General features: G+C 45.2%; 1 protein-coding gene across 3 annotated transcripts; it reads right to left on the reverse strand.

The window, feature by feature from the left end:
* Nucleotides 1-9,567: 9,567 nt before the first annotated feature.
* AMN (amnion associated transmembrane protein) lies at nt 9,568-93,668 on the reverse strand. 3 transcript variants are annotated; one of them, XM_083734964.1, is made up of 12 exons: nt 93,619-93,668; nt 85,093-85,211; nt 84,946-84,990; nt 51,661-51,748; nt 45,722-45,957; nt 44,336-44,473; nt 42,769-42,877; nt 32,506-32,588; nt 19,875-20,055; nt 17,115-17,277; nt 11,965-12,085; nt 9,568-10,004 (listed from the first exon to the last, which is right to left on the reverse strand). In XM_083734964.1, exons 1-12 carry the CDS (start codon nt 93,659-93,661, stop codon nt 9,882-9,884), a joined length of 1,449 nt encoding a protein of 482 aa, XP_083591090.1. In that variant the 5' UTR covers nt 93,662-93,668; the 3' UTR covers nt 9,568-9,881. The 3 variants fall into 3 exon arrangements, with proteins under 3 accessions (XP_083591090.1, XP_083591089.1, XP_083591091.1); XM_083734963.1 differs by lacking the exon at nt 93,619-93,668 and adding an exon at nt 91,192-91,592 and having other exon boundaries at nt 85,093-85,201; XM_083734965.1 differs by lacking the exons at nt 19,875-20,055; nt 32,506-32,588; nt 93,619-93,668 and adding an exon at nt 91,192-91,595 and having other exon boundaries at nt 85,093-85,201.
* Between the last annotated feature and the right edge of the window lie 15,315 nt (nt 93,669-108,983).

The raw sequence follows: 108,983 nt of genomic DNA on the forward strand, positions 1-108,983 counted from the left end.
GAGCTTTAACATGGACACCAAGTGCCAGATCAAGCTCACTGCCACCAAATATTTGCTTCTCCAAATATTTTCATGCTAATGGCAAAGCTGGAGTAATTTGAGACTGATGTGGCTGCACAATTTTGCTTTATTTTAGACCCAGGATCTTTTAAAAGTCATTTAAGCTACATTCCTAAATATATTTTTCCTGGGAGTAAGATTTATTGAATGCTATCGCTGAAGCCAAGGAGCCTGCATTTGCTCCATAGGACGCACACACATTTCCCCTTAATTTTTGGAGGGGAAAAAGTGCATCCTATAGAGCAAAAATATGGTATATTCATTTTCAGTAACTTTGCCGTGCTGTAAAATGACTGAATAGCCAGAGCAGAACTTAAGTATGCCGTAAACGAAAGAAGTACCTATTTACAAGAGCACTTTAGCATAGAGGATTTAAATGATGAAACAAATCTTTTGAAAACTTGCTGCCCTTTTATCTTAGGCACAGATTGCAAAATTTGCCACACTCCCAGCATTCCAGACCTACTTCCAGGAATAGTTGTCCCCACAGGGGAAAACCTAAGATAAAGCAGGTAGATTGGGAAATGTGTCTTACAATAAAACGCAACTGGAAAAATGGAAGGGACATTACTATTGTCCATGAGGTTTATGGTCATATGTACAACATCCTAGTGAAGGATCATGTCATAATTAAAGGCTTTTTCCTTCTTGAGAGCATAAATTGAGTTTGCCATGGTGAAAGTATAAGCAGACAGTATACAGCTACTCAATTTGAACTGGTCTTTAAGAATTAACATCAAAAGTCAGTATGTTAAAAGCTTGATTGGCTATTACTGTTGAAGTATAAACTAAGATGGTTAATAGACCTCTTATCTAAAAGTCTTTGTAAGAGTCCCAAGAGAGCTGAGAGTTAACTTAGGCCTCAAATTAGGGTTTTCCAAGGGGAAAGACCTTCCCAATGCTTGATGGTGCAATTTGGAAACTAGGGCAAGCTGTGTATATACAGAACACCAAAGAGAATATTTGAATGGGCTGTTGATTTGCCTTTGGTTAGCTCTTGAATTGAACCTTTAGTTTATGAGGAAAACCTTAGAGGTTGTGTCCTCCTCAGAATGGAAGATGGCAGGGAGCTACCTTCAGGCACCAGGCCCATTGTTCAGGCCAAGTCTGAAATACAAAGATGTCTGCAACCTTGACTTGAAGGTTGGCAACATTAACCCTTCCATGTGGGAATCTCTTGCAGGCAACTGCAGTGCCTGAAGACAGACAGGTCATGCAACCACAGCAGTGACCAGAGGGGGAATGGCCACCGGAAGGATCGCAGAAAGTAGTCCCTGGGGCTTTTGTTACAAGTGATTGATAATAATAATAATAATAATAATAATAATAATAATAATAATAATAATAATTCATACATACATACATACCCCATCCATCTGGCTGGGTTTCCCCAGCCACCCTGGGTGGCTTCCAAAAAAAGTATTAAAATACAGTAGTCTGTTAGACATTAAAAGCTTCCCTAAAGAGGGCTGCCTTCAGATGTCTTCTAAAAGTCTGGTAGTTGTTGTTCTCTTTGACATCTGGTGGGAGGGCATTCCACAGGGCAGGTACCACTACTGAGAAGGCCCTCTGACTGGTTCCTTGTAACTTGGCTTCTTGCAGTGAGGGAACTGCCAGAAGGCCCTCCGCGCTGGACCTCAGTGTCCAGGTAGAACGATGGGGGTGGAGACGCTCCTTCAGGTATACTGGATCGAGGCCGTTTAGGGCTCTAAAGGTCAGCACCAACACTTTGATAAGCTGCAGTTCACAGGCGTGGTATACAACAAAATTTTGCTCAGAGCGAACTCCAATTAATGGATTGAACTTTGTCATAGTGATTTCAGTGGGTCTGTTCTAAGTAAAATCTTTCTGGGTGCCAACCACAGGCTCAACCAGAAGGGGGACCACAGAATAAAATAAACCTCCCACTAGCCCATCTCATTGCTATCTCCTGGTTCCCTATACATCACCCAGAGGCAAAACAGATTAGCAAAGCAATTTTCCTCCTTGTGTCAGCACACTCAGGACAATATCAATCACAGAAGGCTTGTTCCCTACACCCTGCGTACTTGGCGTGGCGGCTGTGTAAACCAGCAAAGAAGCTATTCTGAGGTCAGTTTGGATCCAGAGAGCTACAGTATAAAAATGGATGAGATAAGCCAATCTGCTGCTCTCCTTGCAGTTCTGGCACCTCAGTCCTTTCCAACAATAATAACATGACCAGGCACTGCCTTTTCTGGCTGGGAGTGCGAAGTGATCAGAGGCAGGGAGAGTGAGGCTGGTACATAGGTGTGACAAAGGCATCCAAGGTTATCTTTCTCCACTGACAAGCTATGATTAATTTGGGTTTCCTTTTTTCAAATGCCTGAAAGGGTCAACATCCGTTTGAAATGACATGATCCATACGCTGAAAAATATTGTTCCCCGCTGCCCAAAAAAGTGAAACAGAAGGTCAACATTATGGGCATATGAAAATGAATGGGCAATGAAAATTACGGGCATATTTGTGCTACAAATGTAGTGCTTTTACATTCTATACAAAAGTATACTGACTTTGAAGCAGTATTAAATGGGTTAAATGGAATTGGATAGCTCTTTTACCTGTGCCGGCACCTGTGGCACTTTTAGCAATTTATGAGTATTGGTGTCTCTATTTTATTTTTACTGCCCCTAACACACACACACACACACAGAGAGAGAGAGAGAGAGAGAGAGAGAGAGAGAGAGAGAGAGAGAATATCCAGGGCTACACTGGGTCTCCCAGAGGGCATAAAGCAAGGGTCTTCAATGCTGCACCTCAGGCACCCATGGGTGACCGCTGGTACCTGCTATGGCACCCCCAAAAGGTTTCAGCAAATATCCTCTTTAAAAATTCACAGTGCAGGTGAGACTGTGTACTCTGCCTGCTCGCTTCCTGTTTGCACTGGCTCCACCTCTCCTGCATTGAATACATTGTGGGTGGTGCTGTGGTCTAAACCACTGAGCCTCTTGGGCTTGCCGATCAGAAGGTCAGCGGTTCGAATCCCCACGATGGGGTGAGCTCCCGTTGCTCTGCCCCAGCTCCTGCCAACTTAGCAGTTCGAAAGCACACTGGTGTAAGTAAATAAATAGGTAGCGCTGCGGCGGGAAGGTAAACAGTGTTTCTGTGCACTCTGGTTTGTGTCACAGTGTCCCGTTGCACCAGAAGTGGTTTAGTCATGCTGGCCACATGAGCTGGAAAGCTGTCTGTGGGCAAACACTGGCTCCCTCGGCCTGAAAGCGAGATGAGCGCCAGAATTGGAGACAAACCCTCCCTTCCATTATTAATAAAGAAGAGGAACCAAGAGCTTCTTCCTGTGATTGAGTGGCAAGGATGGTTATCGGTGCTCTTTCCCCACTGATATAAAGCTATTCTGGCACCATTTTGTGGCGCTACCTTTTTTTTAGATGCACTGCCTATTTTTTGTGATTGGCACCCACAGCACTTTATCAGAATCTTAAATGCACCCAGTGGCCCAAAATATATGGTAACAGAGCACCCAACATATCCAATGTGATGGCTTGCTTTCCCCCCCAAAACACATTTCGAATCTTTTCACAGCACACAGTTCAGGAATCTCTGTGGTCTACCGAAGAATCAAAGGAACCTGTGCGGGTGGGTGATGAGTGCAGTGAGCTTATTATATGCCCCCAAATGGCGAGACGATGCAGTACCTACGAAAGAGGAGTGGCGGATGAAATGGATGGGATATGCTGAATCAGCAAGTTTAACTCGTCAAATTAAGAGAACGAGATGAGGCAACCTTCAAGGAGGATTGAAAACCATAGATTTTAAAAAATATATATATTATAAACATGCTAAAACGCTAGCCAGTCTGGAGTATGCTCAGCAGAAAAAGTTCTTTTCAGAATAAGGTGGAGGAAAGAAGGAATAGAATAATCATTTGAGGAAACCATGGAAGGGAAGTTAATCACTAAGGGACACTGGACACTGGAATTGATTGTATTGCATTTCTGGGAAATTCATAAACAAAATTTTTAATGGAAAGGAATCGCCCGGGAGCTTTGCAGCCCAAGTCTTTCTGCGAGAGAAATCAGTCCCATGATGGAGGAAATGCCTCTTGCACCCCTTCCCATCCTTCCCTCCGGCCCTCAGCCCCCTCGAAGGATGAGGCTGCAGAGGCATGCAGCTTAGACCTAAAGGAGTGAGGCCAGCTTATCAGAGCATCCCACCATTTCCAGCAAGTTCACAGCAGCCGGCCCTGCCTCCAACTTCTTTGAAAAGCCCCTGAGTGGGTGATGGGACGTGTCTTCCCTCAGGAAGGGAACAGAATGTGCTTTGTTAGCACGCTGACAGAATTGATCACCGCTTTAATTAAAGTCTTTTCAGTAAGTGACCTTAAGCTCTCGCCGCTGATGCTAATGCCTTGCGAAATCATCCTCGCTTGCAGAGGGAATCCTGACTCCCAAATACCAAACTGCTAACCTGCCTTGATAGGTGGCATAAATTTCACGCCGGCTGAAGCCCTCCTCCTCCTTGACATACACTGCATTTTGCCATGTTATCCCTGGCACATGCTCTCCTTAGATCAAAACATCCCTCTGCGTGACTCACTCGATTTTCACACTGGTATATTTGTACCAAGATGCCCTCACCCGCTGCACCCTCTTGGCTGAGAAATTGCGTTTCACCGCTGAGCTGGGCAACGGTCCCTATAATTATTGCTTTTTTCTTTTCCTGGCCCCTTAGTCAGGGTTGTGCTCATCAGACAGCTTTTCTTCCCTTTTCTCTCCCAAGCACTGACACGAGTAGCTGCAAGGATAAACAGAGCCGGAACAGACTGAAAATGCGGGAAAGAAGGGATCGGAAGGAAACGCTGAAATGTTTCCAGGCGGAAATGTAGATCAGAACTTTAGAGGGAGCTTCAGGCTTGGGGAGCAAAGTGGCCCCTGAGGCCTCTCTACGTGGCCCTCATAACCCTCCCCAAGCCACATCCCTCACTGGCCCTGCTTAGCCCCCCCCCCCCCGTGTTTTTGGCAGGTGGGAATATGTCCTTCAACTAGGATGCTGCCTCTTGGCAGGCTGGAAGGAGGATATAGAAGAATGGAATGCAGAAACTGCAAAAGGGAAATTTGCATGGGTTGCCCCACCCACTTTTACCTCTGGCTCCACCCACCACAGGCATGTGACCCTCAGTAGGTTGCACGAAAGGGAATACACACACACACACACACACACACACGTACACACACACACAATTGTTTTCCCAACTCTGCCATAGGATGTGCAGCCTTTTTCTTTCTTTCTTTCTTTTTTGCTTGGCTTACTTCTTTGCCTATAACATTAGCCACCAGAGAAGCTTTCCCTAGTATGAAAATAAAACAAACAACATTTGCAGAGGGCCTTCTCGGTAGTGGCACCCGGCTTGTGGAACGTCCTCCCACCAGATGTCAAAGAGAGGAACAACTACCAGACATTTAGAAGACATCTGAAGGCAGCCCTGTTTAGGGAAGCTTTTAATGTTTGATGTATTACTGTATTTTAATATTCTGTTGGAAGCCACCCAGAGTGTCTGGGGAAACCCAGCCAGATGGGCAGGGGATAAATAAATAAATAAATTATTAGTAGTAGTAGTATTAGTAGTAGAGCACTTTCCGAGTGTTCAAAATGTGTCATATGTACGATTTTGTTATTACAACAACCTTGTAAGTCTAGGATCGGTGACCTCAGGCCTAGGGAGCAAATGTGGCCCTCCAAGTCTTTCTGCCTGGCCCCTAGAACTCTCCCCAGGTTACACCCCTTATCAGCCTAGCTTTGCACTTTCCCATACTCATCAACCATCCCAATTTGACCAGAACACCCCGGAATTACCGATGCCATCCCAACATGTCCTGCTTTGGGTGCTACGCTCTTCCCCCTGAGCTGTAACTGCCCCATCTCCCACCAACCAATCACATGTGGTTTGAAATCAGGAGGGAGCAAGCGACCACAGGATCTTCTGCCCTCCCACTGGCGCATCCAGCACTGCTTCTGATGCTTAGCTTGCATTTCCTAAGCTTTCCCGAAGGTCATTGGAAAGACCTTCCCATCATTTGTGTGCATGCTTTCCTCCTGCTCCCGTCTATGGCAGTAAACCAGCCCATGCCGAGGTTTGGAATAGGAGGTACATCTGATCTGGGCAAGAAACATATTGGAAGACAAATTCAATTTTCATCCTCACATCTCCAGCGAGCCATTATCCTGGAGACAGGTGCGCAATGCTTTTAAATGCTATAGAGTAGCTGTCACATTTTGGCAGTGCTCGTGATATATATCAAAATGAGTTCCAAGGTCTCCTCTCCAAAGGGAGAGAGAGAGAGAAGGAAGAGGGATTCTAGCCACTAAAATAATAACAGTAAAAAAGAATAAGGGCGGGTGGGGGAGAATCAGGTTGCCATAACTTCCTGTGCAGATCATCTGCCGGCAGGCTCCCATCAATAAACCGCAGTTGCGTGTGTGTTTTCGTCACTTTCCCATTTGCAGAAGATCCTGTTGTTGGGCTTTAAAAATGAAGTCTTACAATGCAATGCCAATGTGAGGAAAGAACTGGTTCTCTTTGGTTTGAAACTGGAGGTATTTGCTGGCTGCTGCTCAGAGCCGGCCCTATCAATTGGCAGAGTAAGGTAGTTGCCTCATATGGCAGGGTTCTATGCTCAGGGAGGGAGAATAAGGAGTCGGAGGACTGAGATTCCTCCTTGCTTTCCTGCAAAGCCCTAAGCTTTCTGTCAAATCTATGAAGTGATGCTTATAACTTGTCCAAGAAGAACCGAGGGGAAATCCTTTTTAATCTCTCCTTCCCGTTTTCGTGAAGGAACATTACTGAACAATCAACTCCAGGAATGGGGCAAATACATTGCATACCCTTTTGGATGCATGTTCTCTTTCTTTCTCTCTCCCACCCAATCCGTCACGCTGGGAAAACACCATAAGATGGGATGATTGTAGGTGTTGCCAGGCCCCGCCCTGCCACAATGAGTGGTTGAAGGGAGAAGAGGGAAAGGCTAGGAGGAGGAGTTGTCATAAACTGAAGAAATAACAGAGATTAGTGGGCTGGGGCAAAAAAATGCAAAAAAGCAGAGACATCACCTTGCCAACAAAGGTCCGTATAGTTGAAGCTATGGTTTTCCCAGTAGTGATGTATGAAAGTGAGAGCTAGACCATAAAGAAGGCTGATCGCCGAAGAATTGATGCTTTTGAATTATGGTGCTGGAGGAGACTCTTGAGAGTCCCATGGACTGCAAGAAGATCAAACCTCTCCATTCTGAAGGAAATCAGCCCTGAGTACTCACTGGAAGGACAGATCATGAAGCTGAGGCTCCAAGACTTTGGCCACCTCATGAGAAGAGAAGACTCCCTGGAAAAGACCCTGATGTTGGGAAAGATGGAGGGCACAAGGAGAAGGGGACGACAGAGGATGAGATGGTTGGACAGTGTTCTTGAAGCTACCAGCATGAGTCTGACCAAACTGCGGGAGGCAGTGGAAGACAGGAGTGCCTGGCCCGCTCTGGTCCATGGGGTCACGAAGAGTTGGACACAATTAAACAACAACAAGTGGGCAGGGGGGATCTGTGGCAGAGAGCAGTCCAGAATCAGGAGCAGAAGCTGAAGCAGGAGAGGAGGGAGCCCAAGAGGCAGAGATGAGTCAGGCTGGTGGAGAGTCACAGGTGTTTCCCCCTCCTGTTGTGACAAGCTCCCCTCTCCCTCCTGGTCTCCCAGAATCAGGAGAGGCATGAAGAGGACGGAGGAGAAGTTAGCTTCACTCAAGCTCAGTCTCAGGTTGCTTGAGGAAAACCCTGGAGAGGAGGGCAGCTGTGGGAAGGTTGGGGCATTCAATCTCAGCAATGGCTTCATGGGAGACCTGCCGAAGATGAGTTGCTGTGCTCATTAGACCTGACACTCCTCTGCAGATCCTGTTTTTGCTAATAAAGAATCAGCTTCAACTTGCTCAGTGTGATTTACTGCTGGCTTGCTCCTGTCAAGGAGTTTGAGTGTCCTTTGCATGACAGGAAAGTAATGAATTGTGTGAAGGTAAGAGTCACATACACTGTTCTGCCCCCATTTTCCCCTGCCCCTTCCTGTCCCTGACCCACAGCTCTCAAAATGTTCCCCACCATGGAAGGCAAGACATAGGTGGAATCTTCACACATAGAAAAATTCTTAAAAAAAAAAAAAAAGTTTTGAAAAATACATTGAATTTGACCTAGCTCACTGTTGCCATCTGGTGTCACATTTGTATATTGCACTTTACAACATGTTTTATTTGCAGCTGTATCGCTGGGTCCTTGGGCTCAGAAGGCTTCCCCACCCCTGTTCTAAAGGTCTGGGTTTGCATGTGTGAATGTGTCTGTGATCTTACCCAGGGTCCTTTGCACCTCACCTCTCTTTACCTTTCTCATTCTGCCAACGTATTTCTCTTCTGGCATCAGAAAACCATCTGGAGAATCCCAAAGAAGCTATGAGACCAAATGTCAGACTCCGATAAAATGAAACGAGAAAATCTGAGCATAAGCAAAAGACGGGAGGAAGGGAGCACTTGCTAAGAATTCTGCCGAGAAAATCTCTAGATAATCTCTCTAAAAGCAGCCAGAGGAACAAGCAAGTGACATCGAAACTTATCTGTGCCAGTCCTGTTCACACAAATCACTGCCTGATTGCATATGCAGCCCCTACAATGCTGAGCGAAGCACTAGAAGAAGAAAATATGCGAATTCTCACTGAGAATTCATTGGCGGGGTGTGTGTTCCTGAATTCATCGCCTTTCAAGGTGCCTTTCTACAAGGCAGCAATTTGATGGTGAGGATCATTAAAAGAGAGAGACTGTTCCAAAATTCTGTGAGAATTCAGATGTAGATTCCAACCTATTGAGTTCAGCTAGAAGTCCAGCAATACAGGAAGCTGCCATATATTGACCCAGGCTATTGCTCCATCTAGCTCGGTACTGTGTCTATTCTGAGTGGCAGAGAACATGACACGTTTTCAGCCAGAAAGTCTTCCCCAGCCCTAGCCAGAGATATTAGCGTTCGAATGTGGGACGTTCTGCATGCAAGCAGGGGCGTAGGAAGGGGGTCGGGGGGCGGACCACCCCGGGTGTCCTCACTGAGGGGGGTGCCATTCGGTGCGCCACCTGCCCTTGACTCCCAAGCCTACCCTAAGCTGTTGGGGAATAATAATAATAATAATAATAATAATAATAATAATAATAATAATAATAATGTATTTATACCCCACCCATTTGGCTGGGCTTCCCCAGCCACTCTGGGCGGCTTCCAGCAAAATATTAAAAATGCATTAAAAGCTTCCCTAAACAGGGCTGCCTTCAGATGTCGTCTAAAAGTCTGGTAGTTGTTTGTCTCATTGACATCTGATGGGAGGGCGTTCCACAGTCACCAGGCAGGTGGAGAGGTTCTTGGGCGATGCCATCCCACTCATTGCTCTCCCTTAAGGATGGGAGGAAATAGCAATGCACAAATGATACGAAATAGGCTCTAATTGCTTTAGTGCGATAGGCATTCTTTATTGAAATTCAGTGACGACACATATTCCACTACTGATGAGAAAAAGATTTGCAGACCCTTTCTGATTTTCATGAGGACCACCCAGCAATTTGATATGCTCTCCCATTTGAAAATTAAGCAGTATTTTTAAGACAAGGCGGCGTCAAAATAGCTTTGGGGGCCGATCACCAGGGAATGCTTCTGCACTGTCCCCACTGAAGTGAGCAGGATCTGTGCATTGGTGAGCTGGTCTCCGCAGTGGCTGAGGCTGTTGAAACGGCAAGCAAAGTACAGGATGACAGGATAGTCTTCCTCTGACAGCTTTGATGTTAAGCACAAAGTTCCGTTTCATCATATAAAGGATTAATGTAATAGAGCTCGCTATTTTTGCTCGCCATCTCCTTCGGTGCCTCCTCCTCCTCCTCCTCCACGGAGCACGCACCAGCTAAAGCCTAGAAGAGAGAGAGAGAGAGACCAGAGTGTTTAATGCGGCTGGTGCAAAATATAACTCTGGAGCTTAAATCCTTTGAAGAGAAAGTCGATCTTGTGGGTTGAGATGAATCCATATTGTCAACGCAGCACTTACGTTTCACAAAGCAATGCTCAAGGCTGTTCGTTTGCTGTGCGCATGATAACCCACTTCTGCACTTAGAAAAGCTGGATATCTGGGGACATATATATATATATATATATATATATATATATATATGCATGCAAAGTTGCTTATACTGCACAAAACCTTTCCCCTATCTTTGCTTTATTCTAAGGACCAAACTGCATGCTGAAGCAACTGTGGTGCATGTAAATGGTTAAATCAAAGATACCTCCTGATTGCTGCTTTTTAACAAATGGGGGTGTGCTGCTGATGTGCTCAATGTTACATGTGGTTTAGTCCTAAATCTACAGTTTGGTGGGTTTTGGGATATTCCAGCCTGGACTGCTGGAACGAAGAATGTGGAAGTGTGGTGAATTCCAAGATATTTAATATATTGTGGACAGATCTGAAAGCCTGTCTTCTCTCTTAATTCACCTTGTATATCAACTGGTACATTCAGATGCAACCATTCTGATTTTGTTCTATTATTTCTCAATCCTGTCAAATGTACCAAATGCTTTAATTTCCCCAATGGCCTCCATTAGCGACACTTCTGGATCAGAGACCACCAGTGCTATATCATCAGCAAGCAAATTGAGTGGATAGCATTGACCGTTACATATAACGCCGTTGATTTTATTATTATTTTGAACAGCGTTTGCGAGTGGCTCCATTGCAAACATGAAAGGTAGCAGGGACAGAGGGCAGCCTTGCTTTGTGCCTCTCTGTACATCTACAGAGTGGAAGAGTCGTGTACATTAACCCTAACTACTGCCTTGCTATTAGTATATAAAGGTTGTGACGCTAATAGAAAACCATCATCAAAGTTCTTTTGAGAGAGGACTAGGTACAAATAATTCCCATGCATTTTATCAAAAGCTTTATGAGCATTTAATGAAGCGATCGCACATGGATTTCTCGACAGTTTTCCGTAATAAACCGCATTCGGCATCTTACATGCAGGAACTGCTATATGCCTATGCTTAATGAAACCTGCTTGACCTGCACGGATTATACTAGGTACCTGGCTGTGACGGGCTGCCCTTCTCCCTCCTCGGGGAAAAACCTGCACACATGCTCCACACAGCTCATGAAAGGGAGCGCTGAACAGAGCCTGGGATGCATACAGGCTCTGCTCAGCGCTCCCTTTCACAAGCCGTGTGGAGTGTGTGTGTGGCTCTTGGGGGCTTTTCCCGGAGGAGGGAAAGGGAACGCTGAGCAGAGCCTCCCACCTGCATTCGCTCCATAAGACGCACACACATTTCCCCTTACTTTTTAGGAGGGGAAAAGTGCGTCTTATGGAGCAAAAAATATGGTAATATATTTGCCAATCTATTAGCTAAAATACCAGGAAATATTTTAGCATCTTGCCCAGTGACTGAAATGAGTCTATAGGATTCTGGAGTCTCTGAATCAGGAGAAAGGGGGTGGTTGGGGGGAATCCTCCAGGTGCACAGAAGGATCTTTGTTGAGCACTTGGGATAAAAATCCTCCTTTCTTCTCCTGCCTTAACAATTTCATTATTTATTTCTACATTGCCATGAAATGTGCATTGCACCATACAAGGGGGCTGACCCCTGCCCTGAGGGGAGGGCTACTATCTAACCATCCCCCGCCCCGCTGCCATTTAAAATAATCCCCTGGCTTTATTGCAGGCTACGCTATGAACATAAGCTGCAACTGGGCATTCGTGCAGCTTCATAGCCGTTCATTTTTGGGATCCATTGACTTGCACAGCAGACTTCTCTGTGTGCTAAGATGATGCAGAGGGAGCTACTGTTGCAAGATGATGATTTACATAAAGGTGGAATTATTACCACTGGGTCACATGGTGTGTCGAAAATGGGATTATCAAACCCCTTGTCGGCTGTTTCTCCTGAAAGATCCAGGTCCCTTTTTCGGCTCCACAAGGAGGTAAAATGAACGGACGCGAGAGATCTGTAGAAGGAGAAATGACTGGAAATCAGCACAAACAACAGCCATGAAATACTATGATTCTGTGTTGATCTCATAAGAGGTTTCATTTGGAGGCCCTGAACTCAGGGAATGGTCAAAGATTTAAGCTATGCACCATCACTGAACACTGGCCGAAGGAGGCTTCTTGAGGCCAGCGGTTTGAATCTCTGCAACAGAGTGAGTTCCTGTTGCTCTGTTCCAGCTCCTGCCAACCTTGCAGTTCGAAAGCATGCCAGTGCAAGTAGATGAATAGGTACCACTGTGGCAGGAAGGTAAACAGCATTTCCGTGTGCTCTGGTTTCCGTCACGGTGTTCTGTTGTGCCAGAAGCGGTTTAGTCCTGCTGGCTACATGACCCAGAAAGCTGTCTGTGGACAAACTCCCTCAGCCTGAAAGTGAGATGAATGCCACAACCCCATAGTCACCTCTGACTGGACTTAACCGTTTAGGGGTCCTTTACCTTTACCTTACCTCTTGATCACCAGTAGGCCAACAGAGGTCATGTGAGAAGTCTTGACCCTTCCACTTCCCCTACAAAAGAACTCCTTCCCTGGCAAGCTTGCCCTGTCCTAACCCCTGCCTCTTGCATCTGCTTCACCTTTACTGCACCTGATCATGCCACCCTCATGTCAAGTTGCTTCTTGGCTATTGCTCCCCAAGGAGGATTGGCTCCCTCCCCAAGGCTCTGTAGACCTGACGATTCACAGTGCTAGAGAAGAAACTAAAAAAAATATTTTTTTTAGATTCTTCTCCCGTTAGATTCACAAAATGTTTAGGGGTATGCGTACCCTTGCGCAACCCTCTCCCCCCAAAAAGCACTGGGTGTATATATAGTGTGTATGTTTGAACAAGTGACCATGAAACTGAAACACCATTGATGACGACAGTCATATAACTTACATGATTGCTTAACCTGGGATCAGGAGGAATGAGTCAAGAGACCCTTGTCTTGTCTCGAATTCTTGACCATTTCAAACTCAATCCACCCTCTTACTCACCACCTGATTATAGTCACAAACCAACAGGCTGTAGTGACTTCAAAGAACATTTTCCCAGGACAACCGATAATGCAAATAGGCACAGAACAGGAAGGTTCCTTGCCTGGTTGCTCTGATCCTCTATTTACAAAAAGATTTCCTCCAAACACCTCCTGCCTTTAAAAAAAAGGAGGGAGAGGGGGAGAGAGAGAGGACATTTTGTCTCAATAGAAAACCCAGTTTCCAAATCCACACCACAGGGAAATTCATGCTATATTCTCAGCAACGGAAGTTTGGAGTTTTATTTAGAAATTAAACGAAGCTCCTGTTTTATTGCGGGGAAATGCTAATCAGCTTGACACTAGCAAGGAAAACAAGCAAGGCCCAGGAGCTTTGCTGCCTGGTGTGTGTGTGTGTGGGGGGGGCAACGGCTAGCACTAATGAACAGGAACAGCCCAAGCGCACAGAGCATGGCGCATTGGTTTGCCAGCTGGTGGAACACACCGAGAACAGAGATTACCCCTGAGAGCGCATAGAAGGAGCATTTGGGACTTCAGCTGGAAGCTTGCCAAGGGCACGCATGCACCATGACCAACCACTACGCCCACTGGATATTTGCAGCATGTGTTTATATAATCTACTGAAATGGCAGAATGGCAATGAGCAAGCAGGTCAGTCTAGGGCAGAGGAAAGGGCTGCCTGGCAAGCTCTCTCTACCCACCCGCCTTCTGCCTATAGCATAGGCATACGAAGATCTGGGGTCTGTCAATGGTTAGCATGTTTACTCTTCATGTAGGAGGTCCCAGGTTCAATCTGAGTTATCTCTAGGGAAGGGAGAGATCCCTGTCTGAGATCCTGGAGAGCCACTGCCCATGTAGACAATACTGAGATGTGCAGAAGCTGCGAAAAGGGGTCCAATTCCATGCTAGAGATGGTTAGGAAAGGACTGAAAGCAAAACTCCCTGGAAAATGAGCGAGGTCCCAAGCAAAGAAGAATGGCAACATAAACTGATGGAATATGTAGAGCTTGCAGATTTAACATGGAATAAGAGAACAAGAATATCAAGAATCTCAGATATGCAGATAACACAACCTTGAGGGCAAAAAGTGAGGAGGAATTAAAGAACCTTTTAATGAGGGTGAAAGAGGAGAGCGCAAAATATGGTCTGAAGCTCAACATCAAAAAAACAAAGATCATGGCCACTGGTCCCATCACCTCCTGGCAAATAGAAGGGGAAGAAATGGAGGCAGTGAGAGATTTTACTTTTTGGGCTCCATGATCACTGCAGTTGGTGACAGCAGCCACAAAATTAAAAGATGCCTGCTCCTTGTGAGAAAGGCGATAGCAAACCTAGACAGCATCTTAAAAAGCAGAGACATCACCTTGCCAACAAAGGTCCGTATAGTTAAAGCCATGGTTTTCCCAGTAGTGATGTATGGAAGTGAGAGCTGGACCAGAAAGAAGGCTGATCGCTGAAGAATTGATGCTTTTGAATTATGGTGCTGGAGGAGACTCTTGAGAGTCCCATGGACTGCAAGAAGATCAAACCTCTCCATTCTGAAGGAAATCAGCCCTGAGTGCTCACTGGAAGGACAGATCCTGAAGCTGAGGCTCCAGTACTTTGGCCACCTCATGAGAAGAGAAGACTCCTTGGAAAAGACCCTGATGTTGGGAAAGATTGAGGGCACAAGAAGAAGGGGACGACAGAGGACGAGATGGTTGGACAGTGTTTTCGAAGCTACAAACATGAGTCTGACCAAACTGCAGGAGGCAGTGGAAGACAGGAGTGCCTGGCGTGTTCTGGTCCATGGGGTCACAAAGACTCGGACACGACTAAACGACTAAACAACAACAACAAAGAGAACAAGAAGAATGTACAGTGGTACCTCGGGTTACATACGCTTCAGGTTACATACTCTTTAGGTTACAGACTCCGCTAACCCAGAAATAGTGCTTCAGGTTAAGAACTTTGCTTCAGGATAAGAACAGAAATCAGGCTCCAGCGGCACGGCGGCAGCAGGAGGCCCCATTAGCTAAAGTGGTGCTTCATGTTAAGAACAGTTTCAGGTTAAGAATAGACCTGCGGAACAAATTAAGTACTTAACCCGAGGTACCACTGTATGTTCAAAGAAGACTGGAAAATGTTTACTGAATATATGGGTGAAAATTGTCTTCCATTTAAAAATCCTGGCAGCATTAAGACAAATTCAACAGTGTAAATAAGTTTTGGTGGATGTAACAATGGATTATGGAATGGTTTAATTCATGCAAAATATGCAGGGATGTATGGTATGCAATTAAGCCGGAATTAAGATCGCCGGAAGAAATATCAACAACCTGAGATATGCAGATGACACAACTTTGATGGCAGAAAGTGAGGAGGAATTAAAGAACCTTTTAATGAGGGTGAAAGAGGAGAGCAAAATATAGCCTGAAGCTCAACATCAAAAAACTAAGATCATGGGCACTGGGCCCATCACCTCCTGGCAAATAGAAGGGGAAGAAATGGAGGCAGTGAGAGATTTTACTTTCTTGGGCTTCATCATCACTGCAGATGGTGACAGCAGTCACGAAATTAAAAGATGCCTGCTTTTTGGGAGAAAAGTTATGGAAAACCTAGACAGCATCTTAAAAAGCAGAGACAAAGGTCCATATAGTTAAAGCTATGGTTTTCCCAGTAGTGATGTATGGAAGTGAGAGCTGGACCATAAAGAAGGCTGGTTGCCAAAGAATTGATGCTTTTGAATTATGGTGCTGGAGGAGACTCTTGAGAGTCCCATGGACTGCAAGAAGATCAAATCTATCCATTCTGAAGGAAATTGGTCCCCTCATGAGAATAGAAGACTCCCTGGAAAAGACCCTGATGTTGGGAAAGATTGAGGGCAAAAGGAGAAGGGGACGACAGAAGACGAGATGGTTGGACAGTGTTCTCAAAGCTACCAGCATGAGTTTGACCAAACTGCAGGAGGCAGTGGAAGACAGGAGTGCCTGGTGTGCTCTGGTCCATGGAGTACAAAGAGTCAGACACAACTAAACAACTAAACAACAACATGGTTTGCAAAATGAACCACAGAAAGAGAAGAAGGGAAGTCATTGCTTTAAGGTTGTTTAAATAAATATTTTGAAATGTAAATTAGAAAATTTAATTATCTATGCGCAAAACTGCCAATGCCAGAATACCATTATAGAGATCCATGTGTGATCACACTTGGAATACTGTGTATAGTTCTGGTCAACTCAATGAGGATATTGCAGAGCTGGAAGAGGTTCGCAAAAGAGCAGCAGCAAAACAACAACAACGTTTCTTATTTGTACCCCACCCATTTGACTGGGTTTCCCCAGCCACTCTGGGGTTGGAGCAACTTCCCTATGAGGAATGTTATACCGTTTGGGAATTTTTAGTTTAGAAGGCTCCCCTCTCCACTGGTCTCCCAGGACCAGAAGAAGCATGAAGAGGGAGAAGCAGAGACAGGCACGCTGGCATAGTCTCAGATGACTTGGGAAGGACTCAGGGGAAGAAGAGACTTCGGCAGCTCAGGGAAGGCAGGGATCTTCAGCCTCCACAACTGCCTCATATGGGCAAGACTTATGAATAAGAGTTGCTGTGCTCATTAGTCCTGACACTCCTGAGCAGACCTCGTTTCTTTTAATAGTGAGTTCACTTCACTTACTCCTTGTGATTTATTGCTGGCTCACCCCTGACACAAGGCCAGCTCCATGGGAGTTCTTGTTTTCATACTGAATGATGAACTTTTGTATCAAAACGGGAGAGCAACAGATCTGATGACTGGTGGAGAATGCTGGACACTACTTTGCCTTGTGTGTCTGGGTGGGCCTGAGAACCTATCAAAACCTAGCATGCCAAGGGGCAAAATTCCAACCTCGCCTTCTTCCCGACATGCTTGTTTTCTGCATGCAAGGATTTTTTAAAAAAATAAAAAATTGCAGGGGGGTATTTATATGTGCTCTCCCATGGTACATACGGTTCCCGAAATACCATACCACATACTGAATATGAGGCCCAATCCTGTTACCTTAAAGTCCCTTTTCTGTAGAGTAGCAGAACAGCTCCCAAGAGCAGCAAGACAAGGAACAGAACAACGACTGTCCCAGCAATTGTAGCACCAGCCTCATGAGTACTCCGGTTACTGCCAGTGGCTGCATGCAGGGTCCTCACCACAATACCAAACGACACTCCTGCAAAAGCCAAACAAAATGTTACCGCCCTGATGAGGTGTCCAATTAGTTTGCATGGAGTAAATGATCCATTTCCTGCTAGACAGCAAAGGACTCTATTCTACCTGCTGCCCCCATCATTCTTCTATTGCTGATTTGCTTATACCAGACAAAATTGGTGCTGCCACTGCAATGTTATTTCCAAGGGCACATTAACACTGTACAGTAGTACCTTGGTTTTTGAACAGCTTAGTTCACAAACAACTTGGAACCCGAACGCTGCAAAACCAGAAGTAGGTGTTCTGGTTTTCGAACTTTTTTTTGAAAGCCGAATATGCTCCGTTTTTGAGTCCCCCTGTGTTTCCTGTTGCGCTGCTAATTTGCGTCCGCCCATTGTAATTCAAGCCTTCCGTTTCCCATTGCAGTGTTCTGAGGTGATATTTGGAGATTATATTTGGTGCTTTTGTTTTTGCTATTTATTTTGCATTTTTTGTTTTGAGGCTTTTTTAGTTAATTTGTTTTTGTGACTGTGTGGATCCCACTTCAGCTACTGATTAATTTATTGATTGATTGGGTCACTGCAAAATGAATAAAAGCCCCCCCCCCCATCCAAACAATGACTATCATCAGTGCAGGTAAGAAAGTTTTTTTTAATTCTAATTTGTATCATCTACAATACTGTTTTGTTTATTTTATAGTACAGTACATTGATTATTGCTTTCAGTTTATGGATCAATGGTCTTGTAAGGTAGTAAGATTCATGTTAAATTGCTGTTTTAGGGGTTGTTTTTAAAAGTCTGGAATGGATTAATCTCTTTTGCATTATTTTCTATGGTAAAGCGCACCTTGGTTTTGGAACGCTTTGGTTTTGGAACAGACTTCCGGAACGGATTAAGTTTAAGAACCAAGGTACCATTGTCAGTCATGGCCTCTCCTAAAGATTTCTGGGCATGGTAGAATAATAGAATTATAGAACTGGAAGGGACCACATTCTCTCCCTTGGAAAGCACACATTCTATTCATGTAAAAACACGCTGATTCCTGGACGGTTCGTGGGCCGGATTTAGAAGGCAATTGGGCCGCATCCGGCCCCCGGGCCTTAGTTTGCCTACCCATGGTCTAAGGCAGTTGCTCCCTGTGTTTTTAGGTTCCAAAACCCAGCTGTGTGTATGGAGGCAGGGCAAAACTGAGAAGCAATGCTTGACCAATCCGCGCAGTGGAAGGATGCTAAAGACTGCATTTGAAGCAGTGCCTCGAGTAATGTTTCATGTGCTGCCTCTGGAATTCTCAGCTTTGCATGAGCAACCCCAGAGCCAGGAAATGCTCCTATGCACACACAGCTGTTGTGGTGGTCTCTCAGAGTATGGCCTTGAAGGAGATGTGCAGAAGGCTGCCTCAAAACAAACCAGAATATTTTGTTCGTCACACCTAGTATTGCTCAGATAAAGAGCACGGGGCTAGATTTGACCTGCTACAAGGCAGCCACTCATCCCGATCTTTGGCAAAGGGACTTTCCCATCACCTGTTACCTGATGCTTTAACCTGGAGATGCCAGGGATTGATCCTGAGGCCTCCTGCTGTGGCCCCTCCACAGCTATGGGGGTTAAACCCAATTTGGTTAGCATTTTACCTAATTCACACTTCCTGTAACAATATGTCTGAACCGAAACACAGCCATGCTTCAAGATTCAAAAATCATTGAATGTCACGATGCAGTTCCCTGATCAAATAATGTGTACTAAAATGTGTATATTAGGGGACAGTGTGCCAACCCCCCCCCCCAACCCCAAACATAGATTAGCTAAAAAAATTGCACACACAATGCATTATTTTAGGGGAAACTGCTTGCAGAAATGGTTAGGCAACCAAAATGATATTCCAAAGGAGAAATTCACACCTGGTGGGTTTTCATGAGGAAACAAACAAGGGTTCTTTTGTGAAGTGTGGCCTGTGTTTTTATAGAGATACAGTACATGAAGGGACAGAAACATGATAATAGCATGGAACCATTTTCTTGCAGTGAGTTCTCTCTCCTGGCTTGTAATACTTTTAAAGGGTCACTGCTGTTTTGCTCATTTCATACCTCGGCCCAGTATACTTGAAGGAGCGTCTCCACCACCATCACTCAGCCTGGACACTGAGGTCCTCTTCAGAGGGTCTTCTGGTGGTTCCCTCACTGTGAAAAGTGAGGTTACAGGGAACGAGGCAGAGGGCCTTCTCGGCAGTGACGCCCTCCCTGTGGAATGCCCTCCCAGCAGAGGCCAAGGAGATAAAGAACTACACAACTTCTAGAAGACATCTGAAGGCAGTCCAGTATCAGGAAGTTTTTTATGCTTATATTTTACTATGTTTTGATATGTACTGTAAGCCGGCCAGAGTGGCTGAGGAAACCCAGCCAGAATGGTGGGATATAAATAACAAAATTATTATTGTAAGTCATGCAGAAATGTGAAAAACTGAACTTGAGAGAATCTGAAAGTCACAAATCCGCACATTCCTGCCACACCGTCAAGGCACAGATTGCTGCCCAGGGCAAAATGCTTTACCCTAGCGTTGGAGGCTTCACACAAGACCAACGGAACCAGGATCTGAAGCAGCAAGGGGCTGGCAAGCCTTACCATGCTCTGCTATATCCTTCACGATGTCCTGGGCCAGTTGCTCGGCTTGAGTCCCCGTCTCAGATCCGGTCCTGTTGTCGACCAGTACAATCTGGATGAACGAGGCTGAGCTACGCGTTCCCAGGTAAGTCTGCCGCTCACGCACCTTTGACACGGCCGCCTGAATTCCTGCATTCTTGGGCTTTGCAAAACACAAACAACACACGGAACACAGTCACCATGTCTGCTGTGGTGTGCCCAGTAGAATCTCTATACAGTGGGACCTCAATTTTCAAGCAGCTTGGTTCATGAACAACTTGGAACCTGAACACTGCAAAACTGGAAGTAGGTGTTCCGGTTTTCGAACCCTTTTTCGGAAGCTGAACGTGCTCCGTTTTGAGTCCCCCTGTGTTTCCTGTTGCGCTGATAATTTGCATCCCCCCATTGTAATTCAAGCCTTCCATTTCCGATTACAGTGTTTTGAGGTGATATTTGGAGATTATATTTGGTGCTTTTGTTTTTGCTATTTATTTTGTGTTTTTTCTTTTGAGACTTTTTCAGTTAATTTGATTTTGTGACTGTGTGGATTCCAGTTCAGCTACTGATTGATTGATTGATTGATTGATTGTGTGACTGTGAAAATGGATAAAAGCCCCCCATCCAAACAATGACTATCATCAGTGCAGGTAAAAAAAAAACAACAATTATTTTTTATCATCTACAATACTGTTTTATTTTATAGTACAGTGAATTGATTACTGCTTTCATTTTATGGATCAATGGTCTTATTAGATAGTAAAATTCATGTTAAATTGCTGTTTTAGGGGTTGTTTTTAAAAGTCTGCAATCTGTTTTGTATTACTTTCTATGGGAAAGCGCACCTTGGTTTTGGAACGCTTTGGTTTTGGAGCAGACTTCCGGAAAGGATTAACTTTGAGAACCAAGGTACCACTGTAATAGGAAGGCGATTAAGTGAGGGCAGTGGTCTACTTGGCCCTCCTCTGTCTTCTTCCCTGACTGGCCACATTCACCACAGTCTTGTTTTTTTTAAAAAAAATTATTAAAGGTTTTCTTAGTACAATAAAAAAGAAAACAGAGAAGACAGAGAACAAAGCAAGAAAAGAAAAAGAAATAGAATTAACATCTTATAGTGGCCATATTTTCTTCGCTTTTTGGACTTCCTCACATCTCTCGCTCCTGCGTTCCAAATTTATACAACTTTAACCGGCAATTTATCACCTTGTTTCAATTCTTATTTTGTAAATTTCCAATATTGTGTCCCTAACTTTGAATACTTTTATCTAAGTCTTAAATACCTAATTTAGACATGATATTTATTCAAAATTTATCTTTCTCTTAAAATTCACTCATTCTCATATTCTTTTCAACTAGCTTAGTGGTGCCATGTTATTTTCAATCTCGCATCCTTCTTAGCACTCATACAATTTGCAATATTTTTGTAAATAGTCCTTAAATTTCTTCCAATCCTCTTCCATTGCTTCCTCTCCCAGGTCTCGGATTCTGCCGGTCATTTCTGCTAGTTCCATATAGTCCATCAGTTGCATCTGCCATTCTTCCAGCGTGGGCAAATCTTGGGTTTTCCAGTATTTGGCGACAAGTATCCTTGCTGCTGTTGTTGCATACATAAAAAATGTTCGGTCCTTCTTTAGCACCCTCTGGCCAACAATGCCCAAAAGGAAGGCCTCTGGTTTCTTAGGGAAGGTATACTTAAATACCTTTTTCAGCTCATTATATATCATTTCCCAGAAAGCCTTAACCCTGGGGCAAGTCCACCAGAGGTGAAAGAACGTTCCTTCAGTTTCCTTACATTTCCAACACTTATTATCAGACAGGTGATATATTTTTGCAAGCTTGACTGGGGTCATGTACCACCTATATATCATTTTCATAGTATTTTCTTTCAAGGCATTACATGCCGTGAACTTCATACCGGTGGTCCATAACCTTTCCCAGTCGGCAAACATGATATTATACCCAATATCCTGTGCCCATTTTATCATAGCTGATTTAACCGTTTCATCCTGTGTATTCCATTTTAACAGCAAGTTGTACATTCTTGAGAGTACCTTAGTCTTAGGTTCTAACAGTTCTGTTTCCAACTTCGATTTTTCCACCTGGAACCCTATCTTTTTATCCAGTTTAAAAACCTCTTTAATCTGAGCATAATCTAGCCAATCTCGCACTTTATCTTTTAGTTTCTCCAAACTCTGCAGCCTCCAATTATCTCCATCTTTTTCTAGTATTTCCCAATACTTCGGCCATTTGGCCTCCATATTGGGTCTTTTCAGAGCCTTAGCTTCCATAGGTGACAACCACCTTGGGGTCTTGTTTTCTAGTAAGTCTTTATATTTTGTCCAGACATTAAACACTGCTTTCCTAACAATATGGTTCTTGAAAGTCTTATGAATTTTAACCTTGTCATACCACAGATATGCATGCCATCCAAAAGCGTTGTTAAATCCTTCCAAATCTAAAACATCAGTGTTTTCAAGAAGCAGCCAATCTTTCAACCAGCAGAAAGCTGCTGATTCATAATAAAAAATGGCAAAGAGATATCTCCAAATTTGTCTGGCAGGGCAAACCCCCCTCTTTCTTTAGCATCAGTTAATATTTTAAACTTAATTCTGGGCTTTTTGCCCTGCCAGACAAATTTGGAGATATCTCTTTGCCACCTCCCAAAACACTCCATTTTATCCACAATCTGTAAAGTCTGGAACAGAAACAGCATCTTTGGCAATACATTCATCTTTATAGCAGCAATTCGGCCCAACAGGGAAAGTTTCAATCTTGACCAACTTTCTAAATCCCTTCTAATTTCTGACCAACACTTTTCATAATTATCCTTAAATAAACTCAGATTCTTGGCTGTTATGTTTACCCCTAGGTATTTTACTTTTTTAACCACATTAACTCTGTCTCTTTCTGAAACCTTTCTGATTCTGAAGATGTCAAGTTTTTTTCCAATACCTTAGTTTTTTGTTTGTTTAGTTTAAATCCCGCCACCCGACCAAACTCATAAATCAATTGTAATACCCTTTTCGTACTAGATTCTGGCTCCTGTAAGGTCAAAACTAGGTCATCTGCAAAAGCTTTAAGTTTATACTGTTTCGCTCCGACCTGAATTCCTTCAACCAACCGGTCCCCTCTAATCATATTCAGGAGCACCTCCAGGATCGAAATGAATAACAAAGGGGAAATAGGGCAACCTTGTCGTGTTCCTTTTTCAATTTTAAACTCTTCCGTCACCACATTGTTAACTATCAATTTAGCCTTTTGTTCTGAATAGATTGCATCTATCCCATTTTCAAATCCCCGTCCCACTCCCATCCTTTCCAGGTTTTTCTTCATGAACTTCCATGAAATGTTGTCAAAGGCCTTCTCCGCATCTATAAATATTAACACTGCTCTTGTATTAATATTTGTTTGCAAAAGTTCCAAAATATCAATAATGTTCCTTGTATTAGCAAACAAATGTCTACCTGGGAGAAAGCCTGCCTGATCCTTATGGATCACTTCGTTTAAAACTTTTTAAAATCTACTTGCTAAAATGTCTGCAAAAATTTTGTAATCCACATTTAGAAGGGAGATGGGACGGTAGTTCTTAAGTTGTGTCTTTTCAGTTTCTGATTTAGGTATCAATGTGATGAAAGCTTCTTTCCACGATTCCGGTGCTTTCTTCCCCTCCATAATTTCATTGCAAGCCTCCGTTAATGGATGTATCAAATAGTCTTTCAATATCTTATAATATTTGGAGGTAAGCCCATCTGGCCCCGGAGATTTGTCCAATTGCATATTCTGAATGGCATCTTCAATCTCTTGTTGTGTTATTTTATAATTCAGGATTGATCTGTTTTCTTGAGACAACTTTGGTAATCCATTCTTTGTCAAAAATTGTTCTATCTCAACCTTGTTTTGTGGCCCTTGAGTATATAATTGTTTGAAGTATCTCTGGAAGCACTTTCTGATCTCCACTGGATTTTGGATATTTCTTCCTTCAATCTCTAGATTAGTAACCGTATTTAATTTTTGTCTCTTTTTCAACTGCCATGCTAACAGTTTTCCACATTTATTTGCCGATTCAAATGATCTTTGTTTCATTAGCTTAACTTTCCACTCCACTTCCTGATTTATCAATTTGGAGTATTGTGCTTGATAAAGTTTAATTTCTCTCAAGATCACCTGTGACTTCGGTCTCGATCTTAGCTTCTTCTCACATTCTTTAATTTTCTCCAAAATCTTGTCTTTTTTCTCATTCTGTGCTCTTTTCTTTATAGTGTTCTGTTGTATCAGAAACCCCCTCATAACCGCTTTACTTGCATTCCAGATGATTCTTTTTTCCACCGTAGTGTTCAAATTTATCTCAAAATAGTCCTTCAAAGCTTTTTGGGCCTTTTTGGTAATCTCCTGATCTCTAAACAAATTGTCATTCATCTTCCATCTAAAGGAGCCGTCTGGGATTAGTCTCATATCCATCTTTACAGCATTATGGTCGGAGCAGGTCTTTGGGCAGATTTCCACTTTTCTTGTCTTAGGTGCCAGACCTCTAGTTATCCATATTTGATCGATTCTTGTCCATGTCAGTTGGGCTTCAGAAAAGAATGTTCCTTCTCTTCCCAGGGGGTTCTTTGTCCTCCAAATGTCAATCAAGTCCATATTGTCAGTCAGTTCAAAAAAAGTTTTAGGTAGTCTGCCATCTTTTGTCACATTTTGGCTATGTGACTTATCCATGTTAGTTGATGCCACCCCATTCATATCTCCCATCATAATGATGTTGTCATAGTCCAGATAGTCCAGCATTATCTCATGCAGCTTCTTATAAAATTCCGATTTCCCCTCATTTGGTGCGTAGATTCCTAATATCAAAAACTTTTCTCCTTGGTTTTGTATCTCAATTGCCAAAATTCTTCCTTGCTCATCTTTAAATAAAAATTTTGGTGACAGGCTCTCCTTTGCGTATATCACCACTCCTCTTTTCTTGACTCGGTCCGAAGAGATAAATTCTTGGCCTAATCTTTTGTTTATTAACACTTTTCTGTGGAGCCTAGTCACATGTGTTTCTTGCAAGCAAATAATGTCCAATTGTTCTTTCTTCAATACATGAAATATTCTTTTCCTTTTTTCCAGGGAATTGCAGCCGTTAATATTCCAACTCAGAAGTTGCAGAGACATCCTGGACAAATCTGTTATTCCTTTGATGGTGGTATCTTTTTCTCCTGATCTTCAGATCCCGAAGGTGTAGGTGCAGGCGATGGCCCAGACCCTGAAGGTCTTTCAATCCCTTTCTGAAGGTCCTCTCCGTAGGCACTCAAAATTTTTTCTTTATCCTCGGCTGTTTTAATTTTCACCTTCTTCCCTCTGAATGTAAAAGATAATCCTTGGGGAAATTCCCACCTAAAAACAATTGAATTGCTCCTCAGCAATCTTACTAACTCAGTGTAGGTGGATCTAAGGTCCAAAAGTTGTTTTGGGATATCTTTATAAATTTCTGCTCTTCTGTCCAAAATTTCAAGTGACTTTTCGTAATGTAGGCCTAGTATTTTATCTCTTTCCTCCTTAGATCTCAAAGTAATCAAGCAGTCTCTGGGCCTGTCTTTCCTTGTTAATTTTCCAAGTCTAAAAGCAGTCACAATTTTAAAGTCCTTTTCTTCCTCCAAAGGCCAAAACTTGGAAAATTCTTTTGTCAGGAACTCAATTAAATTCCCTTGTTCAAGTTCTAATATTGACCTCAATCTCAGATTATTTTCCCGACTCCGTAATTCTATCATAGACAGATAAGCCTGCTGTTCACCAATCTGCTTGTGCAATGGTTTTACCTCCTGCTTTAATTCTTCAGCTTTTTGATTGGCCTCCTCGGCCAATTTGCGGTTTTCTGTTGTGGCTTCAAATAGTTTCCCAATTGATTGTGCATTCAGAGCAACTTGTTCAGTTAGTTTATTAACACTGGCTGTATTTTGGTCAATCTTGGCCGTTTGCTCATCCGCTTTTTTATCCAAAACCTCCAATTTTTCAAAGATTTTATCTAGTACTGAGTTGGATCCTCCTGCTGCCATATCTTCCAGCAAAGGTTGCTTAATTCCTTCTTCCTCTGCCAGCAAAACAGCAGGGACAGATGATCTACGCGGCTGTGAAGTTAAAGTCAAAGTTGTTTGTTTAGCTTTCGCTTTAGCCGCTCTTGTTTTCCCAGTGCCACTCATTCCAGTTCTGTCTACTAGTCAAGGTCAAACTGAGTATGTTCCCATAGGAATCCACCAGCCCAGAGGGTAAACAGCCAAATAGGAGGAAAGGAAAGAGAAAGCAAAGTCACATACGAGTGTAAATCCAAAATCCTCTAGAGGGAGTTCAAATATATCTTGAGGGGAAAAGCCAAGTTGTTAAAATCAATAGTTTATAACTCCAGTTAATCCAAAGTTCCAAAATTTCTAAAACAATGTCCAGACAGCCATTAATTTCCAAAGAACCTTCAGTTTTCTTGTAGTTAGCAGAGTTGGTCTTAAAAGCACAACAATGTTTCTAGCAAGTGCCAGAAAAAGTGTTTCAATGTAGCAGTTCCAATAACACTCAGCTTGTAACAGACCCAAGTAACAAAGTGTCAAAGTCTGCAATCTGACAGTTCTGTTAATCAGGCAGACCGACTGCCTGGGTTTCTCAGTAAAGTTGTAATTCCAAAAGAAGAGGTAAAACACAGTCCATACTAAAAAATAAATCACTTAAGAGATTAAATCCTAAATTTCCATGAAAACAGCTCCAGTAGATGCGCAGATTGATTACTTTTAACGCCTCTTCAAAGGCTCCAAACATCAAAGTCCTTTGCTTTAGATCTTAAGCAGAAGCGGAAGACGGACTTCCTGGTTGCGTCTCCCGCTTTTAGCCGAATTTACAATAATTTAGTCTCCAATTCTTTCTGTCTTTTTTTTTTACTCACGGGTTGTTGCTTTTCAAATCGAATGTTCCCAGGAAAAAAGGTCAGCGCTCACCGACAGCGGCTATGCGGCTTCACTCCACAGAAAGAGCGATCGACTCGCAGCACCGCAGCCAGCCCTTCCACGTTCCGAGACCCCTTACGGGGTCCCTTCTCCGTTTCGGGGGGCGCTTCTGGCGCCCGCCGAGTCCCACGACCACAGGCTTTCGCTGCCTGGGGGTTTCCGATGCGGGTCTCCGCTTCGCCGTAGCGGACGACCCGTTTCCGTGGAGCTTCCCCCTCACAGCGCAAGGAGGACCGCCATTGCCATTCGCGCCGCCTCCGGAAGTCACCTCATTCACCACAGTCTTGGACAAAAGTCTTTGTCCAAGCGAGTTTAATTGGAGGTGGCAAGAGATGAACTCGGGAATTGTTTGGCACGGAAAGCAAGTATCACCCCATCTCTTTTTTTTGTGCATAATTTTTATTGGTTTACAAAATCAAAATACAAACAAACATAACAATTCTCTACATATTCTATAAGAAGATGACTTCCTTCAGTCTTACCACGAATCGTCCATACTACTAATAAACATTATTTCTGCGTTTCTTTGTTTGTAATGCCATAAGTCATTTCCATTTGTACATTTCCTTTTGGACATTACCCTTTACCTCTTACAGAGCATCTTTGAAACCCACCAGAGTTATCTGATCATCAATTAGATTTTCCAGATATTTTGTGAAACTTTCCCAGTCTTTGACAAACCTCTGATCCTTTATGTATCTGATTTTTCCTGTCAACCTGTCCATCTCCGCATATTCTAATAATTTCGATCTCCAATCCTCCAATGACGGTATACCCTCTAATTTCCAATTTTTGGCTATTAAGACCCTTGCTGCTGTTGTTGCATATTGGAATAGCTTATGATCTTTCTTCTTGATCTCCCTTCCCACCAGACCCAGCAGGAACGCCTCCGGTCTTTTAACAATGGTATATTTTAACATTTTCTTCATTTCATTATATATACTCTCCCAAAACCCTTTAACCTTTTGGCATTCCCACCACATATGGTAGAAAGTTCCCTCCTTTTCCCTGCACTTCCAACATTTATTGCTAGATCCGTACATTCTTGCTAGTTTTGCAGGGGTCAGATACCAGCGATAGAACATTTTCATTAGGTTCTCTTTTAATAACACACAGGCTGTGAATTTAAGGTGTTGGTTCCAGAGTTTTTCCCACTCTTCGAAATAGATATTGCGACCCAGATCTCTAGCCCAATGTATCATTACTGCCTTAACTTCCTCGTCAACTAGGTTCCAATCCAATAATTGTTTATACATTTTGGACAGAGTTTTTGTATTATTTTCCAAAATCTCGTTTTGAAATCTAGAACTCTTGTCAGCATAACCTTTATCTTTAACATCTTTCCTAAACATTCCGTTTATCTGATGGTAATGCAGCCAGTCATACACTTGGGACTTAACCTGGTCGTACGGCCTCATTTTCCACTTTCCTTCCTCCTTCATTAATAGTTGTTCGTAAGTTACCCATTTGGCTCTCCTATCGCTCTTTTTAACCGCCATAGCTTCTAGTGGTGACAGCCATTGTGGCGTTTTAGGTTCCAAAACATCTCTGTACCTTTCCCACACTTCCATTAGAGGGCCCCTGAAGATGTGATTTCCAAATTCTTTGTGCACTTTCTTCCTCTCATGCCACAAGTATGCGTGCCACCCGAATCGATTATCGTGGCCTTCTAAGTCTAGCACTTCCGCCTCTTCTAGTTTTATCCATGTTTTGACCCAGCACAGGCATGATGCCTCAAAATATAATTTCAAGTCTGGCAGGGCGAAGCCTCCTCTTTCTTTAATATCCGTTAATAGTTTAATTTTTATTCTCGGCTTCCTTCCCTGCCAGATAAATTTGGAAATCTCCCTGTGCCAGGTTTTGAATATTTTTGTGCCTTTGATCACCGGGATGTTTTGAAAATAAAATAGTATTCTTGGAAGTACCGACATTTTAATTGTGGCTATTCTACCCCAGAATGACAGTTTAAGTCTGCCCCACGTTTCTATATCTTTTTTGACTCTTTTCCACGTTGTTTCATAGTTGTTTTTAAATAAATCTATGTTCTTAGACGTTACCCATATGCCCAGATATTTCACTTTTTTGGTTACTTCTATTTCTGTTTCTCTTTGTAGTTCCTCGATTTTATCTGCCGACATATTTTTAGTTATTATTTTTGTTTTCCTTTTATTTAATTTAAAGCCCGTTACTTCCCCATATTGATCAAATTCTGCCAATACCTCTTTTATTGAGTCGAGTGGATCTTCCATTGTTACAACCAGGTCGTCTGCGAAAGCCTTAGTCTTATATTCGTGTTGACCGACCCTGATTCCTTTGATTTCTTTATTATCTCTAATGGAATTAAGTAGAACCTCTAGTATCATTATAAATAATAATGGGGACAGCGGGCATCCTTGTCTTGTTCCTTTGGTTACTATTATTTCGGTCGACTCCACATTATTTATTATTAATCTTGCTCTTTGTTCGGTATAAATTGCTTTTATCCCATTGTAAAATTCAGTACCTACTTCCATATATTCCAGTTGTTTCAGCAGGAATTCCCAGTTTACATTGTCGAACGCTTTTTCAGCGTCCACAAATAACAATAAACCTTCTTTGTCGCATCTTTCTGTTAAGTATTCTATAATATTGATAACATTCCTTATGTTATCTTTCATTTGCCTTCTTGGCAGAAAGCCGGCTTGGTCTTTATGAATACTTTCTACCAATACAGTTTTTAGTCTCCTTGCCAGGACTCCTGTAAAAATCTTATAATCTATGTTTAACAGGGAGATCGGTCTATAATTTTTAATTTGTTCTAGGTCTGGATCTTGTTTGGGGATTAGTGTAATCAATGCCTCCTTCCACGTCTCTGGTATTTCTCTTTCCTTAAGAATGTTGTTCATCACTTCTTGTAGTGGATTCACCAATACCGATTCCAACTCTTTATAGTATCTACTGGTTAACCCATCTGGGCCTGGGGCTTTCCCATTTTTTAGGTCTGTTATTATTGCTTTAATTTCTTCTGTCTCGATTGGGGCGTTTAACTCTTCTTTTGCAGCTGTAGTAATTTTGTTAATATTTTTGGATTTTAGATATCTCTCTATTTTTCTCGTCATATTTTTTCCTGTATTTTTAAAGAGTCCTCCATAGAAGTCCGTAAAGGCTCTCCTTATTTCTTTTGGCTTGTTTATCTCTACTCCTTCCACCACTATCTTATTTATTATACTCTGTTCTTTCCTTTTTTTCAATTGCCACGCTAAAAGCTTCCCTGGTTTGTTGGCATATTCAAAATTCCTCTGTCTCAATCTTTTAACCTTCCATTCTATCTCTCTAATTATCAGCATTGCGTATTGGGCTTGTAGTACCTTGATATTTTCTTTTATTTTCTTATTTTTTGGGTTTTGACTTAATTTCTGTTCATTCTCCATTATTTGTTGTGCGATTTCTTTTTTTCCTTTTTCCCTCTTTTTATTTTTAATTACGCTCTGTTGGATAAAGAAACCCCGCATCACCGCCTTGCCTGCATCCCAGACCACCCTTGGCTTTGTACCTTTGCCTAAGTTGTCCTCAAAATATTCTTTTAGTCTATTTTGGGCCTTTTCTACTATCTCTTGGTCATCCAACAGATAGTCCTTTAACTTCCATCTATTTAATCTGCTTTCTTGCCCTTTCAATTCCATTTTTACTGGGTTGTGGTCTGAGATTGTTCTGGCCTGGATCTCTACCTTTTTCGATCTTAAAACTAATTCTTTCGAAATCCAAATCTGATCCAGTCTTGATAGTGACTCGTTGGGTTCTGAATGGAAGGTGTATTGTTTTTCCAGGGGGTATTTATATCTCCAAATATCCACTAAGTTACAGTTTTGGACCAGGGAAAAGAAAGTTCTGGGTAACTTCCCTTCTTTACCTTTGGTATTCCTTTGTCTGTCTGACTCTAACGACACCACACCGTTCATGTCTCCCAACAATATAATTTTCTGGTCTGCGTAGTCAGATAACTTTTCTTCAAGTCTCCCGTAAAACTCTGATTTATTATCATTGGGTTAGGGTTAGGGTTAGGATTAGGGTATCACCCTAGGGTTAGAAGTATCACCCCATCTCAGCTGCTCCTCATCTCAGGAATGATGGGTGATAGATTAAGTCCCATACCTAAACCTTCACCACAGAGTCATACAGTTGGCAGAGGCATCAAAGCTCTGCTGGACTAGGAAGTCCACTACTGAAAATGTGTTCATTGTGCATCTGCTTAAAAATGGAGGAAATTCCACCACCTTCTCAAATAGTCTATTCCACTATTGAACATCCTCATCCCTTTACTTGTGGTTTTGGGTCTTGTGCTTCAGAGGAGCAGAAATGATATATTCCTGCATCTTCTATGTCACAGCCCTTCAGATATTTGGAGATGGCCATCACATCACCTCTTAATCATCTCCTCGCCAGGTTAAATATACCCAGGTCCTTCAGCTGTGATTTCCTAGCCATCTCTTTCCTCCTCCTCTAAGACACCTTCCAATATCACCTTCTTAAACTGGGCTGCCCAGAACTGGACACACAGGACTCCAGGTGAGGCTGGTCCAAATACAGAATGGATTCTTGCAATCTGGACACTGCAAGAAATGCACTAGTCTTTTTAGCCCTTTAATGTGTCGTTGAAGCTGATAATCATATCGTCCGCATGTTGGCAGGCCGTGATGAAACATTTCTGTACCCAGAATTTAAAGATCTACCCTTACCCATTGCCTTTCAGCAAAACAAATAATTGCAGTTGAAGAATACTACATTGCCTCTTGCCTTCCATCTGAAAAGCAAGAAACATGGCTGGTTGCCCTCATATCAAAAGCAGCTCTCCTTCCCCAGCCTCTGCAGCAGGAGCTGGGAAACCTTTTCAGCTGAAGGGCTGCATTCCATCATGGACAACATTCTGGGGCCCACTTGTCAGAGGTGGGAAGAGCCAGGGGGAAAGTGGGCAGAGAAACCAATATAAATTTTAATCTTTCTAAGGTAGCCTAGTAGTTTCTACATGCATTCACACAACCTTCTCTAACCTCCATCCAGACAAGCAAGACCTGATCAGAGCTCAAGGACACATTCCAGCCAGGCAAAAACACTTGGGAAGGATGCAATGCAAGGCTGGTGAGGGGTGTGGCCTGGGAAAGAGGGTGTGACTAGTGAGGGTGTGGCCTGGGAAAGAGGTGTGGCCTGAGGGGAGAGGGTGTGGCCTGGGAAAGAGGCGTGACCTGAGGGGAGAGGATGTGGCCTAGGAAAGAGGTGTGGCCTGAGAGGAGATGGTGTGGCCTTGGAAATATTATCCCCTATTATTATATCTGAGATGGATTCTCGATGTTTGCTAATTGCTTATCTTTAGCTATATTTTGAAGCTGTTATAGGATGACAATGTGACTTCCGTTGTATGTTTTGTCATTTCTGTGTCCTGAGGGTACTGTTGACGGGTAATATACAAAGTCAGTCAGGACCAACAATTGTGGGTCAGCTGGGGCAGTTAGCTGGATGTATATATCCAGATGCATATGACTCTGGCCTCCAAACGGTCTCTTCCCATTCTCAAGTTGTTGTTCTGTAGTGTCAATACTGATTTCTCCCAGGTGGACTGAGGGCCTCCAGCCCCACTTAAACCATGTGCAGCTCTAAGAACAGGAGCAACATACCAAACTGAGAAATGTGTGGAGTATTCTGTTCTGATACACCTCGATCTCAAAACCAGCAGAATAGTCCAAGGAAATGATGGCTCCTGCAGTTTTTTACATAAAAAAGAAAGAAGGCAAGAAAACATAACCATTGGTTTAGCAATTGCTATGAACCTCCTACCTATAGGTGGCCATTCATAGCTCTAGCAGCTGAGTTGGTTGCTACAGGGTGGTGCATGTTTTTAGATGACCCTGTGAATCCCAGAGCAATCCTACAATCCTAATTGGAACTTCTAGATCGTTGGATACAGTAAGCCAGCAACTTACACAGGGGTTACGTTCCGTGGATTGCACCTAAAGCCCAAATTGTGTACGCAGTGGTACCTCCAGTTACGAACTCAATCCATTTGTAACCCGAAACTGCTCGTAACATGAGGTGTGCTTTCAGTAATGGAGCCTCACGCTGCTGCCGCGCTGCTGGCACGCGACTTCCGCTTGCATTCCGGGGCGAAAGTCGCAACCAGGAGCATCTACTTCCGGGTTAGCAGAGCTTGTAACCTGCAGTGTTTGCAAGGGGGACGGTACATAACACAAGGTTCCACTGGAGTCAAGACACATTGGGTCCAGTGGCAGGTGGGATTGCCAAAGCCTTTCCTCCCCCCCAGATGTGTGCCCTTTTCAGCACCATTTTTAATTATATTTCCCCCAAATGCATAAAACTGAATGTGCACAAGTTAAATATGTGTAAGCTGCAAGCTTAAGCCCAGGAGAGGGCAGCGTTGAGGCTAACAGACAGTCAGGGAAAATACACATTCTGGCCAAATTCCCCCTCTCCCTACCCTCTCTCTTTCTCACGATGCAGCCATGATTAACCAACTCCCACCTTGTAGACTTAGAATCCAATTCCATCCTCGTAATGTTGAAGAAACTGCAAGAACCTTTTCTTCGTTACCAATGGGACTTCTGTGTGTTTGATGTGTGAATGTGGCAGAATGGGGGCTGGTGGGACTGCTAGCTCCACCTCTCCAGCTTTTAACTCTGCTATATACACCAATTTTCTTTTTAAAACCCAAGGTAGACTTCCTGGGGCCTGGAGCACCCTTGGCCCTGTAGCAGGTAGCATATCTCACTTGCTGCAGTTCTTAACTCTTCTGCAATTCTCTATAGTTTACCAGTGAGCCAGTGTGGTGTAGTGGTTAAGAGCAGTGGACTCATAATCTGGTGAACTGGGTTCGCTTCCCCGCTCCTCCACATGCAGCTGCTGGGTGACCTTGGGCCAGTCACACTTCTCTGAAGTCTCTCAGCCCCGCTCACCTCACAGAGTGTTTGTTGTGGGGGAGGAAGGGAAAGGAGAATGTTGGCCGCTTTGAGACTCCTTAGAGTAGTGATAAAGCAGGATATCAAATCCAAACTCTTCTTCTTCTTCTACCTGATCTCTTGCAGGTGACACATTATGAGCTGTAGCTGTGAGGAGTGGCTGGATAAATCACTCTACATCATGCCAGGTGGTTCACTAGATACCCTTTTGCTCTCTCCAGAGCTCTCCACCTAATTATAATATAATAATAATAATTTATTATTTACACCCCACCCATCTGGCTGGGTTTCCCCAGCCACTCTGGGCGGCTTCCAACAAAATATTAAAATACAATAGTCTATTAAACATGAAAAGCTTCCCTAAACAGGGCTGCCTTCAGATGTCTTCTAAAAGTCTGGTAGTTGTTCCTCTCTTTGACATCTGGTAGGAGGATGTTCCACAGGGCGGGTGCCACTACCAAGAAGGCCCTCTGCCTGGTTCCCTGTAGCCTCACTTCTCGCAGTCAGAAAACCACTAGAAGGCCCTTGGCGCTGGACCTCAGTGTCCAGCCAGAACAATGGGGGTGGAGACGCTCCTTCAGGTATACTGGACCGAGGCTATTTAGGGCTTTAAAGGTCAGCACCAACACTTTGAATTGTGCTTGGAAACGTATTGGCTGTGTGCATTTGAGATCCATGCACACGTACCCCACATTTGTAGAGGTGGCCCTTCTTATACAAGCTATTTCTGCAAAACCATCCAAATGAATTGCCTACAAGGCCACCATCTTAGAAGCTATGCAGAAGCCGAGGCCTCCACAGTTCATATGTGATGAACATGCTTTGAAGGTCCCAGGTGTGCTTCCACTGCATCTGCAGGTAAATGGATCAGGTGGGAGGTATTGGCAAAGTCCTGTGCCCAAGACACAGGGCACAGGGTGGAAAAGAAGGAAGGGACAGCCCAAGCTTCAGGCATCTTCATGTGAGGTGAATTAATGTGCATGCACACCTGGCAGGCAAAAGATCAACCCCTGGCATCTTCAGCTGAAGCCAGGAGGGAGAGAGCCCTGCTTGAAACCTGGAAAGCCACAGCCAATCAGGGCAAACAATTCTGAGCTAGATGGACTCTGTATCAGCCACCTTCCTATTATAATAAAAATTTTAAGGTCTTATATATATATAATAAATGTTCATAAATGTACCAAGCAAACGTACATAAATATATAAACCTCATGTCTGAAGCAGCACAGGAAGACAGTCCTGAAACCGTTTTGACTCCCAGTCTGACCAAATGTTTCTCTGCCAGGAGGGAGGGGGTAAGCGAACCTTCCCATTGTCTCAGGAATTAAGTGATTACCATCTCAAAGGAATGGCCAGACTACCAGAAAAGGCAATCAGAAAAGGCAATCAGGTAACTTGCCAGACAGGAGATAAACAGCGCACTCAGATTTCTGTTGTAGACCACCTTTTCTGTGATGTAGGTATGATGTTTGTGGGGGGGGGTGGTCTTGGGTTACACCCCTTCTTTGATGAATTTATTATGTATGGAGGGGTGGTCTTGAGCTCCAGGGCAGGGAATTTAAAATGTCTATATAAGGGCAGGGCACACCTTTGTTCTGGGTCCTCCTCTGCTCCTCCGCTGTGTGTGAGGGGAGCACCCTGTTGCAACAGCTTTAATAAAGATCAGGCTTACTAGCTGCTTTGCTTCTCAATATTCTCTGGTTGGCCTCTGTTATTTTCTGCTACTGATAGAGAACCTACAAAGGACCCTAAGGGCTCTTGTGTACACCATAAGGGAATAAGGGGAGATTTTGTTTACAACACTATGTCTCAATGTCTTCTGCCCCCACCCAATGCAATGTGCGAGACAGCTATAATGTGCCACTTTCATGGAAAGAATCAATGCTGCTGCGTCCATTCTACAGGGACTCTGATCCATTTAATTTGCTGCTCTATCAATGCTAATGGGACTTGACTTCCTCTCTGCAAGGGGCACCGTTTTACAGACAGCTGAAGCAACTTGCATCGGCTTATTCTTTCCCCTTCACATCTCCAGACTACTACTTCTCAGATTAGACCTGTCTTCCTACCACATCGTTGCTCCCGCTCCCAAATGCTAAATTCTGCCCAGACTGAACCTCCATGCTTAGTTCGCTTAAACCAAGGGTGCAGAAACTCAAACTCGGGGGGCCAAATGTGCCCCTCCAAGACCATTGGGACTCCAAACCACAACCCTTCTCTCCATGCTTTGGCTCTCACAAACCCGACTTTGCACCTTCCTTCAATGTTTTTCCCTGGGTGCAATGTATCCTTGAACTCTGATAATGCCTCCTTCTTGCCTGCACAAAGGATAGAGAAGGGTGTGTTGCAGAAACTAGCCTGCTGTACTATGTACAGTGCTACCTTGGTACTCAAACGGTTTGGTTCACGAACAAATCGGTTCCCAAATGCCACAAACCTGGAAGTGAGTGTTCCGGTTTCCCAACGTTTTTCGGAAGCTGAATGACTGATGCAGCTTCCGATTGAGTGCAGGAAGCTCCTGCAGCCAATCGGAAGCTGTGCCTTGGTTTTGGAACCGTCTCGGGAGTTGAACGGACTCCTGGAATGGATTACGTTTGAGAACCAAGGTACCACTGTATATTCATTACTCCATTTTGCTTCTGGCCCCATCCATCACTTGAACGTGGCCACCAAATGTTACATATGGCTCTCTGCCTGAAAAAGATTCCCCATCTATGGCTTAGAGTCAGTGCTTCTTTTTTCAGCTGAAGCACGGCAGAGTGCAGTTCTGGCGCCTCTCAACTGGGTGCCATTGCGGGCCGATGCTCCCCCCGCCTGCGTCTTGCTTTTAAGTACTTCTGACAAGCCCCAAACAAACATTTCAAGTCAAAACAGAAGCTGGTCAGCTTGTGCGAGTCTACACTTGTTGCTGTTTTAGATCTGTGAGTCCGCCTAGCTGTGAGAGCCAGTGTGGTGTAGTGGTTAAGATCGGTAGTCTCGTAATCTGGGGAACCGGGTTCGCGTCTCCGCTCCTCCACATGCAGCTGCTGGGTGACCTTGGGCCAGTCACACTTCTCTGAAGTCTCTCAGCCCCACTCACCTCACAGAGTGTTTGTTGTGAGGGATGAAGGGAAAGGAGACTGTTAGCCGCTTTGAGACTCCTAAAGGGGAGTGAAAGGCGGGATATCAAATTCAAACCCTTCTTCTTCTTCTAGCTCCTAACCGCTCCTAGCCCTGGTTGGTCAAGCTGTGAGGTGGAGTCAATTCATATTGCCTTTTCTTCAATCCATATCTCATGTAGCGGCGACAGGCTTTAAGCTTTGCAGCAAGGCCTCTATTGTCGCACATACAAACAGGTTTCTGCAAGGGGCCTTCTGAGCTGCTCTAGCCATCCTCCTGAATCTCGGAGGTGACAGAGTTGCCTTTATTTGACCTCCATCAGAACCAGGGGTGGAACCCCCCCCCCCAAACCAGCTAAAGAGACAGCATGCCGTGGTTTTTTTCTTGAAAAAAAAGCACTGCTTATAGTCATGTAAAATCACCTCTTTTTATGATTTTAGCCGCTCTGAGCCCGGCTTTAGCTGGGGAGGGTGGGGTACAAATAAAAATGTATTATTATTAAAAACATGGTGCAAACTTAGCACAAAAAAGCCTGCTTGCCAGCCAGTTATAGGTTTGAGTAAATCTGGATTTTCCTGGCGTATAACTGGTGGTTGTGGGTGTTTCAAGAGGTGCAGCCAATCCTGTCTTTACCCAGGATGAACTACAATGGCAGGCCAATGAACTACATGTTCTCCAAGGCTCTGTATTAGTTTATTGGTTTTTCCCTGGTGAAGAAAAAAGCGGCTTCTGGAAAAAAAAGTTATTTTAATTGCTTTAAAAGACTCGCCTAAGCAGCATATGGTGGCCCCCTAAAGCATTCAGTTTTCATATGGTAATTAGGAACACTGTACAGAAAACCTCCACGTCTGCCTCCCAGGTAAACTAACAGACGAAAACCACGAGGAAGAAGAACAAGAAATGGAACTAACCTGTTGGATATATATATATCTCATTTTTAAATTGCATTTACATTTAGGTCCAGCACAGTTGTCTTTAGTTGGCCTCATTTCCAGCTATAGGCTGGAATGTGTTCCTAGCAATAAACAGGGGCTGAAATAATTTGGTAATTCGCGACCTTCTGCTTTTGTGTTCAGGACTGAGATAATTACGGTATAGACAATGAGATATAGGCAACGCACCAGGACCTTGTCTGTTCTCCACGCTGTGATAAACTTCCACCTGCTGATTTCAGGCTGTTGCTGATAGCGCAAAAGCAGCCCAAAGTTCGGTCCCCCCCTGGCCACTTAGCAACTCTAGGTTTAAGATGAAGCTCTGTCTGTCGTGACCCAGCCTACCAGACTTGGGACTCTGCTACATTAGCCAAGAAAAAACGCTTTATATGCATTGTTTATACATTCTAACACTGTGACACCAGATGGCGCTGCAGAGTCCTGTTTTTGCTTACCCGATTTCTCATACAAAGTTTGCAACACGTTTAACTGAAACACTTCTTTCATGTATCTAGATCCAGCCTTGGACTACCACTGCCTCAGCAGGAGAGAGGACAGGCAGATCTATGATAAAATCCTCAACCTGGTTTTGGACTACAACTCCCATCAGCCCCATCAATCAGGAGTGATGGGAGTTGTAGTCTAAAACCAGGTTGAGGATTTTATCATAGACATGGGGCAAAGTCACTGTTTCCTCGTTTCCTGGACTTAAGGGGTCTTTTCCAGATTTCTCTACATTAAACTCACTTGAGGAGTACTGGAGAGAATTGAGTTTGAAACCTCACTCAGCTACAGAGCTGACTGACTGGGTGATTTGGGGTAAGTCATCATATCTCAACCGAATGTACCCCACAGACTTGTTGCTGAAAGGAAAAGAGGGAAAGAACCATGTGTGATGCCCAGAATTCTTTGGAGAAAGAGTAGGATATTGATAAATGTGGAGAAATAGCCTTTATCTCTCACCCTCGCCTAGATCACAAAATTGTTCCTTAGGAAAAATGAGATAATCCTGTGAATGTCAGGCTGGGGCTTTTAAGAAGAAGGATAAGATAGGAATTTATCCAGCAAATAAACTGACTCCCCATGCAGTCTGAGCTCCCATTGGAGAAATTTAAAGAAGCTACCATATGATGGATGGTTGTCTAATGTGAAAAGAGCAGAGTGGATTGAGTATCAGAATGGGGGAAATCTAGGATCACATCTCCATTAAAAGCTGATAAATTCACAGTGTTACGGGCTGCCAGGAGAATCAACTTGTGTGTGTTTAAAATCTGCCATTCTGTCATGACATCTTGGGAGGGTGGGTAAGATGCAAAGCTACTTAACCATTTTTAATTGCAAGATGTTTCCTGAAATTTGAAATTCAGGATGCAATGCTATTCATCCACACTTAGTTGGGTGTAAGCCCCACCCACTGCATACAGTGGGTCTTACTTATGAGTAAACATGGATAGGATTGCATTATTAACTAATCCCCCCCCCCTCAATATTTTCACTTATAAGTCCTCCTGAGTTAACTCAGGTTGATGAGACCCCAGGTATGTGCATAGATGGGGACCCAGGAAAGATGCTGAAAAGAGAGAGGAGGGAGGGTACCAACTAGAGTAGCCATTGATGAAATGCGCCTGCACACAGACCAAGAGAGATCATATTCTGAAGCGGAGATGGAGAACCTGTAGACTGCCAGATGTTGCTGGACTACAACTTCAACTTTTTATTTTGTTTTTCTCATCAATGTTCTGTAATGTGTTTTTAATGTTTACACCACCCTGGGATCCAGTGGCGTAGCGTGGGGGGTGCCAGGGGTGCCGGCCGCACCGGGCGCAACTTGGGCGGGGGGCGCACTCGCACTAGCAGCTCTCTGCCCCTACTAAAATCCACGGGTTAGGGAGCCCGCGCTCGCTCGGCTTGGTGAGGAGGTCGCAGAAGGGGGAGAGCAAAGCCTTCTGCCGCGGGCAAAAAAAGGAGAGGAAGCCGGGCTTGCTGGCTGGCTGGCGGGGGTCTGGCTGCGCCTGCTGCTGCCGTTGCCGCTGCTGCCGGGCTTTGACAGTTTGGCGAAGCGGAGGGAGAGGAGCTTTATGCGGCTCTCTCTCCACTGGCCGCCTGGGTAGTGAGCCAAGCCGAGCGGAGCCGGGAGTCTGGCGAGGGGGCAGGAAGAGACTTTCCCCCCTTTTTTCCACCTCGCCTGGTCAAAAGGGAGAGCGGAGTCTCCTCAGGGCGCCCTCAGGCAGGGCAGGGAATCAATTAAGGAGAGAAAGCGAAAAGCCTTGGAGAAAGAGAAAAAAGGAAAGAAAAGAGGCAGCTCCGGGAGAGCGCGGGGAAAGAGAAGCCTCGCTGCTGCTGCTTGGGAGAGTAAATTACTGTACTTGCCTTGCCCCAGGTTAGGGGGCGCAAATTACTTGCCTTGCCCCAGGTTAGGGGGCGCAAATGACTTGCCTTGCCCCGGGTTAGGGGGCGCAAATGACTTGCCTTGCCCCGGGTTAGGGGGCGCAAATGACTTGCCTTGCCCCGGGTTAGGGGGCGCAAATTACTTGCCTTGCCCCGGGTGCTGATAACCCACGCTACGCCGCTGCTGGGATCTCCTGATAAAGGGCAGTATATAAATTGAATTATTATTATTATTATTATTATTATTATTATTATTATTATTCTACATTCCGAGGGCAGCCCAGAAGGGTTGAGCGCCATGAGAGAGGCAGGAACATCTCCTTTTTTAAAAAAAAAATCTAAGGGCTTATCCACACTTAAATTTTGCCCTGTTCTTTCCAGGGACCGCCTCTCCTGGTATGCCCCACGGAGGACCTTAAGGTCCATAAATAGCAACACCCTAGTGGTCCCGGGCCCTAAGGAAGTTAAATTGGCTTCAACCAGAGCCAGGGCCTTTTCAGCACTGGCTCCGGCCTGGTGGAACGCTCTGCCTCATGAGACCAGGGCCCTGCAGGATCTGATTTCTTTCCGCAGGGCCCCTAAGACAGAGTTGTTCCGCCTGGCCTTTGGTTGGAGCCAATTTGATTCCCTCCCTCTCTTTCTTTTTTCCTTTCCTTCTCCTCCTGTGATGAGGCTAAATTTTAATATTTTAATATTTCAATATTTTAATGTATTTTAATTTTGTTTTTAAGTTGTAATCATTACACTTGTTTTTATTATTGCTTGTAAGCCGCTCTGAGCCCAGCCTTGGCTGGGGAGGGTGGGGTATAAATAAAAAATTATTATTATTATTATTATTATTATTATTATTATTATTATTATTATTATTATTGACTCCCATTGTCAAAGGTCCCTTAGCCCTGCTCCGTTCTTTCTTAAAAAAAAACCCACAAACTCACCTCGAGTCAATTTTCAAAAGCAAGATCTGGAACTGTTCAAAATGCGAAAAGTTTGAACTTATGCTGAATTTCAACACATACCACTGTTCCAGCTTTACTTTTGATGCAGTACACATATTGCCATGAAGGGCTAATCCACACTTAGCTTCCCTCGCCTCTTTCCAAGCACAGTCTGAGGTTTAAAGCTCTGTGTCCAAACACCTCCCCTGCCCTTTTGCTCCAAAGCTTTCTCTGCCCAAATCCGCTCTTTAAACATCAATTGGAGCAAATGTCAATCTGCAGAAAACCCCAACTAGCGTTTGCTCCGATTCTGCTTAGAAGAGCGGGTTTGCATGGGGAAAGCTTTAGGTAATGTAGATAAGCCCTAAGATAGGAATCTGCCTTATATCATAGAATCATAGAATTGGAAGGCACCCTGAATATCTAGTCCAGACATGCTCAAGCAGTCGACCGTGATCAACAGGTAAATCCCCGGTGTGATCCTGGTCAATCGTGGGTGATCTTGGTCGATCACGGTATTAAATGAAGAGGGCTAGGAATGTTGCCACCCCAAAAGAAGCTTAACAACTCTAGGCAATCCTCCCCCCGCTTCCAGTTAACTGCCACCTTCCACCCACCCACCCCACACACGCTCCTCCTCCCTCCAACGGGTAAATCAACGCCAGTTTTTTTAATATTGGGAGTACCGTATTTTTCGCTCCATAAGACACACCAGACCATAAGGCGCACCTAGTTTGGGGAGGAGGAAAACAAGAAAAAATTATTCTGAATCCCAGAAGCCAGAACAGCAAGAGGGATCTGGCTTCTGGGATACCGTGTGGCTGTTCTGGCTTCTGGGATAACTGCGACAAGCTTCTTCAGGGCAGCGGGATGAAGGCTCCCCCTGCCCGAAGAGGCTGCGCACGGCTAAGGCAGAAGCCAGGACAGGAGCGTTGCTGAAGGGGCGCTGTGCAGTTCTCCCTCTCTGAGTGGGAGAACTGTGCTGCACCCCTTCCTGGAGAAGGAACAGAAGGAGTCCCTTCTGTTCCTCCTCCGGCTTCCAGGATAGGCTCTGCACAGAGAGGGAGAGCTGCGCAGCGCCCCTTCAGCGAAGTGGGAGGAGGAACAGAAGGGTCTCCGTTCCTCCTCCCGTTTCGCTGAAGGGGCACTGCGCAGCTCTACCTCTCTGCACAGCGCCTTTCACTCCATAAGTCACACTCACATTTCCCCTTACTTTTTAGGAGGAGAAAAGTGTGTCTTATGGAGTGAAAAATACGGTAGATCGCAGTCTCTTGGGAGTTGGATATGCAGGAATATGCATATGAGGTTCGAACCTGCAACCTTGGCATTATCACCACCATGCTCTAACCAACTGAGCTATCCAGGCTGACCTCAGTATTGAGTCAGACCACTGGCTCGTCTAGCTTAGAGTTATTGACTGGCAGTGACTCTCTCGGAGTCTCAGGCAGGAGATGTCAAGGATTGAACCCAGGGCCTTTTACATTCAAAATACAATATATGCTATATTTCCCAAATCCTTGCAACTGCACCTGTTGGCAGAGTGAATTGCAGGCGAACTGATTCGCTCCTCTGTCCTGCAAACAGCTATAACAAAGCTGGTCTTCACTTACCGCACATTTCACAGCAATGGCCAATGGGCTTTAGGGGGTCCTTGCACATCACCTGTGGACATTGATTCCCGGACTTCTGGAGCAAGGCAGCGCAGATTCTGTCATGGTCCTTCAACAAGAGCAGGTAGATTACTCAGGGAAGAAAAATGTTTCCGCCTGCACAAATGAACTGGTTTCCAGAGATCTCCAATGCAGATACCTAGGTGCTCAGACAAAGACTACTATACCCAGTGCTTTTTTTCGGGGGGGGGGGGTACGCAGGAGTATGCACCCCCCCATAACATTTAATCTAAATTCGGTCTTATTGAGGGGCAGGATTTCAATATGAGTAGGAAAATGATAAGAGGAGGAGTTTGAATTTGATATCCCGCTTTATCAGTACCCGAAGGAGTCTCAAAGCGGCTGACATTCTCCTTTCCCTTCCTCCCCCACAACAAACACTCTGTGAGGTGAGTGGGGCTGAGTGACTTCAAAGAAGTGTGACTAGCCCAAGCAGCTGCATGTGGAGGAGTGGGGAAGCGAACCTGGTTCACCAGATTACGAGTCCACCGCTCTTAACCACTACACCACACTGGCTCTCAAATGAGAGCACTCCTAATCATTTTTTTTAGGGGGGGGGAGCACTGACTATACCTATTGCCTGCCTGCTTGTAAGAAGAATATAAGAAGAGCCTGCTGGATCCGGCCAAGGGCCCATCTAGTCCAGCATCCTGTTCTCACAGTGGCCAACCAGATGCCTGTGTGAAGCCCACAAGCAAGATTTGAGCGCAATAGCTCCTGTGGTTTCCAGCAACTGGTATTCAGAAGTGTTGCTGCCCCAAACGGTGGAGGCAGAACATAGCCATTATCATTGCCACGCTCCTCTCCTCAACTGCAACTGTCCTGAAATCACCCCCTACAGAGCAGTTAGGCCAAGGGAAGGGGGAGCCTTTCTTTCAATTTCTTTGTCTGATGTACTGTTTTTGTATATTCTGTTGAAAGCCGCCCAGAGGGGCTGGGGCAACCCATTCAGATGGGCAGGGCAAAAGCTGTTGTTGTTGTTGTCTAATTCCAGCAGGCCCACCTGTCCCCACAGGTGCCATGTTGGCAATCCATGTGTTCGGCTAGCACCCTCTTGCGCCCTCATGTACATGTTTGTCCACCTAATGCCTCCCGTTTCTGCCAGAATTCTTCAATATCCCTACTCCTTTCTTTACTGAATTTATTGTTATTCACGTTTTATACTGTATTTTATGCTGTTTTTTGTTGCACCAATTGTTTTAAATTTCTTGTTAGCCACCCTGAGCCCAATTTTTTGAACCGGGAAGGGCAGGATATAAATAAAAAAATATTATTATTATTTATTATTACGGGTTATGCAGAAAAAGAGCCCCAGAAGACTTCACTGGTTGCACTGATCCTTATATCTCTGCAAAGTATTCTCAGTGAATCAGCTTCAATAATCTAGCGGTATCATGTGGGTTTTCAATAGGCCAGACTCCTTCAAACTCCTATCTTGACTCCTATCTTGAAGTCTCTTGATAACGGAACCTAGTGCCTCAGAGAATGCCAGTGGCCAAGAACTTACCACAGCATTTCCACATTCGCAGCCCGATTTGTCTGGGCACCTGGTGTTCGACAGCTGGAATACCCCTTGTCCATGGAACTGTAGCTTTGCAGAGGAGCTCTGCATATACTCTGCCAGGGTGTTGTCACTGGTGAACTTCTAATTCCCGTTCAGGAGAAAGTAGCGGCGATGGGGAGGCAGGGGGAAAACAAAACTCAGAAATCAACAGTTCCCTCAAGAAAAATCAACCTGATCAGATAAAAAGTAATGTTGTTTTTATGTCTCACCAACAACATGATCAGATAAAAAGTACAGCTGTTTTTATGTCTAAGCATTGTAAACTGCTGTGATTCTGAAATAGCAACTAGCTGCTATTGGAAGAAGACCCTGTGACCTTGGATAAGCATCGAAAAAACAGTGAGGGATAAGGCTTGATTCATGCAAATCAGGCCACTTGAAATCGAGAGTGTGCATGAACACAGGGAGGCTTTTCATGTGTGAAGGCTGCTTGACATGGTGATATCGCTTTATCACAGTGCCAGAGAAAATGATGTTTCAGACCATCAATGCGCTTAATACAGAGGTGGCTAACTGGCAGTTTGAGGTCTTGATCACAATCAATTTTTTCCTGACCTTCCAAGACCGCACTGGAGGATGTGTATCTCTGTGTGTGCATATATGTGTGTCTGCTTGCATGTGTGTATGCAAGAACAGAAGTGGATTTAGGGCAGCGCGAGGGGTGCGGGGGCACTGGGTCCACAGCTGAAGTATGTTCTTTTCAAATCTGGTAAGCACTTGCCAGGCTTCAGCAAGGAGGCATGAGGACTCTGTCAAGGTCCTAGAGTCTTCCTGCCTCCTTTCCCCAAACCGGGCAAGTGGTTACCTGGGAAAGAGAAGGGAGAGCTTTAAAAGAGTTTGGATTTGATATCCCGCTTTATCACTACCCAAAGGAGTCTCAAAGTGGCTAACATTCTCCTTTCCCTTCCTCCCCCACAACAAGCACTCTGTGAGGTGAGTGGGGCTGAGAGACTTCAAAGAAGTGTGACTGGCCCAAGGTCACCCAGCAGCTGCATGTGGAGGAGCAGGGAAGCGAACCCGGTTCACCAGATTACAAGACTACTGCTCTTAACCACCACACCACACTGGCTCTCTTCAATAGTGGACCCTTCAATAGTGAAGACTGGATCATGCCCTCCCCCAGAGCATCCTCGCTTAGCTGGTGTGGGGAGGTGGGCTGCTGCTTTAATCTAGCAGTAGGGCTATACCTGTTCCCCTCCCCAGCCGATTCACAGTGAATCTGGAGGAAGTTGCCCATCTCCACTCGCAATCCTTTATTTTATTTTTGGAATCGCAAAACAAAGAATGGTGAAGCAGCCACGGTTTCATCTCACAAACGCCCTGTTTTACCTGCCCCATGACTGAAATGCTCCTGAGCCGTATGGCCTGCTCAGACGACTCGATGTTCACATGGAAGGAGGTTTCGGGTGGAAAGATAACGTCATCGTACTGGCACGGGACTCTTTCTTCATCCACCGAGAAGGTGTGTTTGCCTTGATCGAGGTTGTCCAATGAGGTTGCAGCACGCCACAGAGTGGGGTCATACCACTGGAACCTGTCTGCGCTGGCAAAGGTGACTTCTGAAGCTAATAGGAGGGAGGGAGGGAGAAACTTGTGGAGTCTGTTCTGCTTCACTGATATTTATTCTTTTTATTTGTTTATAATTAACGCTAAGATTTCTTTTTTAAAGCATGGCAAGTGCATGAGGGAAACTCACCAATCTGCATGGCCAGCCACTGCATATGGGCGACTTCTGATTTTCATAATTAAAAATAAATGAGAACAAGGACCCTAGGAATCACCCATGCCATATTGACATTGTAAAGTGCAGAACAGAACCTCTAACACTGAAGCTCATAAATCCACTGAAATTCCGATCATCTGAGCTTTCATTACAAATATAGCATATTTCTAACTAATTTCAAATATTCCAGTATTCTTTTTTGTTCTCCATTGAATTACACACACACACACACACACACACACACACGTATGTATGTATGTATGTATGTATGTATGTATGTATGTTTGTATTTGTGTTGCTTGGCCTTACATAATATGGAGGGAAGTCTACAATCATGGGAGCCACACTTTAAGGGGGACATTGACAAACTGGAGTATTCCAAGAGGACAGTAACCAGGATTTTGAGGGTTGTGGAAATCAAGTCGCTAAGCAGGTTGAATGAGCAAGCTATGTCTTGCCTGGAGACAAGAAGACGAAGGGGAGACATAAAAGCAGTTTTCAAATTATCTGAAGAATATGGAGCTCTGTGGCGCCAATGAACAGCCCTAGAACAATAAGGGAAAGGTCATGGCTCAGTGGTAGAACATCTGCTCTTATGCAGGAGGTCCAGGCTCAATCCCCAGTATCTAAAGGCAGGGCTGGGAATGCCCACTACCTGAAACCTCAGAGAGCTTCAGTCAACCAGTATAGACCAGTGGATGGGCCAATGGTCTGACAGCTTTCTGTGTTCCAAAGAAGGGAAACTGCAAGGAACCGGACTTTGCCTGGACATCAGGAGAAATGCCCTGATGTTAAGAGCTGTGGAACAGGCTGTCATGGAAGACAGCGGCCTCTCCTGGTGGTATTGAAGAAGTTCCCGGACAGCCATCTGCCAGGGATGCTGCAGTTGAAGATCCCCCACTGTACAAGGGCTTGGACTAGATCACTGGTCTTGAATTGGTGGGTCAGGACCCTCTAGTGGGTCACAGCTTGATCCAAGATGGGTTGCAACAGGAGCACTGCCACCATGCAAATATATGGTGGGTCCCTAAACGCATGTTTGGTTTAAAGGTGAGTCATGGGTCAGAAGAGGTTGAAGATACCTGGACTAGGTGACCCTGAAGGTCCCTTCCAGCTTTATAATGTTATGATTATCTGTGCAAAGGTGGAGATGTCACTCCAGATGCCTCCTTCTCACACACTTCCTCCATCTTCCCTCTCTCCCTTCCTTGTGAGAATGCACACAGTGGGGGCTGAGGTCCATCCCTGTCTTGTTCCCAAGAAAGTTCAGCCTTGCTTCCCCTCCAGCCACTCTTAAGTGGAAGCAAGGTGCATTAACTGCACCTTTGATCTAGGTCAGCTTTTCTCAACCTGTGGGTCCCCAAATGTTGTTGAACTACAACTCCCATCACCTCTAGCTAGCATGGCCAGAGCTCAGGAATGATGGGAGTTGTAGTCCAACAACATCTGGGGACCCACAGGTTGAGAACCACTGATCTAGGTGATGTTGTTGTTGTTTAGTCGTTTAGTCGTGTCCGGCTCTTCATGACCCCATGGACCAGAGCACGCCAGGTACTCCTGTCTTCCACTGCCTCCCGCAGTTTGGTCAAACTCATGCTGGTAGCTTCGAGAACACTGTCCAACCATCTCGTCCTCTGTTGTCCCCTTCTCCTTGTGCCCTCCATCTTTCCCAACATCAGGGTCTTTTCCAGGGAGCCTTCTCTTCTCATGAGGTGGCCAAAGTATTGGAGCCTCAGCTTCAGGATCTGTCCTTCCAGTGAGCACTCAGGGCTGATTTCCTTCAGAATGGATAGGTTTGATCTTCTTGTAGTCCATGGGATCCTCAAGAGCCAGCACCATAATTCAAAAGCATCAAATCACCTTTGTCGGCTAGGTGATATCTCTGCTTTTTAAGATTCTGTTTAGGTTTGTCATCGCTTTTCTCCCAAGAAGCAGGCGTCTTTTAATTTCGTGACTGCTGTCACCATCTGCAGTGATCATGGAGCCCAAGAAAGTAAAATCTCTCACTGCCTCCATTTCTTCCCCTTTAATTTGCCAGGAGGTGATGAGCCCAGTGGCCATGATCTTCGTTTATTTGATGCTGAGCTTCTAGGTGATAGCCCACAGCTGATTACTGCAGCTTCATACATATCACCCATCTAAAACACAAGACTACTCCCCCAAAGAATTCTGGGAACTGTAGTTTGTTAAGGGCCCTGGGAATTATAGCTCTCAGGGTGGGATAGACACTTCCCAGGGTTCTTTGAAGAAAGTGATGTGCATTGAATGCATGGTGTGTATGCTCCCCGGATTGGTGTGGTGTGATCCAGTAGTTTAGCTCTCAGTCGGTAGAGCATGAGACTCTCAGTCTCAGGGTTGGGGGTTGGGGGTTTGAGCCCCACCTTGGGCAAAAGATTCCTGCATTGCAGTGGTTGGACTAGATGACCCTCACAATTCCCTTCCAACTCTACAGTTCTATGATTCCACGCGGCTATCCTCTGGTTTATTATCCCAGGCATATTACTGGAACGCTGCACAGATCTTATGGAAGTCGCTGGAGAGGATCTTCCACAAACATCAAGTGTGAGTAATCCTGGGGAAAGCCGTGGATGACGATAACCGGAACAACTTTATTAGCAATGTATCAGCCACTGGTTCCCCTGCCGCCGCCCCCACCCCAGACCCAGCTCTCTGCAAGTGCAATTGTAAACATGCCATGCACGAACTATATCCCATAGTTCCTCTGCTGGGGAATTTAATATGAAAATAAACAATACACAGGGGCAGCTGTACACAGTCTATTTGCCGAGGCTCATATTTAATTCATTAACAACTTTCTTCCCGTTCAATATTAACGAAGCTGTCACAGATTTGCACATAACGCAGCACGCCCGTAAGGACGAAGGACGTCAAGGGCCTTGGTGTAGAATGTAGGTCTGACTTCTGGTCTGCTTAGATGGCATGGGGCCGTAGACATCCTGCCCACTCATCTACAGATAAAGCCTCAGCCTCTCTCTCCATACAACAGAGCTCCATACATGCACATCTCCCTGTGTGGAGCTCCCTCTGCACCATGCAGTTCCATCTGGATATGACAAGGAGATGCGCGTGAAGGGGATTCCATACTTAAGCGGAGGGCTGCTGTTCATGGGCCATCCCATTCCGTGCACCATGAGCAAGGCCAGATTTAGGTTTGATGAGGCCCTAAGCCAGCAGTTCTCAACCTGTGGGTCCCCAGATGTTGTTGGACTACAACTCTCATCATCCCTGAGCTCTGGCATTGCTAGCTAGAGGTGATGGGAGTTGTAGTTCAACAACATCTGGGGACCCACAGGTTGAGAAAGGCTGCCCTAAGCTACTGAAGGTAATGGGGCCGTTTATATGTCCAGCTGTCCTTTGTCAACAACAAATTGTCAAGGTTTTTTTGTGTTGAAAATATGCTATATGGTAATTTATGGACCTAATAGGTATCTAAAACCATTTGCATATGTTGCCATGCAGCCAGTCCATGCAGAATGCAGGCACCCTATATATAGAAATGAGCAAAGCAGTGATATTTTAGGGAGCAGGCTAGCAAGGCGGGTCCCTTTACTTACATCATAGGAGCCTACACAACACAAAACACTGTTGCCGTATGTAGGTTTTGCTTGTTTTTTATCTTATATTTTGGAAATGTACATCCAGCTTTTCACCCTTTAATTTTTGGGGGGACCCACAAGAGAGTGGGGACTTAAGCTATAACTTGTTTAGCTTATACATAAATATGGCATTGGCCGTGAGGCATCTGCTGACATAAGTTTAAACATACCTAGCAGGAGGGAGACATCAACATAAGCACTGACATTCTAGTACAGGCAACTCCACATTTATGTGCATCCAGTGGACGTGTGATCATGAACTGGCGCATTGCGCCGCACTCGGAAGCACATTTAAAAACTGCAAAAGTGGGCTATGGATATTGGGCATAATATTGGGAATTGCTGAACGGGGGAAATTATGGAACTCAACAAGGAACTTCTCGGCATGTTGCCAAATAAGAGAAAATATGCAACAGCAACAAAATGCAATATGGATGATGCTTGACACCGGTCAAAATAATTGGCCAAAATATACAAAAGAGGTTCAAAATCATGCTGAAAAAGTCTGGTTCGCTTATTCATTTATGGTGGAAATTCCCCAAGAAACTGGAACCATTTCTAGTAGGTGTAATTGGGGAACGAATTACCAAAGAAAGCCTACAACTTGTTTCTATATGGAACGACAGCAGCAAGGATAGTATATGCAAGATGCTGGAAACAAAGAGAGATCCCAGGGAAAGAACAATGGCCATATAAACTAAGTGAATATGCAGAACTAGCCAGTATGACATCTTAAATAAGAAATCAAGATGATAAACAGACGAGGAGTGAGTGGGAACACTTGGGGGAATATTTACAAAAATTCGACCTAAAATATAAATTCCAGGTAAGGGGAACTTTGTGACCAACAGTTGACAATATTAAAGATACGAGAGTGTGGAAAATAAGGTGAATGAACTGGTGTATATGCAGCCAATCATGATCTGAAAAGAACTGTCATGGAATGCTTGGGTGGGGAGTCAAACAGAACTACTGTATAAGAATGGAAAACTGGAAAACTTAAAAAATAAAATAAAAATAGCAAAAGTGGCCCTTGAAGAGACCAAAAAGGATGAAAAAGAGCACAAAAGCAGCACCTGGCAACCCCACAAGTCTTTGCAAGTGCAATACCTTGCCCTGACCGTTGAGGCCTAGCTTGGCATCTGGTAAGTGCTGCTGGTTTTTTAAAGGGTTTTCCAATTGTTTCCAGGCTTTTCCAATGGTGTTCCCAATATATGCAATTTCACGTAAACAACACGCTGTGCCTCGGAACGTAACCCCCGCGGAAATGGGGTATCCACAAAAAAATGAACCGCATCCAAAATAGTGTTAGGTTGTGCTGGTCCTTTGGACAGTGCGGGAGATGAGCAGAGGGAAGAGAGGCGGGGGAAGTCCCATTGCACAAGCGGAAGTCATTTTGTTTGCTCGGTTATTTAGTTGGGTACCACCCCTAGGTTCCAAGACTTGGCTCCAGATTAAGTTAAGTCCAATGCATCCTTTTTGTTATAGGCCTTGAATCCAGGGAACGTGGATTTCAGTCTCACTATGCTTGTACTAGACGCAATGGAAAGGCAAACAATGAGCGCGATCCCACTGGGAATATTCCCCCATGTAAGCCGCATCGAAATGAATGCAGCTCTCTGGCAAGAGCAAAACAACTCATTTCAATGGGAACCTCTACGGAGACAGTCCTGGAGGAACACCTGCAACCAATGCTTACACTTTCCTCCACCTCCTCCTCCTCCTCCTCCTCTCTCTCTCTCTCTCTTACCCCCCACCCCCAATTATGAAAAGGAAAGCTCTGACTAGTTTCGAAACTTTGGGGGAGGGGGCTCCAGGGGAAAGTTAATTATGACTGGGAGAATGACTCGTGAGCAGCAGCGTAACGGAGGCATATTCTCTCTGCGCTTAATTTGCATGACTAATGAACGGTAGGTCGAGCACAATACCTGTCTCACATCCTGGATCAAAACTGCCGTCGAAGGCTGCAAACCCAGCACCGGGGGCCAGGATGAATTCTCCATCCAGTGGGATGTACTGGAAAAAAAAACAAAAGGAAGAAATGTTGCATCTTGGGGCTCTGTTCTGTCTGAGCCAGCCTCATAAATGAGCGACGTTAACAACATTCTTACACGGCTCCTCTCCATAAATCCTTTCCACACACGTTGAGCTTGAATAATATAGGGCTGTACCTAGAATCCTCTGTCCGCTAGCCCAAGGGCTATTGGGTTAGTGGACGGGAGAATTTGCTTATTGCACAGTGAAGGAATCCAACACAGCCGCTGCGCTAGCAGAAAACTATTAGGCAACTGATTGCGCTCTCTAAGGCCGATTGCCAAAGAATTGATGCTTTTGAATTATGGTGCTGGAGGAGACTCTGGAGAGTCCCATGGACTGCAAGAGGATCAAACCTATCCATTCTTGGAGGGCACCATTAGAAAATGTCGGTGTTGAATAGTGGGTAGACATGGCAGACGACACAGCGATTTCTCCAAGCAGCTCTTTATTTTGTAAGCTGGAACAGAAAACTGAACAGCAAACAGCTCAGCCGGCCTGCTTTTATAGGCAGCTGGCTGTCAACATTGTAGCAAGAACAACCCAGGGTTTCCCGCCTAAAATAACTGACGTGGACCTGAGTGAAAACTACATACACAATACTCCTGGTGGCCTGGGTGAGAACTTCAATACATAACAGTTGGCCAGAGGGTGTTAAAGAAGGATCGGACATTTTTTATGTATGCAACAACAGCAGCAAGGATACTTATCGCCAAGCACTGGAAAATCCAAGATTTGCCCACACTGGAAGAATGGCAGATGCAACTGATAGACTATATGGAATTAGCAGAAATGACTGGCAGAATCCGAGACCTGGGAGAAGAGGCTGTGGAGGAGGACTGGAAGAAATTTAAGGACTATTTACAAAAATACTGTAAATTGTATGAGTGTTAAGAAAGATGTAAGATTATTAATAATATGGCACCATTAAGATAGTTAAAAGGAGTATGAAGATAAATGAAAATATAAGAAAAGACAAATTTTGGATAAATATTATGCTAAAATTAAGCTTTTAAGGTTTGGGTAAAACTATCTAAAATTAGGGACACAATATTGGAAATTATAATATAAGAATTGAAACAAGGTGATAAATTGCTGGGTAAAGTTCGAAAACTTAGAATGCAGGAACGAGAGATGTGAGGAAGTCCAAAGAAGTGAAGAAAATGTGGATATTGAAAAATTATATGTTATTTTGTTTGTTTTTTTGTTGTATTGAGAAAACCTTGAATAAAAATTTTTTAAAAAAGAAAATGTTAAAATATTTAACTCTGTGCCTATATTGACTATATATAAAGTAATAATTACTTTACAGACCGCAGTAATCTCCTGGGTGTATAAGAGACTACCCTGGTCCTGAGCTGTATGATGAGACATAATATCAAAATTTTCCAAAAAACTTTCATTTTCTACCTCTTCTGGTCTAGTGGTGGACAAGAAACCCTTAGCCTCTCGCTAAGGGCCAGGCGCTCCTGCCATCGGAGGGCGAACACTCACTGGCGGAGAACCGAAAGGAAACAATCGGGGTCAACAAAGGAAGCTCGCCTCTGAGGGGAATGTCAAGAGCAGGCCTTTTCCCGGCCACAGACTGCCCGACTCTGGGCGGCCCCGGAGGCGCTGGGCCAGGCACACTTACTGAGGAGCCGGCCCAGAAGGGGCAGCAGTTCTTCACTTGCGGGGAGCTGCTGAGGGACAGCGCCCCGAAGCTGAGCGCCACCAGGCAGCAGCCAAGGATCAGCTGCAGCAGCCCCAGAGACAGCAGAGGGCACGCCGACAGCAGCCCCGGCCGAGACGGCGGCGGTGGCCTCCCCGCCCAGCGGCAGGCCCCGCTGGGGGAGAGCACGGCTGAGCACGGCCCAGACCACCCAGAGCGGGACCATGGCGGCCGGGCAGCAGCGGCGCCGGGCCAGAGGCGGTGGGTCTGAGTGCCTCGGGTGCCGCCGAGGGCCAGGCCAGCGGGCAGCACGAGCCCAGCAGCACCACCGGCAGAGACATGGGCACCTCGCCCGCCACGCTGGAGGCAACAAGTGCGTGGTCCGGCACCTGCCTAGGGGGCGAAAATTTGACATTTATTTTTTTAAAAAAAATCTTTCGAATTTTTCAATTTTTCCCACGGCACACCAGGCAACATCTCACGGCACACTAGTGTGCCGCGGAACAGTGGTTGAAAAACACTGTTTTAGTTGACCTAATAACCTAATATGGATTTTCGAATTCTCCTCAGGGGCCGAGGCGGCTACTTTTACCATAAAGTTTGCAATAGTTTGTGTCAGATGTCATTGGATGAGGAGTTTGGATTTGATATCCCGCTTTATCATTACCCGCAGGAGTCTCAAAGCGGCTAACATTCTCCTTTCCCTTCCTCCCCCACAACAAGCACTCTGTGAGGTGAGTGGGGCTGAGAGACTTCAGAGAAGTATGACTAGCCCAAGGTCACCCAGCAGCTGCATGTGGAGGAGCGGAGACGCGAACCCAGTTCACCAGATTACGAGTCTACCGCTCTTAACCACTACACCACACTGGCTCTCGTCTCTGGATGATGACTCCCATCATGGCTGCCTACTGACCATGGAAACTGGAGTCCCAAACATCTGAATGGTGAAAGTTGGCTTGTATATTGAGCACATTTGGCAGGGCAGCATAAATTGGGGAGCGGAGGGAGCCCACTTTGTCCTTGCATAACAACCCAATGTGGCAACAGGCTAATCAGAGAGAGAGAGAGAGGTTGACCCACAGGTCCTGGAGGGTTCAAGCCCAAGTCTTCCCAGTTTCAAAAGTATCCAGGACACCACACCAGAAAAAAGCTGATGGGAAAAGGGCAGGGAAGAATTAAGTTCTTAAAGCTGAGGCCTTTCCATCAGATACCTCCTGCTATGCAGTCGTTTTAATTTGGTTCCTCCGAGCCAAGAGCTCTCTCTGCTTCGCTCCGCCTGCAGTCGTGCCAGAGCTGTCCTGCTCTCCTGTCACAGACTGCATCATCAGAGCATGCTGTTCTGCAATGCTGGAAGCACTTGGGAGTGCTGCAAAGAGCTCATTTGCAATCAAGCCTCTGTGACGGCGCTGATTGGGCCCCGAGTTCCCTTCTCCCGCCATAAAGCGAGAGCAAGAGCCATTTAGCTAGCCTGGCGCTGATTAAGGTGCCTCTTGGGGAATTGGGACTCTTAATATAGAAGCTTCCAGCATGTCTCTTTGCCCTGGACCACATCTCTGGGATTAAAACTGGGGAAGGAAAAGAAGAAGAAATGTAGATTCCGCTGTTACCCAGTTAATTACTTTCGGTCTGTTTCCAGCTGCCTTCGCCTGTCCTTGCCAGCGTTCACCTGCAGGTGGCAGCAGTTGGTCAGAGCTATCTGTACTGTCTTAGAATGAGGCGCAATTTCCCTTTCCAGCTGGGGGAGGAAAAGAGGTAATTCAAGGATAAAGAGGCTGGGCCTGTGTCTTCTGGCTACCAATTCAGAAAAACCGTACACCTTTTTCGTACATAGGGGAAATTGGGCATGATCAAAGGGAAGAAAGGAAAGGGGTGCTGAGGCCATAAGCTGCACTCGTGGGCTCCTGAACTAGTCGGCACGTGTGTTTTAATGTTGTGCAACAGAGAAATCCAACGCAACAATTGCGCTAGTGGAAACGGTGTGTTGCTAAGAACCGTCTAGAACAGCAGCATAGCGGACACAGCAGCCTGCAGCTGGGAAAGCAGCAAAGCAGTTGAGCTCCCTGTTGCATCTCCTTTCCTCTAAAGGTAAAGTTAAAGGTACCCCTGCCCGTACGGGCCAGTCGTGTCCGACTCTAGGGTTGTGCGCCCATCTCACTTAAGAGGCCGGGGGTCAGCGCTGTCCGGAGACACTTCCGGGTCACGTGGCCAGCGTGACAAAGCTGCTCTGGTGAGCCAGCACCAGCGCAGCACACGGAAACGCCGTTTACCTTCCCGCTATAAAGCAGTACCTATTTATCTACTTGCACTTAGGGGTGCTTTCGAACTGCTAGGTGGGCAGGAGCTGGGACCGAAGGATGGGAGCTCACCCCACCACGGGGATTCGAACCGCCGACCATACGATCGGCAAGTCCTAGGCACTGAGGTTTTACCCACAGCGCCACCCGCGTCCCCCCCCTCCTTTCCTCTAGTTACATTTAATCCTTGCTGTGTGATGAATGTCAGAGATGGAGAACTTGTAGCCCGACAGAAATCGTTGGATGACAACTCCCATCAGCCTGAGCCAGCGTTGGCCAATGGTCTGGGATGGTGGGAGTTGCTGTTGTTGTTTAGTCGTTTAGTCGTGTCCAACTCTTCGTGACCCCATGGACCAGAGCACTCCTGTCTTCCACTGCATCCCGCAGTTTGGTCAAACTCATGCTGGTAGCTTCGAGAACACTGTCCAACCATCTCGTCCTCTGTTGTCCCCTTCTCCTTGTGCCCTCCATCTTTCCCAACATCAGGGTCTTTTCCAGGGAGTCTTCTCTTCTCACGAGGTGGCCAAAGTATTGGAGCCTCGGCTTCACGATCTGTCCTTCCAGTGAGCACTCAGGGCTGATTTCCTTCAGAATAGGTGTGTTTGATCTTCTTGCAGTCCATGGGACTCTCAAGAGTCTCCTCCAGCACCATAATTCAAAAGCCTCAATTCTTTGGCGATCAGACTTATTTATGGTCCAGCTCTCACTTCCATACATCACTACTGGGAAAACCATAGCTTTAACTATACGGACCTTTGTCGGCAAGGTGATGTCTCTGCTTTTTAAGATGCTCTCTAGGTTTGTCATTGCTTTTCATGGTGGGAGTTAGAGTTCACCAATATCCAGAGCGCCCTAAGTAGGTACCCCATCCTGATATTCACACTGGAACGTGCACAGAGGAGGGTGACCAAGATGCTCAAGGGCCTGGAAACCAAGCCTTCTGAGAAAGGACTGAATGAGCTGGGTTTGCTTCGCATGGGCAATAGGAGGACTGAGAGGAGAAAGGGTAGCCAAAATCTCAAGGGCTGTCGCATGGAAGAGGGAGCAAGCTTGTTTTCTCCTGCTCTGGAGGGCAAGACTCGAACCAATGGCTTCACGTTACAAGAAAGGAGATTCTGACTCAACATCAGGAAGAACTTTCTGACAGTAAGAGAAGTACCCAACCACAACCAGGAAACGTCCATTATATTCTCAAATATTAACTGCAAACCTCTTAAGAGGTTCTTCCAGCAAAGGCATTGAGATCAGTTCTTTATGATTTACGCCTTTACTGATACACCACACAGTCTGTTTGGCCAGTTCACAACATTTTGTGTGTCCTTATAAAACCTCTTTCCTCAAAGCACGTGGAGTGACAATCTTTTTTCTGTCCATAAACTGCACAACTTAACTGTCCATAAACTGCACAATAGCTTTCTTAAATAAAATAAAAACTTAGGTCTATTGCTCTTCTGCTACTGTAACTATCCCAAATGCATACAGCATAACAAACTGAAATTGTTCATCTCCCTTCATTGCCTCTTGCCCCTTTCTGACACAAGCGTGTGGACTTCCACAGGCGAGACATTGCTGGTAACATCCTCTTCAAGTCCAGAGGACTCCCTATGCGATTTTCATGCTTAATTTTACTTCCTTACCAAGTAGCATTGATTGCAAACAGCATCTCCAAATGGACTTAAATGTGGAAGTTGACATCTGGAGTCATAATGACATCAGGTGACTGGCAGGTGAGAGGCTCCTCCCACTTGCCAAAGATGGCCCCTGGAGGGTGGAGGTAAGGATTTGACCTGCCAGCCAGCTCCCGCTTCCCATCTTTTACTCCAAGACAGTATGGAAAATTTATTTTATTTTATTTTATTTTATTTTATTTTATTTTATTTTATTTTATTTTATTTTATTTTATTTTATTATATTAAAATTGAATAAAACTGTAGCTCCCAGACCCAGCTGCTTGCCATAGCACTTAGAACCTGGCTGAGCATGACAGAGCCCAAAATCAAGTGCTGGACCCAAGCCTTAACTTTATCCAATTTATCTAAGCCGTTTTTCACGCCATCCTGCTGACTGACTTGAATCACCGCAGCAATGCATTCTACTCTGTCCTCCTGAGAAGTCTTAAGATACCCTGAGCTGTCAGCAGCCTTCTGTTGGCTGTCCATAGCTGTGACCGTGGCAGCGCTCATAAATCTCTGCGCAGGACACCGTAACACTGACCCAGCATTTCAGGAAAAATCTGCCTTTCCGTGATTTATAGCAGGAGCTTCAGGGATCAGAGGCAAGGAGAGACTTTGCTGGGTTCTTTACAGCTCCAGAAAGGGGGCTCACCCCACAGGCTGCAGGGAGCCTGTTCTTGCAGAGAACAGAACTGCCTGGAGAGAAATAAGGAGATAGCAGGTTCCGAAGCAAGCAAGACATAAAGTGACCCAGGGGCGCCATTTTGGATTTCTGCAGGGAGGTGGGAAACGATGGGAGTGGAGCAAGATAGGGAGAAAGGTTCAAAGGCTGTAGTGCCTTTGTCCATCGGGGGGATCTGTGTACCCTGAGAACATTTCTTGCAGCTACTCTTCATACTGCAACATCTTAATTTATTTCATTTACGAATTGCTTCCTACGAAACACCTCACAGGAATTGAACAATAAGAACATCAACCATGAATACATATTTGTACAGCCGTTTCATATATAGTAGAGCATGTTGTTGTTTAGTCGTTCAGTCATGTCCGACTCTCTGTGACCCCATGGACCAGAGCACGCCAGGCACTCCTGTCTTCCACTGCCTCCTGCAGTTTGGTCAAACTCATGCTGGTAGCTCTGAGAACACTGTCCAACCATCTTGTCCTCTGTTGTCCCCTTCTCCTTGTGCCCTCCATCTTTCCCAACATCAGGGTCTTTTCCAGGGAGTCTTCTCTTCTCATGAGGTGGCCAAAGTATTGGAGCCTCAGCTTCAGGATCTGTCCTTCCAGTGAGCACTCAGGGCTGATTTCCTTAAGAATGGATGCGTATGATCTTCTTGCAGTCCATGGGACTCTCAAGAGTCTCCTCCAACACCATAATTCAAAAGCATCAATTCTTCAGTGATCAGCCTTCTTTATGGTCCAGCTCTCACTTCCATACATCACTACTGGGAAAACCATAGCTTTAACTATACGGACTGTGTTGGTCCTGGGAGTTAATCAAGAGGCAAGGGCCAAGTCCAGTCCGTGGTCGATGAAGCAATATGAAGGCAGTCCATAAAAGTCGAAGCTGGGTGCTGGGCAGGGTTCAGGCAGGGGCTGAAAACCACCGACGTTGCTCCAAGACTGGGTCTGGCTGGCTTTTATCTGCCCTGAGGCATAGGGTGGCCCCGATCCTCAGGTGACTTGCCTCTCCTGGCCTGGAGGCAAACACTCCTCCTGTGGGAACTTAGTTCCCTCCGCCTCTCTGCCCTGAGCCTCTGCAGCTCAGGAGAGACTGGAGGGTTACGGGACCCAGAGGCAACCTCAGCTTCCTCTGACGGGGCTGTGAGTGGAGCACCTGCAGGCAATCGGTCCTCCATTGCCTCAGGAGCCAGAGCAGACTCAGCTGGTGCCTGCACCTGAGGATCCAGCACAGGTGAGGACCCTTCAGGCTCAAGCCCCAACCCTGGCTCAGCTGGTTCTGGAGGCAGGGGGTCCTGTGCAGGCTGGGATTCCTCAGGTTCAGCATCTGAATCCGAATCCCAGGCCATCACACGGACCTTTGTTGGCAAGGTGATGTCTCTGCTTTTTAAGATGCTGTCTAGGTTTGTCTAGTAGAGCATGGGGCTCTTAATCTCACATTGGGCAAAAGATCCCTACACAGATGACTGTCATGGACTGGCTGGACGCAGAGGAGTGGTGGTAGGAGCCAGCTGGGGAACCAGCAAGGGAAGAAGGCTCAGAGCCAGGGAACTGGTGGTGGGACAACGATGAGTGGTCATGAAGGAGAAGAGGGAGCGGACTGGGAGGAAGAGGTGATGAAAGCTGAAGAGGCAACAGGGTTTAGTGAGCAGGGAGAAGCTGGGGTAGACGACAGTCCGGACTCAGAGGCAGAAGAGGAGAGGGGCCAGGAGACAGAGATGAGCCAGGCTGCTGAAGAAGCCAGGGAGCTTCCCCCTTCTTGCTGTGACCAGTTCCTTTCCTCACTGGTCTCCCAAGAGTAGACCCATAAAATTCACAAGCATTCTGAATTTACACTGTGCAAGTAGAAGTGGATAGCCAAGGAAAACGCTCTATTCCACTGCAAGATTCTGCAGATGCATCTCTATTTTAAAATCATGAATTACAGCCTTGGAAGAACACTAATGAATATTATTAATTGGAGTTAATTGCAATGCAGCAGATATGAATAGTCATAATTGCGGCATATAAATATTCAGCGTGTTTACTTTAAACATATAGATAGTTTTATTGCACACTCTGAATGTTCTACCCAGGATGAATGTGCTATTTTTAGGGATCTCCATATTTTTTAAAGAATGACAGAATTCTCTCAATTCTCCCTTTGGCAGTAAATGCAAAGCCCTTCTGCCACTAGCGATGGTGGCTATGCTCTGCCTCCAAGGCTGGCCCAAGACATTTTGGCACCTGAGGCACCCCACAAAATGGTGCCTCCTTTGGCCAGAGAAGATGGAGCGAGTGAAGGTCTACATCAGGAGGAAGAGGAGAATAAATACATCGGAAAGGAGGAGGAAGTGAAGATGTACATTGGGAACACAGGGGGAATCAAATCAACCTCACCTGGGGATTGGAGTGGGAATCAAAGGCTGTTACTCTGAATCATGCCACGTGGGTGCAGAGCCTAGGAGACGCCAGAGGGCAGCCCCAGCCATTTCCTATGGTGTAGTGGTTAAGAGCGGTGGACTCGTAATCTGGTGAACTGGGTTCGATTCCCTGCTCCTCCACATGCAGCTGCTGGGTGACCTTGGGCCAGTCACACTTCTCTGAAGTCTCTCAGCCCCACTCACCTCACAGAGTGTTTGTTGTGGGGGAGGAAGGGAAAAGAGGTTGTTAGCTGCTTTGAGACTCCTTCGGGTAGTGATAAAGCGGGATATCAAATCCAAACTCCTCCTCCTCCTCCTCCTCCTCCTCCTCCTCCTCCTTCTTCCTGGGAGGAGACCAGCAGCACCTCCTATTCGCCAAGAGGCAGATCACGTTTCCAAGGAGCCCAACGCACCACAGCTATCACTGTTCAGACTTCAAGGCTGAAACAGAATCCCAGGACATCAGCCTCTCCTGTTGTGACAAGCTCCCTCTTTCCCAGGGTCTCCAAGAACACACAGGATAATGAGGAGAGCAGAACAGAGACCAGAAGTGCGCAGACACAGTTTGAGACTGCTTGGGAAACATCCAGGAGAGGAGGGGTCTTAGAAAGGGTGGAAGGCAACTGGCAAGTCCCCCATAGGGGCTACTGGGAAGGGTTGCTGGGTTGCACGTTCGTTTCCTCTGCTTCTTCGCGCTGACCTGCATCTACCTGGCTTGCTTCTGGCTGTGTGGATCTGGCTTGCTTTCCCTGCTCACAACATGTGAACCGCCCTGAGGCCTCTGGGTATAGGGCGGTATATAAATTCAATCAACAACAACAACATTGAAGGAACAAAGCAAGAGCACCAGCAATGCGCTCATTCACAGTAAACCACTGTATGGCGGAAAGCCTGGCTTATTGTTGCAGGTCAATGCAGGCTGGAGGAGAAAGAGAGAATTCAGATATGTAAACAGGAGCTGTGATATGTAAAGGTAAAGGTAAAGGTACCCCTGCCCGTACGGGCCAGTCTTGACAGACTCTGGGGTTGTGCGCCCATCTCACTCAAGAGGCCAGGGGCCAGCGCTGTCCGGAGACACTTCCGGGTCAGGTGGCCAGCGTGACATCGCTGCTCTGGCGAGCCAGAGCCGCACACGGAAACGCTGTTTACCTTCCCGCTGGTAAGCGGTCCCTATTTATCTACTTGCACCCGGAGGTGCTTTCGAACTGCTAGGTTGGCAGGCGCTGGGACCGAGCAGCGGGAGCGCACCCTGCCGCAGGGATTTGAACCGCCGACCTTTTGATCGACAAGTCCTAGGCGCTGAGGCTTTAACCCACAGCGCCACCTGCGTCCCTGCTGTGATATGTACACCTCTGCAAATGTGCTTGGGCAGGTTTTAATCTTCCACTAGCAGGAATGTGGCTGATGGCTCTAATCGCATTCCCGTTAGAATCCCAGTAGCACAGCTATGTGCCGCCAGCCAGCCAGCCACCCCCCCAAAACATGGCTGAGGCCGGGCGCACTGAAAGGCATTAATAAACAGATAAAAAAAATCCCAGTAATGATGAAGCTTAATGGCTTTTACTGAATGAGCAAAACAGGCACAACCTGCCAGATTCCATAAAAAAAAAAATGACCAGGCAATGTGGTGGCGCAATCAATGACCGAAGAACCAGCAGGGCCAGGCTGAGGAAATTCTGGTGTCACTTGAGATCTGGAAGCGATGAGATGGCCTTCTTCCTAGAAACACTCCTGCCTTCTCTGAGAGCTCAGAATTCTTTGACGGGGTGTGTCAGTCATGGGATTCCACAGAAGCCACGTGTTCGGCGTCAGGAGCGAAGTGCCTGGACCCAGAGGAGCAGGTGGCAATTTGCTGCCCTTTGAGCCACCAGGACTGACTGCCAGAAAAGACAACTGTGGTTAATTTATTGCCAGCCAAGAGCTGGCTGCTGAGAAGTGTCTGCTTCTAGCTACATACTTTATATTCCATGCCATTAACAGAAACGAGGTGTTTGGATTCTGCAACTCTGTGTCTGTGCCTGAGTGTGAACGGTCACTTGAGAAACGGACCCTTCCAGGAAGAGATGTTGTAGAATTTCAGCGGAAACAGGAGTGGAAACTGCTGGTGTTCACTTACTCCTCCCATGTCCAGAACAGAAATCAATCCAGCAACTACGATCAATAATTGCTGTTGCTGTTTTCAGTCCACAGAGGATACGTAATTGCTTACTCACTGCCCCGTCGCCCATCCAATTTGCATTGTGTTTCCTTTGCGCTGAAATGGATGGTGTCGAATAGCGTAACGATAACTACATGAATAATTATGTTGAATGCCACCAGAGTGGACTGCAAGGCAAATAATGTAGTTTTTGTCAGAAGCTGGACTGCAGCAGGAAAGAAACAGCACTGCTTATGAGGAACGTAGGTCAGGATTGAAATCAGTATCATAGTTATGCATGTATATACAGTGGTACCTCGGGTTACATACGCTTCAGGTTACATACGCTTCAGGTTACACACTCCGCTAAGCCAGAAATAGTGCTTCAGGTTAAGAACTTTGCTTCAGGATAAGATCAGAAATCGTGCTCCGGCGGCACGGTGGCAGCAGGAGGCCCCATTAGCTAAAGTGGTGCTTCAGGTTAAGAACAGTTTCAGGTTAAGAACAGACCTCCGGAACAAATTAAGTACTTAACCCGAGGTACCACTGTATCCATATATTTCATTCATTTATTCATGCTCTGCAGCAGTCTTCGCCAACCAGACCCCCTCCTGGTGCTGTTTGACTTTGCATTCAACATGCATCTGTACTCAATATGCCAGAGGATTTCAACCGTTTTTGAGTCCACGGCTCCCTTGACCAACTACATTCTTTCTGCAGCACCCTGTGGGGCTCAGGAGCCATGCTATGTCACCCCTTGCCTGCAGAGCTGGCAGCCTCTTGCCCTTTTTAGGGCACCCTCCCTTGTGGAGTGTTCCCTCAGCCTCCTCTCCCCTCTCCTTGGGAGTCCTCTGGGCCCCCTCCCCAAAGAAAGGTGCCTCCTCACACTGCCCCACAGGGACCTGGGAGGCACCCCCTGGTCAGCCCCAGAGGCACCATTCGCCTGCGGAGCTTGTAGCCAGGGCTGCTGCAGCAAACAGCTGTGAAAAGCCTTTGGGAGGCAGAGATACGAGAGGGCATCAGAGGAGGGAGGGAAGGAAAGAGGGACAGAGGCCAGTGTTGCTTGTGGTACCCCTGGCCATCATTCAAGGCACCCCAGGGTTGAAAACCACTGCAATTTGCCTTAGGATACCAGTTGGCAGGAACTGCTACAGGGCAGAGGGCTGCTGCCCTCATGCCCAGCTTACAGTCTTGCCATAGGCAACTGGTTGGCCACTGTGAGAACAGGATGCTGGACTGAATGGGTCTTTGGCTAATTCAGTGGGGTGGTATTCAGTTGAGTTTTAAATTAATATAATATAATATAATATAATATAATATAATATAATATAATATAATATAATATAATATAATAATAAATAATAATTTTATTTATACACCACCCTCCCTGGCCAGAGCCGGGTTCAAGGTGACTAACACCAATAAAATTACAATAAAAACACAATGGGGGGGGGGAAACAACCACCAATTTAAAATACAGGTTAAAATGCAATTTAAAATGCAGCCTCATTTTAAAAGTAGCCCATAGATCAGAACCATAAGGGGAGGGAAACAGAAGGGTCAGACTGAGTCCAAACCAAAGGCCAGGCGGAACAGCTCCGTCTTGCAGGCCCTGCAGAAAGATGTCAAATCCCACAGGGCCCTAGTCTCTTGTGACAGAGCATTCCACCAAGTTGGAGCTAGTACTGAAAAGGCCCTGGCCCTAGTTGAGACCAATCTAACCTCCTTGAGGCTTGGGATCTCCAAAGTGTTGTCATTTGTGGACCTTAAGGTCCTCCACGGGGCATATCAGGAGAGGCGGTCCCATAGGTACGTGGGTCCTAGGCAGAGGAGACCCATTGAAATTAATGGGCCTAAGGTCGTTGTGCTCGTTAATTTCAGTGGAAGTACTATGAATGAAGCTTAGTGTATCTAAATTCTACCTCCAGTGCCAGAGGCAGCTGAATATACCAGTTTCATAGAATCATAGAATTGTGGAGTTGGAAGGGACAACGAGGGTCATCTAGTCCAACCCCCAGCAGTGCACGAATCTGTTGCCCAACATGGGGCTCAAACCCACAACCCTGAGATGAAAAGTCTCTTGCTCTGCCAATTGAGCCAACTCAGGAACAGTTGCTGGGAATCACAAGTGAGGAGAATGCTTTTGCACTCAGCTCCTGCTTATGATCTGAAGAATGGATGCTTTTGAGTTATGGTGCTCTTGAGAGTCCCATGGACTGCAAGAAGATGAAACCTCTCCATTCTGAAGGAAATCATCCCTGAGTGCTCACTGGAAGGACAGATCCTGAAGCTGAGGCTCCAATACTTTGGCCACCTCATGAGAAGAGAAGACTCCCTGGAAAAGACCCTGATGTTGGGAAAGATGGAGGGCACAAGGAGAAGGGGACGACAGAGGACGAGATGGTTGGACAGTACCAGCATGAGTTTGACCAAACTGCGGGAGACAGTGGAAGACAGGAGTGCCTGGCGTGCTCTGGTCCATGGGGTCACGAAGAGTCGGACATGACTAAACGACTAAACAACAAACCTGCTTTTTTTATAATATTTATTAAAAAAAAATTTAAACAATAGAAAAAAGAAACATACATAATAACATAGTCTTTTCCAACATCTACCTTTCAATCTCATCTTTGGACTTCCTCACATCTCTTGTTCCTGCCTTCTGAACTCATAAATTTTGCTAGCAAATTATTAACTTGTTTCAATTCATATAATATAATTTTCCAATATTAAATCTCAATTTTTAGAATTGTTTAAATTCTAAACAACAAACCTGCTTGTGGGCTTCTCACTGATGCATTTGGTAGGCCACTTTGAGAACAGGATGTTGGGCTCGATTCATCTTACGCTGTTACATTTCATTAAATTTATCCAACAAAACCTGAAGGCCTTGTGTGTACCAGTTGTGCTTTGCTATGGTGACAGTTGGGGTCTTGTGGAGGGGGACTCTGGCTCCACTCTCATCTCTGAAAGGAAATCCCCCCTTTCTTTTGAAAATCTCTTCATTTGGCTTGGCCTGGCTTAGCCTCTCTTTGAAAGCCTCTAAATTTTTCTTCTTCTTTGCAGTGCCACAAAAAAAAAGCACATCTGAAAATGTAGACCATTAGGCAGCCCAAGCCAGTTTTTGGCTGTCATTTACTCTTACGCAACCTGATGGAGCAATCTTCTCGACACTGGGCCGCTGCCAATCGTGGAATTGATGTTCATTTTGCTGGGAGCACTGCTGCTAAATGATGTATTGATCAAACTCAGGAAGGAAGGGTTTGGAGCAGAAATACCCTATATTTATATGCCCAAATTTTCTGCTGCTCAGAAGCAAATAAAAAAAGGGGGGGAAAACCATATACCCTCCTCCTTTCATGCACACCAGCACACCACTGCCTTTGCTAAGCAGCTGGCGGTATGGTTTTTTAAATCGTCCTTTACAAAGCAACAAAAGCACCACTGTTTATCTCTGATGTGATCTCTGGTGTCGCTGCACATGATGGGAGGGTGAGACAACATAGGCAGATGAACTGCTGGGGGAGGGATGTGTCCTACTTTGCAGAGGACCATTCTCTAGTTGATGGGCTGCCTGGCCCAAGACCTCTTGAAAGGTTCGAGAACCCTTAAGAGCAGATGGGCCTTGAAGTGACCCACTAGCCATTAGCACCAGGGCAGGTGACGGACCACCTGGTCATCGCCTTTTCCACTGTGCCAAAATGTGCTGCATTTCTATTGTATGGGAGTGGAACTGATGGGAGTCGTGGCCTAAAACATCTGCATTTGGATTCCTTGAATAATATCTCCTTCTTCCAAGAGGACCTTGTGAACTATAGCTGTTTAACAGGGCTTTTACATATCTCATTGCATTTGTAAAACACGGAGAGGGTCCTTCCAAGTGGCGCAGCGGGGCATTAAATATCAGAAAATAAAATTTGGGGTGTATGGGGTGTTAGGGGAGGTAGGGCCTCCGTTAGGGGGACATATTGTGCTCCTTCTGGGGTAGCTTCTCCATCTTTGGTCCTCAGCATGCATCCAGCTATCACCTGTGGCTCCTAGAAGCTGTCAGCATGTGACAGCGGCCACACCCTGGGACCAGTTTGACTGGCTGGCTAAACCAGGTGAGGGTAGCTGATGGGTCTCAAACCCTCAGTGACTTCCCCTGCATGTGAAGACAGACTTCTGAGGATTGAGCAGATGAGACCAACAGCAGGCCCAACAGTTTAGAAGGCAGTTATACTGGCCTCGGCCCACTATACCTGAAGGAGCGTCTCCACCCCATTGTTCTGCCCGGCACTGAGGTCCAGCACCTCAGTTCTGGCGGTTCCCTCGCTGCAAGAAGTCGAGTTACAGGGAACCAGGCAGAGGGCCTTCTTGGTGGTGGCACCCACCCTGTGGAACGCCCTCCCACCAGATGTCAAAGAGAAAAACAACTACCAGACTTTTAGAAGACATCTGAAGGCAGCCCTGTTTAGGGAAGCTTTGAATGTTTAATAGATTATTGTATTTTAATATTCTGTTGGAAGCCTCCCAGGGTAGCTGGGGAAACCCAGCCAGATGGGCGGGGTATAAATAATATATTATTATTATTATTATTATTATTATTATTATTATTAATTTTCTGCACATGCTGTAGAGGGAAGTGAGGGGCAGGTGGGGCTTGTCAACCTTGGAAGTTAGCCCATCTAAGAGAAGGAAAACTCTGATCCTAAACCACTACCACCTTGTGGGATATCTGTGGGAGAAGAAAAGGCTAAGGAGTAAAAACCCTACACAAATCCAGAGTGGAGTTTCTAAGATGGTTGGATGGCACCTTGTAGGTAGGTAAAAGGCAAAGGACCCCTGGACGGTTAAGTCCAGTCAAAGGCAACTATGGGATCATCTCCACTTTCAGATCAAGGGAGCCAGCATTTGTCCACAGACAGCTTTCTGGGTCATGTGGCCAGCATGACTTCTGGTACAAGAGGACACCATGACGGAAGCCAGAGGGCATATAAATGCTGTTTACTTTCCCACTGCAGCGGTACCCATTTATCTACTTGCACTGGCCTGCTTTCAAACTGCTAGGTTGGCAGGAGCTAGGACACAGCAATGGGAGCTCACTCCTTTGCAGGGATTCGAACCGCTAACCTTCTTATTTTTAATAAGATATTTATTAAAAATTTTAGAGGTACAAAAAGAGAAAACAAAAAACATCATTTTAAACAAAAAATAAGATAAAATACAAAAAGGAAAAAAGAAGAATAAAAAAGAAAGAACCTCCCTCTTTTGTATTCTAGGTCAATTATCCACTTCAGCAAGTCCTTTCCCTCTTTTCAAATTTTTGTCCTGTAATTTATCTTGATATTAATATAACTTTACTTTCCCTCCTTTCATCAATTAGCAGTCTGTTTTTTCCCAAATCTTTATAACATTTCTGCTAAAATCACATAAATTCATTCCAATATCATTCTAACATTCATTAATTTTGCAATGTTTCTGTAAATAGTCTTTAAATTTCTTCCAATCTTCCTCCACCGACTCTTCTCCCTGGTCTCGGATTCTGCCAGTCATTTCCGCCAGTTCCATATAGTCCATCACCTTCATCTGCCAAGAACCGCTAACCTTCCAATCGGCAAGCCCAAGAGGCTCAGTGGTTTAGACCTCCTTCCAGCAACTCCTGCAGCCAAGCTCTTGTATTGCTTTGCTTTCCTTTGTACCACATCAGCAAGCCTCAGAGAGGGGGGTCTTGTCAGCTGGGCAGCCCAGGACCTCCACACACACTGCCCAGGCTTGCACACTTCAGTTTGATTTCTCCCCCAGAGGTGCACTGTGTTGTCTCTCGAGGCGGACAGATGCCAGCAACAGCAACAACAACAAACTAGATGCCCAGGTCCCTTGGACAGAAACTGCATCAGTTCAAGTCATATGAAACTAATGGAAATTTGTAGTGTCGATTCACCCTTTGTGATAAGAGTGGGTCTGTACATGTCTCCAGAGGTAGAAGCTAAGAGAGGGGATGTTTGACAGGGTATATTCACAACCTAGATTATTTCCTAGGACATGTCATGGGAAAAGTCAAGGCAGATTTCACCAGCTCTCTGGCGGAGTCACTGATTAAAGTTTCACTTCCAGGTAAGGATGGGTGACTGTCAGTTCAGGGCTCCACATTTCTGCATCAGTTTGTGAGGGATTTTTTTTTAATAAAAAAATAGTCCTCACGAAAACCCAGCAGCATTTCAGTGCAGACTCCACCCAGTACACATCTCTACATGCAGTGTTCCCTAAAACACATTTTTGAAAGCAATTTCTCCTTATACAAAGCATTTTTATGCTGTTTTCACTAATATGTATATTTCGAATGTGCATTTTACCCTCGTATATGTATTTTTATACACCGTGAATAGGATTTATTGCAATCAATACAACTTGTTAATTGAAAGAAATGATTGTTTTGTACACGTTACTTGCCTCGAGAAATGGGAATGCAAAAGTGTGAATTTTGAGGCATACCTGTGTTTCAATTCGCTTCAGGTTTCAGAAAATGAGAGATAGTCAGGTTTGCTTTCAAAGGGAAACGGCATCAAATTCCTTCCCCATGCCTGACCCTCCACCGCACCCCACTGGTAAATAGCCTCTGCCCGAGTTTGGATTCATCAGCTTAATGTGAATTGTCATAATCCCTTTCAGATCTCTGCTTCTTTTTAACCAGTATCCCCGCTATTTTAGAGGAAAGGGGAAGGCTGAAAACATTTGAGGCCCTTAAGACTTCAGCAGAACATTTCAGCTGGGTAGGAGCTGCCTCTCTGGAGAGCAGTTGGCATTTCAAGATCAACCTTCCTGCTAGCTGAAGGATGCTGACGCGAAGTTTGGTACATTCTTCCCATACCAATTAGGAGGCTAAGAATAAACCGCCGGGACCCCAAACTCTTGTTAGACGTTGTCACCTTCTGCCTCTTCCCCGGCAGCCATCTCTTCCCTTTGCTTTCCTCCTCCTTGCCTGCCTAAATAGCAAGGATGAAGTATGCAATGGACCATTCCCTGAAGATGCTACTCAGAGGCCTTGGGTCTCTGGTTTGCGGTGGAATGGTTGAAAGAGTTGCCGGAGAGAGACTATGTTTTTGGTCAGGTGTCAACAATTCAGCCCTCTTTATTTGCTCCTTTGTTTTCCTTCTCTGGCCATATCTTGATCCTGAGGGTTAGACGAAGAAATGCCAGACGAGCAGCTGTCAGCAACTCTTTCTTCAGAGGTATGAGCTGGAGCTACACATACGCTTGCCCTTTATTTATAATGGAAGAGGGGGACGTGATTTGTCAATGCGGCGTTCGTGATCTACAAAAGCAAAGTCCCGAGAATTTGGAACAAGAGAAGGGAATTGTGTGTTGCTCGCCACGACCGCCTCTCACCTCCCCATCTGCCGCACAAAGGCGGAAGCAACTCCAGATATTGGCAGTCACTGCCCAAGCTTATAAAAGGGGCCCCCCTCCTTGTCCTTACATCTGCAGAGCTTTCTCTTCCATAACGCCCCCATTCAGCAGCCATATGGTGCTTGTTCTATGGAATTGGCTTTTGCCCCTGCTTAAGCGACTTCTGCGCGAGAGTGAAACAAAGCCGTTGTGGGCACCCAAAGAGCCTCTTTGAAATCACAGCCTCGGGGCAGGGCTTAGATCCACGAAGGCTGCCAAGCCCTGTGGCACCAGGCTGCGACCTCTCGTTTGTCATAGGTCGGCTGAGGCAGCTTCACACATGCAGTCTAAGTCCACTGGGTTTCGTGTGCGGCTGATTCGCACACCATCTTCCCTTGGTGTGCTGCACTTAAGGCTGTGCACCAGAAACTGTGAACGTAACGAACTTGTTGAGGAGTGTAAGACATCAGTAGGTTCATCGATGGGAATCTGAGGGCAGCATTCAGATGCCTTATGCTCTGCATCACTATTAGGAAGCCTCCTTACACTGAGTCAGACCACTGAGTGTTGTCAACCAGGGCCAGATTTAGGTTTGATGAGGCGCTAAGCTGCTGAAGGTCATGGGGCCCTTTATATGTCCAGCTGTCCTTTGTCAACAACAAATTGTCGCCATTTTTTGTGTTGAATATATGCTATATGGTAATTTATGGACCTAATAGGTATCTAAAGCCATTTGCACATGCAGAATGTTATTGTTGTTGTTTAGTTGTGTCCGACTCTTTGTGACCCCATGGACCAGAGCACTCCTGTCTTCCACTGCCTCCCACAGTTTGGTCAAACTCATGCTGGTAGCTTCGAGAACACTGTCCAACCATCTCTCATGAGTTCTTTCATCTCACTCCAGCTAACAGATCACAAGGAGATGGTTAAAAAAAAACAACCCAAAAGATCCCACCAGCCTGAAGTTTGCCTATTGTGGCTCTAAAAAAACAAAAGTCAGACTCTAGCTTTGCTTTGTAATCTGCTAACAAATATATATGCTGAGCCTATCTTAGGGTAGTTGAATCTGTCAGTCATGGTTTCCCTCGGGTTCTCGTTTTTCCAGTCTTAAATTCAATTACCCACATTTCCACAGCAGGTTGTGATTTTTTTATTTTATTTTTAAAGAAATCCTCATGAAAATTCGTTTGCACAGTCGTTCCCAAACTCCCCTGCCCCCCTGCCCCTTGAAATAATTTGTTGAGGATCTTGGCAACCCATTTCATAATTTTGCTGCCTTTCATAGCAATTGTAATGTGCTGGATGCCGGACAATTTTTAAGCTTATTCTTACAGACATGCTGCAAACGACCTGGATGAAGCTCACGGACTATGGTTTGGAACCCCTACATTTGCATTTCTTTCCAGATTTCTGCTCATACGTATACACGTTTTTGTATGCAATTTGGCTTAATATACACCTTTCCCCTCTTTTTTTTGCAAAGCAATGCTCTCTAATATAATGCAGTGTTTGTATGCTATTTTCAAGAATATATACCTTATATGCAGACCTTATACTAACATGTGCATTTCTGTACGTATTACTTGAGCAGGAGAACTTGCATTGCAAAATTCAGAGAAGTGTGGGTTTTCAAGAATGGCTTCTTTCGCTCTCCCCTGCTCCTGGCCTGCCCTATCCCTTTAACGCTTAAAAAAAATAAATGGGTTGGGGGTGGCTAATGCTGCTCTCATTGTCTCCTCTGTGCCTGTTTCAGAAATTAGGTTCGATTGGGGAGCTGTAGGTACTTGGAATCCTCGCAGGATTTAAGCTCTAAAAGGAAGCCCTGCAGGAGAGGACAGAATTACCAGGGCCGTTTAAATGTTTAATGCCAGGCCTCCTCCTTGGAAATGTGAGGGGTGAACCAGTCAGCTGGGAAGCAAGTTCTGGCAGCCTGTTCCTCCATCACGGTTCCTATTAGATTTCCACTTGCAGCTGGTTTATGGGCCACTGTTAAAACGGGAGCGAGATTAATACAGGAAAGCGTGGCAGGCGTACGGAATTATGTGCGTTGCGCGAACATGCCGAGATTTTTAAAAGGAGCCTCGGCACTGAGGAGACTTCAAAACAGAGCCCTGATTCTCTCCCCTCCTCCCAAAATCTGACTTTAACCTTGAAAGATTTCCAGTTCGGAGGATTCTAGTGCGATAAATGCAGGTCTCTGTTCCCTTCGTGTGCTGGGCCGAGTCAGGGACCTGAGCCTGCCCTGGCTCCAGATGCATGGATTACCTCGTTGCCTCCAGCTGGGCAATCACTTACAGCTGCTCCACTACCAGTTGGGTCAGGAGAGGCTGGGGCGGCCTCTGGGTCTAGTACCAAGGGTAATCTCGTCTACTGTTTCCCAACCTTGGGTCTTCAGCTGTTTTTTGACTACAATTCCCATCATCCCCAACCACCACTGGTCTTGCTAGCTAGGGATGATGGGAGTTGTAGTCAAAAAACAGCTGGAGACCCCAAGGGTACGAAACAGCGATCTAGTCCCAACGCCCTGCAATGCTGGAATCTCAGCTAAAGCACCTATGACAGATGAGCAAATGAGAGGGGGCAAATAGCACAAGAAAAGTCACCCAACACACATTCTTGTGGGCTTCATCCAAACCACCTTTTAACAAAATCATATGCATGGAGGCATTGGAATACAAATGTCCACATTTGATTTTTTTTTTTTAATTGTATTTTTGACCTTTGGAGTCACTTCCAAGTCTACAATTCTATTCTATGAGTCTATGATATCAGGAGCTGCCCCTGGCCACATAGGGGACCAGGATTTTTGAATCATAGAAACAAAGACTTGTAGGGTTGGGAGGGGCCACAAGAGCCATCTAGTCCAACCCCCGGCCATTGAGGAATAACAACTAAGGAACCTCTGACAGATGACCACCCAAATTCCGTTTAAAAACCTCCCATGAAGGACAGTCCACCACCTTCTGAAGGAGCTCATTCCACTGCTGAACAGCGCTTACCATAAGAAAGTTTCTCCCAATGTTTAGAATCTCTTTTCTTGCAATTTGAATCCATCGGTTCAGGTCCTACCCCTTTAGCAGCAGAAAACAAGCTTGCTCCATCTTAATGTGACAGCCCTTAGGACAGGGCTGGATTTAGAAGAGGAAGAAGAAGAGGAGTCTGGATTTGATATCCCGCTTTATCACTACCCAAAGGAGTCTCAAAGCGGCTAACAATCTCCTTTCCCTTCCTCCCACACAACAACACTCTGTGAGGTGAGTGAGGCTGAGAGACTTTAGAGAAGTGTGACTAGCCCAAGGTCACCCAGCAGCTGCATGTGGAGGAGCAGAGACGCAAACCCGGTTCTCCAGATTACGAGTCTACCGCTCTTAACCACTACACCACACTGGCTCTAGGTTTGATGAGGCCCTAAGCTACTGAAGGTAATGGAGCCCTTTATATGTCCAGCTGTCCTTTGTCAACAACCAATTGTCACTGTTTTATTGTGTTGAATATATGCTATATGGTAATTTATGGACCTAATAGGTATCTAAAGCCATTTGCACATAATAAATAGGAGCCTACACAACACAAAACACTGTTGCTGTATGTAGGTTTTATTTTATTTTTTTTATCTTATATTTTGGAAATGTACATCCAGTTTTTCTTTTCCTTTAAATTTTTTTGCGCGCCCCCCCCCCCAAGAGAGCTTATATGTAAATCTGGCACTGTCTTTGGATATATCTTCTCTCAGTCTTTTCTTCTCCAGGCTAAACCTACTCCAGCTCCCTCAATTGCACCTCATAAGATTTGGTTTCCAGATCATCTTCTAGCTTATAATATCAATCTTAAATTGAATCAATGGTTAGTTTAAACCTAGTGCCCCATGGCAGCAACAGTGCATTGAGGTAGTTTTAGACTCCGGATTTAACCAGCTTTTGGGGATGGGGTGAGGAGACTGTTTAGACAACCCGCATGGGTTATTTTACAAGGTTTGTTAGCTACCCCTGCTCAATTTGGGGGCACTCCTGTTCGTTCTGCAGAGTGGCCCTCGACTTTGGCAAAGGCCCTCGACTTTGCAGCTCAGTGGCAGAGTTTTCCATGCAGAAGCTCCCAAATTTAATGCAGAACTGGCCAGTTTCTTTCTATTGGAGTGGGAAGGGGTGGAAGCAGTTGGAGCAAAGCTGGCTAATTCTCGTTTCATCCCCAGTCTCTTCTCTGCTGAGTTAAACAAGGAGAACACCGAGGCTACGGAAAAGGAAGCAGACAGGTGGTGCCGCCCTCTGGACTGCGTTCAGGTAAGAAGGTAGGCAGGTGGGGGCTACCTGAGAGTAAACAGAGGCTGATGGGAACAGCACCATACAGCACCCAAATTAAGAATCTCAGAAAATTAGAATATTAAATGAAACCAGCAAAACAAGGATTGCAAATAGAGCAATGTTGGACCTCTGAGAAGCAAAAGCATGCATATGTACTCAGGATGCTTCAATAGCAGCATGAAGTGCTCCAAATCAACACAGACTGTAGAAACCTCACACTGGACTTCAAGCATCTGGCATTGTGTGCCTCCCCATTCTGCCTCCAGACTCTGTGGCCTTGGTTTCCAAATGAGATACAAAAGCTGCTGTCATCAGAAAAGAGATTTGGGGAGCCATGTCATCAGCTGGTGTTGGTCCACTCTGCTTCATTAAGTCCAGGGTCAACGCAGCTGTCTACTAGGAGATTTTGGAGCACTTCATGCTTCCTTCCGCAGACGAGCTTTGTGGAGATGCTGACTTCATTTTCCAGCAGGACTTTGGCACCTGCCCAAACTGCCAAAAATACCAAAACCTGGTTCAATGCCCATGGGATTACTGTGCTTGATTGGCCGGCAAACTCACCTGACCTGAACCCCATAGAGAATCTATGGGGCATTGCCAAGATGAGATGAGAGACATGAGACCAAGCAATGCAGAAGAGCTGAAGGCTGCTATTGAAGCTTCCTGGTCTTCCATAACACCTCAGCAGTGCCGCAGGCTGATAGCATCCATGCCACACCGCATTGAGGCAGTAATTGATGCAAAGGGGGCCCAAACCAAGTACTGAGTACATATGCATGCTTCTACTTCTCAGAGGTCCAATATTGCTCTGTTTGCAATCCTTGTTTTGCTGATTTCATTTAATATTCTCATTTTCTGAGATTGTTTATTTGGGGGTTTCATCAGCTGTACGCCATGATCATCACAATTGTAACAAATAAAGGCTTGACATACCTCGCTTTACATGTCAGGAGTCTGTCTCATATATTAGTTTCACCTTTTAAGTTGAATTACTGAAATAATTTTCCGAGTTTCACCTATATTTGCCCTTATGGGTAGGCAAACCTGGCGGTCGGATCTGGCCCAATCGCCTTCTAAATCCGGCCCACGGACGGTCCGGAAATCAGCGTGTTTTTACATGAGTAAAATGTGTGCTTTTATTTAAAATGCATCTCTGGGTTCTTTGTGGGGCATAGGAATTCGTTCATTTATTTATTTTTCAAAATATAGTCCGGTCCCCCACAAGGTCTGAGGGACAGTGAACCAGCCCCCTGCTGAAAAAGTTTGCTGACTCCTGGTCACTAGCCTCTTCTTCTGGCATCTCCAGATAGGGCTCCAGTCTCACATCTGCCCCAGAGGTGTGCCCTTACGGCTGCGCTTCTCATAGCATCAAGCTTTATGACATCTGCTTTTGCAGCCAGTGTAAGCAGAGGTGAAGGCAGGGGGAGCTGAGACCAGTTAATGATCCCTAAATAGAGACTTCTATGCCAAAACACGAAACACTCCCATTATCATGGTCCATGTTTCCTTCTCCTAAGTCTGATAAAAGCACTCAGTTAAAGAAGTCTTTAATTGAATGAGCCTTAGCCAATTATTCTATCTATTATGTCTGCATCAATTTGCATGCGAGCATAAAAACAGTAGTCCGGAAGGTAAAAAAGGATTATTTGCTTTTAGACAAGGTTTGCATGAGCTGCAGTTAGGATCACCTTAGGAGAGGCAGTCTCTGCAGTGGGAAAGGGAAGGGGGAATATTTTCAGATGGCGCTTGCTCTCAGCATGGTTTAAAGATAAAATACAAAGCACTTATAATTCAAAATAGTATTATTATTATTTTTAATAAAATAAAATAATGATTAAGGCTGCAATCCAAGCCACACTTACCCAGACATGGGGGTGAATAAGCATTTTGCTGCTTGCTCCATAGTTGCAGAGTACTAGCAAGAATTCCAATCAAATGCTCACAAAGGCATGAATGTGCATCTGATTCAAATGCTCACAGAAAGCTCAAAGGGCAAGCACCCTCTGCTGTCGCCATAGTAAGGTAAAGGGACTCCTGACCATTAGGTCCAGTCGTGACCGACTCTGGGGTTGCGGCGCTCATCTCGCTTTACTGGCCGAGGGAGCCGGCGTACAGCTTCCGGGTCATGTGGCCAGCATGACTAAGCCACTTCTGGTGAACCAGAGCAGTGCATGGAAACACAGTTTACCTTCCCACCGGAGTGGTACCTATTTATCTACTTGCACTTTGACGTGCTTTTGAACTGCTAGGTTGGCAGGAACAGGGACTGAGCAATGGGAGCTCACCCCGTTGCAGGGATTTGAGCCGCCGACCTTCTGATCGGCAAGCCCTAGGCTCTGTGGTTTAATCCACAGCGCCACCTGTGTCCTGTTGTCGCCATACCAAGGCCTAAAAGCTTAACTTGGAGCAGGGTGCTGGCAGTAGGCACTGCCTACGTCCCACAAGATCATCTTTCCCTTCTAGAAATGGAACTATAAGTGCCAGAATCCCAGGTTGAGAACTGATGCTGGAAATTTAGGTTTGTGCATTCTGGCACAACAAATCATCTTTTTTCTTTTCTTTTAAAGGACTTTCTGAGTTTATGGAAATCGTGGGGAATTGCACTACAACGTGTGGGATAAGCGACTAGTTAAGAGGAAAATGTACAGCCACTGTGAAAGCAAATCAGGATGCAATCGGGGTGAATGCTCATTGTCGTATAACCCTCCAGCAAGCAGATTAGAACAGATGTCCAATAAAGGCTGGAGGTTGTCTAATCTCTACGTAAGTGTTGCGCAAGCGATTCAGTATGAACGTTGAATAATCAGGTTGTCTGAACAGGTTGTCCGAACAAGCTCACTGATTCCATCAGGGAGAAAGAACCCTTTTGGAACTCTTGTGAGCATTTGAGTCAGTGCCGGATTTACGTATAAACTAAACAAGCTATAGCTTAGTGTCAGGGAACTGCCATCGGAGCCAGAGGCGGAGGGAAGGCTCCAGAGGGTTGCCGGAGAGGGTCCCAGTAGGGAGAGAGGCAGCCCATCTGCTGGGGAAGGAAATCAGTGCAGCACCAGTGGAGAAGGGGGGCAGATGGGGGAATCAGCGAGGGGGCTCCAGGACTCTTCACCGGAGACCAGCGGGGAGAGCACGGGTCCTCCGCTGCCCACACCCTCCCTGCACAGAAGACTTCCGCGCAGGGAGAGTAGGAGGAGACTCGGCGTCGAAGAACTTCTTTGCTGGAAGAAGTTCAAGAAACGCCCACTGACGGATTCTGCCAGCGATTGAGACAGCCACGGATGGGTGGCTGTCCGGACAGAAAGGGTTCACCCAGGTAACCCAGCCAGGTGTGGCGACATCTTACGCACGAGCAACCCCTAGAACCATTACACTTAGGGCCCCACTCTCTTGGGGGCCCCAAAAAATATTAAAGGGAAAAAACTGGATGTACATTTCCAAGATATCCATTCCAGAGGCCCGGCCGTATTCCGAAGATTTTGTAACTGGAGGACCGCTTCTGCGCACGTGCGCACAGCCGCAGAGCGCTTCTGCGCATGCATGAGCGGCAAACCCACTTGCAGGGTAATGTAACCCGAGGGTTCACTGTACTGAGCTAAACAGAGCAGTGGTCTGATTCTGCATAAGGCAGCTCTCTATATTCCCAACACTTTGTATCAGCATCCTAATCGGATACTTTGCAGTTCTTTTTGAATGGGAAGTGCTTTGCCAGAAATAACCACAAACCATTAAGCCGTCAACCTTCTGCGGGAATTGGAACTGTTCAGCTTTAACGTTATAATAAGGCCCATATTTCCAAACATTCCACCTGTCCATTTCCTGTCTGCTAACATTCCACATGCTTTTTTTTTTTTTAAGTGCATACACAGGGAGATACAAAATTCCTCATGTGGGTGTTTATAGACCAGTTAAACACAGCATGCTGTCTTATTAAAACATCCAAGTAATTAGCAGTTTAAGCAGCTTGGATAAATTATGGCACATAAAATTATAGTGGCTATTTGAACAGAGGCACTTGCACACAAACCTTCTTACAACCCACCCACTCCAAACAGTGCAAGAGGCAAAACCACACACACACACACACACACACACACACACACACACACACACCATAATGACTAAAAGCCAAGTGACCCTCTTCCCCCACGCAATTTTCCTGTATTATTTTGGCTCAGTTCTGCCTGCTTCCTGTAAGTGGACATTTGGAAAGGGGAGAATAACAAAGGGGAGCGTGCACTAATGGTTAGAGTATTTGATGGACTAGGGGGGAGCAGGATTCTGAGCCTCACTCAGCCGTTAAGCACACTAGGTGAACCTGGGCGTCAGCCTAGCCTACAGGGTTGTTGCGAGGAAAAAGTGTGGATCATAGAGTTGGAAGGGACCCTGAGGATCAACTGATCCCTTCCGAGGATCGAACCTGCGGCCTTGGCGTTACCAGCACCACGCCCTAACCAGCTGAGCTATCCAGCCGATGGCATGAAAGGGACTAAGTTTAGTACACTGAACACCTTGGAGAAAAGGTATATGCAATAAATTAGGGAAGGGGTGATTTAGGTGTGACCCAGACTTCCAAGAAAGAGATTGAGCAGCCTGCCTCCCCAGAAAGAGAAATCATTTTCAACTTGCGCAAGGCTCTGCTGGAAGATGCAAAGAGGTATTTTGGAGCAGATTTGTGGCAGACACTAGGAAGGAGCTCATCATATACCACACAACGGATCCTTAGAACTTCGAAACACATCGACAACCGATCCTGCTGGAAGAGACCGATGGCCCATCCAGTGCAGTCTCCTGTTCTCACAGCGACCAAGCAGATGCCAGCAGGTAACCCACAAGTAAATATTCAGAAGCAAGGCTGCCTCCAGCTACAGAGGCCAGGCATAGCCAAGAAGAAGAGTTTGGATTTGATATCCCGCTTTATCACTACTCTAAGCAGTCTCCAAGCGGCTAACAATCTTCCTTCCCTTCCTCCCCCACAACAAACACTCTGTGAGGTGAGTAAGGCTGAGAGACTTCAGAGAAGTGTGACTAGTCCAAGGTCACCCAGCAGCTGCATGAGGAGGAGCGGGGAAGCGAACCCGGTTCACCAGATTACAAGACTACCATTCTTAACCACTACACCACACTGGCTCCACAAGGCTTGTAGCCATCGATAGACAAGCAAGTGCGGGGGAGACTGGCTGAGGGCAGGCGGAAGGGACATTATTCACTCCCCACCGACTGACCCTCCTCGGCCCTCCAATTTTTGTCTATCCCTCCCTCAGCAGAGCATTTCCAATCAGAATATGTTTGTCACTACCACAACACCAATGGGACACGGCACACATGCCCTCCACTGTCCTGAGAAATCCTCTTAAGCCTGATTTTATTTTTTTATTTTATTTTATTCTTTGGTTGACTTACAATACTGTCAGACTTCAAGGGAATCCGTTCCCCCTCCCTCATGGCTGGATGCCAGAAATTGGGAAAACAAGACGTTCTTGCCAATGTATTTATTCAAGATTCACAGAGAGAGACAGAAAGGCATCCGATCGGATAATGGCGTTGGACCTACTGAACTCCTCCCCCCTCCCTTCCTAGCAACAACACTTCCCCCCCTACGGTGGCCACCAGGGGCTATTTGTCTCTGAGTTCTTTGCTCTTGCACTTTCAATGCACACCGGGTTCTGGGTGAAGGGGGATTGGGAATGCTTGCCAGTGACAACGTGTCAGCTGGCTGCTCTCTGTCTCTGTCTCCCCCTCCTCTTCTCCCATCCCCTCCCAACTCTTCTGTTCACCTGTCTCTGGGCTGTGACCTTCCTCTAACCACTGCTGTAAATCAATATTGTCTTCCTCTTCTCTGGAAGGTTCAAGAGGAGGGTGGGCCGGTCTCCACCATCCCTCCTCAGTCCAGTCCCCCTCAGACCAGTCTCTGACAAAGCCACACACCAATAAATAAATTTGAGAAAGGGGTAAGATTAGACGTGGATGCACAAAGCATTAAAAAAAAAAATAAGGCCCCTTGTGCTCTTCTCCATTCCCCTTTTCTTCCTGCCCAGGGCAGCCCTCTGCCTGCACCTCAGAGCCGGCACCTCACTCAAGACTGGTTCTCAGCAGGTACAGCATCTCCTCCTCCTTGCCTACTCTCCAGTAGCCGCTATGAGATGCCCAGAGGAGGAGGCTGGAAGCAGCAGTTGTGGAGAGACAACACGATGCTCCCTTGCAGCTGCCACTCAGGATAAACATCCTCCCCCTGAGCTCAGCAGCGGTAGCACTGACGGGGAAAATAGGAAAATCCTGGGATCAAATCAGAAGCTGGGATGGCTTTCATAATTTCTGGGACTGTCCTTGGAAAATTGGGACACTTGGAGGGTATGCAATAGACCAGCTTCCACCGTCAACTGGGTCTCCCAGGGTGGAAAGGACGACAGCGTGGCTGCAGCAGCTGACAAGACCCTGTCATGTGTCCCCAACCAACTGCTCTTGCAATGGAGGTAGGACCTAGAGCTGGGCCGACATCCAGGGCGGGTGGGAAGAATCCTGCGTGGGCAAGACAGCCCTTTCATTTTGTCCTGTGCCACTGCAGAATACAAACTCTCCCGAATGCAGCTGGATAATGGCTGGTAAGTCAGTGGCTGAGAAAAATCAAATCACCGTAGCAACCTCAGTTGCCACTTCCCAGAACAAGCGCTGTTGGAAGCAGAAGGGCGGGGAGAATTAAAAGGTGTATATTTTGACACAATTGTTGTTTACAGCAGCAACAAAGGGCTACTTGCTGCAAAGTAGTTCTGCTTCGCCTCTGTGTGCTCACTTGGCTATTTAAGTGCTTTGAGAACGGCCGAGCATGGGAGTCAAAAATGATATTCTTGGATGGGAAATGACATCTCAGAGTATAGGGGGCTCTCTTGCTCGGGCACCGGATGAAGCAACAAAATACAGAAGGGAGGAGGAGAAAACTACTCAGTCACGTAGCGATTCACAAACGTGGAATTGTTCCCTCCAGAACATGCCCGAAAACAGGCTCCGCTCAGTCAGTGGCATCCAGGGTTGCCATATTTCAAACAGTGAAAATCTGGACAGAAAAGCAGGTGAGCTTTTTTGGCCAAAGTTGTTGAGCTTTTTGGACAAATGCTGTTTTTGAGCTATTTTTTATAGAAAAGCAGCAAAAACAGCACTGCTGCCATGGGCTGCCATACGCCTGTATTTTCCTGGACATTGTCCCAATTTCTGCCTGGACACTGCTGCCGACTGCAGTATTTCAGATATGACAACCCTAACTGCATCATTGCAATTGGATGCTTTGGGCTCCTGCGGAGATAGCACAGACTGCAAAGAAAGACAAGGGAGGACAGCTATAATGTTATGGCCTTCTTTCTTTCTTGGCTGGACTGCTGGCTAGCAGTCTGGGAGGTTTGTTGTTGTTTATCAGTGGGAGCTCATAGTTAGGCAATGGTCTCCTGGTAGCAGGGAATCTCTCTTGTGTTTTGAAGAAGAGGCCCATCAGAGCTTGGAAAGGGTGGTGGCTTTCTCCAGCTAAGGTTTGAGTGTCTGAGAAAGAGTTGGCAGTTTAGGAGAAACAAAGGACTGTGTCTCCTTGAATGAACCTGCCTGGGCTTTGAGATCTTGTGGAGAGGCCTTTCTCTCAGTTCCGCCACCTTCACCGGTGAGTTTGGTGAGGACACCAGAAGGGGCCTTCTTGGTGGCTGCACCTAGATTTTGGAACTCCCTTCCACAAGAGGGTAGGCTCCTCTCCCCCCCCCCCGCTCCCCACTTTCTTTTCACAGGCAGGCAAAATAGTTACTCTTATAGGCCTTTGGTTATGAACTGGCTGTCGTAGCAGCAGGGTCTTCTGAGGGTGTATGTGTGTGTGCTTGCTTTTAAATAGTGAGTGTTTCCAGTGCCGATTCCAGCAGGGTTATTTATTTAATCGTGAGGTTTTCTATACTGTGGTTTGTTGTTGTTGTTGTTGTATCTGTTTTCTTTTTTGCTGTTTGCTGCCTTGCGTTCCGCACTGACAGAACAGCAGGATAGAAATTTAAAAAATACAAATATTCTATATACAAATACCTGGAGATGTTGGGGATCAAACCTGAGACCTTTCACATGCAAAGCATGTCACTCAGTCACAGCCTTTCCCAACTTTCCACAATTCAGTTATTATATATCTTTGTAGATGGCTCAACATTAAAGCACAGTGCAAACTGTGAGCCACAAAGCCCGGCATCAGAGACAAAGGGGTCCATTAGCAAACAAATTAATGTGAGTGTAGAAAGTTTCAAAGCCGCTGCTTTAGTATTTAGCCTGATTTCATGTTACATTATAAAAAGTGACATTCGTGCATGAATGCTATAAAAACATCACTGGCGGACCAGAATTAAATTTATTTGATGGCAGCTCCGTATAGTTAAAGCTATGGTTTTCCCAGTAGTGATGTATGGAAGTGAGAGCTGGACCATAAAGAAGGCTGATCACCAAATAATTGATGCTTTTGAATTATGATGCTGGAGGAGACTCTTGAGAGTCCCATGGACTGCAAGAAGATCAAACCTATCCATTGTTAAGGAAATCAGCCCCGAGTGCTCACTGAAAGGACAGATCCTGAAGCTGAGGCTCCAAGACTTTGGCCACCTCATGAGAAGAGAAGACTCCCTGGAAAAGACCCTGATGTTGGGAAAGATTGAGAGCACAAGGAGAAGGGGACGACAGAGGACGAGATGGTTGGACAGTGTTCTCGAAGCTACCAGCATGAGTTTGACCAAACTGCGGGAGGCAGTGGAAGACAGGAGTGCCTGGTGTGCTCTGGTCCATGGGGTCACGAAGAGTCGGACACGACTAAATGACTAAACAGCAACAACAAGGTGGTTTTTAAAGGGTGAATGTGAATTACTTTTTTAAAATGCCTTTCTAATAAAACCAGATATCAATGTCATCCAACAAACGGCTGTAAAGTTGATTTTGTTGTTGTTTCAATACCCCCAACATGGCAAAACTTGCAGCTAATACAACAAAATAAGAACTTACAGAAAAATGGACCCCTAGTCCTACTCCAACATAGTCAACAAGCTAGTTCATCTAACCCAGTAGTTCTCAATTTTTTTCAGTTCACCGTCCCCTTGGTTCCATAAGCTCATCCCCAGGGCTCCCCACCCTATAAAAAACATTATTCAGGATAGCGGCTTGCACAACCCACCATGGAAGATAATAACGCAATAAAATTCAGCAAAGAATGTTGCATGAAAAATATGTTTATGCGTTCTTAGAAACAAAAACATGAGGCTGAAGGAAATTTATAGCATAAAATATTTATATAGAACTACTTACCGCACATGCACAAAACTTCACCTCTCGCAGGTAACTTACTTATAAGAAAATTAGTAGCTATCGCCAATAATTGCTTTCCCCTGTGACTGGTGATGACCCAGAACGGTAAATACATACAAGCAGCAAAACTTTAAATATGAAATGAGGAAGGTGTTTCACTCTGAGCTCTAGCCTGGTCAATTGTAAATAAGCTGTCGGTGTGCTCCAAAGGCCCTACCTCCAACACCCACTTCCCTTTTAGTGACCCCTGCTGACCCCTCGGCTCCTAATGCACCCCTCCCTCAGATAATCCCTGCATCCCACTCTTTACCCTGTTTCTTAGTGTGTTTGAGATTTGATTTCATCCATCTGGCTCAACAAACAATGGAGTGTGCCTCTGGGGGTGAAGTCAAAACCTCGGTGTTAGCAGCACTGAAGTGACCTCCCTGGCAGTGTGCATGCCCAGTTGACAAGACATCCCCTCTTGGCCTCTCTGATGTGGTCCAAAGGAAAGCAGGGCTTAGGGCCCTCGTATTTACAGGACCGCCTCTCCTGGTCTGCCCCGCAGAGGACCTTAAGGTCCATGAATAATCATAGTTTTGAGGTCCCAGGCCCTAAGGAAGTTAGATTATCCTCCACCAGGGCCAGGGCCTTCTCAGTGATGTCTCTGTCCTGGTGAAATGCTCTGTCCTATAAGACCAGGGCCCTGCAGGATTTAACTTCCTTCTGCAGGGCCTGTAAGACAGAGCTATTCTGCCTGGCTTTCAACTTGAACTTAGCCTGATCTTTTATTCCCCTTCCTTCCCTCCCCCTCTCCTTTTTATGAAGATTACCCGCTCTGGGATCCCACAGCTAATACTCTCCTGGTCTCCTCGCTGGCCCAAATAGGACTAATTTAGCCAGCTAGCCCTGGTGATCATCTAGAGTTTATTGGATGGATTTCCCCCCAAATTGATTTTTGAATTCTGAATTTATTGTTATTCACGTTTTATATTGTATTTTATGCTTGTATAAAATATTGTTTTATATTGTTTTTTTTTTTGCATCAATTAACTGTTTAAAATTTGTTAGCTGCCCTGAACCGGGAAATTATTATTATTATTATTATTATTATTATTATTATTATTATTATTATTATTATTATTTACATTTGGCACCAGCATGGCTGCAGCAGTTCCCAAAAGGAGGCATACACTGAGCCACCCAAGCGTCTTAGGGACTCCACTCTACATTTGTGTAGGGTTTACGCCATGGCCTTCTCTTCTCCCAAAGATGTCCTGCAAGGCAGCGGAGTTTTGAACCAGGGTTTTCCTTCTCCTAGAAAGGCTCCTTTCCCAGGCAGAGAAGCCCCACCTGCCCTGCGTTCGATTCTACATGCCATGATTTCAGGTGCACTTACCATGTCTGTCAAAGAGTGGGATGACTGGACATAGACTGACACAACCTGGAAGAAGAAGCAGGGACACGGTTTCACAAACTGCCAGAAAAACTCGCCACAGTAAATTTTATGTGTATGTGTATTTTTTAAAAAAACAAAACCAGGTACCTCACTGCTCCGAAAAAGGACGACATCGTTGCCGCATGGGGTTTGGCCCTTATCCCAGTTGGAAGCATTTTCAAAATTGGTGTCTGGAATCCATTGTTTGTACACTGCGCTTGAAGTCCCTGAGAATGACAAAAAAAAAACACAGAAGGCAATTGTTAGGTTGCGGGTGAACATATCAGAGGACCCAGCGATTCTTCAGATGGCTCTTGTTTATTCACAGGCCAGAACAGAACTGAACTGAAGGGTTCAGCCAGCCTGCTTATATAGAGCTTCACTAGAACGCAACAGTAACCATTTTCTGTAACTATCCAATCACTGAACGTCACTTTCGATCCCTTATTTGCATATGTGGACCTGAACTATCTACAATATCCCCCTGCTGGCCCAGGGTGAGAACTTCAGTACATAACACCAATAACAATAAACTTTGACTGGATTACTGTGCCTGTGTGGACAGAAGTGTTGCAGAAATGGCTTCTTGGTTAGGCAGACATGTTGTTGGCTGGCAGCAATTCTCCAGGTCTTCAGGCCTGGGTCTCTCTCAGCCAGAGGCAGATCTACCATGAATCTAATGAAACTTCAGCTAAACCCAGACAGGGCCCAGAAGCAACTTTACTCCACGTTGCTTTTTTTAAAAAAAACCCAATGGATCTAAGAGACCCAATCTGAGTCACATTGATTTGAGTCAAATTGATTTATTTATTTTCTTGTATATATTTCAACAACCCCAAAGTTTGAGAGTCGGTGAAGAATTGATGCTTTTGAATTATGGTACTGGAGGAGACTCTTGAGAGCCCCATGGACTGCAAGAAGATCAAACCTATCCATTCTGAAGGAAATCAGCCCTGAGTGCTCACTGAAAGGACAGATCCTGAAGCTGAGGCTCCAGTACTTTGGCCACCTCATGAGAAGAGAAGACTCCCTGGAAAAGACCCTGAAGTTGGGAAAGATGGAGGGCACAAGGAGAAGGGGACAACAGAGGACGAGATGGTTGGACAGTGTTCTCGAAGCTACCAGCATGAGTTTGACCAAACTGCGGGAGGCAGTGGAAGACAGAAGTGCCTGGCGTGCTCTGGTCCAGGGGGTCACGAAGAGTCGGACACGACTAAATGACTAAACAACAACAACAAAGCACAGATGCTGTAAAGGTCTGTTGAACTGTTGTGGAGCAAGACCACTGGAGAAGCTAACAGTGGTAGTGGGTAGTGGGATAGGAGAAATGAAAATAATACCAATATATTTCACATCTGAAATGTGCCCCTTTGGTTTCAGATAGCACATGGGTAGACTAGTCTAAAAAGCCCAGGACACAAATTTTCATGGCCCTCTAGCTACTACGGTGGCTCATTTACCAGAAAAAACAAATTTAGTGTTAACTCTAGAAGTATATACTCGATTCTGATCAAAATAAGCCTCATATACACCAGGAAGCTTAGGTGAATTCCTAGCCCTGAGTGAAAATGCAGGGAATTGGAACCAGGAGCTATACTGTACCACAGAACTATGGCTGTTTGCCAGAGAGAGATTGCCCTGCTGTTCCCACAATGTTCTACTGTTCAGCTCACAAAAGACTAGAGCCGAGTCTGCAGGCGATTCCTAGGCAGAGAATGGCTTCATATATTTTGGCAAACTCCAGCAAGCACTACAGCACGTAGATTGACAGGCAGTTCCTGCTTTCGCTGCAGCATCCAAAGCAGAAATGGCAGAGGGGTAACAGCAACAAGCTGTTAACTGCAGAAACAGGGGGTGCCTGGCAATTGCTCACCGCCCCCGCCCCCGCCCAGCCCTCTTTCACACCTGAAGCCATTCCCAATCTACTGAGAAAGAGGGCAGCCAAGAAAGTGCTTTGTGATCATCATGGCGAAGGATCGTCAACTGCCATTATTTAGAAATGTTGAAGAAAATCTACAAAGCAAAATGTGGCCACAGAAGAGCCACGCTTGATGAAGCATCCTGAGTCCTGTTGCTTAAATCCCAAACCAAAAAAGGATGTTTACAGTGATCACTGTCAGAAGGGCAGTTGGTGCAGCATCTTGGAGGGTGGGGGAGTTGCTGAACAGGCAAAATCCAGCATATTTGGGCAAGATGTCCGTCTCTGCTGGATTTACCTCCCCCTGAAGCAGTGTGTGTATGTGTGCACACATGACAGATAACATATGCTGGCAGGACTTCTGCCCCTTCCAGATTTTAGGCATGTTCTCTGCGAGTCTAGGGTGGACAAACAAAACCCAAAAATCACACCTGTAGCTTAAGTACAGCCACATACAGACTTCTCTTTTAGACTGTGGTATTAACATGCATTTCGATCAGTTTCCCAGCAACAACGCTGAGTGCTCCTGATTGGAGCACCACGAGCTTTACTCTAAACCTCCAAGGGTATTTTGCTTCTTCATAGAGAGCTTGCTATGTCTTGTTAGGAGGGCTAAGTCATCTCCGTGGCCTGAGAATCTTCTTTGCCTTCCTACTTGCATTGGTGAGTGACGCTAAGGGCCAGTAGGGTGAATTTTGCAAACGATGTGATCTTTCTTTTTTTGTCTGTGTGGCTGATGCTCAAATAATGTGTTGCTTGCTTTGAGGAGCATCTTAAAAAGCAGAGACATCACCTTGCCAACAAAGGTCCGTATAGTTAAAACTAGGGTTTTCCCAGTAGTGATGTATGGAAGTGAGAGCTGGACCATAAAGAAGGCTGATCGCCAAAAAATTGATGCTTTTGAATTATGGTGCTGGAGGAGACTCTTGAGAGTCCCATGGACTGCAAGAAGATCAAACCTCTCCATTCTTAAGGAAATCAGCCCCGAGTGCTCACTGGCAGGACAGATCCTGAAGCTGAGGCTCCAATACTTTGGCCACCTGATGAGAAGAGAAAACTCCCTGGAAAAGACCCTGATGTTGGGAAAGATGGAGGGCACAAGGAGAAGGGGATGACAGAGGATGAGATGGTTGGATAGTGTTCTCAAAGCTAATAACATGAGTTTGACCAAACTGCGGGAGGCAGCGGAAGACAGGAGTGCCTGGCGTTCTCTGGTCCATGGGGTCACGAAGAGTCGGACATGACTAAACGACTAAAAAACAACAATTAAGCTCCTTGCTCTGGTGGAACTCCCTCCTGCCCCCTCCAGCCTGCAGCTTCAAAAACTCCCTTCTGATCCCTGTGTCTGCTTCTGCCCAACCTGCCCTCATTGGACACGACGATAAACATGGCGAGCCAGAGTCATCCACTCCATGCCTTTCCCCACCAGCAACCCCTCGAAACAAACCAAATATATATATTACTGCTTGCAGTGATGGCTGGCGCCCATGGGGAGTGGTTGAACAGAAGGTAGGGAGCCTAGACAGTAGGTGGCGTGAGAGCCAATGATACACAGAGGCAGTGCGGTGTGATGGCTAGAGTGGTGGGCTATGGGCCAGTCTCCTTGGGCCAGCCGTCATCTCTCAGCCTAACCTACCTCACAGGGTTGTTGCGTGAATGAAATGGGGAGGAGGAGGACCGTGACCTTCTTGGGAGAAAAGGTGGTATATAAATGTAATAAATAACATGAGAATTGGCCTTTTCTGTGGTGCCTCCCCCCCGGTGGGACACTCGCCTCAGGGAGACTCGCCTGGCTCCTTCAGTACATATATCTAGGTGCCACACAAAAGCATTCCTCTTCTCCCAGGCCTTGGGATTTAACTTCCTTCTGCAGGGCCTGTAAGACAGAGCTATTCCTCCTGGCTTTCAATTTGAACTTAGCCTGATCTTTTATTCCCCTTCCTTCCCTCCCCCTCCCCTTTTTATGAAGATTACCCGCTCTGGGATCCCACAGCTAATTCTCCCCTGGTCTCCTCGCTGGTCCAAATAGGACTAATTTAGCCAGCTAGCCCTGGTGATCATCTAATGGTTATTCCTCCTGGCTTTCAATTTGAACTTAGCCTGATCTTTTATTCCCCTTCCTTCCCTCCCCCTCCCCTTTTTATGAAGATTACCCGCTCTGGGATCCCACAGCTAATTCTCCCCTGGTCTCCTCGCTGGTCCAAATAGGACTAATTTAGCCAGCTAGCCCTGGTGATCATCTAATGGTTATTGGATGGATTTCCCCCCTAAATTGATTTTTGAATTCTGAATTTATTGTTATTCACGTTTTATACTGTATTTTATGCTGTTTTTTGTTGTATCAATTAAGTGTTTTAAATTTGTTGTTAGCTGCCCTCAGCCTGGTTTTCTGAACCGGGAAGGGCGGGGTATAAATAAAAATTTATTATTATATTATTATTGCATTAATTAAACAATCTATGGCCTTTTAAGTTGGGTGGTGGCGGCATAGTTTTGCTTGTTATGGTGTTATGTATTTTTCTGGCTTTATACTGTAAACCGTGCTGTGGAAATGTGGAGAACTGAATTTAAGATTGGGAAAATGAGCAACTGAGAGAAAATGAAACTGACCAATTCGCCCATCCCTAGTAATACTCATAGTAATACTTGTGATTAAACAAAAATGGGGCGAGCTCCTCTTAAAACTAAATTACTAGATATAATGTTAAAGGCGTTACACATTTCAAGACGTGTAAATTTTTTCTTCTTCTAAATGGTCTCCTCCAAGGGGGTTTCCCCCCCCTCCAACGGCTGTTATTTTAGAAGGGGAAACCTGGGCACATGAATGTCACGTCAAGTTTCACACTTACTTTTTAAATTTTCTTTTTGAGTCTATAAAAGTAAGTCTGAGTACTGAATTTCTCTTAAGTCACGGGGGTGGGGGGGGGAGCAAAACCACATGGTACAACCATGATCAGATCTCCTGATATGTTGCTTTAAAAACAACCAAAACTGTAATGTGTTCTTTAAATTACAGTTGCCTCAATAGTTTCACTTCCATTTAAGTAGTGGCGTTGGAGGAGAGGCTGCTTAAATCTTCTGCACACCAGTCTCCTCATCTAAATCAACTGCCCACAAACAGGGACCCATATTTAGCCCAGACACGGATTCAAAGCCCACTTTTGAATTTTTCACCATATTTTTATATGGTGATGGTCTTACTGCTGGAGACCACTATAGGTCACCATTGGGCCCTGATCCATTCATTTGAAGGCCATAAGCCCCATAAGCTTTGATTCACCACAAAAGGTGGAGGGGGAAGATAGCCTACACAGTATCTGTATTTTCCCAGGTGCAGAGCCATTAGGAGTGGTCATTTATACCTTGAGTCCCATAAGGGGGGAAGGTGAGATATAATAATAATAATAATAATAATAATAATAATAATAATAATAATGCATCCATCATCAATACCTTCTAGCATGCCCATGCAGTCATATGTTTGTCTTAAGTATGAAAGGAGGAGGGGTGAAGCATGTTAAAACACCTTATCAGGGTTCCCATTCTATCAAGGACCTGTACTCACATGTACCAATAAACACTTAGGCCACCTTTCATACATGCTGAATCATGTACAACTTCCAGGAGGCCTCTCCAGGGCCTGGGGGCATGGCTGGCAGTGGCAATATCCCACTAGGGCGTGTTGAATTTTTCAACTACCAAAAATGAGGGGTGCTAAGGAGAAGGGGACGACAGAGGATGAGATGGTTGGACAGGGTTCTCGAAGCATGAGTTTGACCAAACTGCGGGAGGCAGTGGAAGACAGGAGTGCCTGGCGTGCTCTGGTCCATGGGGTCACAAAGAGTCGGACACGACTAAATGACAGAAGAAGAAGAAGAAGAAGAAGAAGAAGAAGAAGAAGAAGAAGAAGTTGTAGCCTGACTTGGTAATTCCAATGCTATTTTTATTAAATTAATATGATTTAGTTTTGCTTGGTGAGTAAAATGCGTGTAAAATGGCTCAGAAACCATGAAAAATGATTACAGAGTACTTGCAGTTATATTATATATTCATTTTGCTTGTTTATTTGTTTACCGTCACCTGGCATTTTCAGAAGGTAACATTAAAATTCTTTAGCTTTCCGAAAGCAGTTTATGTGCTTCTTACTCAACGAGATGTTGTGCAATCACAAAAATAAGAGCAGATTTGAATTCTTCACACCCCAAAACATATTTTTACAACCCCCCCATTAAGAAAATAGCAAAAAATTAAGTATCACCCTCCTAAAATAGCACACCTTAATATCCCACTCACCAAACTCAGGAGGGCATGTGTGCATGTCTGAACTGCCCACATCAGGAAGCCCTGTCACGGTTCTCCTGCATCCTTCTCTGCCTGTTCCCTCAACCATCCCAAGTTTGGGAAAGTCTGCTTTACCAGTTTCTCTGCCAAGGCCAGTTTCTCTTGCAGGCGTGTGTGTATCTTTGGTCGTTGGGGGGTGCCTTTTTAGAGGGAGCAAGTGTTGCCTGCCCATCTCCAGATATACTCGCAAGTTGTAGGCCATGCCTGGTGGTTGCTAAGCAACCATCAATTATTTTCCGTTCCCATCCTCCCTTCCTCAGAACTAGCAAAGAAGCCAGCTTGGGGGGCAGAAGCTGGGGGTGGCTGGGTAGGGGCAAATGGCCGTATGTAGGGAACAGACACGTGGCAAAGGAACGCATGAACAGAGAGTCTGTTCCTCGCATCCCCTATATACCTGCCTCTCTCCAGAAATCGCTTATTAACAGCCAAGAAGCTCTAGCCAGAAACAAGCAAAACAAAACACGGGGGGGGGGGACTCCAATTCCTTTGAATAATCCTTCTCTTGCCCCAACCTTGCTCTGAGCCTAAAATGAGCAAATGACTTCCAAGTCCTGCTTGAAGCTGAACAGAGAAGGCCCCCCCCCAACCCCCCAGCGCTTAAGCGCCTTTGGTCCATTGATTGTGAGTTAGTTAGCAAGCGTTGTGAGTGGCCAAGTCACACCAAGCTGAAGGCTGCTGGCTGAATAAGGGGGCGGCAGCACGGCTCACGATAATAAACCCTTTTTCTGAAGAAATGGTGCCCTGTGGGCCAACGATGGTGCAAGTTTAATTAGTTGGATTCCAAGCTCCGAGGCTCTAGGAAGGTTACTGGGTTTGTTTTAGATGCGTCCAATATGAAAGATCTGACTGGAGCGAACATTCTATAAAAGCTTAGAACAATTTATTATCCTGCTACTTCTATTTAATTCCTCACCTGTCCGAGGCAAGGAAGCAACAGAAATTGTGTGCTTTTTGGCTAATGAGGCAGCCGTGAGTAAGAAGGGATGTCTTTATGGTTCACAATCAGCTCGAGATTAAGAGAACAGAGTAGATTCCAAACAATGGCCGTTCCATACTCTCAGGGCCTTTGATATTTATTTGATGAGCATATTTGTTGGAGGCAGCGAAGGACAAAATCTGTCACTTTTGGTTTCTCTCAGATTGCTACATTTCCACATCAGTTTGTGAGTGTGTTGTTGTTGTTTTTTAAAGTCCTAATGATGCTTTTGAATTATGGTGCTGGAGGAGACTCTCGAGAGTCCCATGGTCCACGAGAAGATCAAACCTCTCCATTCTGAAGGAAATCAGCCCTGAGTGCTCACTGGAAGGACAGATCCTGAAGCTGAGGCTCCAATACTTTGGCCACCTCATGAGAAGAGAAGACTCCCTGGAAAAGACCCTGGTGTTGGGAAAGATGGAGGGCACAAGGAGAAGGGGACGACAGAGGACGAGATGGTTGGACAGTGTTCATGAAGCTACCAACATGAGTCTGACCAAACTGCGGGAGGCAGTGGAAGACAGGAGTGCCTGGCGTGCTCTGGTCCATGGGGTCACAAAGAGTCGGACACGACTAAATGACTGAACAACAACAGTGTAAACTCATCAGCGTTTTAGGGCATCATAAGCAATCTCTTCTATGCAATTTCCCCTAACAGAGTGTGTTTTTGTAGTGCTATGCTCAAAAATATGTGAATTATCTAGCAGACACATGTTTGCATTAGAGATCTGAAAAACAGAATTTGAGAACTCTGAATTTCAAATGATAGCTGTGTTACAGTTTGTGTATTGTTTTGGAAAATAGTCTGGGGAGGGGGAAGCAATTTTCACAAGGAAAATGATGCTCAAAGAAATATTCTAAAAACCTCTTCCCCAGGAGCTAGATTTTAATCAAGTTTTCTGTTTACATTATTATTTGTACTAGTATTTACTACTGCTGCTGATTTTGCATGGACTGCTGCTGTCCAGTTTTGATTCCAGTTTTCCATTTCTATAAATATTCTGTCTTCTGCTTTACTCGGTCCCCGCAGTAAGGAATTGTGGTCTTTGAATGCTAAATAGCCATGCATATTCAACAGAAGTCATTTTACAGTGCATCGCTTTAGGCCTTACATGGGGTGGGGGTGGGGTGTTGGGAATTCAGGGATAGAAGACAGAACAAAAAACTCAGAAAATACCCAACTTTCATAATTGCACTGCTCTGGATATGTAGATTGCCACTCCAATGCTATCTCTTTGTCCATCTGGAAATGATTTTCCCCCCTGCTTGAAATTTAAATAACTCACAAAACTGCCAGATTCATAGTTCCATTGCTCATCACAAAAGTTGGGCGTGTGGGTGGACTGGTTTCTCCCTCATCCTTCAGTCTCAGGTGCTTCTCTCGCCATCTATTACTTACCAAGGAGATGTAAGAAAATGTAGAAGAAAAGCAGACGCTTCATTCTGCAGCCTGTGCACTTTATCTCCTCTTGGACTCCCAGTGAACTTTGGAGCGTTCCAGCATCACGTGACACCTGGGAACTTGAAGGGGACTTTGTGAGACTGAAGAGGCTCCTGTCTCAGGGAGCTGAGAGGAAGACACAGAGTTTTCTCTTTGCGTCAGAATAGGCTGCGTATGAATAGTACGATCAGGATCACGGTTTCATTGCACCAAAAGAGTGGCATCCAAAACACAATTCAGAAAATCACACCTGCACCTCAAGAAAAGGAACCCGAGTACGATTGCAAGCCTGTACAACATGTGAACCCCTAAATGGGGGGGGGGAAGGTGGTGCTTTTTACCTTTAACCCTTGGAACTAGGGGTTAGCAAATATGTCAATTGGTTACTCATTTTTCCACATTTCCACACCAGTTGGTGACTTATTTTTTTAAGTCTTCATGAAAATTCACCAGTATGTTAGTGTGAATTTATCCTAATTTTCACACATTTATCCTCATATCCACACATTTTTGTATGCAATTTAATAATAATAATAATAATTTATTATTTATACCCCACCCATCTGGCTGAGTTTCCCCAGCCACTCTGAGTGGCTCCCAATCAAATGTTAAAAACAGTACAGCATTAAATATTAAAAACTTCCCTGAACAGGGCTGCCTTCTACCTGCTAGACACATTTTTGCAAAGCAATCTCCCCTGCTACAATGCATTTCTGGCATGCTATTTTTCACCAATACATGCATTTTCATGAATACATGCAGCAGTGTGGCTCCTGTCGCATGCTGGCAGTTTTTGGAGCCACAAATGAGAACCGAGTGCAGGCTGGGGACAAACAAACCCAGAAGGAGCACCATGTGTCCCCCCCCCACCAGAGGTATTACCCCATACCCCCCCCTCCCAAGCACATCTAACGTGCATCAGATCTTCATGTGCTGCTTGTGTCTGTGATGAATGAATGATAAACATTCAGTTAGCAAGACCTCCCCCTTGAGTCTCTAAAATGTCAGGGAAGACGTGACATTGCTAGCATACACCCTTGGGTAAAAATATGAAAGGGGAGAAAACTTTAAAAGAGATGCAAGGAAATAAATAGCAAAAAATGCAACGGTTAGTACCCTTTTCAGCACATATTTGACTTCACGGCTGGTCCCAGGATCTTGATGTTAGACTGCAATCCAAAATTCACTTATTCCGAAGTAGCATTATTAACATTAATGGAACTGCTCCTCAGGAAATGGGGTTGTAGGTTAGGACTATGAGAGCCCAGTTCTGAAAACGATTTGGAAGATATCTTTGAGCCTTAATTAATTGGATTTTATTCCCTGCTTGCACAATGGTAGCATTCTATATAACTGCCGCGCTTTATCCATTTCTGCTCATTCCTTCCCTGAAATGCTTGTTATCTCATAATTACTAATAATAGTGCCAAATGGCACTCTCTCTCTTTCCTAATTAATGCTCTTGAAAGAAAGCAACTAGCAGAAATGGCTTCACATTGTCCTTTGGACAGTGGGTGGTTTTTCATTCTTATCTGATAAACTCAGTTGTGGCTCCTTTTCTAACCCCACATATGAGACGTCAAGGCAGGGATGGGTCAAAAGATGAGCGAATGGAGAAGGAAGAGGACCATGTCTGTTTGTAGTTTTTGCCCCCCTCTCTCCCTGGAGGCAAAATTAGGACAGAGTCTCAGAAGCAAAATTTGTAACACTTTCCCTGATCTCTCAACATGTGAGAAATAGCAATGCTTTACTGATACCACCAATTTTCTGCAAGAGTGCTTACCCTCTGCATCTCCTGGTTATATAAAATAGAGATTTCATAACATAAATCTTTATTACTTCGATAAACCATTTCAGTGGTACCTGCAGGAAGTCCCTGCAGCCAATCGGGAGCTGCGGAAGTCACTTTGGATGTTCAGGTTCCAAAGAATGTTCACAAACTGGAACATTCACTTCCGGGTTTGCGGTGTTTGGGAGCCAAAAAGTTCAACTCACAAGGGGTTCAGGCTCCAAAGTACAACTATATTATTATTATTATTATTATTATTATTATTATTATTATTATATCACAGGGCAGTTCACAACATAAAAATACAAAATGAGAACACAAAATATATAATAAATCAAGAACAAACCAATAACTCCCCTCCCTCAAACACATTTAAAAGACCAAAGAATGTTATTCAGCCAGGAGGTCAAATCGGTCATGATCAAATGGACAGAGGATATAGGACATAATATACAATTTGAGGGGAAATTCTGGAAAGTAAATCTGAAATTTACAGATTGTTCTCTTCTGAAAGAAAATTATATGAAAATGATGTATAGATGGTATATTACACCAGTACAGATAGCAAAAATGTACAAAACCGGGTCAAACACATGTTGGAAATGTAAAGAAAAAGAAGGAACTTTTTATCATATGTGGTGGGAATATAGAGAAGTTAAAAAAAATTGGGAAATGATATATAATGAATTGAAAAAAATGTTTTAAATGACATTTGTAAAAAAAAAAAAAAAACCAGAAGCATTTCTGTTAGGACAAGACCTGCCAAGAAAACAAAGAACTTATTTATGTACAGTGGTACCTCGCAAGATGAAATTAATTCGTTCCGCGAAGCTTTTCGTCTTGCGAGGTTTTTCGTCTTGCAAAGCACGGTCAGTCGCAACTGCACCTCTTCAAGCGGTTTTAAGAAAAAGGAAACAAACTCGCAAGACGTTTTCGTCTTGCGAAGCAAGCCTATAGGGAAATTCGTCTTGCGAAGCAACTCAAAAAATGAAAAACTCTTTCATCTTGCGAGTTTTTCGTCTTCCGAGGCATTCGTCTTGAGAGGTACCACTGTATGCTACAACAGCGGCAAGAGTCTTGATAGCACAAGGATGGAAGAACGAGGAAATCCCAACGAAAGAACAGTGGCAATAAAAATTGATGAGCTACGCAGAGCTGGCTAAATTGACATACAAATTGCGGGACAAGGACAACTGTGACTTTAAGGAAGAATGAAAGCTTTTTACAATATACTAAAAAGACAACAAAATGAATTGGACTCCTTGGCAGGTTTTGAATAAACATACACTAATTTATTGGTTGATAACATGGTAAATAGATAATGTAAGGATATGTATAATTTTATAACATGCAGAGTATAATATGTGCTGAGAAATCAGAGAGAGGAGCTGAGAGGAGTCTTGGTGGGGAGGGTTTGAAGGGGGAAGGGGAAAAATAATGAATATGATATGTTTTGATAATTTGTTATGTTGAAATTGTTAATAAAAACTTTTTTTAAAAAAGAATGTCATTCAGCCAAAGGACTGGTCATAGAGAAACGTTTTCACCTGGCGCTAAAGATTTGTAATGAAGGCATCAGGTGAGCCTCCTTGGAGAGCGCATTCAGCAAACAGGGAGCCACCAGAGGGGCGAAAGTCCCGAGCACAAGTGGTTGCCTTGACCAATCCAAGCACCTTGTCCACATCCTCAAGCCGTATGAATTGAAACTCGTCCAACACAACAGGACTAGACGGTGCTCTGGACACCTCTTGAGATTCATCTGCTGTAACAATGGAATCAAGATCCCGGTGGGTGCAAGTTATTTTATCCTCGAAATGCTTTGCAAACAGTCAGCTCTGCCACCTCCTCTGGGCCAGATTGCAAGAGGTCCTGTTGAACTCTACCAGATGGCACAATGCGGATGCAATGGAGTCAGCAAAGTATGCCTTCTTTGCGGCCTTCGCTGCCACTAGTTAGGTTCCATGATGTGCCCTCAGCAGTGTTTGACTGCAGAGAGAGCCTAGAAAGAAAGAGAGAAAGAGAGAGAGAGAGAGAGAGAGAGAGAGAGAGAGAGAGAGAGAGAGATCTATAGATCACAGCAACTCTTCCTTCCCAACCCTAAAGTCTGCCCTGATAATGCACCGAGTACTCAGGGGCACATCTGGGTAAGACCAACTCCACCCTGCTCACCCACCCAGGTCTCAGTGATACAGACCACCAGATCAGCCTACTCAGCCTCCAGATCAGCCTGTTAGGATATTTCCGTTCCTCCTTAAGGGAGCAGGCTGTTGTGTGTCACAAGCCTGCGTACCTCCTGCTCACAGGAAGTTTCTGTTTTGTATCTGGCTTTTGTTTTCTTGATCTGATGCCTTGACACGAAGGCAGGCAGGCATGTTTTTCCTTTGTTCTGACCAACGCTGAATAAAGTTGTAAATATGCTCTTCTGGGTGCATCTTCTGTTGTGGAGTCTGCTGCAAGGGCATGCATGAGTCCTGGAATGTGCCTGGAATGTGTCGCTAATTGACTGATGCTGTTCCGATGGGAGTCTGGAGATCGTCCAGAGACAACGATGGAGGCCTGCCTGATGAGGCTGCCCGATGGCCTTTGTCTCCCTGGCAGTATCCCAACACAGCCTCCTCCTCCTAGATGAGAGAGGTCTTACTCAGAGTCGACCTGGAATTCAGCAACAGCCGCCGCAGACCAGAGAGCTGGCTGATAGGTCAACTACAATTCCCCAGGTTGGAGGAGGGGCTGGTACGGGGCACAGCCATTCTTCAAAATGAAGAATATTCATAACATCACCCCAGTCCTTCCAGGCATAGCTTTGCTGGAATGCACTTTCCCAGAACAGCTTCCATCACCCCCACACCATAGGAGTCAGTGGTGGCAGAACAAGGCAATGGTCTTTTGCATTCCTCTGTCCAGGGTCCTGAAAGGTCTTGCCTTGCCTCCCCTTGCCTGAATGGCACTTTGCCTCACCTGAGCATGGCTCAAAGCATCCGATACCCCTCTGCTAAGAGGTACCACAAACATAACCTGTTTTCTGGATGCAAGTTGGAGCCCAGCTGGGGGAGACCAGGACAAGTGCATCTGCTTCTATTTCTAAAAAGCTAGATTATACAGAGGGAGTATTAAGAATAATCATCACTATTCCAGATCACAGCAGTTTCTTATTGAGGTTGCACCAGTTTGCCATCTAGCTAGGGGCTAAATTCACGAGGAATCAGGCTTCCACATATGTCTCCCTAAGAAACCACAGGCACAAATGTTGGCTTAATGAGCAGTGCTTCTCTCTGTTCCTTCTGCCAGCGCTGTGCACATGGAGACATCTTTTAAAAATAAGTAGCCACACATACCAGTTCTTTGGAAGGGGTACAAGGGTACAGAAGAATAATTACTCCTCCCAGCATGACTACTGATTCCCAAAGAGGGTTTCACATTTGAAGCCACAGCTACAGAGTGTGTCTATAGCTGGAGAGCAGCCTGCGTCTATTTCTGCAGTCGTGCTGATCCCTTTTTCTTGTTGACTGTGAAAAGGATGCATAAATACAGCCAAAGTGGTGTTCTGAGAATAGGGATGGGCAGATCTGCCAATTTCAGTTCTTATTTGTCCAGTCTTAAATGAGGTCCTCCACATTTCTGCAGCAATTTACATTTTCTTTAATTAAAACAAACAAACAAACCCAAAACCCTCAAGAAAATTCTTCAGCCTGTTAATGTGAATTTCTCCTAATAAAGAGTTTTGACTAATGTACAAATTTTTTTGCAAGAAACTTCCTCTAATACTATGCACTTGTATGTTATTTTCACCAATATATTCATATATATATATTTGCGCCTATTCCCCTAACATATGCTCTTTTGTGAATGGGCCTTTTCCGCAGTGGTCTCCTGTTTGTGGAATGCTCTCCCCAGGGAGGAGCCACACTCCCCACAGAAGTGGAGTGGTGGCCAAACTTGGATGGCTTTAAAAACGGATTAGACAAACCCAGGGAGGACATGCTACAATCGCCATGTAGCTTCACTTTCAAAGGCAGTTTGTATCTGAATATCAGTTGCTGGGAATCGCAAGTGAGCAATAGTCTAGCCTGAAAGGACAACAGCAGCAAGTCTATCACTATGTTTTGTTTTGTTTTTTAAAAAAGTTTTTTCAAGTTTATACATTTCATTAATTTTACAATCAATTTAACATTTCCAAATTTGACTTCCTTCCTCCTCTTTCTGCAGTTCCTTAATTATTATTTTCAATATCTTCTGTATATCCAAATTCATTTAATTTGCTCATTTAATTATCTACTTTAAATATATACTCTTATGAAACTGCAGGTTATTACAATAATCCTGCTGATGTTTTTATCTATTTGCAATTTATCTGTAAATATTCAATAAACCATTTCCATTCTTTTATAAAAAGTTTGTTTATCTTGCTTTCTTATTCTTCTGGTAAGTTTTGCCATTTCTGCATATTCTATAAGTTTTTGTATCCATTCTTCTTTTGCTGGGACTTCTTCTTCTTTCCACTTTGGGGCAAGTAGCATTCTTGTTGCTGTAGAAGTATACATAAACAAATTTCTATACAATTTAGGTAGTTCTGTCCCTATAATTCCCAAAAGAAAAGCTTCTGGGTTTTTTTTAAATAAAAGTTGATTTGAACACCCTTTTCAATTCATTGTATATCATTTCCCAGTAAGCTTTAACCTTACTACAAGACCAACACTTATGATAAAAAGAACCTCCTTTCTCTTAACATTTCCAACTCTTGTTTTAGATTTATACATTTTTGCCAGTTTACTCGGTGTTAGATACCAACTATATATCATTTTCATATGACTTTCTCTTAAACCATAACATGCTGTAAATTTTATATCCATAAACAAGTCTATCACTGTAAATGAGAGGCCACAGCTGTTACACAATGCTTAGGCAGTAAAAGTTTGCTTAGTTCAGTGGTTTGAGATGGGAATCCAAGAAGGGTCAGTTTTAAGAGCCTCCACCTACTCACTCTGAGCTACAAACCTGATCTTTCCAGGGGAGTCCACATCAGGTTGAAGAACGCTCACCTGATTGACCAAACCACACCAATAGTATCTCCATCTTGTCTGGCTTGAGCTTCAGTCCACTGACTGATAGCTAGCAATAGTGCAGTGGGGGAGGCTAGCCTGGACACAGTGTATAGTGAATAATTCCTTGAACATATTTCCCATGCATGGACTCAGGGTGGTGGATATAACAGGGGACAAGCTCCACTTTTCATGAACAGTGAAAAGACAGGCTCTCTTGTGTGTGCAAGGCAGAGCTAGGTTGCAGTAAAATTGTATGCCTTATCATAAGCCCATAGAAATTGGTGAGTTGCACTGGAAAGGAAGGCTAGCTCATAAAAGCTTCAGGAAAGAGGAATGGCTTAATTCAGAGGCAATCACAACAGCATAGCCTGGAGTGTGAGACAATGGCCAGTTTTACCATTCTGCAATGCATCTGGTGTGCAGCTAGGCCTTCTCCAGAAAACCCTTAAATCTTAGCAAATATCCACATATAAAAGCAAACGCCAAGTCCCTGCATCCACTGACGGGTTGTGAGTGCAAATCAAACACGAACCAAAAGGGAAGTTTCTGCTATGAAACTTGTGCTGTTAAAAAAAAAAAAAACCTGAGAAGCAAATGGCAGTGTTTTCAAAAGCAACACCCTCCAGAGTCGAGCACAAGGCTTGCAGAAGCCAAATCTAGCAGCTTGCTCTTCCTCATCAACAACACCGCTTGAGGAAACTGCACTCACCAACAATCTAATAATAAATTAATAAATGACATACCCGGTGAAGAAATGAAATGATGAAATAGCTGGCCACTTGCTCTTCTTTTAAATTATGACCACAGTCAGTCACCTGGGCCAGGGTCCTCACTCTACCACACTCAGGCAATGCCCCCCCCCCAAAAAAAAATAGGCATGAGAAATCATTGCCACCCATTAGGGATGGGAGGAGAAAGAAAGCAATCCAGTTCACTTTTAAAGTCAAATTTATCAAATTTGTACTTTCCAAAACAATATGGGAATCCAAGCACGCTCATCCTTCGAAATCCCCACTTATCGGAATTTTGCAAGCGTTCAACCAGTGTTTACAAAAATGCATATATCAGGTAAAAGAGTGCATTGAAATGAATGAATTGGTGAAAATAACAAAAATGTATTATGCAAAAAATGTGTATATAGGTCAAAACTGCAAACACAAATGTGTTATATCAGGAGAAACTCATACCAAAATGCTGAATAAATTTTTGTGAGGATTTAAAAAGAAAAAAGAAAATTCACCACTTGCTGCAGAAATGTAGAGATTGGAATGCAAGATTGGAAAAAGGAGAAATCGAGAGACCTGAAATTGACAGATCCACCCATCTCTTCTACCACCTATTTACTATTTCTCTGTTCTTATTAGTAAGTGTATCAACCTAAGTGGCCCTTTAATATGAGAACTGAGAGACATAACCGATTTCTTTTCTCTTTTGCTTTGACTGCTTTCATCCTGTTAACGAACACACAGGCTGTTATTATTTCTACGCGACGCAAGCCAAACTGAACATTTGAGATGGAAGATTGCTGGGATATCTTGTCTAGGCTATTAGTACCCCGCTGTCTTTGGCCACAGATCTTCTCAAGGGATGCTGCAATCAAACCACTGGTGTCAAGTCGGCTGCTTTTAATGAAACCAGGATAAAGGAGCTTGATAAAAAAAAAACACCAAGCTGCGTTTCCACTGTCTCACGGCCACTCCTCATGGAGCTCTTTGGCATTAAAGCTTCCAGTGCTGAAGGTTCAGTCTCCTAAAAGTCTCCAGGTGAAGAATAACCATTTGGAAAGGCAGAATCAAGAGAGCAGATTATTTTCTGCTTAACTTGAGAAGTGGAGCATTGGGGAGGCAATGGTTGGGGGGGGGGTCCCTGTTGCACAAGAAGGCAGCCCTGTTTAGGGAAGCTTTTAACGTTTAATAGATTATTGTATTTTAATACAGTGGTACCTCGGGTTAAGTACTTAATTCATTCCGGAGGTCCATTCTTAACCTGAAACTGTTCTTAACCTGAGGTACCACTTTAGCTAATGGGGCCTCCCACTGCCGCCACACTGCCGGAGCACGATTTCTGTTCTCATCCTGAAGCAAAGTTCTTAACCCGAGGTAATATTTCTGGGTTAGCAGAGTCTGTAACCTGAAGCGTATGTAACCTGAAGTGTATGTAACCCGGGGTAGCACTGTATTCTGTTGGAAGTCGCCCAGAGTGGCTAGGGAAACCCAGCCAGATGGGTGGGGTATAAATAAATGATGATGATGATGATGATGATGATGATGATGATGATGATGATGCAGGTCTTTCACTGGCAGGACTCAATTCACATTCATGTGGCTGAGCTCCATCCTCACTCCACAAATACTATATATAACACTTGCTGCTTCTAACAAGTAACAGCAAAACTTCAGGCTCCCACACAAGATGGAACACACAAATTCACACCCAAGGTGACGCCAGCTCATTTTTTTATCTGCCTTAAGAGAGGAAAGGGGTTGTCTGTCCCACCACTTGGGTGGCCTGACATTAAGGCAAGTGACTTTATGAATCAAATGCAGAGGAAGGCAGAAACCAGGGTTTTCTCCAAACCATCTGTATGGATATTTAAAGAAATGCATTCATTTATGTGTCAGTGCTGTAGGAAACATTGGTATAGACTGCAGGGCTGCCATACGTCCAGGATTTCCCAGACATATCCGGAACACAGGAGTCAGAAGCTCAAAAACTTCCATTTTCTTTGTGAATTTGCCAAAAAAGCTCAACAGCTTTTCTGTCTGGGTTTTCCCTGTTTGAAATATGGCAACCCTAATAGACAGAGCAATCATATATGCTACATAATATTGCAGATTCAAGGAGGTCAGCCTGGATGATGTTGGTGAGTTCCTAACCTGCGATCCTGTATCTGAGAGGGTACAATGTATAAGAAAACAAGAGAATGGGCCTTTTCTGTGGTGGCTCCCTGGTTGTGGAATGCTTTCCCCAGAGAGGCTCACCTGGCACCATCATTACCTGTCTTTAGATGCCAGGCAAAAACATTCCTCTTTACCCAGGGCCTGTGGCTATTAAATAATCTACAGCCTGTGAAAGTGTGGGGGAGAGGGCTGTTCTTATAATGACTACTTTATTATTAGGCTGTCTTTCAGCATGCTTTTTATTATGCTTTTATCATTGATGTTCTGGAATGTGCATTTAATGGGATCGTCTGATAAGGGGCGGCATATAAACTGAAAATATTTATTTATGTATACATACATACATACATAAATAAATACATATATACCCTGCCCATCTGGCCGGATTTCCCCAGCCACTCTGGGCAGCTCCCAACAGAATATTAAGAACACAATAAAACACTGAACATTAAAAACTTCCCTGAACAGGGCTGCCTTCGGATGTCTTCTAAAAGTCAGAGAGTTCTTTATTTCCTTGACATCTGATGGGAGGGCGTTCCACAGGGTGGGTGCCACTACCGAGCAGGCCCTCTGCCTGGTTCCCTGTAACCTCACTTCTCGCAGTGAGGAAACCGCCAGAAGGCCCTCGGAGCCGGACCTCGGTGTCCGGGCTGAACAATGGGGGTGGAGGGGTATACCAGTATACTTCAGGTATACTGGGTTGAGGCCATTTAGGGTTTTAAAAGTCAGCACCAACATTTTGAATTGTGCTTGGAAACGTACTGGGAGCCAATGTAGGTCTTTCAGGACCAGTGTTATATGGTCTCAGCAGCCACTCCCAATAATAATAGGAAACCAGCCAACCCAGTCCCTTTGTTTAGGGTAGTAATGATATTGGCTGACCAGTTATGTGCTGTCATTTGCATACCCTAAGCAATTGCCGTAGAGGCAGATGGGAGAGCTTTTCTCCACTGCCCCTCACCTGGCTGAATGCCACGCCATCCCAGGGTGGGGGACAATAAGCCAATGAGTTTTTATATGTGCAATAGAGTTTTGGCTGGAAGCTGGAGACACAGAAGCTTGTCTTGTCCAGCTCTGTGCTAGATCCATAGCTGTGACCTAGGGCTTCCCTGGAAACGTAATGGGGAAGCAAGATTTGCAGGAGTGTTAATGCTGTGAGCCTCTCCATCCTATGCTCAGGTTGTGTACAGGGCCGTCTTTACCCGGGGGTGCAAGGGGTGCGGTGCATCCGGGTGCTGAATTCTGGGGGGCGCCAAATGTATACCTACTGTATACCTACTCTCAATCGGCCGCAGTGAAAAGCAATGGAGCGAAAGCCCCCTCCACCGCCGCTCTGTTACTCCGTAGCGTCAAATATTCCTGACGAGTCACGAAACAAAAGCAGTTATTGTGACGTTAACATATGAGAGTGCTGGAGGTGAAATAGTTAAACAAGTTACCCAATCAGAACCCAGGGGGGTGGAGTCAGAGGGACTATAAAACCAGCTCTGGTAGGGGCCAAGGGGGGAGCTAGTTGGGAGTTGGGTGGTTGGTTGGAGTGGGAGTGAATTGGGATAGAGTCAGTGGGTAGGTTGAGTTAGTGTAGCGAAATAAGCTGAGTCAGGAACAGTTAGGGGCTAGGAAGACAAGTAAATATCTGAGAGGTGGTTTAGTGAGTGAGAGCAGGTAGCGGAAGTTATAGGTCTGGATGATTGTAATTGACCGAAACCGTTTATGAAACCACACGCTTGTTAAACTGCAATAAATAAACAGAAATTTGTGTTCCAATTTAACCCTGACTGGACTCAGTATTGTACCTGGTAGGGCCTGGGTGGTGGCAGCAAGAAATAAAGTGGTGGCACAGGAATCAATAGACGGTGAAACGTCCGGGGACCCTGTGTGATCGCCAGTTATTTCTGCTGCGTCGTTGTTACAGGTGAGTGATTTTCCTCCCCCAGAACAACTTTGGCTTCCCCCCTCCCAAACAAAAGCACAACAACTTTGAGTTCGTCTCCCCTAAAAAAATCTGGGGGTGGCTAAACAAAATTTGGGGGCGCTGGGCGGATCTTTGCACCTTGGCAAATAGAAATAGAATAGAAATACTGTATTGTCACTGTACCAGTTGTTTACAGTGAGATTAAACGAGCCCCCTCCCCCCCCCAATTTCTCAGTCCTTGTTACACTCTGTGTGCTGTCGTACGACCACCAACCCCGAACTTCAGCTGCAATGTTGCTGTCTTCCATTCAGCAGCCTCATGGCCCACGGGTAGAAACTGTTCTTTAACCTGTTGGTGTGACTTATCATGCTCTATATCTCCTGCCTGAGGGCAGGAGATTAAAAAGGTGCTGGCCAGGGTGTGAGTCATCCCTGAAAATGTTCCTCGCTCTTCTGAGGCAACGGTCTCCTGCGATAACATCTAGCGGACTCAGGGGACAGCCCATGATATCGTGTGCTGTCTTCACCACCCTCTGCAGGGACTTTCTGTCCATGGCTGTCGAACCAGCGTATCACACCGTAATACAGCATGAGAGAACGCTTTCTATCGTGGACCGATAGAAGGAAATCATCAGTTGCTGTCTAACATTGTTCTTTCGCAAGACCCTAAGGAAATGACGTCTCTGTTGGGCCTTCCTAACCACCTGGGCTTTGTTGACCTTCCAAGTAAGGTCTTCACTAAGATGGCCTCCCAGGAATTTAAAGGAAGAGACTCTCTCCACACAGCCGTCCCTGATATACAACGGGGCTAGCTCCCCTCTCTTCCTCCGAAAGTCCAACACTATCTCCTTTGTCTTGCCAATGTTTAGGTGCAGATTATTCTCTGAGCACCATGTGGATACCTTTTGAATCTCCCCCTGTACGCAGATTCGTCTCTGCCTGTAATTAAACCCATTATGGTGGTGTCATCAGCAAACTTAATACAGTGGTACCTCTGGTTATGTACTTAATTCGTTCCGGAGGTCCGTTCTTAACCTGAAACTTTTCTTAACCTGAAGTACCACTTTAGCTAATGGGGCCTCCTGCTGCTGCTGCTGCCATGCCGCTGGAGCACAATTTCTGTTCTCATCCTGAGGTACTATTTCTGGGTTAGCGGAGTCTGTAACCTGAAGCGTATGTAACCTGAAGCGTATGTAACCTGAGGTACCACTGTAATTGCAGTAGATGGGTCAGATAAAATGCAATCATATGTATACACCGAATACAGGTATGGACTTAGCACGCATCCCTGGGGAGTGCCAGTGCTGAGCTTCAGGGAGGTAGATGTAACAGGCCCAGTCCTTGCTATTTGTGCATATGCTAAAGACGGCCCTGGTTGTGTATATGGGTAAACAGAACCATATACCCTACAGGCACCATAGTTTCCACTGACCTTCCTTTCAAGGAAAACAAACCGCTCAGAGATTGCGATTCACGCAACAGTAATCTCTGTAGCTGCTCCCTGTGCCTGGATGTTTTCTGCAAACCCAGGTTGCATCCTGGCACACACGCACCCTCCACCCCCAGTGCAGAATCAGCCCAGAGTGACCTCCCAGCAGAGACTCCAAGGCCCTGGCAACAGATGAAAGAGAGATGACTTGCTTGGAGAACACCATGACCATTTCTTTGAGAGCCGCAAGCATCCGCAGCCACCGCAACTGTTTTCCTTTTTTTCTGAACATGGAAATGTCGTTCCCTGACAGAGAGGTGTGAGGCAGCGACAGCTCAGCGCTGCTGTTCTTGACACGAGGTGAATCACTTCACCTCACTTTATTTTACCTTTCCTGTCTATAAAAACAAAAGCAAGGCAAAAAAGATTTGAGATAATGATACAGCATGGAGACACAAATGGACATGAATTGTTTAAAACTACTATTATTTCCCAGGATTGACAGCCACCCACCGAGAAGGACAGCACAAACCAGCTTCTCAAACCGTTTTCTCCACGGATAGAATGTCAGCCATTTCATGGCACACATTCAATATATGTATTTGTTTGCTTGTTGTTGTTTTTAATTCCCCCCCCCCCGACATCTTTATTAAAAGTTAAAAAGTACATAATTATACGTAAATAAAAGAGAGAGAGAGAAAAAGAGAAACAGTGTCAGTGTAGAAGGGAAAGTAAAGGGCGGGAGGGGAACACACAAAACTGTATACTTTACAAAGTTGTTATTGTACTTCACCAGATAATAATAATAATAATAATAATAATAATAATAATAATAATAATCTTAACCTATTACAGTATTTGTAAGAATGGATTCCAAACATCATTTAATTTGTCCATGGCAAGTCAGCATTTATATGCAAGTTGTTCATATGTTGTGAGTTTGTATAAGTCTTCAATCCAATCGTAGAAAGGAGCCGCATTTTTATTTTTCAAATTCATCAGTATCAGTCTTTTTGCTGTAGTAATGGCACAGAGAGTCCACTCGTATTGTCCTTTTGTAAGGTTCCATGTTCCATAGGGACGCGGGTGGTGCTGTGGGTAAAAGCCTCAGCGCCTAGGGCTTGCCGATCGAAAGGTCGGTGGTTCGAATCCCCGCGGCGGGGTGCGCTCCCGTTGCTCGGTCCCAGCGCCTGCCAACCTAGCAGTTCGAAAGCACCCCCGGGTGCAAGTAGATAAATAGGGACCGCTTACTAGCAGGAAGGTAAACGGCGTTTCCGTGTGCAGCTCTGGCTCGCCAGAGCAGCGATGTCACACTGGCCACGTGACCCGGAAGTGTCTCCGGACAGCGCTGGCCCCTGGCCTCTTAAGTGAGATGGGCGCACAACGCCAGAGTCTGTCAAGACTGGCCCGTACGGGCAGGGGTACCTTTACCTTTACCTAAGGTTCCATGTGCTGGGTATATACAGTAATCCAAAAGGATATTTTACTCTGTAAATGTAAGCCTGTTCCGTACTGTTCTGTTGATAGTTTCAGTTAACTTCTGTCAAAACTCTTTCAATATAGGACATATGTTTTAGAGAAGCTTTATCCCTATTGCATCTCCAACAGTTAGATACCTTAAATAGCCCTTTTTTAAGCAAACATAATGGGGTCCAGTATAGTCCAAATATTAATGTTTTGTTGTATGAGCCTCAATTTAAGGTCCAGAGATGCCCTTGTTATAGCACTTAAAACAGATTCAAACTGTGTGGTCAAAATTAATTAAATAATAATAATAATAATAATAATAATAATAATAATAATAATAATAAAATTGCCACTGACCTAGCCACTGTGATCCACACAACGGTCACTCCTTACTGGGTCCTCGCTGCGAGATCACATTCACCCGGTGCTATACCAGCTGCACTGGCTCCTGGTGGAGTACAGGATCAGGTTTAAGGTGCTGGTTTTAACCTTTAAAGCCGTATACGGACTAGGACCCTCATACCTATGGGACTGCCTCTCCTGGTATGTCCCACGAAGGACCATACGGTCTTCAAACAAAAACATCTTGGAGGTCCAGTCCACTGGGAGGTTAGGCTGGCCTCAACCAGAGCCAGGGCTTTTTCAGCCGTGGCTCTGATCTGGTGGAACGCTCTTTCACAAGAGACTAGGGCCCTGCGGGACTTGACATCTTTCCTCAGGGCCTGCAAGACAGAGCTGTTCCACTAGGCCTTTGGCCAAGGCACAGCCTGACCCCCTTCCT

Source organism: Podarcis gaigeae, assembly GCF_964106915.1.
Source record: "Podarcis gaigeae genome assembly, chromosome: 1".
Lineage (NCBI taxonomy): Eukaryota > Metazoa > Chordata > Lepidosauria > Squamata > Lacertidae > Podarcis > Podarcis gaigeae.

What these genes read in the sequence shown, in the direction of transcription:
- AMN (XM_083734963.1), bottom strand. Translation starts at nt 91,445, where the DNA reads ATGGCCTACAACTTGCGAGTATATCTGGAGATGGGCAGGCAACACTTG. An exon ending in CCCACTCTTTGACAGACATG is followed by an intron (nt 51,749 to 84,945) that starts GTAAGTGCACCT and finishes TTTTTTTTCCAG; the next exon opens with TACATCCCACTGGATGGAGA. An exon ending in CCATTGCTGTGAAATGTGCG is followed by an intron (nt 32,589 to 42,768) that starts GTAAGTGAAGAC and finishes AAAAAACTGCAG; the next exon opens with GAGCCATCATTTCCTTGGAC.